The 144,179-nt window shown below is 40.0% G+C and overlaps 2 protein-coding genes across 2 annotated transcripts; one reads left to right on the forward strand and one right to left on the reverse strand.

The window, feature by feature from the left end:
- Positions 1 to 10,158: 10,158 nt before the first annotated feature.
- On the reverse strand, positions 10,159 to 58,908 carry ITPRID1 (ITPR interacting domain containing 1). Its single transcript, XM_039387004.1, is given in 11 exon segments — positions 10,159 to 13,743; positions 13,745 to 13,805; positions 16,068 to 16,172; positions 16,927 to 17,054; positions 17,917 to 17,999; positions 34,442 to 34,537; positions 35,935 to 36,039; positions 40,999 to 41,201; positions 41,785 to 41,877; positions 58,511 to 58,615; positions 58,832 to 58,908. Coding segments are annotated over 11 exon segments (1,251 nt in total). The 3' UTR covers positions 10,159 to 13,548.
- Positions 58,909 to 123,713: 64,805 nt separating this feature from the next.
- NEUROD6 (neuronal differentiation 6) lies at positions 123,714 to 127,256 on the forward strand. The gene is made up of 2 exons (XM_027739848.2): positions 123,714 to 123,880; positions 125,327 to 127,256. The coding sequence occupies exon 2, from the start codon at positions 125,348 to 125,350 to the stop codon at positions 126,359 to 126,361; it is 1,014 nt and encodes a 337-aa protein (XP_027595649.1). The 5' UTR covers positions 123,714 to 123,880; positions 125,327 to 125,347; the 3' UTR covers positions 126,362 to 127,256.
- The last annotated feature ends 16,923 nt before the right edge of the window (positions 127,257 to 144,179 follow it).

Consider the following 144,179-nt stretch of genomic DNA (forward strand, 5'->3'; position numbering starts at 1 on the left):
AAGTTAAACAAAGGCTAATTGCAAGGTCTTGCACCTGGGGAAGAATTACCCCATGCACCAGTACAGGACGAGGGCTGATCTGCTGGAAAGCAGCTCTCTGGAGAAGGACCTGGGGTCCTGGTGGACAACAAGCTGTCCCTGAGCCAGAAGTGTGCCCCTGTGGCCAAGAAGGCCAATGGTATCCTGGGGTGCATTAGGAAGAGCATTTACAGCAGTCATGGTAGGTGATCCTGCCCTACTACTCTGCCCTGGAGAGGCTGCATCTGCAGTGCTGTGTCCAATTCTGGGCTCCTCAGTACAAGAGAGACATGGAGCTCCTGGAGAGGGTCCAACAGAGGACAAAAAAGAGTTGGGGCTGTTCAGCCTTGAGAAGAGATGACTGAGAAGGGACTTCATCAATGTCTATAAGTCTATAAGGGAGGGTGTCAAGAGGATGAAGCCCAGCGCCTCTTAATGGTGCCAAGCAACAGGATGAGAGGCAACAGGTAAAAACTGATGCACAGGAAGTTCCACCTGAATATGAGGAAGAACTTTACTGTGAGAGTGACGACACAGTGGAACAGATTGACCAGAGAGGTTGTGGAGTGTTCCTCACTGGAGACCCTCAAGAACCATCTGGGTGCAATTCTGTGCGATATGCTCTAGGATGGCCCTGCTTTAGCAGGAAGGTTGGACCAGGAGACCTACTGTGGTCCCTTCTGATCTTACCCCTTCTGTGATTCTATGATTTTGAACTCTTGCTGGTGCCAAACACACCATCCAGAATTCAGGAAGAGCCAGGGTGCTGGTCCCAACCCCCATCTGCCTTCTGCTGTGCTGGTCAGCAGCGTATCTCTCCCACAACATCCTCAGAAGATATGGTGGACTCATCTCAGGGCATCCTTACAAAACAGCTTAGAGCCTCTCCTTTACCTTCTGAAAAGCATAACATTAGTAAACATTATGAAAACATTATTAGCCAGAACTTCACTTATGTCTTGTTAGCTGATAAACTAAGAAAAGCAGCATGGGATTAGTGCCTGATAATCCCTGTGTTTCACATAGCCTCTGAGACTCTCCACCTGTCTTAGACTTTTGAAGTGCCTACCTGTCTTCCTCTCAGACCTTTATCCTCTTTCCATGTATATTCCAATTAATTTGTTCCCCCAAAGGGCTCCAGTGACTGTGACAGCAGTTTCACACAGTTCATGAGTACCCTGCTGGATTGTCACTTTCCCCTTGTAGATCCAGAGTAAAAAAGGATAAAGCACTAAAAACACAAATTAAGGTAGGGATATTTTTCTTCAAAATTTGCTTTCCTTAGTTCTTTCTTTCAATGTCTGGAAATCCCCAGAAAATCTGACATAAGTCTCCAATTCACCTAGTTTTTCAAAATAGAGCATTGCCATATGACAGCTCACACTTCACTGACATCATTCCATCATCTATCAGTGCCGGCTATGGATCAGTGTCTATCTTTACAGCCTTTTTAATAGGTATTTTATTGTTTTGACACATTTCCTTCACTCTTTTTAATCTAGGAATTAGCAGTAACATGTCTAAATTCACGCTTCACTGTTGTATTGAATTTGCTGCTACCTCACAGTGCACTGCCTACCAGAAGACCAAGACATCCTCTTGCTTAAATAGCCCCACAGAGATGCTCTGATCTTGTCTTTGTTGACTCTAAAGCTTTACCTGACAAGCTGGATACAAAACATCACAGAAAAGGACTGAATCTGAGAGTCTATCACATTAAAAAAAATTGTAATAAAACAAAAACAACGCAACCCAATGCAGCTCCCATAGCAGAAGTAAAGAAGGAGTAAAGTAAAACTGTAAACTAAGGGGGAAACAGTAACAGAAAAGTGTGTGCACAGTCATATAGCACATGGGGTGAATCATTTATCCATCTGGCAGTCCTAGAAAGGATCTGCAAACTCATTTCAGCTGCATTCTTTGCTGGTGTCCATCCCTGAATTTTCTTCACAGTGGATAGATGCTTACTGTCCAGGAGATGCATCAGGTGGGCAAGTACAATGCGTGACCTTTTATGCCTTCTTTGTGGATTCCCAAGAAAGACAGAATTCCCTTTTTCTGATAGCCATTCTGGCACAAAAGCATGGCACCAAGCACAGGGACACGGGTTTCTTGTTTTTCCTGTTTGCAGCCACCTGTGTGTCTGACTCTGAGTTAGTCTTTCTTTTCTTCTTCTCATTCCTCTCTCTCACTGTGCTTCTCTCTCTACCTTATGTCTTCATTCTAGTTCCATATCTTATGTCAACCTGTCCTAGTTGGAACAGCTGGGACCAGTTCATCATTGTACGGGTGTAACCCAAAACTGTGTATTCTATAGCCTTCCATGCCATTTCCCAGAAACTGTTATCAATGAACCATTTACACCATCTGCCCATAGAACCTGACTCCTCAGGCTATAAACTAGGTGTTAAGAGGCCTGTGAGATAGGAGGATGCTCTTGTCCTCACACCCTTTGTGGAGCTCCCCGCCCTGAGGGAAGTGCTGGGCATTCCTGCCTGAACTGCAGGATATATAATCTTGGAGTCTTGGAACTTTTTTAACCACTCGTGGGATCCAAAGGAAGACTGCAGATCACCGCTGTCAACCAGACTGCAGACACCACTCTCTACTGGACTGCAACCACCACTCTTGACCAGACTGCAACAGCACTCTCAACAACAGGTTTTCCCCTCTCCTTTTACTTTGGACTCAGGGGGCCCAAAAAACACCACTCTGTTCATGCCCCAGGGTGCTGGGTTATACATTTGGGTTTTGTGGGTTAAAACCAATTGTTTGTCTGTATAATCGTACTTATTGTATTATTTTATTAAATTGTCATTCTGACTTATAATCTCTCTTTTGAGTTGAGTTCATTTCCCCTGCTGGTTTACCTTTAAACCAGCACACAACCTTACATCTCTTTCTTCTTCTGTGAGTTTTTTTGGGGTTTCTGTTTTTTATTTTTATAAGGATAAGGGACTCTATGTTTTGCACAACATTTCCAGTGACAAGAGAGGAATATTTATAATTAAGTAAAGACTTGGATTTGGAAGGGTTGAACTTAGAGAAGAAAGTGAGAAGAGCTTGAGGTTGAGCATTTATTTGCAGGCTATCATGACTGCTCAAAATTCATGAGGTCTCTTGACTCTCTTCTAGGATATTTCTTATAGAAGAGGGCAAGATCTTCAGACTCAGCTCTTTACAGTGAGATTTAAGAATGGCAGCAGAAAGAGATAGCTACAATAAAGTTGACTTCATAAATTGGACCAGAGGAGAAAATTTCCTGGAATTTTCAACAACTTCAGAAAGAAATGTACGTAGTTTAAAATCTGAAAAACTTTTGTTGGCATCCAGTTGAATTTGGGTGGAAAAGATTAAGGAGATGGAGGAACTGCCTTGAGAGAAAAGACTAAAGAGACTGATATTCTTCAGTTGGGAGATGCCAGACTCCTCAAATTTGCAGAATCAGGAAAGTGTTGGAGAAGGTGAATGGATACCACTTTTGTACCAAATCCTGAAGTTCTAGAGTTAGAGACCATTCACTCAAATTAGGACAGCAGTGTAAAACTGATAAAACAAAAGAGTTCACCTACCAAGTAGCAAATTTCTGGACTTACTTTCCACAGGAAATAGTGGAAGTTTATGGTAGGATAATACAAAAACGAGTAGACATGTTAATGAAGAAGGCAAGCTTGTCTCTCTCTGAGCGGGATGTTGGATTAGCTCAAAATCACAGAATGGGTAAGGTTGAAGGGACAACCAGTGCAGTCATCTGGTCCAACCTCCCTGCCTCAAGCATGTTGAACTAGAGCATGTTGAACTGAATTGTATGCAGATACTTCTTGAATATCTCCAGTGAGGGACACTCCACAACCTCTCTGGGCAACTATTCCATGGTCATCAGCACAGTAAAGTTCTTCCTTATATTCAGGTGGAACTTCCTGTACATCAATTTCTGACCTATTGCTTGGCACCACTGAGGAGAGTGAAACTTTACTCAGATCTTCCTCAGTTTGGAGAGTATTAAACCTGTTTGTTAATGGTAAGTCTTCAGTAGAAACAAGAGCATTCCTCTTTGTATGAAGTGACCAGTTTCCAGTCTTCCCTTCTATTGACTTCTAACTTCTTCTGAGATGGGGCAGAGCCCACCTGCATATCCAATGTAAAGAATGGTTGAGGCTCCTGAGTCTGTAAGTCTCTGGGAATATCTTATCCCTCTCTTCCTCGTCCTTACAAATCTTATGCAGCCTACTTGCTCCCTTGCATAACTCCTCGACCAGATGACAGCTCCTCAACAAGCAAAGCATTGCCAGTTGATCAAGGGAGGTGATTGTCCCACTCTACTCTGCACCAGTGTATCCTCACCTTGAATGTTGTGTGTAGTTTTGGTCACCACAAAGTAAGAAAGATATTAAGCTGACAGCTGCTCCAAGGCTGCCCAGGAGGCTCAAAGGGGCTGGGGTATGGAACAGGGCACTACTCCACCTTGTGATATTTGACTTGTCCCTTCCCGACCCCCTACATTTGAGTTGGTCTGAGCCAATACTTAATATAATAATCCAGTGTCTAAGAATCTCATAGCAGTCTACAACTTCCTCATGAGAGGAAGAGGAGGGGCAGATGCTGATCTCTTCTCTGTGGTGAACAGTAACAAAACCCAAGGGAATGGCCTGAAGTTGTCTCAGGGCAGGTTTAGGATGGATATTAGAAAAAGGTTCTTCACCCAGAGGATGGCTCAGCAATGCAACAGGCTCCCCAGAGAAGTGGTCACAGCACCAAGCCTGACCTAGTTCAAGAAGCATTTGGACAATACTTTCAGGCACACAGTGTGACTCTTGGGGATAGTCCTGTGCAGGACTTGTGATGATCCTTGTGGGTCCCTTCCAACTCAGCATATTCTGTGATTCTTGACATGGACACACTTCCTGCAGAGGAGAAGACTCTTAGTCCCAGCTTCCCAGAGAGGCACCAGGCACTCTTTACAACCACAGAGCTGCAGAGCCACATCTACTGTCAGAAAGACTGTTTGAGTGGAAGCCTCTGACATCACTGGTGCAGCAACTTCAACAGCCACTGGGGAACAAGCTCCATGGTGTGTTGTAACCATAACGTTGGGAGCTCAGACTACTTATTCCCCTCAGCATTGACTGCTGCTTCTATACACTGCACTCTGATTTTGCTACTGTGTTGGCCTTCCTAAGGAGATGAACCCTTCCTCACAAGCTGACACACAAACTGACACACCACACACCCTGCTCACTCATGCTCCCCGGAGCCATTTAAATCTGTTGCAGTTGCTCCTGGCAACACACACACCCTTGTGAGTGCTGTGGGTTTCTGCAGGTACCTCAGCTGTTATTTGTGTTTCCCTGACTCTGGGAGACCCTGTCCATCTCGTTTTAGTGCTTTACCCCCATGACTTCCCATAGCCACTGCTGCTGTTGCAGCTCACTTTGCCACCTGACTCAGGACATCCTTCTCAACCTGTCTTCTTGTGATTCTGTAACATTAACAGATGCTAAATGGGACAGACAGAAACATACACTGTAATCTTCCTTATCCAACCATTGTGTGTGCTGGGGACAACATGGGGAGAGCAGCCTGTAAAAAAGTAGTTGGGATCTTCTTGAAAAAAACATTTCCTAGTTTCTCTTGTCACAGACAAACATCTCCTAGTTTCTCCTAGTCCTGTCGCAAGTGGTCTCACCCTGTAGCCCATTTCTTATGATAATAACCACTGGATGCTAGATGAATGCTGAAATGCTCATAAGTGTCCTTGTAAAGAGGAGCAAGTGAATTTTTTTCTCTGAATTTCGGAGTGAGGTCTATGTTAGCTTACTTATTTAATTGAAGGAACTCTATGGACTGATATGTGCTACATTCATACTGATGAATCTACACATAGACTTTTTCATTTTACATATACATTCATTCCTCTTTTGTCTAGTTTCAGGCCTTTCATTTTCATTACACCTGCTCAACTGTTGCTCTTTCTCCATTTCTTTCTACGTCTGCCCCTTATTTTCAGATTCCTCTGTCCTATCCTCAGCTACAACATTTCCCCTATGCTGCTTACAAGTCCTTTTATTCACCTCCTGCCTGGGTGGTGCCCAGCTGCTGCATGCTTTGGCAGCAACTGCTAACTAGCGCCAGGATGGGCTCACCAGGTAACAGCTGGATACAACCTGATAATAGCACAAGGCTATCAGCTCCCAGAATGAGATTTCTTTGGCACCAGCTGCTCCAAGTTTCCTTGGACATCTCGCTCCAGCTACTCGCCACCCTCAGCCACACATATACACACACATTCAATCCTTTATGGATTAGCTCAGCGGGAAACCCAAGCCTGAGAAAAGTACTTGTTACATTTGTCTGACCTGGTTTGGGATGACTTGGTTGCCCTCGCTTTTACTTCTCTGTTAAATGGGACAAGGATATGAAGAATCCAGGCTACTGTGTTTCCGACATACTTTGCTCTGGTTAGAGAAACTCTAGATTGGGAACACCTCTCCTAATGTAACGAGAATAATATTTTCTCATTATTGCTATTCCTTGTAGACGAAAAATTAAGGGCAATGAAGTCCTTATGCAGGGCATTACAGAAGTGTCACTAATACAATTGACCCTAGCTTTCAATTAATTAGGTTTTTCATTTTTTTTCCCAAGTGAATATAACTATTTCCTACTCTCCATAATCTCTCTCTCTCTGTCAGTAGCTTGGAAAAATCTCTGGAAAGTCCAGGCAACATTTAAAAAGCTAATTTACCAACAAGATAATACTTGACTACAGGCTTTCACACGTACACTTTGTTTCATAGTAGGTCTACAATAGCTTGACTTAAGTTGTCTGTTGTAAAGGAAACTCTACTTGTTGTGGAAGGTGCATCTTACTATATCTTCACAGATTAAGAACTGACCTAAAGCAATTTCCCAAGAATTTGTACAGTGTAATTGAAATGGTATAGAGTACCAGAACGTTGAGGTAAGGGCCACAGTTTTCTTCACCACCTGGGATCATCACCCTGTTCCTTTTCATGACTTCTAACAGCCTGCCAGCCTTGGCAGATGCTTGCTTTATCTAAAATCCTTCTAATAAATACTGACTGCAGTTATTCCTAGAGGCAGCTGGTTAAGCAGAGAACACAGAAGAACTGTCATGTTTTTGCTGTTCATGTATTTGCAGAAGCCTTTTGCAGGCAACAAGGCCAGAGCTTGGCAGTGACATGCAAGAGATATTTGTGTTGAATCTTCAGTTGAGGTCCCAGGGAGACCTTATGCTCCCTTAGGATAGGAGGTGAGGGGGAAAAAACAACTAAGCTGTCAACTTTTGGTCTCTCCTTTTTGCCCCCTCACTACTTTGGTGACTGTCATTAACCATAAGCTCTACTGTCCTGCCAGACTTTTGTATTTTAGGGGGTGGGAGAGTGAGAAATAATGAAAAGGCTGCCTGTGTTCTGTTATTTGTCATGGTAATAAATATTTCCCATATCAAGGTTGAACAGCACCAATGGGACACACCTGTGTCCCACTTACTAGCTGTGATCTGTGCTAATTGAGCAAGTACTTCCTCCACTGAAAGACAATGGAAAATAATGAAACGAAGATGGATAAATTCAAATGTGCCTCTCCAGAGAGGTGCAATCAGTGTTGTTTCACATTCCTTTAATACCTGGCAGTCTCAGATGTTCTAATTCTGAATTTTCCCATTTGATAACAAAATTGTCTCTTGTTCATGCTTCAGCCTTTTACCCGTATTCAGTTCTACAAGGAAGACCAAAACCTTGTTTCTGGAGCAGGAGGAGTTAAAACAGTTTGACAGCCTTATAAATTGACAGTGCATCTTTCTTAAGTAGCAATGAATCTTAATGAAAGTCTTCTCATAAAATTATTATCACAGCAGAAAATAAAGGTCTCAACTGATATTAGGTCCCTATTGTGCCAGGCAGTGTATGAACATATTAGGACAGAATGGATTATTGGTGAGGAATTTAAAACCTCATTAGATAAGACAGAAAGAAGCTATGGCAGGAATAAGGGTCCCACAGGGTAAAGAAAAAGACCCTTGCCACAGAAAAGCCACATGGTACAGCCTGGAATAAAGTGTCGGGTTCTTGTCACCCTGGTAGCCCTAGAGCAGAAAGGCATTCATATCTAGGAGCTCAGAACCAGTTTACTTCTGTTGCTTGAGGTCAAGATTTGAGATTTTTCGTTTTTTTTCAAACACAAATTCCAGTCCTGCACAATTGAAGCCCTGAGCCTGACCTCGGGCACCCTATCACCATGCACTAGGATGCAAGATTGGATAGAGGTGGGCTGTGCATCCATCACAGGTCAACCCTATGTTTAAAGCAGCTGTGCCCATATTGTTTGACTGTCACACCCCCTCTTTTGAGCCCTGCCTTCTTCTAAGTCTGTGTCAAATCTTCTTTGGACTTGAAAAGGCTGAATTCCCTAGATAGTATTTTTCTTGGAGTCTATTGGCAGCCTTGACAATAAGGAAACAGATGTATTAACATGCCAGAGAAGTGCTGATGTTTATTCATCAGATGCCTGATAAAACAACTAATGGGAGCCTTTGGCAGGGTACCTTAGGTAGATTTCCTTATTATGTCACCAGATTTTATACTTTCTAGCAAAATCAATATTTGAGCTGGTGCGCAATGCAGCCTCTTTTAGCTTTAGGGTTTAAAGATTTACGGGGCATCAGGGAAAACCAGTGAAGGCAAAGGAATGACAAAAGAAGTAAAATCCAAATGACAGAAATTGCTACTAGGCAAAAGCAGTCATTAGGTTTTGAATTTTCTGTCTTTATTAGGGAACCATTTTTAATTTACCTTCCCCTGCCTGTCCCACTCCTTTCCTCTGTCCTGCTTTGTTAAGGCTGCATATTGCCCTTGCACTTCAGATAGCATGACAAGAGCAAAGGAAATGCTGAGCCTTTAACAGAGAGTTTCAAGCATCAGTTTTAGGTTTCTGCAGGCAAGAGATACTGAAAGAGCACCAGAGAGTAAGGAAAAGAACACTGCTGTAACCCTATGCATCTTCTTTCCCATAGCTTGTCTGATCTATATTGCATAGAACTTTGTGGACCCCCATCAGTCCTGCGAAACAGAGCCAATGGTTCTACCTGCTTCAGTTTTAGAGATGTAACATAGGGAAGAAAATATCTTTTTCCTGAAATACTTCCATTTCTTTCTTATTATTTTTTGCTTTTATGTTTTCATCAGAAGTCCTGCAGTGGTCAGTTTTCTTCAGATTTCAAATTTGAAACTGCTTAGTTACGGGTGATGAAGAAATGAGGCTGCACACATGGAATTCGATTTTATGATTTCTCTGCAGATATCTCTCTGCATTTCCCCTTTATTAGGATTCTTTTGTAAACAGCACCTGGTGGTGTCTTTTAGTTAACCAGAATTCCCAGGATCTTGCTAAACTGGTGTTTTAATGCCACACATTCGTTCTTGTATCATATTGTGACTGTTTTCAGCCATGAGAAAACCATGCAGACCATGCAGACCATTAAGTGGTGTTCCGCTTTGAGAACACAGCACTCTGTCAAAACACCAGTCAAGGTCGATCCGACCTTTTTGTTTCTAATTAACTAGATGCAGGGAGGCTAACTCAGCTTGTTCCCACATCTTAGTGCTAGTGTTTTTCACAAGTAATGTAGCCCCCCTTCCCCAAGATATGACCCTGCAAGCTAATTCATATGATTTCATCTAGATAGAGCAATTATGATACTCGGTCAGATATGTTATTATTTAATCAATTTTGTGGAGTCATCATTAAGATTCCCACCATATTTGCTTATGACTGCCCCAAAGGGAAATAAATGATAGAGTTTAAAAAGTTGGTAACGTGAGGTCAAGTGGGTACACAGCTGGCTGCCATGCTCACCAGTGCTACTCTTGGACTTTCCTGATCACAAAATTACTGTGTGTTTTCTTTTCTCTCTCATCTTCAATAGCAGCATTATGAGCCTTAGTTCAGCCATCCTTGTAATGTGATTGGAGAAGTTAGGAAGCGAAATAACACTTGTGTTCTAGGATTAGTCAGAAGATTTTCCCATTGCTTAGTGTGTTTTTTAATTGCTATAAAGTCGCTGTTAAAGTCGGGGACAGCCAATGCGACATAGAATCTTCTTCCAAAGCAGGGACAGGATTACAAGAAGTCTATAATCACTTTACTGTAACAGGTTGCAAACATTTATACTTTTCACATATCACACTTGTCAACTTTTTATTGGTATCTTCATATAAACTTAGGCTATACACATGTCATCCTGCTATTGGTACACACAGATCAGGCCACACACATGTCACTTTCTATTGGTATACATACATCAGGCCATAAGGCCACCCACATGTCAACCTGCCATTGGTACTTTCATGTATGCACACACCAGGATTGGTTGCAAAATAGTAAACACAGCTTTTGTCGAGTCATCTTGACTTGTAAAAAGTACAGGAAGTCCATTTCTGTCCTCCATCTTCTTCCTTTCTGAAAGTTGCCCATGTTCTTCTGCATGCTGTGTTCTCCTCCTTTCAGGGGTATACTGTAATCCGGTATGTCCACTGCTTCTTCAATAAATGCCAGGCTGCTGACAGGCTTGCTGTCAACCCTGACACTATAAGGCTGCAGCTTAACAATTAAAACAACATTGAAGGCTTGAGTAGTTTTCTAGCTATACATGCAAACACATTCACAGTAACGATATTTGTGAGTATGTAAGTGTTGCATATCGGAGAAGCCTATCCCATCCATGTGTTGCATGAAATTATTTTATATTTAAAATGAAATGAGGAGCTGGACTGCACATAGCAATCTAGAGGTAATTCAAACAGTTTTGTTAGCAAGAGTCATATTCAGTCCTCATTGAGAATATAAATTGTAGAATTCAAATGGCACCAGAGGTCCTGTATGAACAGCTGCCACCTGCCAATAGCATCTTCTGTACACATGGACATAAGATGGGCCAATAGTAATTGCAGCATCACATACCTTCAGAGCTTTTATGCATCATGTTGAAGTGACTTGCAAAAAGCAGGAATCACTGGTAGGGCTGAGGCAAGGAAGCTTCATAGTCATTCTTTCCTCCAGTAGGCCTTCAGCACTTTTTGTATGTCTTTAACCATTCTCTTTATTTGCTTTCCTCCACAAACTGATGCATAATATCTGCAAGTGCAGTTTCTAAGCCAGTAGAAGGAGAAAATATTATGACAAATTTATTGCTTATTCCACCAAAAATTCCATTTTCCATTTGCATGTTGCCTGAACATACTATCATAATCACAAATCTTGACATATGAACTCTAAAATACTTGTTAGTGTGGAAATAGTGTACAGATCCCATGCTGGGTCTCAAGAAAGGGGCAAATTTCAACCAGTAAAATTCATGGCCCAGCAGGCTGTAGAAGATTTTGTTAGTTCCTATGTTGTGTACCTCTCTCCACCAATAATTTTATTACCCTGAACATCTGTGGAAACGTGGAGGTGCAAGGAGCCTCGAGGCTGCTCAGCATGTTTGACTCCATTTTCTCTTTAAACATGTGTAAATGCTATTTCTATTTGCACCTTTGCAGAGCTGTGATTTGCAACACCAAAGCCTAAATGGCACCTAAGATCCCTTCAGAGCATCAAACAAACAAGACAGTAGGACATCTCACAGTCTGGGAAGCTCTAAATTGAAAACTGCACTACTTTGAAAATGAACCAGTTGATTTCTTTGCTGTTATCCAAACTTGAGAGGGTTTTTCTGCATGAATCCAGGCTCTGCCTGCTCCCCAGAAAACTGAACCAGGATTCTGATTCCAGGCTTATAATGTAGAAAACCCTGTGTTTCTCATCTCGTTTTGGTCTTAATTGGATTTATATGAAGCAAATATAAAAAGGAGGAGGAAAGCTAAGAGACTTTGCACAGTAATAGTTTGACAGTTTAACATTTTGTACACTGTCAATGAGCTTCTGATTTGATACAGAGGGTAGATACCAGCCTTACAAAATTAATCAGAAGCAGTTAGTAGCAAGTTAAAATTTAGAATGTAGCTAGGACTATATAAGGTACTTTGGACATGAAATTTAGTATTGGTTGAATGACTACTGAAATAACTAACTATAAGGAGAATATCTTCTAGTAGCATTTCCTGGACTATCTGCAAGTTCTTGTTTCTTCTCAGAAAATAAGCCCTCTCCTCTTCTTTTTAAATGGCTTTACAAAGAGCAGCCCTATCCCACATGATTGCCAATAGGAGCATAGTAAGTTTAGTAATCACAGAATAGCAAAATATTTAACACCTCTCTTCAAAACATCCTTTAAAAATGCCTGTTTTTCCAGTCAGTCATGGCAAATGAAACTGCCGTGATCAGAACTTTCTATAATGCAATATTTTGTTCATTTTCTTCTGTCACATGCCATGCATTTAAAGAAAAAGGCCACAATTATTAAAAAAAAATCTGTAAGTTTGTCGTCCATCAGTCTTTTCCTTCTGCTGAATCATTAACTAAAGAATTTTGGAAAGATTTCTTCATCTGGAAAAAAAAAAAAAAAAGATGTTTTCTTTGTATGTTTAGAGAATGACCAAGATCAGTCTTAAAAAGAAATGGGTATGAAAGATGACAAAACATTATCTCAAATATTTCGATTTCTTGTTCCTCACTGTCTGTGGGTCTCATTCTTTGAATTGTGTGCTAAGAAACCTGATTCTGCTTGATAATATCAGTGGTAGTATCAACATAAAACAATAAAGTAGTATAAGACTACAATAAAAAGCATTCCCTCCCATGGTGTTTACATGAGGTTTATGCAGAATTTAACCCTAAATTTTTGATTTCTGAGAATGATCATTCCTTTAAAAATCAGGACACATGTTTAGATGGAAGAGACCGTTAACTTATAAGGGAGCTATCTAATATATTTTCTAGGTTTATTTTGTATTAAAAAAGGCAGACTTTTTTTCTGGTTACATGGTAAGATCAGATCAGTCAGAAATGCTGACTTGAAATTTCTTCAGAAAAACAACAAACCTTCCAATTCACTGCCTTTACTGTCCTTGAAAAATTGATTAATTGTGTCTACAATTTGAATCCATAAATTACTAATTTCACAGGATGTGATAGGGTTGAAAATATTGATTAGTCAAACAGTTGCATTCAAAGTTCAAGCAAGCCACACGCAACCCCTATATTTATGTGTTCTTCTCTCTGGATCATCTAGATGATTGCCACAGTTTACTGAGAAATATCAAGGCAGGTCCAGTCTCAGTTCCACTTTTGTTGCCTCTGCAGACTGACAGTGCCCTGAAACACTGGCTTCGTCCCTTCAAGAAATGCACAACTGAGAAGGAAATGGTCCTCATCTAGACTGTGGCAATGAGACAAAATAGTAAAATTGCACTGCAGATCGGCGATCTCTTCCACTTAAAACCTTGAGGCTGAGACCTCTCTTTATTTTGTGTATGAATGTCTTAAAGTCCATTTTTGCTTGTGAGTGTCCTTTTATTTCCTTTTTTACTGGTAGAGAGCTTCTGTGGGGCAGGCTTGGCTGAATTTGGCTCAAGTGTTATCCTGATAGGAAACTGTTGTGGTTGCCCCTGGCTGTGGGGCAGAGAGGGAGCCTGTTGCTGTCATGTTTTTGCTAGGAGCTCTTCTGTGCACCATTTTTGAGCACCTACTTCGAGGATGCACAGTGTTAGCAGCATCTGGAAACACTTGTTTATTCTGGGTTTTTCTTTCTTCCTTCCAGTCAAAGGAAAGAAAGCTCAGAAAACAGATGGGATTGTTCTGCTAGTAATTTGTCCAGCTGCTGCAGAGAAAATAGAAGGAAAAGCATATTGCAGTAATAAAAATATAATAAATGGAATCAAGCAGGATACACAAGAGTATATGAAGCATGCCTGCTTCTGCTTAGTCTGAAGAAGACATGGAATATCTGGCAACTAATATGTTGTCATAAAAATGAGGAGAAAAGCCTAAAAGACATTTTATTCCAACAGATAGATCTAACTGCCTAATGGAAAATGTGCTAACAGACTTCAATCTGGTTATTTGTTAGACACCAGATCGGTAACTGTTGGGTTGGAACCACCTTGAGGGGGGGTGTAAGGGTGTGGGGGTGTGTGTGGGGGGGGGGGGGTTGGTGTATGCCGAGGGGGAAGGGACGGGTCAAACCTCATGGAGGTGAGATGGCAACATATTCCTCATAGCAGGCCCCTGGAACCCACATGGGGAAGCCCCAGAGCAGCTGTGAGTCAAAAGCAGCCCAGGAAAACTTCAACACACTGCACCTCCTGGAGCCCCTAACCCAGCCTCGGATTGTCAGGGACAGTGAGATAACTGCCCCTCACCCTGGCCTGGAGCCCCAGAATGGCTAGTGGGTCAGAGGATCTGCCGGGGGGGGGGGGGGGGGTTGCCTACAAGGACCAGAGCAGATAAAACCAAAGGCATATGCTCCCCATGTGGTCGTGACCCTGCCATCTGAACACGTGAGAGCTGGTCTTCCACAAGGTTCCAATGATAGCTATTTAATCAGTCTCTCCTTCTTTCTCCTTCCTCTCTCTTCTTGATCCCTTTTCTTCTCTTTCTTTGCTCCTTTCTTGATGCTTTGAGTAGCTTAAAGCTGGAGGGATTGGTTTTTCACTTAAGTGTTTTGGATTAATATGTGCTGCGTCAGTATTATGGCAGAACATTTTGTCTAGCTTGTGTGATGCCCTTGAACTTTTGCCAAGTTCCCCTATTTTCTCCCCTGAATTATAGTACCTCTTTGGAACAAGTCCATGTTTTATTCTCTTTCGCTATCTCAAGGTATTCAAGATCCCTATATACATATGTCATGGCCAGTCTTCGCGAACTAAGATTTGGGAAAGGTCATTACCCTTCGAGCCTGCGCAGTGGATTTTTTAGGTGAGACACAGTGTGCGCTGAACTGAGCCCACCCTTTAATCCTAAGGTTCATCTGCCGGGACCAAGTGAGCTCCGACAGTGGCAGCGAGGTCCTCAGGACGTAGGTTTGTTTAGAGTGACCTTCTCTTAGATGGATGGCCTTACAGGGCTGACGAGCTCCATCTGCCCGGAGGAGTTCCCTGATCAGGAATCGAACCTGGGCCGTGGCGGTGAGAACGCCGCATCCTAACCACTAGACCACCAGGGGGCCCCCTATATACATATATTTTAAAGTAAAACCTCTGACTGTGCCCATGAGCTTGTCGCTCTGGGGCTTGGAGTGTTACACCATTGCAATCTTGTCTGGAGCATCTCTCTTACGATGAGAGACTGTGGGAGCTGGGCTTGTTTAGTCCAGAGAAGAGAAGACTGAGAGGGGATCTCGTCAATACATACAAGTATCTCATGGGAGGGTGTCAACCGGATGGTGCCAAGACTCTTTTCAGTGATGCCCAGCAACAGGAAAAGGAGCAATGGCCATAGACTAAAACACAAGAAGTTCCACCTCAACATGAGGAAAAACTTATTTTTATTGAGGTTGGCACAGCACTGGAACCAGGTGTTCAAGGGAGGTATGGAGTCTCCCTCTCTGGAGACATTCAAAACACACCAGGATGCATTCCTGTGTCATCTGCTCTAGGTGACCCTGCCTTGACAGGAGTGTTCAAGTAGCTCTCCAGAGGTCACTTCCAACCCTACCTATGCTGTGACCTTGTGACCCTCTAATCCAAGCCTGTCCGGGAAGAATCAAAGACAAGTCCCCCCAGCCATCATTTGTTTACCCTTCCTTATCAAATAGAGAGCCAGTCTAGAAAAGAACCAGGCCAGTAACCATTTCCCAACAATTATGTAGGCTGACTACCTGTCACCTTTTTCTGAAAATCAAGAACAGGGTAAGATTGAAACACTTTTATTGTCACTTTTCCTGTGTAGTTGAGTTCAAGTAGCATAGCCAAGGAGAAAGAGTGTCAAATAGGATAACTGTAAGTCTTGTATTTGGAAATCCTCCTCTTGGCACTGAAAGAATTTTCAGATGTACATCAGAGTTAACACTTTGAACACTGAATAGCAGGACATATTTTAAACTCTTCCCACATGATCTAAATCAGTGATTGTGCAACATACCGTAAAGGATGCTCTCGCTGACTTGATAAACTTGATTCTTCAACTGAAACTCCAGCTCTGCAACTTCCTGACAAATGGCTCACTGTAAGAGTTGCAGGTATCTGCTTTCCTCCCTGTAGGGACAGCAGTGAAAGCAACTAGAGCGAGCAGTAAACACCCTCCTCTTTCTCAGCCTCAGCACAATGCCTGTATTCCCCTCTGTTGCAGTCTTGTTTTTATTCATGATCTCAGGATACCTTACAAAATAATCAATAACAGTCCTTGTCTGCTTGACTTTCATTTCTTTTATCATCCCAGTTGCAAAATTAAACATGTAGTTGCAGAGCCATGTCAAATATGGACAGGTTTATCACTTCTGATTTATCAGCAATGTAAGGACTTCAAAAATGTCCTAGTTTCAGGCAGCTCTAGACTGAAAGTCCCTAGTAACAAATTGTGAACCTGAAGCTTCTTGGCAATCCCTGTGAATTTGTGTTGAATCCATAGAGAGCTAGTTCAAATTTTCCTGCATTGTCACTGCACTGATCATGAGTACTAAGTACATAGCCTGAACCCAGCACTGACCTGGGACACTGAGCTCCAGCTGACTAAGATATGTTCTTTCATTCTTAATGCTATTAAAAAATAGTATTTCCATGCTAAAAATCTAGCCCAAATCTGTGAAGCATCTTCCCCTTCAGAATGCTCATGTTTAAGAGCCTTGAACACTGTGAGGGGAAGCTGGACTTTCCTCTGAGCAATATCCACATCACAATATATCTATCCTCTGCTGGTGGGATGCCCACACTTGTAACCTCACTGACCAGAACTTATGTAGTAACACAATGATAGCTTTGGATTTAGGTAAGCTTGTTTGGCTGTCATTACCTTCCTTCACATGGCATAGCGCCGGAAAACAGCGCCTGCTGTTTGGTCAGGTGCTGTTCAATCTCATTCAACTTCTTCTGGAAATGCTGGCAGGAGCTCTTCATCACTTCAATTTCATGAAGTGTACACTACACAGAAAACAAAGAAGACCCCTCAACTGTTTTTGTTTGAGCGCTTCCATGTTGAGTGCATTTAAAGCTGACAGCTTGATGGTATGGATCTTCCTCTTACCCACTCAGCAAGATCTCTGTGAAAGTCCAGATGGCACTTCAAGTGAGTTTGCTCTGGGTACATCACTCACATCCTAGTCACCCTAAAGCATATAGGTTTAAGTCCTGGCACTATTTGAGCCAATGAAAATGTAATTTTTGACACTGAAGGGGAAAAGGGCTTTGATCAAATGTCTGACACAATGTACCAAATTCTGATATTATCGCACTGTTACCAGACATTATATTTGAGCAGGATGAATTAAATTTATGGATTAAAGACAGGCTAAATTTCTGTCCACTGGAAGTTGGAGACTGTTTTTAAAATGAGAAAGAGGGAGCAAGGTGTTACAATCTCCTTAAATGCTGCAGAAAGAACTTCAGATTCGGATATTTCCCCCAGTAAAATTAAAACTCACACAAAGTTATCTGCCGATACCAAACCTCGATATTTTTATTTTATTAATTGCTAAGAGATGCAAAGAGAAAGAGGAAAAATTAAGAAAAAATTGGAAAAAGCTAGGATTACTTTTAGAAGCATAGGAAAGTTACCACAAATCTCCCTTTCTGCCGAGCTGGGGGCAGTGGGGAGGGGGGGGAGGAGGAGCAGTTTCTGCCTTTTTTTTTTCCTCTCTCTCTGCCGCTTTTCGATGTAATCTCTTAGCATCTTTTAGCTGCGGGGGGGGGGGGGGGGGGGGGGGGGGAGAAAAAGGGGGGCGGGGAGGGTCTTAGCAGCTTGGTTCTCTGGAATGCAGCTAGGATGTGTAGCTTTGCCGCTTACGTTTGAGCCGTGTCCCAGGCCGTGTAGGGTCCCGATCAGCAGCACCTTTTGGCCCTCAGTAAGGATAGAAGGATAATGTATAACTCAAGCATGTGGGACGATGGGTGTCGGTTCTTCTCCAGGCCGGCAGAATTTCAGTCTCCGGTGGTAGGCAGGCAGCATGCAGTGGCAGAGAAAAGGTGAGGGTGAGGCAGGGAGAAATTCTTGGCTAGAGACTTCTCTCTCCCTTTCCTCTCCCTGATTTTCCAAAATTTTTCCTCAACTTTTATATGGTTTGAAAGAGGTGGTACATGCTTTCTTGGTATGTAGCCTTAGAAAACTCCAACAAGAAACTCTGGTAAGGGGGTCTGGCAGGAAAGCTGACAGAGAATTTTTGGTAGGAAGTTTTGACATGCAGAAACAATGGCAAAACATTATTTTTGGCATTTCTATATTATCTGATTGTTACACGAGAGAAGAGAGGAAAGATAAATAAGAAATATGAAAAGAAAAAGTATCTTTCATGATAGTTCTGCTAAGCGTTACGCTGATAATTTCTCATCTATCACCAGTCAGAAAACTAGAATTGGATTTAACTAACCAAGAGCAGACATTCACCACAACAGATATACATGCAAGTTCTGCAACAGAGCAGTTGTTCTGATCCAAATGTAGACATCTGTAATAGGCCATAGGATCTATGCCATAAATGTCACCATTACTCTTCATTGAGAGAAGGAATCTAGTATGATTTATCATCTACATCCACCCTGATGTAGTCATTTACACTAGGAGTTTCTCAAGCCAGGGGAGATGAATGAGCAGGAATGAACAGGAAATCATATAGGCAAAGTATAGGCAAATTTTCTTTTTACTAATTTGTAGCACAGGACAATGACAGACCTCTACTGACATTGAAATACATCCTGTAACTGGAGTCTGTCAGAGTTTCTAGCCACCTTAAAGACTACTCTTGACTTTTCACACCTTGTTCAGGGCAGTAATGCCAAGAGCCTCACCCAAGTTACTTTGAAGACAGTACCACTTTCTTCCTGAAAGCATGCTTCCCTATCAGACTAAAATTGCTCTGAGTGCAAGAGGGTGTTTGACATGTTCCCATCTTAGCACATTTTGGTGTCTTGTAAACCATGAGAAGACAGTGCAGAAATCCGCATAAACTGACAAAGAGGTATGTTTGCAAAGCATAGAAATGCCCAATCTCTTTAGATTTCTGCAATCATGTCCTTTGATGATCTCTTCATGTTTGTGTGTTTGAATGGTCCCTCAGTTCCAGCAAGGCCTGAAATATGATGAAGTCCTTCCTTCTAGGATATCAGCAGCAGCTGGAGGGCAAAAGATGTTCCCCATGTACTTGAGAAACCTCATTCTCAGTTTCCATTTCAATGCAACTGTTATGTCAGGCACACTCCTTATGTATGTGACTCTGGGACAAACCATCCTGTAGCAGTAAATTAAAAAGTCTAGCCCAAACTACAAAGAGATTGCACCAGAAAGGGCTAATTAGAGACCAACAGTAATCTGATAGAGCCAGTCCTGTGACTGCAGTGGAGGTGAGTTCTTCTGAGTAACACATGTGTAACACATGTGTAACCATGTGTAACACAACTGGTGCTCTTAATGATAGAATCGTAGAATCATTTAGTTTGCATAAGAACTTTGAGAACATCAAGTCCAACCATTAATCCAGCACTGCCATGTCCACCACTAAACTATGTCTCTAAGTGCCACACCTACACAACCTCTAAATATCTCCAGTCATGGTGACTCAACACCCAAAATGTTGGCTAGTTGCCCATTTGCCACCCACACCAAACTTTAATCTTGATCCTCAGACAGTTTTCTTTTTACTAGATGGGGGTGTGTAGGGTACAAATGAGCAGTGCTCACATAGTAATATGATTTTTACTGATTGCCAAAGCCAAGCACAGTTAGGACTTGTAGCCATCAAAAACGTGTGCCAAAATGAGCTTGAAGAGCTCCTATCCTTTGGGTCACCAGGAAGAAGTCGATGGGCCACAGAAAAATTTCTAGGTTGTTCCTCAAGTTTAACAGAAGTCTGGAAAACACCATGCAAAAGGTCCAAAAGGTACAATGTGGGTAGGTTTGGTAAAAAATCATACCAGCCCTTATAGTTAAGGTACAGGCAGCTCTCCTGTGAAAGATGCTCTTTTAGCATATAACAGAGCACAAGTTCACACAGATTAATTTAGGGCTTAGCAGGGATGGAAGGCAGCAACTAACTGTTCCAGGACTACTGTCCTGCAAGGCCTTGTTTAATGTAAGATGCTTGTAAACAGGATAAATTTTCTGTCTAACAGTCGCTCCATGGCAGTTGCATGCCCCATGCATGCCTTTGGTAAATGGGATGTAATCTGAGCAACCTTCTCTCAGTAAAAGATGTAGAAACTACATTACCTGCAATAAAAAGTTGGCATGGGTGTAATCTCAACATAGTGACTAATATTCACTAAATTCACTCACTTATTGCACAGTGACTTGGATATGGAGCTGTATCCCTAAGGATAAATTTTGGAGAATGGTATGGCGCAAACTCTGCTCCTCCCAGATTGCGTGCCCACATACTAGAGAAGTCAAATCACCATTAGCCACCATTAGAAGAATGATAAAACAGTAATGAATCAATGAGAAAGGGCTTCTCAGTCCCACATAAGATACTGACTGCCATCTTCTGGAAACAGCAAGATAGCTGTCAAAACCATATTTTCTAATACACTGTTCAAAGAAAAGACATTGCAGATTTATGTATTCAGTGATGTAGCAGCATAAAATTCACCAGTTTTACTTTCTGAAACTTTTACCTAATCATTTTCTTCCCCAATTTGTACAACAATTCAAGTTTCATTTCCTTATGAAGAGCAAGTAGAAGAGGGAAAATGAAAAGGCCTGCAAACTAGCAGGAGTTATGCTGCTCCTTCCACTCTTTTCTCAGAATGCAAAAGTCACTCCTGACTCCCTTCCTTGTTTTCTTCCCCAGCCTATGCTGAGTCTTTCACAACTTTTAGGAACACTCAGCAAATCTGAACAAAGAAATAAAACACCTGCTGACTTTTTACTAGTGGTATCTTTATTGCAAATATTCATCTTATGGGACATCAGATTTGATGCAAGCTTCTTATTCTACCAGAGTAAAAGGACTTGAGGTTCTGAGAAGTCACAGTTAATTTTGATTTATAGCAGTTTGGCTTATGGTATATATCTGAGTGTTCACAGCTAGTCTTGAATAAGCACTAAGTAATATAACCTAAAGGAGTTATCTTCTATTAGGATTACACTAAATCATGTAACCTTGCATTTTCTGTTATTTATTAATAACAGTCAAGTTATTAATAATGAATTATTAATTATTTATTAATTGAACTCAGCCAATTCACAGAAACTCACTGAAACTAAATTACACCTCTCAGATTATTTGACTGTAAACTTTACCTCCTAGTTCACAGTAACAATTTTAAGATTGAGTTGATATACATAGGTTACTGAGAGAAGCAGCCTAACAAAAGTGAAGGTACACAGATATGTTTGCTGTTTTTTCCCAGAAGGGAATGCTTCTTTCCCCATTCATTTTTGCAACTACATTCCCAAGATACCAAAGAAGCTGTCAAAAAATATTACTACAAAATAGTTGTGGGAAAAACCCCTGTAACTTCTAATGCAAGCATAAGTGAAGTTAGAATTCATCTGCTGACCTGGTCACAACCAGGTGAATGCAGGCAGGTTTGACCTATTTGTAAAGATAAATGTGAAGCATCTGTTCCAACTTCAGTCAGTTATGTCCCACCCATTCATGCACTAGCTAGAGAACTACCCAAAACATGTGATAATGGAAGCTAGGCCAATCTTTAGGCACAAGTTGAGACATTAAAACCTGGATAAAATGTCTGCAGACCAAGTTAATATCACTACAGTTAGGCTACAGAAAGACCTCCATGTGTCTCACTGGATTTGCCCTGGAAGGAGGTGTGATGCTTGCTCTGCTATCATGGCTCTCATTGACAAAACATGCAAGGTATGTAGACAAATCAAGGCTCAATGCACTCTGAAAGGCCATCTACATATATATTTAAAAATACTAATACAATAGGACTAAATAACCGTTTTGAGCACTGTCTCAGTTTAATGAAACTGAAGTGTTTTGCTAAGGAGGATGAGTTATGAGTTAGATCAAGCTCCTCCCTCCAAGCAATTGTAAATCCGAAATTAAGAGGATCCAATTGAGGAAGCATGGAGAAAGGAAAAGATAACAGCCCTTTATTAAAGGATATATGTGTATTGGCAGAACAACAAAAGAACACAAAACCTATTAAACAATAATCCTGCACCCAAATTTCCCTCCAAAAAACCAGTTCAGTACTTTTTGCCTTTTGGCGCAATTCTAACCACGATCAGGAGGGGGCACTGTTGGATCACTGGAGGAGCAGAGCCTGCAGTTCCTCCGTGGAAGTCGGCAGGGGGCGCTGTTGGGCTCTGGCGGTCGCTACATGGGGGCCCAGGTGGGCAGGAGAAGCCAAAATGGAGATCTCCCCCCTGCACTGAGAAGAGGGAGGGGAAAAGGGGAAAAAGAGGCTCTTCTCACAGACTCATGCTGTTGACGGCTGGCTCCGGCCAAGACTCTCTCCCCCTCATCAACAGGCACAAGCCACTGCCAGCATGGGAGGAGAGGAGGGAAGGGGCGGCCTCCTCCCCCAAAGGTTTCTCTGCAGATGGGCCAAGCCTCTCCGATGAAATCCAAATTGCAAATGACACCAAGCTGAGTGTTGCAGCTGACAAACCTGAAGGATGGGATGCCATCCAGACCTGGACAATCTTGAGAAGTGGACCCATGGGAATCCCGTGAGGTTTAATAAGACAAATAATGTCCTGTATCTGGGTCAAGGCAATCCCTGATATCAATATAAGCTTGGAGATGAATAGATCAAGAGCAGCCCTGCCAAGAAGGAATAGGGAGTGCTGGTGGATGAGAGGCTGGGCATGAGCCAGCCCTATGCTCTTGCAGCCCAGAAAACCAATTGTATCCTGGGCTGCATCAAAGGAAGTGTGTCCAGCAGGGTGATTCTGCTCCTCTTCTCCACTCCGGTGAGACCCCACCTGGAGTGCTACATCCAGCTCTGGGGTCCCTGGCACAGGAAGGACATCAACCTGTTGAAACAAGTCCAGAGAAGGGATATAAAGATGATTAGAGTAATGGAGCACCTCTTCTATGAGGAAAGGCTGAGAGAATTTAGTTTGCTCAGCCTGAAGAAGAGAAGGCTTCAGAGTGATCTAATTGCCTCCTTCCAATACCTGAAGGTAGCCTATGAGAAAGATGGAGAGGGACTTTTTTATAAGAGTATGTAGTGATGGGATAAGGGAGAATGGCTTCGAACTGAAAGAAAGTAGGTTTAGACTAGATATTAGGAGAAAACTCTTTACTGTGGGGCTGGTGAGGCACCGGAACAAGTTGCCTAGAGAAGCTGTAGACACCCCATCTCTGAAAGTGTTCCAGACCAGGCTCGTTGGAGCTCTGAGCAACCTACTGTAGTGAAAGTTGTCCCTATCCATAGAGGGAGAGTTGGAACTAAATGATCTTTAAGATCCCTTCCAACCCAAGCCATTCTATGATTCTGTGATTTAGAGCTAATAAAACTTTACTAAAAATATGCATTCTGTGTAAGCAACAAAGTACCATTTTTATTTTTTTTTTATTGCTGTTATCCAAAACAGAGGACTTTCTGAAGCTCACTCAACCTTGATACACCGGAAGAAATTATTTTGTACAACTTTTAGCATTTTGGGAAAAGAAATCTTGTTATTCATATCATATCAGTTCCCATGTGTGAAAAATCTTGATCTTATGTAAATATTCCATAAAATCTGACTATTCCCAGCTCCTCCATAGGCATCTGCACTAATTACTGGTCATTGACTATGAAAGCAAACATTTCAAGTAATGCCACTGAAATTTCAAAGGAAAAGTCTTTTCTTAGTCTTTTTTTAAATACCCCTTTACAACTCCTGTGACACCGATTCACTTTCCACACTGTAGAAATGGGGACAAACAAGTAAACTGAGGTTAGAAAGATCTCGTTTATACTTATTTTCTAGCCAAATGTAATACACCTTTCCATAACTTGCCCATAGGAGAGCCCCGTCCAGGCGTTCTTGTCCCTGGCACAGGGCTGTAGCGCTGACCCACTCTGCGGTACATCTACTGCTCGGCATTGTGCCGCATTTCAGAAGAATAACCACCAGATGGCAGCAGCACATAAACCACAAACTGTTTCCGAAGGCCAGCACAATCGAGAGTTTTCATTCATGTCTTTCTCCAAATTTCATTTTTCAAAGACGTTCTACCAGAAACTAGGTAAACCATCTTATTATAGTAGTTATATTATTTGAAAGTAAATAATACACCCCAAAATGCCCCAGATGTAGCAAAAGCTCCTACTCTTCTTCAGGTGAGCTATGAAATTTGTCAATCCCTTGCTCCTTTGAATTGAAGGGGAATTTCACGTCAATCATCTTATGCAGTGTGACTGGGTGAAAATATATTTAAAAAATCTCTACAAAATGCAATTCCTATTATTAATTGTGCCCCATCATGCTGGTAGATGCAGTAAGAATGCAACAAAGGAATGGTCTATGCCCAGAAGAACTTACATGGTAAGCAAAACCTGTCTGCTATCAGACATTTTCTTCTGCTTGTCAGAACCCCGGCTCTTACCCAGTCTCCAGCGTTTTTCTCCCTATCACTTTGGCTACCACTGCCATATAGATGACTTCAGGCATATTTCTCTTGTGAGGGTGAAGCCAAACTCATTGTGGAAAAGAGGGGAAAGCCCTGCAGTTCACATGACTGGATCCACCTTAGGTGGGACACAAGTGAACATATGCTGCACCTCAAGGATGTGAGACAGGATCAGGAGGCACATAAGTCATGTGTCAGCAAACGATATTTTACTTAGTCTCCTTGTTTAGCCTGCAGTTCTTTACGCGGTTATCACTGGGGTCTGTTTCTCACAGCCGTCATTAGCAGGAGACACATGAATAGTTCCTGGGGCACTGGAAGTGCACACACCAGGCTTCACATCCTCCTTTGCCTCTTTCAAGGATATACCCCTGCAAACTGCTATGCTCAAGAGCAAAGTGGCTGCTTACTCTGCAAGTCAGAGCTTCCCGTCATCTCCTGCCTGTCCTACACAAGAACACACTGCCCTAGAAATGATAAAAGCATAAATGAGTAATCTAAGAGCTGAATTTGACAGGAAAAGAGAGAACACAGTAGTCAGTTCTCTGTGATAAATCATGTATTTATCAGTCAGTTCTCTGTGATAAATCAGGTAATTTCCTACTTCAACTGGTAAATAAGCCTACCAGGGGTCGGGCCCCGCTAGACCTGCTGTTCACAAACAGAGACGGGCTTGGTGGGTGATGTGGTGGTCAGAGACCATCTGGGGCACAGTGACCATGAAATAATACAGTTTTCAATACTCAGGGACGCAAAGAGGGCCATCAATAAAACTTCTACCCTGGACTTCCACAGGGCAGATTTTGGCCTGCTCAAAAGACTGGTTCAGAGGGTACCTTGAGAAATAGCCCTTGAAAACAAAGGGGTCCAGGAGGGATGGACACGCTTCAAGAAGCAAGTCTTGAATGCACAGGAGCAGGCTGTCCCAGTGTACTGAAAGGCGAGCCAGCAGGGAAGACAGCCAGCCTGGCTGAACAGGGAGATTTTAAAGGAAATTTGGGGGAAAAAGAGAGCTTACAGACTATGGAAAAAAGGGTTGGCTACTCATGAAGAGTTTAAGAATATAGTTAGGTCATGTAGAGAGAAAATTAGAGAGACAAAAGCACACTTTGAACTCAGTCTAGCCACTTCTGTTAGGGATAAAAATAAGTGCTTCTACAAATACATCAACAGCAAAAGGAGGGACTACGTTGAACATAGTCACCAAAGATGAGGAAAAGGCTGAGGTACTTAACACCTTCTTTGCTTCAGTTTTCAACAGTAAGACAGGTTGTCCTCAGGACAACTGGCTTCTGGAACTGGTAGACAGAGACAGGAAGCCAAATAGCCCCCTTGTAATCCAGGAGGGAACAGTTAGCAACCTGCTGAGCCACTTGGATCCTCACAAGACTATGGGACAAGATTGGATCCACCCTAGGGTGATGAGGGAGCTGGTGGAAGAGCTCGCCAAGCCGCTCTCCATCATTTACCAACAGTCCTGGCTCACTGGGGAGGTCCCAGATGATTGGAAGTTGGCGAATGTCACGCCCATCCACAAAAAGGGCTGCAAGGAGGACCCGGGAAACTCCACGCCTGTCAGCCTGACCTCAGTGCCTGGCAAGCAGATCATCCTAGGTGCAATCACACAACACCTACAGGATAGACAAGGGATCAGACCCAGTCAGTACAAGTTTAGGAAGGGCAGGTCCTGTCTGACCAACCTGATCTCCTTTAATGATCAGGTGACCCTCCTGGTGGATGAGGGGAAGGCTGTGGCTGTGGTCTATATGAACTTCAGCAAAGCCTTTGACACCATCTCCCATAGCATTCTCCTGAAAAAGCTGGCAGTCCACGGTTTGGACAGGGGCACTCTGTGCTGGATTAAGAACTGGCTGGAGGGCCGGGCCAAGAGAATGGTGGTGAACGGTGCTGCATCCAGTTGGCAGCCAGTCACTAGTGGTGTCCCCCAGGGATCAGTGTTGGGCCCAGTTCTATTTAATATCTTTATTGATGATCTGGATGAGGGGATCGAGTGTACCATTAGCAAATTTGCAGATGACACCAAGTTGGGGGGGGAGTGTGGATCTGCTGAAAGGCAGGAGGGCTCTTCAGAGGGAGCTGGACAAGCTGGAGAGATGGTCTGATGCCAACGGGATGAGGTTCAAAAAGGGCAAGAGCAACGAGGCTGGTGAAGGGACTCGGACACAAGTCCTATGGGGAGAGGCTAAGGGAGCTGGGGTTGTTTAGCCTGGAGAAGAGGAGGCTCATGGGAGACCTCATCACTCTACTACCTGAAAGGAGGTTGGAGCCAGAGGGGCATCAGTCTCCCAGGCAACCAGCAGTAGGACAGGAGGGTACGATCTTAAGCTCTGCTGGGAAAGTTTAGGTTGGATATTTGGAAAAAAATTTTACAGAGGGGATAATCAGACATTGGAATGGGCTGCTCAGGGAGGCAGTGGATTCACCATCCTTGGAGGTTTTTAAGATGAGACTGGATGTGGTGCTTAGCGTCATGGTCTAGTAACCATGGCAGTGTTGGATCAAGGGTTGGACTTGGTGATCTCGGAGGTCTTTTCCAACATGGTTAATTCTATGATTCTATGTTTCTGCAATTGGGGAGGTAGTAGTGATGAATCTAGACAAAACCTGAAGTTGCAGTCTTTTATTTTCCCTCAGCTGATGAAACAACTTCAAACTTTGACAGGTCCTCCTCCTACTTTTCCTTGAGAGTCAGTATCACTTCCATCTTATTTCAACTGAACTTCATGCAATTGTCTTTAATTCCGATTTGTACCACTGCCAAATGTCAGGAGAGACGGGTGATGGTTATGTCTGCTTCTGATGAAAATGAGAGGTAAAGCTGAATGTCATCAGCCTACACTGTAGATTACATTACATCACAACTGCTCCCAGTGGCAGCTGCAGAGATAATGAATAAAAAATAAGTGATCACAGGGAGCCTCATAGGGCTCTCTGCAATTGAGACCACCCCATGAAAGGGAGGATGGCTTCCAGCACCCTTTATGGAGACCTTTGACAAAAATGAATGAAAAACCCTGTTGTGGTTTAGGAATGGAATTCTCCAATTTAATGTTCCCACTGAAACACCCCAGACCATGTGCAGCTTGCTCACTTACTCTCCAGCCCCTCTGCCTCCCCATCCCCTGCTCCCATCCCCTGGCAGAATGGAGAGAAGAATTGGAGGCACAAAAAGGTAAAGATCACAGATTGAGATAAGAACAATTTGCTAGAAACAGCAATGAAATAAGAAAATAAACAGTAACAACACTACCACTAATGGCACAGTGTACAAGACAACCATGACTCACTATATGGAACCTGGCGCCACCTGATTGCATACTCTGCACACCCTGGCAAAACTGGAAAAACCCTACCCCCCTCTGTCACCTCTGTTGAATGTTGGAAGGTGGTGCTGAATTACCTCAGGGTCCTGGCTGTGTCCCTTCTGGCTGCTGCAAAATTGTCTGGCTGGAACCAGGACAAGCCCACATGTTTTTGCTAGGTCCTGCAACTTCTGCCTGGTCAGCAGTGCCCAAAGCAATTGGTAAGCCAGAACAGGTACTGACTTTTGGGTGTAACTTTGTAGAGATCAAAAAACAATTACAATGGTGTAGTTTCAATGGTAATAGCCATTAAACTCTGTCTAGAGGGTCTAAGAGTGTCAGACTCAGTAAGCTTGCCTCTTTGTCAGTGATATTTTCCCAAGGAAAAATGTTAAGTATCAGCCAGTGGTTGAGAAGCATGTAGAAGATCTTTGGAACAGAAATCATGTAAAGTTCTTTAGAGCGTAAAAATACATTCAGGATAACACTAAAGATCCTCTTCTCAGAGGTGCCACCAACAGTGAGGTGAATTAATCCTCGCAAAGCAAAGTGGTGCCATCAGAAAAAGCATGGATGTTCTCACAAAGCTGCCTCAAAGCCTGAGCTGGATGTGGGGTTTGGATTTTGAATTTTGCAGCAAGGTTCAAAGGATCATGCTGTCAACTGGAACAATTAGTATAGCAACATGGAGGTCTGTGACACAGTCTCTGATCCTCCTGTGCTCTGTTGAGGGCATGGGAAGAAAAGACGGAGATGGAAATAATAGAAAAGTCCTTTCAAGGACTCAGTACAACTTCAGAACAATTAGATTTAACTTCAGAATTTTTCTTGTTTGAAAGGCTATCACGATCTAAACCAATCTCTGTTTTTTAAGTATTTGGTCATCCTCCTAGATACCTAAGATATTTTATGATTTTTTCCCCCTGTGATTTAAACAACAGCAGGTTTTATAAGTTTCACTGGCCCATCTGCCTTCAGCATGCAGTGTGTGCATATCCTTTCCCAGTAGGATGAATCAGCCTGCTGCAGTAGGACCTAAAATATGACATACACATGCAACAAAATGACATAAATGTGCAATGACTTTTAGAAATTTTCTCACTAAAAATTGTACAACCCCCTAAAGCTCTTGGTATGCTTCTAGACCTGAGAACTGCAGGCAGGGTATCCTGACACCACTGCTGGGTGGCACGACCTTGTAGAAACCATTTCAAAAGTCTACCAGTCGTCCCTTCTTTGCTGCCAATCTGGTTTCTGTACTGTGAACACAGCATCACCACATTCTGAATCTCCATCTTCATATCCATTGCTGGGCTTAGACATATACAAGTAAGTGAGATACATCAAGGCAAAATAAAGCAGACAGGGTATCTCAAGAGGTGCAAAAGTAAATTGTCTTTCCAGAGGACTCCTCTGAGGAAAACAGACAACTTAAGTTTTTTCTGGATGGGAAAAAGATACAGGGAAGTTTGAAGATTCATCATTTCACAACTTTGCTTTTCACTTTGCTCTTTTCTCTCTGCTTCTTTCTGGGACCACACCACTTTGCCTCCAGAGTTATTCAGGACAAAAAATGAATTAAAATGCTACAGCTTCCTTTTATTCTCATTTACAGATCCATAATGTAAGAAATGGGAAAGAATAAGAAGGCCTTTATATGGTTCAAATGTATAAGATGGGCTACAGCCTCATCAAACAAATGTAGGCAATCCAGAGAAGCTAAAGAAGGTGTATGTCTCCTTTGTGCCAGGACACCTGCAGAAGATAAAACTGTTGTAGAGAGGGATCCACGGATCTATTATCCACTGTGTTTTATGAAGGGAGAACTTGTTATTTGGAGATTGTATGTTATCATGAACCAATGACAAATTTTATTATAAATGTCATTTGGTATCAACACAAGAATAGTTGTAGGAGATTTTTAAGTTCAGCTCCCAATTTTTGATTGCAGATTTAACAAGTCTTCCTTTTGCCTGTCTCTTTGCCTTTTCCTTTTCTTTAATATGTACTTAACACTAAAAGTCACTGTGTTATACATAAAGAAAAACAGTGTTGTGTTGGCACTATAAAAAATATGATATATGAATTAGCAGTTCACTTCTTAATACTGAAACTAGAGAAAGGTACACAGAAATCCTGTACTCTTTGAAGCACAGGAAATATACATACCTTTTCTTCTTGTACTTTTGAAGACATTGTTCCTTCAATTGCAGGCAAAATTTACAATGGATAATAAACAGGATTCACATTCTCAGCACTCAGTCAATTAAAAGAAATACCAGTTGCATTCTGTGAATATCGCCGTGTTGCGAAACCATTGGAGGAGTTGGTGAGTAGGAGGAGTGAAGGTGTGAGAACTGCAAAAATTCCTACTTGATCAGTCACAGAAGCTAATGTGTTAGCTCAGCAGCAGGGAAGCTGGGACGCTCCCAGCTGCTGCAAAAACTGCGTGTATGTGATCCCTGGCACCACCAGTTGGGACAAGATGAATCACAAGTGCATTGGTAGCAAGCTACCATGTCACAGTGAGACAGATGGAGGTGGTTACTTGCCTGATTGATTACCTCTTGGGCTACCAAGGGCTTTTCCAGCAGGCTAATACCTTTGTGTTGGCACTGGAGTTCCTGGGAGCAGTGTCTGCTTGGGTCAGCACCATGCAGAAATTGCTGCCTGTCCGGTGCATGGGCACCCTGCAGAGGAAGAGGGAAGTAAGCTAGGAGCAAGGGGTAGTGGGTGACTACAACATGCACCAAAATAACACACTTCCCATGCCTCCCTGATAGGCACTGCTCTTAATGAATTTTCAGGCACATGCTGAGTTAACAGGAGTGAGCAGCATTGAAACATCCTTTAGTTATACCCAGTGCTTTACAAAGGCTGACTAAAAAAATGAAGGAACAGCAGGAGTAGAAGGAGGAGAACAAGATGGGACAGGGAGTGGAGGGGGAGAACAGCTCTATTTTTCAAGTGCTGAATACAAAACCTCTGCAACAGATGATTTTACATGCAAGCCTGTACCTTATCAGGGCAGGGATAAAGTAAGTGGAATCAAGTATTACTCCTCTGCACACAGCATATAACCCCTTACCCTGCCCAGCCAGCTTTCTCAACTTTGAGCTTTAGAATATAAACAGCCAATAAGTAAGGACAATAACTGTAGCTCCTGCTGAGAGCTAACTCTGCCCATCATGCGTTTGCTGGGTCCTAATACAGGACAGTGAATAAAGCTTCATTACAGAACAATGGAGGTAGCTGCCAGAGACTACAGATTTGAATAAACAACAAATAAGCAACATCTGCTCCAGCATATGTGTATGGTAAAAAAAAAAATCACAAAATAAAAGAATCTGTAAATGCCAAAAGCAACACTAAACTGCCAGTGCCAGTGTAGAGTGAATTTTTAATTGGACATGCATACAGGCAGGCTGTGGGTATTAGTCTCACATATGTCTGGTTGCTGCCAACCTGGGACTATAGATGAATTTAATTAAATAAGGATTATCCCTTCTCCCCAGTACAATTACTTATTTATAACAATGACAAAATTGCATAATAAGAAAAGATTGTAATATTTTTAAAAACAGAGCTAGCAAACACTCTTCTTTTCCTGTAAGTCATTCAGGAGTGTTTAGGGGTTTGAACGTCTTTTAAAATTAAGTCTCGGGATTCTGCCAAGAGAGGGGGAAAAAAAGCCTTATCATAAAGTCTACTGCAGTTAAACAGCTAGAATCTACATTAAAAAGAAATATAAAGAAGACACACAGCGGCCAGGGAATTGGCTTTCATGGGGCATGTAGAAAAATAGGCAATAGGACTAAAATTGAGGCCAGGTTACACAGCCAAGGGACAATACCACTGGGACAAGTACTTCTATACCCATCTCTAATATGCTCTATCTAGGCAAAGCAGTCTGTTCCTGTCTATCTCTATTTCTTCACATACTGGGAACCTCACAGTTTCACTCAGGTGAGTTCTCATTTCAGCAAGGTCATGTCAAGCTCTCACATCTTCATTATCACTCACATCCTTTCCAAAAGAGCCCACAGTCAAATGAGAGTGGACCCTTATGGTATAAGGTGCTCCAAGAGCCTTGAAAAAGAGGCAGCCTGTGCCCTAGGGAATTTGGAGGCCAAATACAAATTCAGGCATGCTCTGACAGAAGGTGAGGTTTTCTTTGTGTAGGCTCCTGATGGACTCTATTTCCCACTCACTCATATTTTGAGGACCCCTACTTATGGGTTTGAGCCACATTCTGATGAATTTTGATAGGAACCTTCTTAAAAGGTAGGTAAGCAAGTTGAAGCCGCAAAAATACTTCTTTGGGTATGAAGGTATATGCCATTTAATAGCAGTGGAAAAAAGAGGAAGAATATGAAAAAAGCCTGTAAAAAAAAGCTGGAAATCTCTACTTTAAATTTAGGCCAAGCATCAATGACTTTAAAACAACAGAGAAAACGAGAGAGAGAGAAAGAAAGAGAGAGACACTACAGTATTTAAACAAAACTCTAAAATAGTATTATGATTCTGCAAAGGCATACACCTTACATAAGTTCAGTTCACTTGTATGATTTTGGTTGACCACTTAACTGAATGACAGTCTTATCAGAATTAAATCAAATAATTGCTGTCTGCATTTTCTGCCATGAAATTAAGACTAAACATGTGCTTATTCCTAGGTCATAAAAGAGTATTCAGGACATACTGGTTTTTTTTCCCCCTTGTCTTGTGATTGCTATACCTATACAACATGTTAATCCTCTAAATAAGGCTGTCCATAATTAAATAGTGCAGTCATTTTTTAGAGATGGACAAAGAAAAGAAAAAAGCATTTGTGTCTATGTTGTTACGTTTTGAATTCTTTCCCCACTGGGCTATGTCCACATTCTCTTTTTTTTAATTTATCACTGAATGTTTATCCAAATGGTGTTTTTCATTGCACCAATCCTGGGAAATTGCTATTCTTTCTGTAGATACTGTTATGAGCAAAACTACTGCTATGGGTTCTCATCTTTGTTCGTGAAGATCAAGACATCCATCAGAAAACAAAAACAAAGTAACCTTATGTAATTCAGATGACAAGTCTGAATAGCAACAAGGACCTGACATTAAACCCCATAAGATGCCAGAGCCATGTGTGGACAGACTGGACACATACAGCTCTGACAGAATGCCATAGGTATGCAATCTATTATATCGTTAGACATCACACCACCACCACCAATCCCTCAGCAAAACAGCAAATATGTTTATAGATAATTTGAATACACAAATAAATGCTTCAGAACTGAGGAATTCATTATTCTATTCCATCACCTTCACTGAGCTCTAGGATTAACCAAGGAAACCCCACACATTTTGATAAAAACACTGATCTCACTGAAGTCAGTAGGACATATGCCTTTACCTTAAACAGGCTCACAGTTTCACTCCTGCAAATACAGCTGTCACTCTAGTCAAGGGTACCTCTGAATGCCCAGCACCAGTGGATATCTGAGGTTTTTTAGATACCTGTGTAGGAACTTGGGTTGCTGTATTATTTGTGTTGGCTCCATGGAAGTAATATAATGTAGTTCACGAAAGGTGAGGGCTCACCAAACTTCCAGCTTTCTCCTTTGCTGTCTGCTACTTGCTACTTATTAGTTTTTTCACATTAAACTTATGCCCCATTTAAAAAACCTAAACCCTGCCATTTCTGCTCTAAGCACTGGATAGGAAAGGTCTCTAGGGAGCAAGGACAGGTATTTCCTGCTTTGGAGACTGAAGAGCCATTTCCCCAATATCGCCATTCCTGAGAGCAAATGCTTCTCAGGATCCAAACTCAGATTGCCCCAAATGACAGCATAACATCTGGTCCAACAGCTTTGCTGTTAATCCTTTCATAGGCTCCTCAAATAACTTACTTTCTAACATATGATTCACTGTTACGTCAGCTCATGTGGTGGTGGCTATGTGATACAGTAGACACGGATGATGGGGTAGAGGCCATGCCGCCACCAGAAAGTTCTGGTTGAATGGTCCTGTTTGAGTTGGGTACAGAATGGCTGCAGAGCTACTATCTCCAGTTTCCTGGCTGACTTACCTCCCAGGGATCTGAGAGTTAGTATATAAGGGGTCATTTGAGTCTGGCAAATAATTCACCAAGGAGGAGCACACATTTAGTGTTGCTTCGTAGACCAAAAAGAGGTCTGCTTAAAGCATCAAACAGGGACCTCACACACTCAAAGTTGCGCATGTGAGATACTGTTTTCATGTGCACTCACTGTGTCTCCTTGACAAGCTATTTTACAGCCCTATGATTTATCAAGTTGTATAATCTAGACTGTCATGTCTAGAATGATGCATTCAAATGCCAGAGGTGATGGGAGCAGAGAGGGAAAATGTATTGTTAGGTAAATTTTAGAAGCAGTTACATGGAAACAGTGTTTTAAAAATAAAAATGAGTAAATCGTTTCTTAACACTCAACTGAAGTGGGGTCAGGAGCATTTCCACGTAGACTTTCATTCTCAAAACTCTGAATCTGAAAAGAAAAGGAAGAGAGGAGGAAAAATTCTTATTGATGATAATGATCTTTAATGTACACCTTATGAGGAGAGTTAGGAGTAAAAACACAAAACAAACAAAAAAAATTCAGCATGTTTGAAAGTGAAATCTTTCGGATTGTTCCCTTTTTGTTGTCTCCTCTTTAAAATAGTGTCAGAACCTTTCCAAGCTTTGCTCAAAGTAATCAATATACAACGGTTGTAATACACTAACAATCTTATTTGAACAGCCTCGGAGAACTATCCCTGGGGAAAAAAATATGACTTAGCAGAAGGAATCCGAGGAAATATTCTTGCCAAAGAGTGTATGTACAGTCAGTTTTTTTTTTTCCTCTAGGAATGAAGACCCATTTGACTTTTTCATAGTATCAATGAGAACATCATGTCATGGTGCTGCATAAACACTTTCAGAAAAAATAAAAAATTTAAGAGAAGAGGAGATCTGTTAGATACAAGTAGCATGAACATTGATGCTGGGTGTGTCCTCCATGCAGTCTGTTGCTCAAAGAGATCTCTAATTCTCTCTTTGTCAAAGGCTAGAAGAATACAAGAGAAGGATCATTGTATATGTGTCTGTTATTCTGTTCCCCACACATCTGCTACTGGCCATAACCAGACTACTAATTTAGGTGGTCCCATGGTTTCAGACAATACATGGTCTTAATTTAATGACATGGTAGAGAATACTCCGAAGTTAAGCAATATATACCCCATCTAATTTGGGCATACAGGATTCAACAAATTTTCTTAGATGTTAAACTGGGCAGTTTATGATAACCCGCATTTGCTGCTTTGTCAAATGCCCTCCCTTTTGTGTGAGCCTCTAGTCACAGGGCTGCAAGTCCAGCATGCTAAGTGCTTTACAAAGACATATGGGCTGTTCTGGGACTATGAATTTGCAGTGCTGGAGATCTCTTAAGTACACTCTAATTCCCATTGAGGTTGATAATCAGATTTGTGCTTTCGGTTTAAGTCAACCACTTTTTTGAGCATGTGGGCCACAAGCAAAATTGGCTCCTTTCTCAGCCTGTCTTTGGCAGGCACCTCACATGCAGGAGAAAGGTGAGGCTGTTTTGCAACGAGGTGTAATGAAGCCCAAGCTTTCTCTGATGGCATCAGTGGACACTGGCAGGTAGGATATGCTGAGGCATTTTTGTTTCCTGGGTCAGACAGCCCAATGTAAAACATGCAGAAATGTGTGCTCTGGACTGTGCCCCCCCCTCAGCAATATCTGCACAAGAACATGATGGCTCTTTCCTGCTGTGCAAGTTGGCTTCCCAAGTGCCACCAAGCCCTGTTTCAGTAGCAGTGTCTAACGAGAAGCCCTATACAGGATATAACTTATTCTTCTCCACTTCACTTGTGCAATTGCAGGTATGATCTTTGCAGCATCCAGCAGACTAGTCTTACCCTTGCCAGTGTCCTGTGTTTTGGTCTATTGGGTATTGACATCAATCAGCAAAGATGTGAGGGCACTGGATACATGGTCAAGTACTTCCAGCCGTCAAAAATGTTCTTGAGTTTGGCATAATGGGAGGTAACATGGTTATTAAAAAGCATAATTTTAAATAATAGGTAAAATGATTATTCAAGCTTGTCATTGCCAAGACACGTAGTAAGTACTTCATTTAAAAGTGGCTACATTTTTACATTTGCTTCCAGAGGACCCGTTCAAATTACATAGAGACATCATAGCATAGTTCTTTATATTAGATAAACACGCAAGGTTGAATTCCTTGGGTCAAGTGCAGCTGAATATTGCTCTGTGTGAATAACAGTTACAGAATTTAGCCTGAAATTCTCCAGTTGTCTGGGCCAGAATTGGATGCCTTTTTTGAGGACTTATTTAAACTCATGTGAATAAAGTTATTTAGATCTGACCTCAAATGTTTACAATTGGCAGCTCTCCAAGAGAGCTGCAAAATGCAGTCATTTACTGATAAAAATTGACAGCAGAAGCTATAGTCTCATTTTCATAGGAGCACAAAGCAAATAACTTATCCCCCAGAAAGTCATAGATGATGTCATGTAAAGGTTCCCAGATTTTTTTCATTTTACTAACCTCCTGTAATTTCTGGGCCCTTTTTTTCCATAGTGCAGTATATAAAGAGAAGCCAATAATGTTTTATCTAAGGGATCTTGGAGATTTCCTTCACTACAGTATTATGAAGTCATTTACACAGAGAAACACAACACATTTGCTTGCACGTTGTGTCAGTACCTATCCTGAGGCAATGAATATGCCACCAGAAGTCCTGCTTCCTTGAGAGATTCATTGAGCACAGTAGATGGCTGTCGTTTCTCTTAGAGAGCAGCCACATTTTCTCTATGCAGTCTGCATGCAGGCTGTTGGTAAATCTGCTTCACTGACAGTTAGACAACAATGGGATATTTAACATGGATCTGAGTTGGTCCATAGTATCAAGGACAAATATCATGACATATAATTTTGATAGTTACTATATTTCAAGAATACTCCTTATTGGTTTTGCCCCAGACATTGCCTGGTTTTTAACACTGGAGGAAAATTTTGCTACTGTTTAAAAGAAGTTTTTGCTTGATATTGTTTAGAGTTATCTGATCTATCAGTACATGTGACACAGTGTTGTATAATTTCCATTTGCTTAAGTTTGGGATTTCAAAGTTAATAATTTTTCATTTTGTACATCCACTGGGCTACCGCATGCTCTCCATGTAAAGCATATTTTATCCTCGGTATTTCATCTAGCTCCCACTACATCAGGACATAAACATGCCAAGTGCTAATCTCCTTTGTCTGACAGCAGTCTGGTACAGCAGTCCAGTCATTTTTTTGGTTTGAACCTGAACAAAATTTGCTGCAATTTGAATTTTTTTTACCCACTGCTTAGCTTTTGTAAATTATTTCAAAGAACTTGAGACACCTAAAGAACAAATCAAACAAGAGAAATTATAAATGAACTACATAAAAATAAATGCCTCACTCATGTGCAGTGTAATAAATACTCAGGTCATGAAGAAATTATGTCAGGGACTATTTCCTGGGGTTGGATGGGAACATTAAAGATCATCTAATTTCATCTCCCCTGCCCTGGGCAGGGGACTTCAGTAGGTCAGGTTGCTCAAAGCCCCATCCAACCTGACCTGAAACACTTCCAGGAGTGGGGCATCCACAGCTTCTCTGGCAACTTGTTCCCATGCCTCACCGCCCCCTGAGTAAAGAATTTCTTCCTAACATCTAATCTAAATCTGCTCTTTCAGTTTGAAGCCATTCTCCCCTGTCCTGTGACTCTCCATATTTCTTGTAGGCTCCCTTAAGGTACTGAAAGGTTGTAATTAGGTCACTCTGAAGCCTTCTCTTCTCCGGGCTGAACAATCCCAATTCTCTTAGCCTTAGATCATCTTGGTGATGGTCCTCTTTCCAACAGGTCTTTTCTGTGCCAGGGACTCCAGCACTGGGTGCAGTACTCTTGGTATGGTCTCACCAGAGTGGCGTAGAGGGAGAATATCACCTCCTTCAATTTGTTTATAGTTACAGGAAGTTTTTTGTATTTTGTTCCCTTTTCCAACATTGTTTTAGAATGACTGTCTCTTTAAGTATGAATTTCTGCCCCCCCTCTTCTGGAGTCAGGAGAAGAAGGGAATAAATAAAAAACATCTGGGTGGGGAACAGAAACTCCTTCTGTCCTCTAGACCACATGGGTATGCCTAGAGAGTCCGTGTGGCACTGTTCTTTGCCATGGCCACAGCCACCACTGCTGACACTCTCAGACCTGCCAGACTTGCTGCTCTCACTGAGCCTGGACCCACTACCTGAGCCATCACCACTGCTTGCCCTCCACCGCAGCCGGGGAGAAAACAAAAGTGAAATTGTCTGCTGCCACCGCATGGGACTGCCACGGTCCGGGGGGAAAGGGAATGGGACCACGGCACTGCAATGAGGGTCAGGACACAGCTGAGGGTTCGGGAAGCAATGCCAACTTTATTAGGGGAACAGAGACTTAAATAGGGTAGGTTCAGGGGGTGGACTCAGGCTTAGGGAGGAGCAAGAGACGGGCAGCTCAGGGGGAGTAGTGGTTGGGAGATAGGGCAACCTTGGGTCTCCAGGGGAAAGGGCCAATGGGAGCTCTCTCTGCACTGCAGCAAACTGTAGCCAATCAAGTGCAGAGGAGCGGGAGAGCAGGGGAGGACAAGGGAGTAAACAAGTTTGGGCGGGAAAATGTGAGGGAAGAAGGGGACAATATGGAGGATATAAAAATTCAACAGTAAACTGGGGGTACATTAAACTTCATGTGAATTCAACAGTAAACAGGGGTAAAACAGTCCATCCGGTAGTTTAACAGTCCATTTAATTGCCATAGACGTTTCTCCACGCCTTGAATCTTTCCCAGTCTGATTTTTGGTCCTCGTCATGGGACCACCACTGGCCTGTGCTGAGCCGACTGAACTGCCATTGCCTGCCACCCAGCCAAGTCAAGCAGTGCGACATCTGTGCTGTAGGTAACACGTGGCAGAAGACAAAGAGGTTCTGAACTAACACCACTACTACAGTGAAGACCTGAACTTGACCAAGTGACACAGTATGGGCAGTTTAATAATATAATTCTTTGTGAACAACACAGTTTTCCTAGATTTTTCCTTTTGTCCTGTTTCCCATGTTTTCTTTTGCTTAATTGGGCAGAGGGGGGGTGGTTGGCTGGGAGGACCCTCCACCATTTCTTTCCCCCTTTGTTCCTGGAGGGCCACGTGGGGTTGTGAACTCTCCTCTTTCTGGATAAGCTGTTTCCTTTGCATCTTTGTGGTTGTGGCTGTTTCCTTGTCAGTAAATTGTTATTTTTTTCAGTTATACCTCCTTGCATTTTGCCTCTCTGTATTGATGGGAAACAAAAAGGGGAGGGAGTTCGTTTTGTTGGAGTTCCTGCTCGAATATTTGTCTTTAAACTAAGACAACCTGCTGGCCACACTGTTTTTGGTGCAGCCCAGAATACACTTGGGTTTCTGGGCTGCAAGCACATATTGCAGGCTCATGTCCTGTCTCTCATCCACCGACACCCTCTACTCCTTCTCAGTAGGGCTGCTCTCGGTCTGTTCATTCCCCACCCTATATTGATACCCCAACCCATGTGCAGCATCTTGCATTTGGTCTTATTAAACTACGAGATGATTCCCATGGGTCTGCTTCTTGAGCTTGTCCAGGTCTCTCTGGATGCCATCCTGTCCTTTAGATATGTCAACCACACCACTCAGCTTGGTGTGATTTGCAAATTTACTGAGGGTGTACTCAGTCCCAGAGTCCACTGGGACTCTGAGCTATTAACCCTTTGCATATGACCATCCAACCAATTTCTAATCCATTTAAGAGTCTTCTCATCAAATCCATTTCCATCTACTCACGTTGATTACCTCTGATCTCTCTTTCCCTCTCTCTCAGGAGTTAGAGAGAGAAACAAAGTGAGAGCTTGAGAAACCTGTTTGATATGTCAGTTTGCTGTAAATATTGAAATGTGTGCTATAAAAAGAGAGAAAGAGAAAAACATATTTTCCACAATACTTTGACATTTCTGTTTCAATTCTCATTCCATCCATACTGCTTCCTTGGTGCAATTCTAAACGGGAATGCATGGGCTACGTGAAAGATCCTGCTTTACTGAGCATCTTAAGTAAACAGAAGATTTCAAGAGCCATCTGGCTAACTGTGCCTCCAGTTTTTGGGATATGATGTCAAAATGGGACTTTTCAGGTGGATGATGTACTAGCAGATTAACAATCTATTTTAATGCAAATATATCTTTAAGATGAAGACCTTATATTCATTTCTTAACAGAAAAACATACAAAACAAAATCTAAAAGCATCTAAGTGAATAAAAATCAAGACTTTGTGCTTTAAATGGTGCAATTTTTTTGTACTCCTCATCTATGCCTTAGGACATATTTGAAACACAAAATTGTTAGGCTCTAGTTAGGGATTTTTGGGTCTAATGCACACGTTCTGGCAGCTCTAGTCACAGAAAGTTAATACCTTGTCATCTAGTCTGCACATTGTCCTGTAGCAGGGATCCTGTGCCCACATAGGCCCCCGTCAGGCCTGACTGAATTCAATATCCTCTGTATTGGCTTACATCACCAATGATGGTGGGTACATATTAAGGTATCTACAGTGAAGTGGCTGAGTCACTTGACCCACATAATTTGGCAGCCTCTGCGACACCAAGAACAGTCTCTGGTCATGGGATAGGTCTTATAGAGGATGTGCAGGGTTTTTTTTTAAATGCCACAAGCTAGTAGCTTCACCACAGAAATCAGTCCACAGCTAAGTAGAGCTAGTCATATTAGGAAGTATCATTGTCACAAATGGGGTGAGGTTCCTCGTTGTCCCCTAAATGCATGTCCCCTTTTCATTAATTTTCTTTCATAACCATCTTCTTCCCTACCTTCTAAGTTCCCACACTATTTATGGCTAAAACTTCTCCTTTTGCCAAAATGTCTCTCCTTACCATGTAGGTTTGGCTTCTCAACATCCATCCGCTGCTTCTGAGCTTCCAAAAAGACTTGGACGTTGAACCCTTTTGCTACAGAAGCACCACTGAGGAACCGAGGAGGGATTTTTGTGCAGACATCAGGTTCTTCTGTACCAAACCCCAAATTAAGCAGAATCTCCACTGGATCCTTTTCCCAGAACACCAGCCATTCAGTGATGCTGTGGTGAAAATAGGATTATTTACATTACTGTCTTGGTACCACCTTTCCCTTGCAGTAGTTATCATATGGTGTTGTTTTTAACAAGCAGCTATCTTCCCTTCTTTCCCCCTCCCGTGGGGACTACTTCTTAAGTGAAAGTAGTCATTTTGGGTTACATTGCTAAAAGATTAATATACGTTCCTCTCCCCAAAGGAATCTGGTGGCATTACATCTAGATAACTTAGCAAGTAGAACATTAATAAAAGGTGTAGGTTCACAGCTCTGCAGGTTCCCTTCTCTCTAGACACAGTATAGACAAGGCATGCTGCAGCTGCCATAAGAACTCACAGTCTTTTATCTTCCAGGGGATTCAAAGCCCGCTGCAGTTTCAGGTAGGTTTTGATTTTTGCACTGATGCAAATGCATTGGAGATCAGATACATGTTATTGTAAAGATTATTTTGCTCTTGTTCAAATAAATGAGTACATGGCTTTTACAGACTGAGACCTTGACTGCTTATTTAAAATTGTACTCATATTTGTTGATCCCTTGATGAACTAATACCTGGTATTCCTCACTGGAAATACATGGATCTAACTAACCTCTTGGGTGCATCAGTGAGCACGAACAAGTGGGAAGAGCTGAGATTCTCACGTCTTGACATAGCTGGACTTTCTGAAAACTCTTGCAGGGACCTGGTTGATAAAAAAGCAACTGTGAAATGTGTTTACTCATGTACTCCTCTGGGATGTCATTATGATTTTTTCCTAGAGTAAACATTTGCATTTTGTCTTGGTTTATGATAATACATAATAGCAATGCCTTAGAAGAGGAGCTGCCATCAGTGTGGCAATACGCTTATTCTCAAGAACAGTATGTTACAGTAGGTGTGAGAATGTAGGTGTGAGGTACCAGTTAATTATAAAGGTGGCAGAATGGCTCACTTTTGACAGATGGTGAATCTTTGGGGAATCTTTAGAGAGCATGGTTTCCCTAGCCACCTACTTCAAAAGATATAATCGCTCATAACAAAGTTTTGGAGACACAAGGCACAATGAGTTGCAACAGCAGGAGTGGCACCTGAGAGTGATTCTCTGCTTCATTTCTTATTGTGTCTGTATTTGTTACTCTGTAGAGAAATAACTGTTTTTCAAAGTGCTCACACTGCAAAAAGAATATCCTGCAGCACAGTGGTCTCTCTCAACAGGTTTTGTCATGCCTAACTTGAATTTTACTTACACATACCTATCAAGATCAGTAGCAAATGTTTATATATAGTAGAAACATTATATGGACAATTTTTTTATCATTGCAGGTTATCCATCAACTCACATCTTAAACAGGTCTAGAGGGATATGTAGATTTTTGATACTGTTGATATCAGTATGAGAGAAGGAAACTGCAAAGAAGAATTAAAAATAATTTGGTGGGTTTTTTACCTTTTTGCCCCTCAAAACAGAAATCTTTCAAACTAGAGAAAAGACCAAAACACCAATTTCGTTAAATAAGGAAACACTTTAGCCTGAGTGACAAAGTTACAGAACAATATCACTGTGGGAAGATCAAGTCATAGTTGAGCTAGGTTAGTCATAGAATAATGCAACATGCGCTAATAAGAAAGGGAAGACAGGTGCCCTTACATTTCATAAACCAATAGCAGTACACTCTAAGCCCCTGCTATTTAAAAGTAGGCACTATGAGTTGGGTTCCACCATCTGCTGCAGAACCATTGAAGATGTACATAGAGCAAGTATGATTAAAATAAATTTTAATTCCTGGTTTTTTTAATTAAAAACTCCCACAATTAAAATATATTATTTAAAGTTTCATTCCAACACATGCTGGTAGGATTTTTTTTTCATATATAACAGTTTTTCAAGTATATTAGAAATTTTGTTAATGTTTGTGAATATTGATTTCTCTGGGCTTAACATCGGGCACTAAATATGTTTGAGAGTAGTGACAGTTGCGAATACTTGCAAGAGTTTCTGAAGGAGGAAATATATGTCATAAAACTGATAACACTGTTTGCTAGATTCCAAGTGTGCTATACCTGTGAGCTGTATTTGATTATTTAGTGAGGATGAGAAGGGAATAAATCAGACGAAAATACACTGTGCCCGTCATTGTCACTTGCCCTCCTAACACCAAAATAAAAGTCTTATTGATCCTCTCAAAGCTAGGGTAACATTTGCCTATGAGCAGCAGTAGATAAACTTTGAATGCCACAAGAAAAATGTTGGAGGGGTTTTGTCTATAAAAATAAATGGAAGAGAAAAAGTTTTAAAGTTTTCTCACCTATTTAACAAAATTCTGTCAGTAAAGAAGGAGTAAACCTCCTTTCATCTTCTCTATTGTATTATTATTCTACTTGTAAATTCGAGCATGAGCTCCTTCTGGCTTACTCAGTAAAAGGATATCCATCCAAATTGAAAATATAAAGGTTACCAACATCCTGTAATTCATGTAGTAACATAAACTAGACTTTCTAGCAGCAAACTGAGCATAATTTGAATAAGAATCATCTACTTGTTGTATACCATTTCTTAGTCATGTGCCAACAGAAGCTGTAGATTCACTATAAAATGTGAGAACTTAAAAAATTAGATTAGGCAGTGAGTTAATAAGTATATATTCCTCTCTGTGGCTGATCACAAAGTGGCTGATGATGTGATTTCCTCAATATCTCATATTGCCGGGACTGAATAAATACAAGTGCTGCCAAATAAAAACCTAGCACTGTAGAAAACTGGTCAGGGCGTTCAGTAAAAAATTTAATGATGACTTTAATGATGTTGTATTTATAGGAGATGTAGGCAGTAGCAGGTCACCAAAAAATCAAATGGCAGAACGTGATAGTTTACCCCAAATTGGGTAAGAGGCAGTAGCTGGTGTGGCAATACTCTAAACACAGGGTGTGACACTGTCCTAGTTAGGACAATTGAGACCAGTTCATCATGGTATGGGTGTAACCCAAAACTGTGTATTCTATAGCCTTCCATGCCATTTCCCAGAAACTGTTGTCAACAGACTTTTCGCACCCTCTGCCCATAGAGCCTGACTCCTCAGGCTATAAACTAGGTGTTAAGAGGCCTGTGAGATAGGAGGATGCTCTTGTCCTCACACCCTTTGTGGAACTCCCCGCCCTGAGGGAAGCACTGAACATTCCTGCCTGAACTGGGGGATATATAATCTTGGAGTCTTGGAACATTTTTAACCACTCTGTGGGATCCAGAGGAAGACTGCAGCTCATCGCTCTCAACCAGACTTAGACCACCCTCAACTGCACTGCAATCACCACTTTTGACCAGACTGCAACAGCTCTTTCCCCAGCATCTCACTGCAATCACACCACTTTTGACCAGACTGCAACAGCTCTCCCACCAGCAGGTTCTTCCCCTCTCCCTTTACTTTGGACTCAAGCGGGGCCCAAGGAACACCACGTTGTTCCTGCCCCAGGGTACTGGGTTATACATTTGGGTTTTGTGGGTTAAGACCAATTGTTTGTTTGTATGATTGTACTTACTGTATTATTGTAATAAATTGTTATTCTGACTTATAATCTCTCCTTTGAGTTGAGTTCATTTCCCCTGCTAGTTAACTCTAAACCAGCACAGACACCTTAAGTGGCTTTTGTTGTAGGCTAAAGAAAGTTGAATTGTCCTATACTTCTGTGGGTCAAAAGTATGCCCAGACTAAGCCACCCAACCTGTTAAGTGGTGAACTCAGGAGCTCACGTCCACCTCATGACTTGGATAAACTTTACATCTTCAGGTAGTGCAACACAAGTCATTTCACTCATGGTTAGAGCCTTCTTTCTCTAATGAGAAGACTCTCATGAGAAGTTTCTCATTAAAGAGGTTGACATTTATTAGAGGGTTTTTTCTCCATATTTAAGAGGTCACAGAAATAGTAGTGGGGAGAGTGCAGTATTTACATTTCCAGATCTAAGTATTTTGTTTCCAACACTAGAAACACTGAATCTCATTACCAAACTGGAAAATACTTCAGGGGAAATAATGCCCTTTAGAAATCTATCAGAAAACTTTATGAAAACAAACAAACAAACAAACAATGCATTGTAAATTTGCACATTTAAGTATATCTTTGCTTATGAATAATAAATTTTGCTAAGCAAAATGTGGCCTCTGATATTTGAGGGAAATTGAGCATTTTAGCCTCAGTCATCTCTAACAGGAGACAAGATTAAATCACATACTGTTGAATATGGACGGCAGGAGTTCCGGAACACACGCAGACAATCAATATGATCAGACGATGTTCAATTTATTATTTAAATGAGTTAACTTTTATACAGTTTAGTTTTTTCCAGGTACGTGCTTACAACAAGGTGATTGGATAGCTCAGTCTGTGCACGCATCTCATGCCTTCAGCTCATTGGTTCTGGTGCTCTGTCCACACGGTCTGACATCATTCGTGCCACCCAAAGTCCCTCCTATCGATCCGCCTTTAGGGGCTTTCCGAAATTTTCCAAGTGTCCCTTTATCTCCAGTTTCCCTACAACTTTCAACTATAAACACATGGTTTTCTCATACCTTACAACTATAAACATACAGTATTCACACAGCTAACAACTATAAACTCACATAGTTTCACACAGTCTGCAAGTATAAACACCGCACAGCTTGCAACTTCCAAAGTTATGTCAAGCGAGGCCTAGTGCTTCTTAGAAAGATGGATTGTTCATAATGTGTCCATTTTCCTGCAAATAATCTACAGTTGAACTGCATCTTCTACTTGTAAACCAAATAAAGAAAAAGTGTAGATATGGAAACACTGCTAAATAATATTCTGGACTTCCAAAATATTCTTCTGTGGATATGAAGACCTGTGAATTGACTTGGGCTTATGGCTCCTTTCCTAAAAAAAACCCAAACAAACCACTCTCTGAATTCACTAAGTTCAGCAGATAAGGAAAGTAGGTGAGAACATGCAAAAAGTTCTGTGTTCAGGTCAGGCAGATTTACAGTCACTTCATGAGAGAATCTTCTCATCTTCCAAATGAAGTAAAAATACACAGCTTATCCATGAATATCACATTCTCCCAATAGCTTGCCCCAGCCCAGAGGTCTGTGGTGCTTGATATTTTATAATTAAACAGTCTTCATTAGAAATGGTGAAGGATGTTATGATATTCTGTCTTATCTCCCTGCTCTTGGCTTTGCAGCTTATCCCCACTTGTAGATAAACTGTAAGATAAAACCACTGAAAATAACAAAAAAAAAAAAAATTAAATGCCCCAAAAGAACAGTTGCTGTGTCCTAAGAAGAGACAAGGTCAGGGATGCAGTCCGATGGGCAGCACAGATCGCTCAGGACATATATGGTGATGGCTTGTAGAAAAACAGATCCATAAGCTCAACTTTCCTGCCTGTAAGCATCATCTACTTTTCCCTCAGCATATATTGACCTCAGTTAAGTGTTGAGATTCAAAGCTTTAGTTTATGCTTAAGGCAAAGACAATGAAATTTTAGCATTCTGCAGGAGTAAAATCTGTCATTTCTGAACTTAAATGTTACTAAGAATCAAATTAAATCAGCTTCTCTGAGCCAGGATTGAGTAGAATGGAAGCAAAAGCCTTTTCAGTGGATCATGTAGGAGGCAGATGCATGATGGCTCTCAGCTGATCCATGTCTGCATGGTGACATGGTAATTAATAAGGAAACCTGCAATAATGGCTAGCTTTGCTATGTATGAGTTTGGCTGACTTGGCCTTACCCTAATATTGGAAAATGTTGCTGTGACTGTAATATAAGACTATGGCTATTTTTTTACTTCTCACCTCACTTTCAAACATCACTCCTAAGTCTTTTTTGTTGTTGATTGTTTGTACACTTAAGCCACATTTGCTTTAGCAGTGAATGCATGAAGTCATACTGAAGAGCTCATGGGAAATACCAGTCTTTCAGACTTTGTTTTTATCCCAAAGTAGTACAAAAGTTAAAAAAATCTCAGTTTTGGTGAACGAAATACATTCAGTTTTAAGTTCAAGGTTAAACTATATTTCCCTATAGCAGTACATTGCCTCATGGGGTTGTGGGCATATGAAACCACAGTTTGCACTATAAATCATGCTTGTACAGCAGGCTACATCTCCCGTGGGGCACACAGCAATGTGAAATTCCTATGATGAAGCAGATAACTTGTTCAGAAAGCAATCCAGACACATGATGGGAAATTCTATCCTGCAAAGAATAGCCTAGAAATTAATAGAGCACTGAGATATATTTCTTATGAAGCACTGGGTCCTAAGCAAGACGTGTCATTTCAAACCAAATATTTGTGGAAAAGCATTTAATGTAGATCAACAAAATAAAAAGCTCATTCTTTGGTTGAAATCATCCAAAGTAGAATATTTTGTTCTGAGTTTTCAGGGGTCAGAATTTCCCTACTGTGAGACACTGGATTATTATATTAATTATTGGCTTGGACCAACTCAAGTGTGTGTATGTGGGGGGAAGGGACAGATTGAATTTCACAGAAGTGAGGTGATGCCCTGTCCCAAATCCCAGCCCCAGCAGACACCAGGCAACTCCCAAGCAGCTGCCAGTCAAAGGCAGCCCAGGAGCACTGCCCACATCCCACCTCGGAGCCCCTGACCCAGCCCAGGATTGGCTGGCACACCAGAAGTCCCAGCTGGAGGCAGGTTGTGTGGCCACAGCAGGGCCAAACAAATAAAAGCAGCAACATGTACTCTCTGTGCTTGTTCAAACCCTGCCACCTGGACAGGTGGAAGATGGACTCTCACAGGACTCCAGGTACCTATAATTTCCTCTTTTACTCTCTCTTTCTTTACTTCTTCTTCTCCTAATCTCCTTTCTTAATATTTTGGGTAGCTTGAGATTGGATGGTTTGGATTTTGCTAAATTGTATGGGTTAGCATGTGCTAAGTCAATGCTTTGTGGAATGTGGAATGTTACCCTTTAAACTTTTGCCAAGTACTCTTATTTTCTAAAGTTTACCACTAAAAGTACCCCCTGAGAAAATGTGTGCAGCTTTTCTCCTATACACTCTCTCTTAAGGTGTTAAAAGAACTCAGGGCTCTACTAATATGTCTGGAGGGCGGATATTGTCACAGCCTTGTATATTTTTAAAGTAAAACTCCTTTGGTGAGCTCATAGCTCGGGGCCTGGGGTCTTACACCTGCCAGAAACTTCAGTATTGTAGATATCATATTCCCTGCTGGAGAAATCAAATAACAAATATTTAGGTAATAAAGTGATACAAACTTACAGAACACAAGAATGTAACCATGATGAATATTTTCTTCTATAGAGTCTTCTAAAAATAAAAGTAGAGCCCTTTGGAAGACTATTGCCAGATCAGTTCGTGACAATTAACCACCCTATTGTATGGCTCCATTTTTGGTGAATCCTGGAATGGATAAGAAATATTGACAGAAGAATCTAGTAATTTCCTTAAGTAGTCTGAGAGCTTTTTATAACCAAATTTGGAAAGTAAAATAAAATTTATGCATATATAATATATTAATATATATATAAAAATTATATGCAGCCATAAATTTTCTGGAAGTATCTAGCAGTCCTAATGAAAATTGAAAACCATAATTTCTGATTCTGCATGAATGAATCCAAATACACAGTTCCTGTATAGCTTGAAATAGGGAGACAGTCCACTCTTCCGTGGAGGGAAGATTATCTCTTCATTTTTTACTTAGCATGCAGGAAGCTTGCAGCGGAGCCAGAAATTGATCCCAGCTCTCCTACTTTTCAGTTTTCTAACCTGAAGGTAAGCAAGGATGACTCATAGATATTTAACTCATTGCTGAAAAATGCTACAGACAAGCCACCAAAGCCACTGAGACTGTCAGTTTAAGAAACTGCCTTGCTTTCCATTACAAAGGAGGGAGGGAAAGGTTGATTTGCAACATGGCTCGGCTGGACATAAGATAAAGTGGGAGGTGGTTTCCTTGCATTATCACCTCCTGGATTAAATGGTACAACTCTCATTAACACAGTGATTTGACATGGAAAATGGGCAGCAATCAGAAGTCAAAATTAAGTCTCAAAAGACTTTTGGAATACAGTGTCTATGAATTTACAAAGTTACTCTATTTTTTTTTTGTTAAACTGCAGAGCAACAGGGTTGTGTTAATGTCTGCCTAGCTGTAACCTGGAAAGCTCATTACTGGTGCACTGAAGATTAGAATCTCCCAGTAAGACCAAATGTTTTCTCACAAACAATCTTTTAAGTTCCCTTTTTGGTCAATATAAAGAGGTAGGCAGTTCACACACTTTAGAAGGAAGAGAAAAGAAGGTCCTTTACTGGAAGATGGAAGAAGCAGCCAAGTCTTAGACTAAACACAGTACTCTGAGGTGACATTCCTTGACAAGTGGCACATTCACCCAAGAGAACATTAGAACAATGGTGAAGTTTTGATGAAAACAAGATCAGATTTCGCAACACTGGTGATTTTTTCCCTATCCAATAAAGAAAAAGGAGGCAAAACACAACCACAATTGTGACACTGAGTATCTGGTACTTAAAGGCTCACCTGAGGAAACAAGAAATTTGTGCTTTTCTAACATTTCAATAGGAAATACAAAGAGGTGCAAAGATTCCACCAGAACCCTGCAAGAACGAAACACTGAGAATAAAAATAGAGTTAGTGATTAAGAACAACGTGTGAATGCTTGTCACCAGTAGAAACAAACTAGTACAGAAAAAGGCCCTGACATTGTCATCAGTCACCATGGGATGCTGAGAATCTGCAGAACCTGATTTTTCCAGTCTTACCAAGCAGTGGCATAAAAGGGTGGTCTATCACTTTTAACGGTCTTCATCTAGGTAAGCCCATGATACTCTGCTGCACAACAGAATCCTTTCTTTGTCCACATCAAAGCTATTGTCAGTCCATTGGCCAGGATCTGATGCCATCTCAAAAAGTAAGTATGAAAACTAAAGAAAAGATTCCCTGCATTTACTTATTGTGAAACATCAGTGGCATTTTTAGAGCCCATCAGTCAATAGAAAGCTCTATTGTTGGTTAGAGGGTGGGAAGCTATTTTTTGAGGCTGAATCCCTGGGCTGGCACTCTGGAAATGTGAATTCCCTCTTGAACGGACAAGTCTCCTCTTTCTTTTACACATCAGTTTCCTCTGTGCAATGAAAATATAATAATATTTCCTCTTGCCAATAGTGTCCTTTTAAGTTGTAAGATTTTTGTCCTTGTAACAGAAATTTTAAAGTCCTCTGCAACAGCTAGCACTGGGGCATCTTGTTCCTTATCAAATCTCATATCTTTCAGAAATTAACCCTTTACCACATGTAGCATGCGTTTGTGACCAAAAGTGAGTTTAGTATGATAGCACTGACATAGCTGTCCAGCTGCTACTCAGATCATGAAAACTGCTCCATCAAACCACAAAAGCAATTTCCTCTCAATGCAACTATTAATCACAACAAAGTTTCTGAGATGGGCAGAAGGGAATGCCTTCATCCTGATCATTGATAAAGATATCAAACAGGACTGGCAGTAGTACTGAGCCCTGGGGAACACCACTAGAGACCAGCCACCAGCTGGATTTAGTTCCATTCACCACCACTCTCTGGGCCCAGCCATCCAGGCAGCTTTTCTCTCAGTGAAGAGTACATCCAAGATATGAGTGACCAGTTTCTCCAGGAGAATGCTGTGGAAGATGGTGCCCTTCTGTGAATGTTCTCTGGACCAAGAAACCCAACCTTCTTCAAAATCACTTAAATCTTTAGTTGTAGATAGTAATTTGTCAGTTGGTACACCTACTGACTTCTTTTCCCTTATTTCCTTTTAGGAGACTTTGAGGCTAATAAAAAGCTATGAGCAAAAGGATGAAAGCATGGGCTAGAAACATGCTTTATACAGAGGATGGGTTATACAGCATGAACTGTGTTTTCCATGTCTTTTGACAGAGGGAGTCCAGAGTCTTGTCTACTTGCTGTGGCCTCTCAAAGGCTCTTCCAGTCAGAGTACCACAGTTGCATAAGAATGGTGCCTGCAATATCTGTCACTGCATTTTAAAGGAAAAAACTGCCAGAAAATGGAGCCTCCCATCTGTCAGAGAAGTTGTCAGTAGAAATACCCATGCGACAGAAGGAGGTCAAAGAAAGGACAGTAGTGTTTTGGGGGAGTAAAAGAGAAGAGCGAGGCAGAAGGAACATTTTTTCACGTTAGGATGAGTCACAGTGGAGGAGATGCAGTGACACACCTTCTCAGGGTATGAAGTCAGTGTTTAAAGCTAGTTTGTCAGCTGAGTAATCCACTGGCCTGATTCTCTATAGGCCGATGACTTGCACAGCCATTTACAGCAGGGGAAGATGCTACAATGGAACTGAACTGTAAATGACACAATATGAAGGGCAATGAAGAGTTTGGACCCAAATATGGGAAATACAGAGATAACTTTAATTACATTTAATTAGTGCTATCATCATTATTTTCCTCTGCATAGACAGCTGAAGACATTCTTTTGATTCAAATTAATTAACACATAATGATTAATCTGATTTGGTACATCTTTTCAGGCAAGAGTGTCCTCTTGTTCACAGTTTGGGTGCCAGCACCAATCATCATCTGTGTGTTTTAATTTCTAACTGCTCTCCAGAAGCAGATTTAGCCTTGCAAATCTGTTGATGGAATGAATGACTGGCTGGTTTCCCTGTTCTGTGTGTTTTGTTCATTTGATAACACACTCAGAATATTTTGGAAATCTCTTTTTTACCCACTGCACCCTTTCCCCCTCCCCTCCAAGATAGTTTCAAGGTAGAAATCAAGGACTATGCATCAGCCATATATTTATACCAGCTCTTTACTAGAGAATGAGAGAAATGAAAAGTGTCTAAAAATCAAAAAACACATAAACATTTTGAGGGAGGTTCACAGACAGATTTGTCTCACTTTTGTTGCCAGCATTTAACAGAACCATTCTCCCTGCCACCAACTAGAGCAAAGTGTGTTTGTTTCACCGAAACAGGATCGTGAACTTCATCAGCTTCACATAATATACCTTACACTGTATGATACATACTGGATAGCGCTGTTAATATTACTTTTTGCTTTTAATTTGTCAAGTGATTACTTCATAACACTTGGCTAATATTTATCCATTTTATTTAGATGTTTATGAATGCAAACATCTCCATATCCATCTTCATGAATACTCAACTAGGCAGCCCCCAGTTATCTTCAATATTGAGAAATACACAAGTAAATTTTCGGTTATGTAGACATGAATTAGGAGGTAGAGGCCTTTAAATTCTCAAAATCTTCCATATCTATAAAGAAAAGTGTTTGAGTATATTTGTGGTGACTGGGCTGGTTTTGCATGACAGTAGAACACTAAGTATGCTTTTGCAACATGGAATGAATAGAAAAAAAACATGCTTTTTTCAGATCCCAGAGCTAGGAAGAGAAGTTCTTCTTTTATCAACTTTATAGTTCGTACTCCATATCATTTATGAATCAATTGCTGTTTTTAGGTAACCACTAAAAAAAGAAATGGGAGGAAAACAGTAAAAATCCTTCATACTACTACTGTCATAAGTGACACAGTTGTGTTATGTATTCTGGCTCAGCTACACTTCTTATGGCAGCTCCTTCAGGGAGGAAGATCACAGTATCTTGATGCATCAATATCTGCTCCAGTAAACAAGTAGAAAGATGCATCTTGCAAGGTGCCCTGAGGCGAGAATAATCATAATTTCTGGTCTATATTATTCACTCTTTTCAATTGCCATATATTAGGATAAACCACTGCTTGTAGACTGAGGTCTCCAGTTTTCTCTCTGTCTTAATCAGAAGCAAAAGGAGATGACAAAAACCTTCTGTCTTTAGCTTTAGGACCTGACTTTGGGCAGATAAATGAAGCTGAGGTCCCTTTTCCCTGCCCATCAACATTTGAATTGTTAAGCACACTGCAATTGTAGCTGCTGTGGACAATATTAATTTTTTCTGTCTCTACAACATGCCTGCCATTTGCTTGGAAGAAATAAAGGAAAGTTGGTTTGATATTCAAAGCACCTCTGGAACATCCACGTGAACACTTACGGGTGAAGTAACTCCAGGGAATGAAGATTTTCTGGAAGCATAAGAGATAGTGAATGCTGTAATAACACTTAAAGCTTTCTCATATGCTGGCAAATATAAATTTGGGGAGGGTTCTACCCATGTGAAGCCTTTGGTAAAATTTCTGTCCAGAGGCTGTGGTATCAACTAGTTCTGCTCTTTTCAAAGTAAAAGTCTTAGTGCTGGTTGACACAAGCAGTGTTGCTTACTGTGAATAATTGAATTGGAAGCTGATGGTATCATGGTTCTGCATTTTAATCACCAGGTGAGCTCATTCTTATTGAGAAGAAACATTGCAGATAACACTAAATAAAGATGTTTCACACAATCACAGAATCGGTAAGATTGGAAGGGACCACACTGGATCATCTGGTCCAACCTCCCTGCCCAAACAAGGTCATTCTACAGCACACTGCACAAGATTGCATCCAGACAGTCCTTGAATATCTCCAGTGAGGGAGATTCCACAACCTCCCTGGGCAATCTGTTCTAGTACTTGGCCATCTGCATAGTAAAGAAGTTCTTTCTCGTATTCAAACAGCATGAGACTGTGCTGAAGTAGGAAAGAAGCATATTTTAAGCCTCCCAGATACATAAAGGGAAGAACATAAATTCAGCGCACAGGTTGTCAAAAGCAAGAAAACAAAACAACAACAGTGAAAACAGTATCAACAGAAATAATTTTGCAGTACACTCAATTTGAGTCTGTTCCCTTTGCTAAAAAAGCTGGTCGAAAGAAACAGTCTCTGATGCTATGAAAAAAAAATATGTCGGTTTGTCTTTTTTTAAAGATACCAAGAAGAGTAAGGAAGGGCTGTTTGCCAGGAAGTGGTGTTTAAGCTGGAAGTTTGACCTGATGATTGTTTGCTTAGCCTCTAGGCAAGGGGAAAGCAGAAATCAGGACTAGTCTAATTTTTAACAATGGGAATTCTAGATAAAGGTAAGATAGGAAAAAGAGGGTGGAGGAATGAGTGCAACAATAACTGACACGGGGGAAAAATGAAAAAAACCAACCAAACAAAAAAAAAAAAAAAACAAAACCAAAAAAACCCCAAAAAAACCCACACAAAAACAAACAAAAAAACCCACAAAAACAAAACAAAAACAAAAACAAAAACAAACAAACAAACAAAAAAAAAAAAATAAAACCAAAAAAAAACCAGAAGGTGCTTTGGTTGCTTCCCATTCCACAAAATATATTGCTATCCCTTTATGTCCATATGCTTCCTTGGCACATGTACCAGGGGGAGGATTACACTTTACTAAGGAAGTAATGCAAACTTGTCTTCATTTGGTTACCATGGATATGGCACTATGTGAGACAAAGCCTACCATTTGCATTGCAAACAACCAGGATCAGTGAAGGACACACAACTTGATATTCTGGCCACAGAGTGTCTCAGGATCTTCCTTGTCACAAGAAAAAGAACCATAGCTTTAGGTCTGTGCTAGCTACCAAGAGAACAAAGGTAATGGATGTTGCATTTCAGATGAAGAAGGAAGAGGCAGAATCGCACACATCTGCAGAACAACTGGCATTTCTTGTGCTACCTAATGTGAAATATCTAACAGATAGGTATGGCAACCATTTAGCTTTCCGTCTATCCCCCTGGGGTACTAGAGCTGAATCAATATGCTGGTAATCTGGAATAAGGGATTTCCACAAGCACTGGAATGGGTTAAGAAGTGGTCAAGTCTTAGGATTGTTGTCTTTTTGCAACAGTTTTTATCTAGCTGAATGTCCTCTTCATTCTGCAGAAGTACTATATAAAATACTTTAATTTTATAAAAAATACAGTTATATGAGCAGTCCTCTAAGCAGGAGGTAAATTGTCTTATTTCCCTAAAAGAAATCGTGTATGATTGTTTGGCTATTAGCTTGCTAGATCGTTAGTTTAGGGGTTTTTTTTATTATTGTTTTAAGCTTTGCCAGATATATGGTCATATATAATTATTATTTCAACTGATATGGAATACAAATGGTGTGCCCCTGCTTCTACGGATAGAATTGGCAAAAGTGCCATCAGTTTGGCAATAAAAGAACTGGATTCCAAATCATTAGCCCACATACAAGAATCAAGGGTTTTCTTTCCAAAGGACCTTAGGCACAGATGAATCAGAACAGTAGATCAGATGTCAGGCAAAAATATTTTCCTCCCTTAGCACTGGACTAGGCACATCTCTTGATGGGGCTAAGGCAGCTATATCATTCCAGGACACTCTCCTTGTCTCCCCACTTCAGGAGAGTGGCCCACAACTGGTGACAGGGCACCAGCACCACCTAAGTTGCTTTCCTTCGATAAGAAGGGTGCAGGCAGATCCCCTCTGTTCTCACACCACCATTCTCTGTGGGTATGGGGGACTAATAAGGACCACCAGCCCTTCAGTTGCCCGCCAAAGGGTCCTTAAAATAGTAGATTTGCACCAATATAATCCCACTCACATCAGCAGATTTGTTTCCTCCTGCTGTCAGTAAGTGAGAAAAACATTTGCCCCAGATGTCTTTTCTTCTTTCCTTTCTTCTAAACCAAGCAGCTGGCACTATACCTATACTTGAATGTAATTTCTACCACTGTGGTCATGGGGAGCTCAAGGTCACTGCTGTTGTATCCCTGAGCAAATACTCCAAGCAAAGAAAACTGAGTTTGGCAAATGGGTTAAGTTACCTCTTTACTCCTACGTCCCACCTCAGCATGCTCCTTGAACTCAGATGCCTTAGCAGCAAAGTAATATATGCCCTTGAGACCAGTTTTAGAAGCAGACAAACATCACCAAGACCTTCACATACCCTGAAGATTATTTCAGGCATTTCCAGCAGCCCTAGTGCTAACTACTGATGGGACAGATTTTGCCAGGCCTTTCAGTGATTGTGCTACTGGGGAGAGGGACAAAGAAAGGGGCAGGTGTAAAACACAGAAATATTGCCCTGGCTGCATGATACCTGTGTAAGCATGATTGGACACATGCTTCAGTATTTCCCTACCTTTTTGGAGCTCCTGTTAATGAAATAAAGCCCTGGATCTATTCTTTCCTCTTCCATTTCTGCATTAGTCCATGAAGCAGGTCAAGAAGACGGATGAGGGTAGAATTTGAAATGGGAACAAATACCTACACCGGCAGCAATCTCTGCATGCCTACAACAGCTCCCTTGCAGCAGTGTGGCATGGGGATGGGTTGCCCTTGGGCTGCTCTTAGTGCTCTTCCATAAGGACCCTGCAGCAGCAACAGGAAAGCATAGAAAATCCCAGTGCCAGCCTGTCCTGTCAAACCAAAGCAATTTTAAATCCTGACTATAAGTAAGTCTTCTTGAAAACATCTTAGCATTTTGTTTACTGTTAGTCCCATCCTCCTGTCCTGTGGGATCCTTTTCTTCCTCTGCAACAAAATTTTTTGGGAAACAGTTTTCTTGGCATTTCTTTAAACAATAGTGCACCAACCAGTAAAGATGAGTGAGGCAGTCAGTGTGGTAAGTCTCTTGAATGACAAAATGACTCACAGTGAATAATCTATAAGAAGCACTCTTTCTTTTAATGTCTGAAAATAAGTTTGGGCTCTGTCCTCCAGTTAATAGGTCTATTCCTTCTGTGTGTTCGGTCCTCTGTTCACTTGAGTAAAAAACATTTTGTTGCTTTAATTCAAGTAATTGTACACAACCTCAAGGAGGATGGGAAAAGCAGTATTCCCTGTCTCCTCACACCAGCATGACAGTGAATTCTATAGAGTAATGCTGAATCTATAAAAGGTAGATATTCTACTATTTCTACTGGTTTCAAAAGAGGATCAGGCAGATATTCTAGAAGAGGTAAATGGCCTGTATTTTTATTTTTAGCATTATCAGAGCCAGGAATAACTACCCTCACTCTTATGGACAGGGCTAAATTTGCAGAACTGCAATTCAGAATTTTTTTTTCTTCTTGACAAAATTAGTATCTGTAAGTCATAAGGGTTACAGCAATAGTTAAGTGTACTGGTCCTTGCAATGTGAAATGAACCTTGTGAGGGGCATTCAGGGCAAACTGTTTTTACATTTGTTGCTATTTATTGCAATATGGTTCAAGTGGAATCTTGATACCTTTATACCTATCCCACCCTTACATATGGGCTCAGGTTTCTTATTAGGATGATAATGGTTAGAAAAAAATTATAGTATGGTTATGCATTTCACTAATATGTCACTAACAGCTTAACACAGAGAAGCAAACACTGAATCAGCTTGCTTGTAGCTAGTCCTACACAATTTTGTCATGGTTTTGGAGCAGATTCAGATAGCTTTAGGTTGGTTCACAGGACAGCCTGGCTGACTTCTCTCAGAAGTTGGCATGCTTGCTATATGTCAGTGTATAAAGAAAGAAATCAGATGAGGTTTACCTTCTGTTTCAGATTCGAGATACTACATGTTCATCAGAATTGCTCTGACAAGTGTTTAACTATAATTACTCCCTTTTTTCTCTCTGCAGTACGAAGTTTCAACTGATTTCTCTTTCATAGAACAGTAGACAAAAATTACCAAAAATTTACAAAAATTGCCCCAAATTACTCCTGATTTAACTGACAGTCACTTCAGATCTAGTTCTGAGGTTACAAAATTAAATTGAAAGTTAACCACTGAGAATTTGGTTCAGGCTTCATCCACATCAGACTCTGCTAGCCTTCATGAACATTAACTTTGCCCATTAACTGGCACAGGAAACCCTGAGGGAAAACATTTTACTTCGCTGTTGATAAGAACATATTTTGCATACTGGGCTGGGCAGGGGGGGACACTGTAAGTACATGTAATCTTTTGTGTTGTAGCCCAGACTTTATGTCCCTTAGTCAATCAGAGATTTCATTTAAGCAATTGCTAATCCTATCTCTATGTCTGAGAAAAGGAGTTAGTTAATAAGTCAATAACTTAATTGGACTTTATACGAACCAATAAAACTACACAGCTCACTATCCTTGACAGTGGTATCATTAGATAGTGTATATTTAATTACTCAGTGACATAAGCTTCAAGCTTTAGCCATTAGTAATGGCATTGTCCAATGTACATGGAGAAATATGGTACAAGAGACAGTTCTGCTCTGTTAAACAAACCTTCCCTCTCTATTAGATGTGTTTGAACACAGTAGAACAACAGAAAAGGAGTTTTGTCCTCAAAAGATACCCTTGGCATCACCCTTCTGCCAGCAGTGCTTCTCTGGGGCAGGCTTACAATACATATGCAGCTTCAATAAAGAAAAAGGGAAAGTAAACAAGGCTTACCTGGGCCAACACAGATACCACAGAGCATGACCTAGTGCTTCTTCAGAAGCCAGAGGAGGGACAGGTAAGAGTCTACAGCAGTTCTCCCATCTCACCTCGACAGCTCTGAAAAATTCTCACAGCTTTCCTGTTACCAAAGGAGAGAGGACAAACATTTGCCTAACATGGGCTGATATTTTCATAATCCCTACCCAGTCATGTAAAAAAAAAAATCTTGTTTTTCAAGTACTTTGTCTACTCTGTATCACACAAATGTTTCAAGAACAGACATGTTCAGGAAGTTTTGTATTGTTGAGTTTTTAATTAAAGTGGTGTACTCACACAGTTGATGTGGCACAGATTTTAGAGCCTGTGGCACCTATTGTGGGAGCTGCCATCCTGCTGATACCACAAGCCATCCTGATTGTGCATACATGAATTCATGCATTCATAAATGAATGCAGAATACTCTGTGCAACCCTGAAGGATGAGGCAGAGACAGACTGGGAAGAGGTCCCAATGACATCCAAAACTGGACTGCCTAAACATTGTAATTTCATGCCATCTTCTACAGGTATGAAGGACAAGATGTCTTGCGAAAAAACAGCCTGCCCAATTTTCAGTCAGGTGCCCAAGGATGTGGCAACCACAGAGTTTATCAGAACAGTAAAAATTCCTGGTGCCTTCATGACTCATGGAAATGGCACAAAGTTCTCTCAAACATCAATCCGAAGAACAAATAAGACTTTTTAAAAGTCAGGTAAGCTAAAAAAACAAACTCAGCACTTGAAAACTAATGAAAATTACATAGTCAAACCCTATGGAACTGCTCTTGTCAGACTGGAAAAAAAATTAACAACCTGACAAACAAATAATCCAAACTTGCAAAGCTGCTCTCAGCAACACAATATTCCCAAACACACAACTGCTGCAGGGTGTGCCATTTCAGCTGAGAGCAAGGCCACTTTCAATAACCCCAGTATACCAGTGATATTGAGCGTACCAGTCAGAGTGGGTATCACCCAGGGCAAATCTCATATTCTCAGCCTGGTTCAGCCTCCAACTTCCGTTAAGTGTTTTGGGCAAGTAAGTTCATTTCCCTGTCACTATATAGCACCTGTTGTAAAATAAGGGGTTTAGCAACTTGGCATATGTGTATTAAGGTATGCGTACCACTTTGCTCAATAATATTATATATTCCATATGGCCATCCAAAGTCAGTCCTCATGGGGGAAGGCAGGGAGGGTAAAAGATCTCTTCTCAACACATGCTACAAACTTGGAAAGCAGCACCCATGAAGGAAAGGATGCCATTAAGCAGCCCTTTGAACAGGAATCCTGAATAGAAAAGCCTTCATGATGTCTCCCTTCATGTGTATTGACAGGTCAAAGTTGGATAGACTTGATGAAATAGCCAGATCATGCAACTGTGGTCAGGTAGGTTAACTAAACCAATACTGAGACTAGAAAAAAAAAGATCAAGGAAAAACCTAGGAATCCAATCTGGAGTTCTGCATCTCCTGGAGGGAAGCTACTCATCCTGTGTGAATACACATTAATAAGACAGGATTTCATTAAGTAATTTGACCTTCCCCCTTTCTTCCTCCCAATCTTTTCTTACACTTTTTGCCTTCCTACTCCATCCATGAAGAAGTCCAAAACACAAAATGCTGGTTTCACATGTATCTTCAGTCCATTTGCAATCCCTCAATGCACATGCTTGAGGTTAGGTGTACAAAACTAGAAGTTGTGTAAGCACAATGGAGTTCCATGGAGCTCCATTAAACTCCTGGTGTGCAGCACTAACTGGTTTGCATTTGTCCTAGTTAGAACAGCTGGGACCAGTTCATCACTGTGTGGGTGTAACCCAAAACTGTGTATTCTATAGCCTTCCATGCCATTTCCCAGAAACTGTTATCAATAGATCATTTACACCACCTGCCCAGAGCATGCCTGACTCCTCAGGCTATAAGCTGGGTGTTAAGAGGCCTGCGAGATAGGAGGTTGCTCCTATCCTCACACCCATTGTGGAACTCCCCGCCTTGAGGGAGATACTGGGCATTCCTGCCTGAACCTGAGGATATATATAATCTTGGAGTCTTGGGACTTTTTTACCACTTGTGGGATCCAGAGAAGGACTGTGACCACCACTCTCGACTGGACTGCAACCACCACTTTTCAACCAGACTGCAATCACCACTCTTGACCAGACTGCAACAGCACTCTCACCAACAGGTTTTCCCTCTCCTTTTACTTTGGACTCAGGGGGCCCAATGAACACCACTCTGTTCATGCCCCAGGGTGCTGGGTTATACCTTTGGATTTTGTGGGTTAAGACCAATTGTTTGTCTGTATAATCGTACTTATTGTATTATTTTATTAAATTGTCATTCTGACTTATAATCTCTCTTTTGAGTTGGGTTCATTTCCCCTGCCGGTTTACCTTTAAACCAGCACACTATTGCATGGCATTTTACCAGACAGAAACAAGTTTAACAGCCCTAATTGGTATTGCTGCAAGATGCAGCAAGATGCCCAGCAGAGCCCGCAGAGATGTCTCTAAACACAAAGTTGTGTTACATGATGTTCATAGAGCAAATTCAACTTCACGAAATTATCTTCTTTTCCCTACAGAAATCTCAGACTCTTTAAGATGGAAACCCCAGGCTGGATTAGCAATTTATGGGCACTTCTCCTCCCTTAATTTTCAGAGCATTCAGTGGACCACTGTACTAAAAGAGATGAAGTGATAAAAATCAAAGAGATTGCTAGAAATCAACCGGTGTCTTTTTAACCATCAGACACTGTATCCCAGTGTCTTTGTGACTGCCATTATGATGCAAATAATTTTTACCATGACCACAATTTATTGAACACAAAAAAATTGTTTCGTGATCATTTTCATCAGGACTTAGAAACTGGGTGTCGAAGGCAAAATCTCACCCTCCAGTATGTAACTGCTGGGTCAAATGACATTCTCACTTTTCCCTCTGAGGTTTTTTCATATAGGAAGTCCTTTGATTTTTGTTTAGATTTCTGATCTTTCTACCATTCTTATTTAACATTTTACCTTTTTTTCTCAAAAACTACCAACTGAAATTCTGCAAATGCTTTCAAACCCATTAAATGTTTCTATTTCAGTAGTATCAAATGAACCAACTCTGTCAGAAATTAATTTGAAAATATGTAATTGAATAAAGACTACTTCTATGTAAAAAAACCTTTTGAACTGGAAAAAAAAATCTTGTGAAGAAAATTTTATAGTGGTACCTTTTGAACAAGTCCAGAAGAAAGGGTACACAAATAGTTTCAGGTCAAGAGCTGGTCAAGATGAACTACTTCTATAAAATGTTCTCATTTTGGCAGATCTATATTTTTAATGAGGAAAGTGCAAAAACATGCTCTAGCCAGCTTTATGTCTAATTCCTTTCCTTTCCTTTATTTCTAATTCCTCCCTCAATCTCAAATTACTTTGAAGAGAGTCATGTCTTCTTAAAAGATGTCTGTCTTATTTCACAAACAAACATTAGAAATTTCTGAGGGGTGCAACATGATGAATATGTTTGCCAAGCAGTGGTAAGATGATTCTCAGGCTTGCCAGCAAATGTTCTGTATTTGTTGGGAAATCACAGCACGTCCACCTCCTCTCCATGTAGCCTTACACTTTCTACAAGGAAAGCCTTGGTTGCGACTTCAGTGTAGATATACTTTGCTGCGGCCCTGGGTGAAGGATGAAAAGCACATATTTGTCAAATCTGAGGTTGTATTTTTCAGTAGCGGATTTACACAAACACCCCAATGGCCAAATTTCCCTCCTTATCTCAATGCAAGCCTACTGAGTTTAGAGCAACCTGACAGAGTTTAGGCTTGGAAGCAGCATAGCATGTGCTTAGAATTAAGCACAGCTTCCACTCTTATGGTGATAAAGACAGACTTACACTTGAAATAAGCAAGATGGATTTAACCCTTTAGCAACAGATTTTCTGTCACCTTTTTATTTTGATATTATTTTAAATTTTCCTTCCCAGTCTCCTGTTAAAAAACCCCCAAAAAACAACAGCTCAGCTTCTTCCCCAGAGATTTAAAGCCACAGATGTCTTCTGTACGAATACAATAAAAAATTTTGGTTGATGACCTGTGACACTGAAGTGAAACCATTCCTCTGAGACCTATTTCTAAAATACTAGGAAAAAAAAAAAAAAAGAACATTTTTCAATAGAACAGCCATTATTAAGGAGCTATTTTCATGTTTGCATGTGTCTGCTCCTCTATGGGTGCATATGGGGAATGTACAGAATTAGAAACAAGTGCTCAAAGTATATTTTTCCAGTATTCTCTGTGAAGTTAGCCAGAAACATGATAAAGAAAAAATCTGGCTGCTGAAAAAACTAATTCATGTTCTCTTGCAACCCATGGCACAAATTCCTCATTCTGGGCTCTTGCCATTCCTTTTCTGCTACTTTTTTTGTCACATAGGAGACTCAAGTTGGAGTGCCAAAGACAATTTGGGAAAACAGCATATAAATTACAGGAACTTCCCTGTCCTGTGACTGCATTCTCCCTAGAGATGTCTCATTGGTTGGAAAGTTTCCAAATATCTTTCTTTCCCCAGTGAAAACCAGGTTATATTGAAATTTAGATTCCTATGAGACTGACACTTTCACAAGCTAGAAATTTTTTTATGTGTTTGGTCTTTTTTAAATTGCTTTAAAATAAGCGCATTTAGAAATTGCATTTTATCACTCTGATACTGTGTTACAACTGGCAAACATTGCTCAGCCACTACAGGAAGTGGGTAAACCCCTCTATTTTTTCTTGACTACTTTCAGATCTTTGTCAATAACAAAAGTGTGTAGATATTTTCATAGAAAATAGTAAGCTAGCAAATGGTACTGTGACTTCAGGTATTTAGGTGACTTTGGAATTTAGATAACATTTTAAAAATGCTCATAATCTAGGAAATCTACAAGGCCATAATTTTCTATTTCTCCATACTTGCATGCAAATTAATAACACAGTCCATGTGAAGTTGGCTGGGTTTCATCATTCATTAAGTGCCAATCATAGGAGGAGGTAGAAAATTATCTATTAGAAACACAATGCAGATCATAAACCTTTTGGATTCTATAGAAAGATTAGAAACAATCTGTTAGTAAGTACAGAATAACATTTGTTTTCAAAATCAAATCCATTTTCTGTACATATGATTCTAGTATCACTTATGTGATCTAATTTTATCCTTACCAGGAATCTGTTCATTATAAGGAGAGGATGAAGCAGCAATGGGTGCCATAGGCAAAATGCTTTTATAAGAAAAATGATTTTGGAGTCACTCTGTCTGTAGTTTTTCAGCGTTTTTCAGCGTTTGTGACATCCTCACTAATATTTCTTGGACATATATATTTTTGGTACTGACGATTTTCAGTACATATAGCATCTCTAAAGTATTCCAGTTCCTCTTAGAAGATTGCTGCAATAAATACTGAGGAAGCAGTGCAACAGCCTTTGGACACAAATGTTTATGAAAAGACCTGAATAATAATTGATTAATTGATGTGCAAATTTCCACCAACAGAGGTCATTTTCACTCTAGAATTAGTTAAGGAGCTCATAAAAAGCTGTCCTTTTATCTAAGGGAATATCTTAAAAGCAGTCCCACTGCCTGCAGTAGTCTTCATCAAAGCAACTAATCTAGGGCTGATATAAAGAATGTTAAAAAACTGAAGCAAATGCTCTTCATTTAATCAAATAAATTCAGTCTGCATTGTGAAATGTCAACAAAATCTCTGCTTTCACATTTCTTGTGCGTATGGGATTGGTCAGTTTAAACAACCCTGATGGCCTAAATGTTTTTCCTGAACATTTATATTTGTTGAGAAAAAATTTGCCTATGCAACACTAAAACTTCCTATAAGTCTCTAAGTAAAAATGCAGTGGGCAAATGAGAACCACCTGTTTTCTCCTTCTTCTTTCTCATGTGCTACTATTGTAATCTGTGAGTCCCTTCCCAGAAGGTGAGATCCCACCCTCACATACACTACCTTGGTGACACAGCTGTCATTGAGGGGCATCCCTGACAAACGGACTGTGTTTACAAGCATATACCCATGCATATCATTTGCCTGAAGATCAAATTATGAACTAATACATACTGACATTTGATTTTGAGGAAGATAGTGCATTTTAGGTTTTTAGCTTCAACAACATTAAAAGCTGTTATTTAGAAAAGGATCTGGAAATAAAAAAAAAGAAAAAAAAAAGTTAAAATTTAAGAATTACCACTAAAGCACAACTATGGCATGAACCTGAGTAACCATTAAACTCTTGTACTGTAACAAATTAAAAACAGAAACAAAGAGGTAACAGAAACACAGAGGTAACGCAATGATTCAGATAAGTCACATATGACAGTTGATTTTCTTCATATAATCATACCAGGAAACACATCTATGCTGGTTATCAGAGAAGCTCTGATTTATTTGGGTTGTGTTGTTATCTTATGGGTGACATTTCCCTCTATGTTGTCAAACTGCCATTAAAACACCAGCACTCACTGGCCAAACTCTACTATTGAGTTTTTCCCTTTACTGAAAACACAGGTTTCCTCTGTGGATATAATGTGCTATCTGCTGATAAAATGCAGTATAAAACCCGTACTGTTTAAAATTACCACAGTGCTTATCATCTCTAACATCACATGATTTTTTCCCACACCCCAACAGAGGTGAGGATCCCACTGCAGTAGACAATGTAATAAGCATATACTGTCTTCTAAATGCATAAAAATAATTTCTATATAAATTTAAATAATGCCTAGCATTGCAAGGAGCATAATTTTATAGTTCATTTGTAGTTCTAGCATATTTTAATAGCAAGATACATTAGTTTTTTTAACAGAGAGATTAATTGTCCCTGTCTTTCATACTAAGCATTTTGGGGAACTTTGTAAAGCCCCGGGTAGAAGCCACATGCCTGCCCAGGCAGTTTACTTATGTTTAAGACTCCAAGAGCTCACCCACATGAACTTTTGCAAAGCCTTTGATTCTTTAATGCCTTGAATACGTGTAAAGAGAACATGCTACACACATTTCCCAAAAGATTTCTTTTATTTAGTGAGAAAATAAGCATTTTGTCAAAAGGTTTTACAGGAGTAACATACAAGCTAGGAGAAGTATTACAGTAAAGCAGCCAGCACACGACAACCCACAAACTGGTGAAATACCACCCATCAATTTTAAATTACCCAGAAGAGGAAGAAAACAGTAAAGGAAGAAAAAAGATTAAGAAAAGAGTAAAGAAAGAAAGAGAGAAGAAAACAGAAAAATAGTTACTGCCAAGAGTCACATGGTGGCAGGTCATGGTAGAGATATAAAGTTGGAGGCCCTGTGCACCTCTATTTATGTGCCCCAGCCACTGTGGCCACCCCCTGCCAGGCAGGACATCCGGCTCACTGACCACTCAATGCCCTCCTAGCCAGAGTGAAGGGTAGAGGATCCAGGGGGCGTGGTGTGGGTGGGATACCAGGCAGGCCTTATTTGATTGGCAGCTCTGCCACATGGCTCCTGTGCACTCAGCCATGTGCATTCCCGGCTGCCATGTTGGCTGCAGGCCAGGAGCTTTCTGATACTGGAGGCCTGGCCCCCTCCCCCAACACACATACACAGAAGTTGGTTGATTTGATCCAATTAATAACTCAGTGAGAGATGAATCTAGTCCCTCACAACTTCCTACCTCAAAATTAAGCATGGGACTAGATGAGGTATGCAAAACTGCAGATATAGAATCATAGAATCATTTAATTTGGAAAGCACCTTTAAGATCATGTAGCTATGTAGCATTTAAGTTCATAGCAATATAATGCAGTTCCAAAGAACTTATAGGAAAAGCATTATAATATTTTTATTCTAGATACAGTATAGGTGTGGATTTCCCACACTTGAAAGAGGCCAACTAGATATGCTACTTTGTCTGGTGTTTTGAGAAGGCTAATATATGTTGGCCAGGATAGAAACTCGATTGCAAACTGGACTGTGCACAGGCTGGTGTCCTGCACAATAACACACTCAGCAAAGATGGGCTTGAGTTTCATCCAAAGCACCTGAAAAACAAAAGGAAAACAACATGGATAGCAAGAGACAGATTTTGTTTATAAATACCACAAAGACAGGAAAGAGGCAGGAAAGGATGTGAAATATCCCTTCTAAGTCTGAAAACACTGCTTGGCAATCACTATACAAGAATTAATGCTTGGCAGAGCAACAATATCCCTATCAGTCCTTAGTTTATGTGAACTTTTACATTTTCACAAAATGTAAATGGTCACTGTGACACACAAGAAATTATGATTTCCCACTGGAGTCCCACCGCTGCTCAAAGGTTGTCCCTTAATGTGCATAACTTCCAAACTGAAAGCTATACTTCTGCCCTTTCTGGTGTGCCTGAGCTCCAGTTACAGAGAGAGACCTGGATTTTGGATGGTGCAACCAAGAGAAGACACCCTACAAAACCAGCGTGGAGGGGGGAGATTGCAAGAAAACCTCAACTCAAGAGCCAGACTTGGATGCAGCAGCAGTGCAGATGAGGGCAGTGAAACTAAGCTGCATCCTCAGTGCAGGAAAGTCCCCCAAGGGAAGGAGGCTACAGGTCAATTAGCCCAAAGTATCTAGAGAAAGTGGAAGTTCACTCCTACATTTTCAGCTCTAGATCTACTTCACAGCTGCTAGCTCCCATTAATATATCACAATTATAAAGAATGCATCACAAGTGCTCCAGCTACTGGAGTCAGATTATGTTTAAGAATCAAAGCTGTTCATGAAATGAATTTGCAAAACACTTGACAACATCTACACAGGTTGTGCTGAAAGTAGATGCATAAAAGTTCTCAAAGTTAAGCAGCATCATTGCTTGATTTTTCTCCCCCAAAATGTGGGGAATTAGAGGGGGAAAAAATCTATAGTTTTCACTCATCCACCAATATAAACAAATATTTGAGGACTTTAAGAATTAGAAATATGATAAATATATTTCAGTTAGTACAGATAAAGTACTGTTAGTATATCTATAAGCTAAAGTTCAAACCTTGTGAATAACAGCATACAGAAGTAGAACATCTCTGATAGGCAAGAGGATTTACCTAGTGATAAAGTTCAAAACAAGGAAGAGTAGAATGCCAAAAATAAAAACCACCAATGTTGCTTGCATGAAATCTAGGAAGAAGATTATATCTGTGAAACTCAGTTGTCTAGAAGAGGATTCATTTGTCCAAATGTGTGGTGGGGGGAAACAGTTTTCCCCCTGCAGTTATAAAATGGTAAAACCCCAGAGGGTGGTGACCCTTGAAGTTTTGAGGTTTTACCCAATGAGAGCTTCTGCAAAATATAAACATATCACAAGCAGAATGGAAGAGAAGGTTAGTTGTAGTTTTGTTGTAGAAGTAGCCATGTTGTGAAGCCACGAGGAGAAACAGCAGGAGCCCCCACTGGGGGCTGGGCCCCCCGCAGCCCCCGGCAGGGGGGCTACAGAGACTTGGAACAGTGTTAAGCTGGACTATGTATCTGTAGCTATGAGCTGGGGGATGTTTCTCCACTGTGAGCCGCAGCAAGAGATACTGAAAAGCAGCGGCAGAGACAGCAGCAAAGAGAGGCTATGGCTAAAAGCCAACAGATAAGAACTGAACCAGAGAAGCAGCAGCAAACAGCATGCAACCAAAGAAGACACAGAGTTGTCTGAGAGAACCGAGAGAGAGAGCCAGCAGCAGAGAGAGAGGAAGAACTGAAATAAAACCCCATACCCCTCTGAGACGTCCGAGAAAGGAGGAAGATGATGAACTCTTACTTGAAAGAGTCTTGGAGTGCTACAGCACTGCAGAAAGAGCTGTAAAGCTCAGAAGGAATGTGGAGGGGGTGACCTTGGCCCCCCCACTGTTTGAGGCAGAGCACGGAGCTCTGCAAAGGGGAATTTGAATCCCCTGAAGATAGGGACCATCACGAAGACCCCTGAGCTTCGTGATATGACGTAGTGAAGTGACCCTTGTCCCGGTGAACACAGCCTACAGAAGAAGACTCTCGCTTAAAGACGAGTGGCCAAGGGGCTTGGATACCCCCTCGTGTGTACTGGCAGAGATCCGGCTACAGCTGCTGCATGGAAGAGCGAAACAGAGAGACTGCTGCCCTAGAGAAACTGCTGCTCTGAGAGTGGAAAGAGATCTTTTCCTTCTTCCCTCCTGGACTTTTATTTGGAGGGGAGAAGAGATTTGATCCATTGTAAATACTTTTATGTCATGGTAGAGATAGCTAAGATTGTATATAATGTATTGTAGTATTTATTTGTACAGTCATTGTAATATATTCCCTTTCCCCCATTCTGAGACTCGTGTAGTGTCTGGAAAAACCATCTCTCACTGGGTTGAGATGTGGGAGGGGGTTTGGACTAGGGAATTGGATTTTTGGAGCTCTCAAATCATGACAAAATGACTGACATCAAGGGAGTCAGGCTCCCTAAACACTCTAGACATCTGCTTTTAAAGAGTTTCAAAATCCACCATAGCTGCCCAATACTTATTAAGTGTAACAAAGCAGGATACTAACAGCATATTTACCTTAGAGCACAGCAGAATCATAAGGGATTAATATTGTCTGGAACCACTAATTTCCCCTGCAATATTACTCAATACAGAAACCATTTTGAAGGACTGGAGTACAAAAATGAGAGTATGATTCTGGTTTTCTTCTAGGATAAAAAAAGTTAGCAAAAGAATAACATTACTTTTTCCTTCTGCACTTCTAATCTGTGGGAGGAAATTCTAGAAATGCTCATCCCGCCTTTCCAGCTCTGTCTACAACAGTCAATTTTCTCATCAGTCAATACAGTCCTTCTGCTTTCTCTTCATCAGGATAAATGTCTTGCCTCTAAACACAAACTCACCGGAGCAGACAAATTCTTTTTTCTTGCATTGCAAGGTCCAACTTACAAACAGGTGCTTTGATACCTGTCCCCATGCTGCTAGAAGGCTCCTCTAAACATAGCCCATGACGCCTCCACTTCTCTTCTGGCACTGTAGTGTCCTGTCCTGGCCCTGTCTGAGCTTGTTTGTGGCTAGAGCAAGTATCTCAGTAAATCATATAGCAATTCCAGAAGTAGCGTTACTGTCCCTAAAAGCCTGATTAGTCAACCACATACAGAGCTGAGGTATTTGTTTATTTAGGATTCGTGCAAAGACAGGTGCTAGGTGGTAAATCCACAAAGCTAGTGCGCCGATTCTCAAAACTTTACATTATGTATACATTTTAGCAAACAAAGAACTATGGTACATCAGCTACAGGTACCTAGTTCTCTTGTTAATTAATATTCTACCTTCTATTGGTTAAATGATTCTCTTGCTTCTTATTCTAATTAGCCTACATGAATAGTCTTTCTCTTCTTTTGAATTGGTGGGTTTCTCGAGTCGGTGGTCACAATCTTAATGTGCTGGAGTTGTCTTTTACCTCGTTGGGACAGATTTCAACACCCTTACTGAGTTGGCTTTGTTACTTTTTTGTTGTCTCTACCAAATGTCTTCGAGGTCTGTCCACTGTCAGCAGGACATCCTTCTTCCCAAGCTTTGCTGTGGAACCCCGGACCTAAACAAACTAAGCCAAATAATACATTGTTCCCCTCCCTTTGAGGCCTGTTTTTCATTTCACTGATAAGCCAAGATCCTGTTTCACAACCCCTTTTTCACTTTCTTTGTAATTTTCTGGGTGTATTATTAAATGTCTCTGACTCTTGAGATATTAGCAGTGCACTTACACAGAAAATCTACAGAAACTCTTTCAGGCTGTTTTCAGTAAGGATACCAGTAATTTTTCGTTTGGTATTTGTTCTATCTGTCTTTGAAGGATGCTAAAAAAAGTTTTAAAAAGGCATAGATACAATTCTAGGTACATGGAGTAGAGTACTGCAATAAAGCTTTTTTAATTTTTCACTTGTCTCCACATGGTTGTTTTGTTGATTTCAACAAAGATACAAAAGGCACTTTCTTTCAGTAAACAAAGTGTGGAGACACAAAGTGTCACCCCTAAGCGGTTAAATTATCTGCAAATAAAAACCCTACATCTGGTGTTTGTACTAAGCTACTCTGTTTTTGGCATCCCTCAGACCTGTCTTATTCTATTAGGAGAAATACATAATTTTGTTCTAATATGTGCCTGCTGTAGAGGTAAGCATGGATAAATCTTGTAGTCCAGATATACTAAATCTGTCACTTCTAGTATACACATAGTGTTTATGGTGTTTACCACAAAGGCTGTCTGCATACAAGTAATGTATCTGACATTCCTCAAATACTGTCCGCTTACTGGACAGCACATGTGCAAGTGTTTCTGTCCAGGAAACGTGTTAGACTCACTTTTGTTATAGAATGCAGTTCCCACAGTTTGATGCCTGGGAACTATATCTCACCTCAGTTCAGCACTTCACTGCATAGTCAGACAAGAAATTTAAATACCAAAGGAAACACAATGTTTTGTATCAGAACTTTTGTCATTGCTTAGTCCAAACTGGATACAGAGAGATCAAGCAAAGTGTGAATGTTCATTAACTCCAGAGATGAAAGAGACCTCTAAACTACAGGTCACTGTTCAAAAAAACAATGCATCACTAGAGTATTTATGTTTTAGAGTGGGTTAAAAAGCAATCTAGATAAATCCAAAGACAATTCTACCTCTAGGATGAATTAATTCAGAAAATGGACAACAGTATGAAATGATGCAAACTTTTATCTAAACTTGAAGCAAATCAGATCACATCCCTTTGGGAAAGTAGAAAGCAATCAAAAATAATCTTTTACATTTCTTATCCTAATTTTCTCCAATTGAGATCAAGACAGGAGGCGCCAGCATCGAAATACAAAAGAAAACAGTTCTTGCGGTGATAGACTAAAGCATGAAAAACATTGTGAAATGCCTTTATTAAATATGTAACACTACTCTAAAAACTTGTTTAGGTGCTTTGTTGTGCTTGATATATGGTCTTTTGTTTCTCTGACAGGATGAAACAGAATAAAGAAAGAGAGAATGAAGAGTTGCTTTAAATCCTACACTGCACATCTGATACTATAGAAGCCTTACAGCAAGGGGTTTGGGCAGATATAAGTGCCAGGCCTGGTTGCTGGTGGTCGCATGTGCAGCAACCCAGAATGACAGAGCGAAGGGAGATAAGGTGACCATTACCCCAGCCTAGAGATCCTACTTTCAACACTCAAATAATTCAGTGGGTCAGGATATGGGTAAAAAGGCAAAGCAGACACTTTCCCTTGCTCTCTAAAACATGCTAATAATGGTCATGTTACTGGCCTCACAGGCCTTTTACCCTCAGGGAAGCACAAGGAGTCCAGGGTTCTCGCAGGCTGCCTGCCTCAGATCAACCTTTCTGTTCGGCTCCTGTGCTCTGGCATTGTCCCACATGGCTTTGAGTATCTTCTACTGCTCAGTCCCTACTGTTTACTCCTGTCATGGGGAAAAAAATAAATCACTGGTTAATCACTCGTGACCTTTTTCTTCTTTTGCAAAACACCCTCAGCTGGGACTCTGAGCACAGAAGATGCATGATAACTTGCTCCAAACATTTGCTGGGAAGGTGCTAATCTAGATCCACTGAATTGGTTTCTAGTTGGTTATCCAGTATGCCCCTGCTCAGCAAGGGCAATGTCTACATGCAAGGAAAGTTTGTGTCTCAGCAGAATGATACTCTATTTTGTCTCACAGATAAGACTACATATTGGATTTTTCAAAATTGTTATAATCCGTATTTAAACTGATTGCACAGCAGTTCCATGCCTGCTATGTGCCCCACTAGCAGACAGGATACTTCCTAGTCCTAAATGTAAAACAAATTTTAATTCAAAAAGCCTAGAGAGAGACCGAAGTCTTAAAACCCGCATGCATAGATAGGCCTACTGGCACCTATGTGCTTGAGAAATTGGATGAGAAATCTTTATCCAAAGTTAATCTACCTACTTGAAGGATATGGAGATTATGCACAAACCTTGTCCAATTGCACTTATTTCCGCAACAGTTTTAATATACATCACCTCCATTATAACATTTCTGAGCCCCCCCAACCTATAATAGATGTATCTTTACTCACTATATTCTTCTTAGGCAGGTGGACAACAGAATCTCAGAGAAGATAAATTACTTGCTTCAGAGCACCTGAGAAGTCTGGAGCAAGGCAAGACCTTGCACATCATCTTTCTCAGGCCCCTCATCTTCCTGTTTTCAGAGGATCAAAAATAAAAGCTATACAAGAGCAAATTGCCCAGAGCTGACCCCAAATACAAATATTTGCATGAATAGTTTTGCATAACATATTCCTATTCTGGCAGGATATTGCACCCTTTTAGCTCCTCTCTGCGTCAGGTTAAAAATACTTAGAATTTCTGAAAATTTGGGGCCTTTCTGTCTACAAAATAGATTTTATATGTGCATATCACCAAGTGCTTCTGACAGTATGGGAGCCCCGTCATCATTACTGTGGACAGATGAGGCTGTGCATACTTCGGCGTTACACATGTAAACCACAAGCAGATATATTTTCTCTGATGCAAATAAATTCATTTTAACTTCTGCCTATGACTTCGCAGAAGATTTGAAAAATCAAGCAAAGTCATTAAGGAAATTAAATGATCTTTTAAAAGTCAATCAACTCAGCTCTGGTTTCCTGGATTTTAAGGGAGAAAAGTAACAACAGAATTCTCTAATCTAATCATGACTTGAAAGTAAGTAAAATGAGAGAAAATAGAGTAGTTACTGACTCTCTCAAGAAGAAACACAGGAACAGTGACAGATAAGTCACTTCAGTGTACTGTAGTGTACAAAGGCAGTCAGTGACACTACTATCTAAACATATTCGGTGTGGAGTGTGACATTTAAATCAGGGAAGGAAGTTTGTGGTGCGCTGTTGGGAACTAGGCAAACTACCATCAGACCTTCGTGATGCAGTCATCATCACTTTGTATAAGAAGAAAGGAGTTAAATCAGACTGTTCAAATTACTGTGGTATTACTCTACTCTCCATTGCTGTCAAAATCCTGGCAAGAATACTTTTGAACAGATTAGTACCTGCTATAGCAGAAGGAATTCTACCTGAAAGCCAATGCGGTTTCAGAGCCAACAGGAGTACCACAGACATGGTATTTGTTCTCAGATAACTGCAAGAGAAGTGTAGGAAACAGAATAAAGGTCTCTATGTAACCTTTGTTATTCTCACCAAGGCTTTCGATACTGTGAGCAGAAAAGGTCTGTGGCAGATTTTGGAATGTTTAGGATGTCCTCCCAAGTTCCTTGAAATGATCATCTCACTTCATGAGGATCAGCATGGCCAAGTCAGATATGGTGATGCACTTTCTGAGCCCTTTCTAATTACCAATGGTGTGAAACAAGGCAGTGTTCTTGCACCAACTCTATTCACAATCTTTTCCAGCATGATGCTCCAAAGGGCCACTGCAGACCTTGATGATCAAGACGATATCTACATTCGATATCATACGGATGGAAGCCTATTCAACCTAAAGTGACTGAAGGCCCACACTAACACCTTAAATCATCTCGTCCGGGAGCTGCTTTATGCTAATGATGCCGCCCTTGTTGCCCACACAGAAGCAGCTCTGCAGCATTTAACATCCTGCTTTGCCGACGCTGCTGAGCTCTTTGGTCTGGAAGTCAGCTTAAAGAAGACAGAAGTTCTCTATCAACCTTGTGCTGGTTTAAAAGTTAACCAGCAGGGGAAATGAACTCAACTCAAAAGAGAGATTATAAGTCAGAATAACACTTTAATAAAATAATACAATAAGTACAATTATACAGACAAGCAATTGGTTTTAACCCACAAAACCCAAATGTATAACCCAGCACCCTGGGGCATGAACAAAGTGGTGTTCCTTGCCCCCCCCCTCCCCCCCAGTCCAAAGTAAAGGGAGAGGGGAAAAACCTGCTGGTGGGAGAGCTGTTGCAGTCTGGTCAATAGTGGTGATTACAGTCCAGCTGAGGGTGGTGGTCCCAGTCTGGTTGAGAGCGGTGAGCTGCAGGCTGGTTGAGAGCAGTGAGCTGCAGCCTTCCTCTGGATCCCACGAGTGGTAAAAAGGTTCCAAAACTCCAGGTTTATATATTCTCCAGTTCAGGTAGGAATGCTCAGTTCTTCCCTCAGAGCGGGGAATTCCATAAAAGGGTATGAGGATGCTCAGTCCATAAAAGGGAATGAAGGTGCTCAGGAACATCCCCCCCACCTGGCAGGCCTCTACTGACAACAGTTTCTGGGAAAATGGCATGGAAGGCTATAGAATACACAGTTTTGGGCTACACCCATCCAGTGATGAATCGGTCCCAGCTGTTCTAACTAGGACAAACCTGCAACTCAGGAAGTCTTCAATCATCCCCATATCACCATTGGCCAATCAGAGCTCAAATCAGTCCAGTAGTTTAATTACCTAGGCAGCCTCATCTCCTCAGATGGTAAGACTGACGGAGAGATAGACAACAGGTTAGCAAAGGCATACAGTGCTTTCGGAAAACTCCATAAAAGAGTATGGCATAATAAACACTTGAAGAAAAGTACCAAGATCAGTGTTTACAAAGCCACTGTGCTGTCTACTCTTTTATATGGTTCCGAATCATGGGTCATCTACCGCCACCACCTGCGTCTCTTAGAACGCTTCCATCAACGCTGTCTCCGCACAATCCTAAACATCCACTGGTCAGATTATGTGACCGATACATCTGTTCTAGAACGAGCAGCAGTCACAAGTATTGAGGCCATGTTGCTGAGAACACAGTTGCGTTGGACAGGACACGTCTCCAGGATGAAGGACCACCGCCTCCCTAAGATCTTGCTTTATGGTGAACTTGCCACTGGCTGCCGCAAGAGAGGAGCCCTGAAGAAAAGATACAAGGACTCCCTGAAACAACATCTCAGCCTTGGCCATATTGACCACCATAACTGGTCTACTCTGGCCTCCAATCGGGAGGCCTGGAGACACACCATCTCTAACGCTTCTGCTTCCTTTGAGAACGCACGCAGGATCACTCTCGAGGAGAAAAGACAACACAGAAAGAACCGTGTCTTGCAGAATATACCACCTAAGAAGTCTTTCTGTTGTGCCTTTTGCAATCGGACGTCTCTCTCGTATTGGCCTTATTAGCCACCAACATGCTTGTAACAAATGTGGATAGAGCCTTTCCCAAATCTTCATTCGCAAAGCCTAGTGTAGTGGTTTGGACTTTGTTTTCCCTCAGAGGCTAAGAAGAGTGGTAGACCCCAAGGGGTGGAAACCCCTGGAAGTTTTGAAGTTCTGCCCAATGGGCGCTCCTGCAAAAAATGTAAACATATCACAAGCACTGGAAGAGTGCTTGTTGCTTGTTGTGGAGGAGGTGGCCATGTTGTAGAGCCACGAGGTAGGGGCTCTGAGCCCCTTGGGGCCTCTGGTCCCCTCCCAGCCCCCAGCAGAGACTTGGAACAGTCTTAGACTGGACTAAGCGTCTGTAGTATGCCGGGAGATGTTTTCTCCATGGGGACAGAGCAGCAGCCGACACTGACCAGAGAAACGGTGGCAGAGAGCCAGAGATAAGGACCTGAACTGGAGGAGCAGCAGAAGCAACATGCAGCACCGCAGAGAAGACTCCTGGAAGGAGAGCCGAGGAAAGGAGAGCCAAGAGACAGAGTTCTGGGGGTAAGACTGTACCACACTCCCCCAAAACTCCCTTGAGACCCCTCTTGGAGAAGAGGGACATGGACTCCTATTTAGGAGAAGAGTTTTGGACATGCAGCACCAGAGAGAGAGAGGAGCTGAGAAGCTCAGAGCGTCCCGGAGCTGGACCGGGACGGCCAGATGGAATGTGGGGGGAGTTGACCTTGGCTCCCCCCTCGCACTGCTGCCACGGTGGCAGCCTGAGAGACAGAGCACAGAGGCCCTGCAAGAGATACCAGACCGTCACGAAGACCCCCCTGTGTCTTCGTGATATGACGTGGTGAAACGACCTTGTCTGGGGTTACGAAGCCCAGGGAAGACCCCTTGGTTGTGAGGCGATGGGGCCGAGAGAGAGGCTTGTATACCTCCCTCGTGAGTGCTGGCAGAAAGCCAGCTATCAGCTGCTGCATGCATGAGAAGAAGAAACCTGCTGCCTCAGAAGATGCTGCTGCTTAAGGACTGGAAGGGATCTGTCCTTCTTTCCCTCCTGGACTTTTATTTGGAGGGGAGAAGAGATCTGATGCATTGTAAATACATATGTCATGGTAGAGATAGTTGTGATCATGTGTATAATGTGATATGGTATTTATTTGTACAGTCATTGTAATATATATTCCCTTTCCCCCACTTGGAGTCTGGTGTGTTTTGTCTGGAAAAACCCATCTCACATTAGGTTGAGATGCGGGAGGGGGAATGGAGCTAGGGAATTGGATTTTGGGACTGTCTCAAACCATGACACCTAGCCATGATGATGATGATGATGAGTTTTCCCCATACATCATACCATCACATTCTTCCTAACAAAAAATCTTTTAAATATGCATACCCTTGTAACAGGGGTTAGAAGGGACTAATTCCTTGCAACTGTTTTTATTTAGTGAATACAATGGTCCAAAAAAACTTTAGCGAGGTTCCTAAAATCTGTGGTATAAAGGCACTTCAGAGCAAAGATGCTTCAGTTGAATTTTAAAGTTCAGCCTACAATATCTAATAGTTGTCTTGCTTTCCTAAATTGCCCTAAATATTATTTGTATTTTTATATCACTAAAATAATACAGCTTTGCAAAATCAAGGCAATTTTATAACAGCAAGTTTGACGTTCCTTATTTTTCTGTCTTGCTTTTAGAGCTCCGAAAACTCCAGCCAAACTTACCATTTTCATTCCAGTTAAAACACAACTGCTTTTAAAATGGCATTTTCAAAGAAGAGGCTTCTGTCACCCTATACACTGATACTGCATTGCATACAGCTCTGTGACTTTCCAACTCATAAAGAACTGCAGTGCTGACAACAGAGGTCAGACTCACTGATGAAGGGAGTAGCTTGTGTAACAATAAGAGGCCATAGAACTAGCAAAGAGCTTCTAATTTTTTGAGTGTGACAGTATGCTTTTTCTAGTAGCTATTAATTCAACCTTTGCAGGTAAAGCAGAATCAACTGACAAAAATTACAATTCTGTTAGCAAAAAATACCATCACCTACCCCTCATATAGCTACATGTGCCATATATCACTCCTTGCCACGCCTATCCATGGTGGCTACGCCTCTCCTAACAAAAATAGCTGACACTGACGAAGTCGTTAACATTCACTGATATTATCAGCCAATTTTCCCTGCCAAGAGATAACTAGCTAGAGACAGAAGCACTTGCAAAGCAACAGATAATGAGGATTAGGCATTATCTGTTCACTTGCAAGCAGCCTTCCCTGAAATAGGTGAGGATGCAAACACATACTTGGAAGTTACCATCCCGTGGAGAGGACAGTGCTGCTGCCAATTCAAACTACTATATGTTTTTGAAAAGAAAACATGGTCCCAAATAAGACCAATTGCTAGCTGAAGTAATCTAGCTACAAACACCGCACACCCGTTTACTCCCTTGACACCTCAGGAGGAAAACTGCAACTTAAGCTCAGTGACCTTGCTAGCCACCCCCACATATAAACACGAGTGCAACATCAGCGGTCCAGGAGGTCCTATAATTCAAATTGATAAATTTAAATTTCATCATAGCCGTGAGTTAGAAACATTATTTGATTTAATCAAGGTGATTTTCAGAGTGCAAGTGCACAGCCAGGGTTCAGTAATGCTAGTGTGAAACAAGCACTGTAGGAGATAGAGAATGCCCCAAAACACTTTGCTGACACTAGCCAGTGCCTCAGGTACTACATTTTTCTTTTTGTAAGAATTTTTCTTCCTAGTCTTTGCAACTGCTTTTTTATGGTTTTCCAAGAAAGAAGAGGGCCCAATTCAATGCTTTGAATCATGTGGCCTGGTTTTAGGACTTACATAAATGGGTGGCAGTGATACTAACAGAGTTGTATCTGGTTTTCCCAGTTATGAATCTGACAAGGAATCTTAGGTTCAAAAGCCATTTCCTCATTCTTCTTATAGTCATAAAGAAATTTGTATTCTGGAGCTGTTTCCCTTTCCTTTTTGCACATCCATTAATACATTTTTTCCTTTTTTTTTTGTTTCGTAGCTGCCAAGTCTTGCACAGCTCCATGTGTGAATTTATGCAAATTTCAGAATGTGCTAATTCACATATTTGCAAATTGGCAAGTGATTGGCAAACATGTAAATGAGTTCATTTAGTCATTTTCCTCTTCCTTAAACTTCAGTTTGGGATCAGTACACTCTTCCCCAAGTTATGGTAACCAGGGGAATGTAATGCAACCTGGCAGGTCTTGTAGTGGCTTGGCTTAGTGTAAGCACGTGCCCTGAGTATGGGAAGAAAATTAAAAAACAGCATAGGCTGCTAAGGCACTAAGAAGATCTCTAGATGTGGTAGGAAGGCATCAGGGGAGTACTCAGAACAGCTGCACATACATCAGCAGTAAATTGGTGTGGATGCGATTATGTTTAGCATGGCCATGAGCTGAGACGTCTGATGGTGTAAGGCAATGGTGGCTGTGAGGGGAGCTAAAGAGCTGCTTTCCCTCTGGGGGACAGCAGTTTGTAACATAGTCGATGACCCCGGATGAGGGAAAGATAGTCCAACAGGAGAAGGCTGTAGATCAGGAGGTATGGGGGAAAAAGTCTTCTGGTAGAGCCTAAGATTTTGCTGCAAAATGGGCAAGCAGGACTTGGAGCAGGAATGGATATGTCTTAACACCTAGGTTCCCACTGGCTGTTGTTGCTACCCACCTCCAAACTATGGAGCTCCTTTGGCACCCATCTCCAAACTATGGAGCTCCTTTGGCACCCATCTCGCAAGACCTCCTGGCAGCAGCTCCTGCAGTACCTGCAAATTGCTGCTTGCAGTTAGGGTACGACATAGCTGCTACATGGGGGCAACCCATGCCTGAAGTATGATGGTAGGCAACTCTCTTAATTTTCCCTCTTACCAAGAGCAATTTACTGCTTTCGCATGAAAGGTAATGGCTCACAGAGAAAATGCTACCCTCCAGTTTTTCCATTGGTCACAGCACAGCAAAGTTGGGTGTGAAGTGTGTGCTGCTGAGCACACCAGCACTTCCAAGGTTTAGGACAACCTCTGATCTCCTTTAATTTACTTGAGCCAGAACATGTTTGAAGTCCTTTAACACTTTTAAATCATACTTTATGAGCTAAAAAGTTCCCAGTGACTGCTTATTTCAGCCAGCACCAGTTGTGTTGCTTTTCCTCAAAAGCAACATGTTTGTAGCAAGCTGTATCACCTCTAAAAATGAGAGATGCCTTGTAATTTTGAGTGACAAAATTAGCAGAGAGTAGACTCAAAAGGTTAAATAAACCAGGACTGAGAATCCAAACAGGAAAAAAAAAAGGACAGAGAAAACATACAACTTATCTTTAAGCTAAGGCAGCTTGCCCTAGAATTAGCTTAATTAGCTTCATTACCTTGTTTCATATGGAAATATTATAGGTACAATATTCTTTCTGTGTCACTCAGTAGTTAAATCCACACAATTTGCTTTTTGAAGCTTGGATTCTGATGACTTTATTTCAAGAAATCAAAAGTATCTAATTTGCATTCACATTCACATTAGTAGTCCATATGTTAGCCCTGTTTAAAAGCTATATGCTACATTCATTATAAAATACTTGGTTTCCTAGCTTTATCCTTTTACTTTGAAATTATTATGATAATATTGCAAGTCTTGTATTTAGGCTATTCTCAAATACAAGGGTTTTTTTGTGTTTTGATTCTTTTTCAAAGTCTTCCAAGAGGAGGGCTTTTAAATTTTTGTTTACAGAGTTATGGAAATTGGCAAAATAACTCTCTGCCTTCATATTACAATGTATTATTCCTCATACCTGAAGCTTTATTAAAATATCAGGATTTCAATCTGTCTATGCATAAGATTTCAGACTGCATACAGCATCACAAGTGCCCTTCAGAGTTCATCATGCTGTTCACTTAACTAAGTCAACTTCTCACAGTAATAAAATTTAGCAGCATTACATTATTGTTCTTCTTTTCGTTTGCATTGTAGAGCACAGAGTAAGGCATTTGCTTCTTAGGGAGTTCATAATCCAAATGAAACAAAAGTAAATTCAGAGAATTAAAAAAAATTAGTCACTGTCAGATGAAATATCCTGTCCACGGTCACATAAAGACAAATCCAAGAATTAAATCAAGGCCTTTCAGGATGTCCTACTCTGCCTCAGATAGAAAAGTACCTACCATACACTATTACTTACCTCATCAGGTCATCACTTTTTCAGTACTTGCTATCATGCTATCATGCATTAAAGCCATCACCAGAGTATTACTTCCAGAATAACACGTATTACGGTTTGTTTTTATTCACTGGGTTAAACAGTGAACATCTAATGCTCATAGTTCAAGAAACAAATCCTATTTCTTCACCGATAGGTGATTTCCCCTGGGAGGCTAATCTTCATAACCTTGAAAACTCGAAAGATAAACTCCTTTCTTACCTGCATGTTCACTGTGGCTTCTGACATTTGGAAAATCCTTTCCCAGTCTTTGGGAGCTCTCTGGACATCTTAAAAGGTGAAGGATAATGAGGTTTCTGCTATGAGATGAACATCACAAAAGGGTATCTGCTGAGTATGAGACAAATAACCAGAGGTAAACACCTCAAAATAAAAACAAACCAAAACAATGACAGCAAACCCACAAACAAACAGAACAAAAGCACCAAAACAAACAAACCCAAAAAACTCCATTAAAAATCCAGTTATCATAAAAAAAATTATATGCTTCATTGGCCTTAAATTTTTACATTAACTTCATTTAAGCAAGTGTTTATTGGATGAGTGAAAGAGAAGCAGAAGGTTTATTAACTAACTGTTTGTGAGGTGAGAAGTTTTAAAATTATTAGGTTTCCTGTTTGGAGACATCTCAACCTGACTCCATTAACAAATTTTACATAGTACTCTTGAGAATGAATTGTTGTTAATGGTCAAAAAGTTCATTTACAATTAATTTCCAAGTGTAAGGACTACATCTTTCATAACAACAGTTGCATATGGGAGGAGCATAAACATAAGCCATTGGGTTATGATGGCAGTATCGTGAAATCAGAAATTCCTGGAGAATCAGACAGACAGTATTCTGAGTTGGAAGGGACCCACAAGGATAATTGAGTCCAACTCCTAAGTGAATGGCCCTTAAAAGGATTAAACCCACAACCTTGGCATTATTAGCACCATGTGCTAGCCAACTGAGCTAATTGCAGGGTTATTGAGAGAATAAGCTTCAAATCCCACCTGATTATGAAGAAATTTGAGAAGAACCCCTGAGTATCCTATTCTGATCATATGAAGGAGAGGAGAGGAGGAGAGGGGAGAGGAGAGGAGGGGAGGGGAGGGGAGGAGAGGAGAGGGGAGGGGAGGGGAGGGGAGGGGGCAAGGTGAAAATTCAGACATGAAATATAAAATACCCAAGCATGAAACCTATGTTACATGAATAATTACAAAACTACCACAGAGCATTTCTGATCATTGTGGGCATACCACTGGCACATAACTGTTTGAAATAAATAGGAAATACTGCCTTTTATCGGTGGACTACTTCTCTGCATTTTCTTTAAAAAATGGAGCTCTTTTTAACACCTGTGTGGTACAATAATGCATGATAAATTACAGCTCACTTTCTAGACATCTCTGAGTAAAGTAATCACAAATAACGATCCTCAACTCATAAGTGAGTTTTACTATGGTAATAGTTTAAGCATATCATGCCGAGCTTCAAGTAAAGTCAAAAAATCTTAGAAAAACTCAATGTGCATAACAAAGACTGTCTTTTTCTTAAGTGCAAGAGAACTTAGATCAGTACTTAGTATTGCTAGACAATATATTGAATCCTCCCTTCCCCCAAAAGAACAACAGTTTAGAGAGTATAGGCAGAAAACCAAAACTTCAGTGTTAAAATCAAACAAGCTTCTTGAGTCAAAGACTATTAGTTAGAAAATTAGTTACAAAAGAGCAATATGACAGGAAATAATAACAAAACCTTACACTGATGTGTTAAAAAGTTACCGTATCTTCATTCCATTTCCAACTCTATACCTCTTTGTCTTACAGCTACACTATTCATAGCAGCTGTGATCACTCTTGACAGTCAGTCCCTGAGGGGAACAATAATTGCTTGAATAACACAAACGAAAAGGCACAGATACACCATGTCCAAGATGCTTCTCACTGTGCTGACTCACTGACCAAAGTACATCTCTGAACATCTTGAAATGGTTTATCCATAAAAGTGCGGGGGCTGATTCTCAGTTGTCATAAGTCAGGATCAAAGACTGTAGCCATTATAGATCTCCTGAAGAGAGCAGAACAACACTGATTCAGTGCAGTTGCTGTTCTGGGTCTATTGGTCCAGTTTTCTGGACAGGTATAAGTGTGAATCCGAAAAATTGGTCCGAGAAACTGCTCAGAGACTTTTTATCTTTAAGCAGCAAGGTATTTGTTTATTCAACGTTGGGAGCAAGCCAGCTCGCGCTGGACAAACTTGTTCAAAGGCTTCACACAAAATCAGCATTTTTATACAATCTTCAGATGTGATTAAATACATATTCAAGTGATTACAACATCTATCTATGCATATTAATAATAGGTGGAGTATAGGTGGAGCTCAGGCGGGGCTTGGGGCGGTGCTTCTCTTGGCCCTCAATTTTGGTGGGTCTGGGGGCTTAAACTCATCTTCCTCAGCCTGACCCTTCTTCTCTTCCATTGTTCTTGACCCGCTCACTGAAGCTTGGAAAAAGCCCTGGCTCCCGGCCTATTTCTCCTATTCAAATGTCTACCTGATCCTGTTATATTTCTAATTTATTGCTTCTAGGCCTATTACATGTTCTTGTACTATTCTCTGAAGCTTTGGTCCAGTAAGTAGAACAGAACGAACACAGATTGTTTTGGATGTTGGTAACTTGTTTGCAGGCCCAAATTTCTTAGTTAACTCTTTTGGGCCTAGCCTCCTGTTTCAAGTGAAATGTGGTAACAAAATCAATAGAGCTGAATATTTGCTATGGTTGAGGTTATGCTTCTCTCCTAGCATGTACTTGCAACTCCCACTTGAAATGAGAAATTAAATAAAAAATGTATTTGGAGGTAGGTGTGAGGTGGGAACAGAAAGCAAAAGGCTTCTTCTCTCTACCCTACACATTCATTGGCTCTATGCAGTTGTCTTGGAGGCAATGTTAATGTACAGGGAGAAAAAAAAAGAATATTTAAGTTAGGGGAACCACTCGTGGCAAAAAACATTATTCAGAGATAGGTGTATGGGGAGGAGGAAGAGGGAGGTAAAAAGATAAGCATACGGAAATAAGTATGTAAATTGATCCTCACCAGCATTGAAGCCATGCCCAGATCTGAACTTCCAGTGTTTCGTTTGTTTGGCAACTGGGTTATCCAAGCTACAGACATCAAACCAGCTCAGGTCGTAAAAACTTGAAAATAACTTTCAAAAAATTCATCTTTAGCCTTCCATGAGCCTTGAAAAAATTCATGTTATTATTTTAATTCTCTGTGCCCCTGTGAGCACATATTACTGTTGTCTTTTTTTTTTTTTTTTTTTTTTTTTTTTTTTTTATCTCCGTAGTACTTCCAGTTTAGAAGAAATCAAGAAGAACATGTTACTGGATAAAATGGTATTAGCATGACAGTAAGGTGAATGCTCCAAGTTTGGACTGTCTCAAAGAAATCCCTACCTGGATGTTTAGATTTTTCTTGCTGTTTTAAGCCACTAAATTGGGATCACAGTTATTAGGACCTGATTGTAAGTTGGGAAAGTGCTTTGGATAGTACAGAGTTTTCTGTGGTCGATTGAGTATCCTCTTGATCTCAACAAGCCTGATTTTTTATTCTGCAATTTCTGTATCACATATGCTGTCCTCTGCTGCCTGGAGATACATTTTGTCAAAACAACACAAATATCTACATCTGCCTTGGGAATAATGTAAAGAGTACACATAAAGTGGAACCTTCTCCATTCACTGCTAGGATTTTGCTACTTTCTCCCATACTTCCCTCAACAAATTTCAGAAGATAACAGCATTGTCAACACCTATCCCTCACTATGTTCTCCTATCTTATGAATTAGGCTACATGATTCTCCACTGCCCAATGAACACAACAGATGAATTACTTTATTGGCAGGCCGTAAATATGCAGTTTAGGAGTGTTAATGATTTAAAAGGTCTGGTCCTGCTCCTGTTGCTAGCAACTTCTTCCCAATGAAACAGAGCTAAAACTGTCTCTGAAAAGCTAGAATGTGTGGCAGATTCTGCATTTTCTGCTAGTAATTTCCTGTAGTTTCATACTCCACCAGGGTCACAAATGTTCTCCTCCCCATTTCTTTTCTGCTCAGTGTACAGAGCGTGCAGAGTGCTGTGCCCTTGTTGAAAAGTATGTAGCCATAAAGACAGAAAAATCTGGCCATAGGTTTTAAATGCTGTCTGTATATTATGAGAGAACTAGTTCCACATTTTAATGGTTCCTTTCTCAACAAAGCAATGAGACTTCTAAGAAAAACACCAAGTAATGGCACCTATATATATGTACCACCACATGACATCAGAATTTATCTGAAGTAGTGCTTTAATTCAGAACTAAACCACATCCCAGCAGCGTACTCAGCAGCATCAGAGTATAGGGAGCTCAAACAGAAAACTAACCAAGAGTCCCATAAGCTCTGAGGACTAATGATCCAGCATAACTCTTTCATGTAGCCACAGAGCATACCAAATATGGGACTGTACCTAAAATCTTTTTCCAGGAGTGCTTAATGGTGTGTATACACATTTTCCACTGGAAATGTGTCTTTGCATAGGCTTCCTCATTATCTGGGATGATTCTTCTGTTTCTATTGACGGCTTTGAACCAGTTTAAGCTACCAAATCCAATGAACATTGTTACAAAGCTGTACTTTGGAACCAATAATCCTGTCACCCACTATCATAGGAATCAGGAGGAGAGGAAACATCTATTGGTGACTAAGTAGGTCAAATGAAGCCAAGCAACTTAAAACAGCCTTCAATGTACACCAATTCGAGGACTAAGGATATTCAAATTCAGCTTAAAATCAGCTTCGCAACCTCCTCTTTCTTGAGTTTGATCTCTTTTAAACGAAGTGCAGAGACTGGATTCTAATGCCAACAGAGGACCTATGTCAAAGTCTAGTGTAAATTCTCCACAGTATTGTGTGCATTTGGTGAGTGGATTGATTTTCTGGCTGACCTGCAGTTATGGTAAACTGTGTCAGCTGGAAAATGCCCCTTAGGAGTCATCCACTAGTTGCAATGTGTCCCAGGTCCTTCCTTCCAAGTCCCCTCCATCTATAGCACCTTTCTCATAGAAGGGCCTAGGAGAGCTCTGATGGGCTTCTGTGGCCAGGGTCACTGTCCAAGCAGCTGGGACTAGATGCTTCATATGTGACAGGAGAGGTGTAAAATAGAGTAGTGAATGTTAAGTCTGAACTCTTTAATTTTTGCAGATCCTTACTTGGTATTTTAGCTGCATACATAGATTTACATCCTTTAGGTATTTACAATATAAAACAATTCATTCTGTCATTACATCAACCCATATAATATCTGTGTATTACAACAGACAATCTTCAGCTCACATTCGAATAAATAAACATTGACTTTATATAAATTTTTCTTTTGCCATATCAGAACACTGTGTAATTAAATAATTTTACTAGTAGTGTGTACAGATGGCTTAATTTTCTGTAATACCCACTAAATCTCAATTGACTTAGAGGGGACTACTAATCTATTAAAAGTTAAACCCACAATAGATAAATTTGTATCTCAAAAAGGAATTGCCTCTTTAGTAGACTGCCATTTTTAAAATGTTTGGGGAGAAAAGAAGAATTTACCATTTATAACTGCTAGTCACTTAAAAAAAAAAGAAAAGAAAAAAGCCTCAACCCTGCGACCATTAACAAAGAAATAAGGCTAACAGATGATCTCTCTCCTTGTTGATAATCTTTCACTGTGAAACATTTCTGTCAGACTGGAACCCAGCACTGAGAGCAAAAGCAAAGCTTAGTCTTCTTTCAGATACTGTTGCATGTTTCTATACTTTCACATTACAAGAAAAGAAAAAAAAGAAAGGAAAGTAATATGTAACCAACTGAAGTGAATTACAAGACAACACATTGCATGAAGCTGTACAGCTTTTTTGTAAAGGGAAATTTAACATCTCCAGAACCTGTGCACTGAGTTAATTTTCTATTTTTATTGTGTTGCAGCTTTAAAAAATTACCAATTAAGTCAAATTAAGCTGTTGTTTGGTTGCTTTCTATAATTACTAGCAATAGTTTATGGTAAGTTCAAGCAAATAGAGAGTGTTTGGGGGTTTGGTTTTTGTTTTGTTTCTTCTTTTTTCTGTTTAATTTTTTTTTCCAGAGTAGTAGTTTTTTTTTGTAGAAACAATTATCATTGTAGTGCTTCCCAGCAAAGAAAAACACAGCCTGCAGCCATCCTATATTTCATTTTCAGTCCAGCAGTTTTAGAGAGGCTTTTTGTTTTTCTAGCAAATGTACAATAAGAGGAAAACAATCCAAGGTAAAAAGTACAATGTGGAGTGTATCATAAAGCAGGCAGAAGCAAACAAGGCAAAATGAAGAGGAAAGTCTCCTGGTCTAGACGACTCTTTCCTCTCATGCTCAGAGTTAGTGTGGCAGTATTTGTTCTATCACTCAGAGCCAGGACTATAATATAACCCCAGCCACTCTAACAACATTATTGCTGCATCTGAAATAATTGCAATGCAGGTCCATGAATGACAGACTTGTTACAAAGAAAAAACCAGAGACACATGCACTGGTCTCATGTTGTTTGCAATTCCAGTCCCCCCTCTCTTAAAAGAGTATGGTGGAACTGAAAAGGTAAAGGGAATCATGGCACAAACGGTCAGGAGTAGGATTCAACTTTTGTGTGACACTTTTTTGTAAGAGAAATGACTAATGACTGGGCCTGTTTCACCTTGCCATGGGATGATGGTGTAGGTATCTAAAGACATCTATGAAACCGTAAGTGCTGCTGAAATACAGAGAATGATGTTCTGTTCTGTCTTCTGGAGTAAGAAGCAGAGCATAAGAAACAAAGCTAGGAATGGCCAGTTCAAATTTAACTGAAAGAAACGCTTCTTCACAGAGGATGTGATTAAGCTGCAGATCTCTATGTCAGGGGGTATTAGAGATGCTGAAGGTCTGTGTGAGTCAAAAAGAGCCTGGAAAAATTCAGAGGAAAAAATAAAAACAAAAACAAAACCAAAAAAAAACCCAGACTGAGCACAACAGCATTAGGATCAGTAATCTATACTACATTGATGGAGCTGAGACAAGAAAATGACTGCCCCAACCTTCTCTTTATAGCCCTGGCATCTCCAGTGTCATGGCAGCTGTTAGAGAAACTTTCCTGTCTGACCATCCAGGAGTCACTCTGGCAATCACACTTCTGTCACGCCAGACTGTCACTTATGGGACCAAAGACCCTTTGCAGCAGGTGGCTCCAGTGAGCCAGCAAGTGCCCCACTTGACTCTTTACACACACAGAGTCAGACAAGATTTCCTTGCCAGCTCAGCCCCAGGTGTTTTCTCAGACATCTGGATCCTTAAAGCAATTTTTAATCATGGCACAGTCATACAAAAGCAGCTCAAGCTGGGTGCCTCCAAGGAGGGACCACGAACCAAGCAATCCCTGGGCTTGGTTCTACGCACGCAACAGTCTGGGGTCTTCCTGCTGAGTCATTGGCTCCTGCTGTGTCTCAGAGTGGCCAGTCTGTGCTGTGTTGGTGCCACAGGTGCCTGTGCCCTTTGCCCTGCAAAGGGGCAGTTGGTGTAAGTCGAAAGTTTGTTGCTGGGGGCTGCAGCCATTTCCCCCATCCAAAGCACAACCTGCAGCTTGAACTGCACTACAGCTGCACACCGAGCTAGGTGTGTTCTTGAACATGTCCCATGAGCCTTTTACTCCAACACTGGGCACCGTTGTCTAGCCTACCATGTCAAGGTGAAATAATTTCTATATTAGGGAGAAAATGACAAGACCCTCAATACTGTTTAATAGAGCAGAGAAGTAGTATGAAACTGTATTTTAGGTAAGGCATAAGTCAAATGTAAACATTCTGGTAGCAAGGCATTGGTAACATGTAACACTTAGCCCAACAGAAGTTCATAGCACTATATAAACGTTCACAGTCACCCAGCACCTTCACTGCTGGCATGAAGATATTATTCCAAGGCCAGTGCCAGAGAAAATTCCAACATCCACAAAAAGAGAGATTAGCCCTCTTGTAGAGAATGAGAAAGCAGAATACACAGATGTTAAGCACCTAGCCCAAAGTGATCTATTAGCGTAGCCAGGACAGCAACCATCCCAGCTACCTCCCAGTCCTATGCTTAAGCCTCTTGACTGATCTGCTCTTCAGCTGACAAGCTCTACATGGATCTCTGCACCACATTTCCTAGCAGTGCCTGCTAAGTGGCATATCCATCAGCACCAAAGAGGTGTGGAGAGGGAATGGAGCATCAGAGTCAGCAAATATCTTAGCTCCAGCTCTGAGCAGTCCATTTATTGTGCACCTTACAGATTTTTCCCACTATAAAGAATAAATAATTTATTCAAGCACTGAATTTATTCAAGCACTAAAGCCAGTGCCAGATCAATCAGTGCCAATTCAGGGGCTATTTAAATGAATGTAGGTAACCTGAGTCCTCCATAAAGCGTGGGGTGCTGTGAGTACCCGCAGAATAGTCATCCTCTGTCTCCCTGGGAGGTAAGATAAAGGAAATTGCTTCTACCCCACAGTCCTACTGCTGGCCAGGAGGATGCTTTGTTTTGGACCTGTATGCAATGTTCGCCATAGTATGAACTTTATGTTTTGAGAGATTTACCAAAGCATTATGGTGTTATTTCCTTTTTCCCAGGAATTTTTTTTTTAATTCTCCTAAGAAATGCATAACTCCAGATTAATTGCAAGGGGGAAGGGGAAAAACAACAAGGAATCCATTTTTATTCTCCTTGAATTAGAAACTTGAATTTTCTTTCCCTCCTACTGATTCACTGCTCAGCATTCAGCTAGGATGATCACTGAAAAAGGAAAAGCAAATGAACAGTATTGTTTCTTAGGGTATGAAATAGTTTACGATTAAATAAGGTGCTGCAGACTACTGTACTGATCAACAGTGACTGGTAGCTTTCTGCTAAGCTGAAAATGAATTCAGTGCAGGACAGCATTCCAAATTGCTCTTACAAGGTTTCCTTTATTATTTTTATTTGGTTATGCTCTGACTCTCATCCAGAATTGTACTTAATGCCCTCATCTGAAGTTGTTGAAATGGCACCCCACGGCATAGTGTGACAGTGAAAGGATATTGCCTTTGGAAGCTGATAATAGTCCATGAGAAGTAAACAGCAGAAAACAGGAGAGCAGTTGTTCCAAAATTATAAGAACAAAAATCTTTACACTTTTTGCTTGTCGGAGGGATTGAGAATGGGGAGTTTGCAGCTACTGAGGACTTGCAGATCCAGATGGGTTACAGGTTAAAGATACAAGTAATGAAAAAACCAGTACATTATATGAAACAAAATAATTTAATATTTTCCGTCTTCCACTTGCCACTCAAAATTAATATTTGCTATATAACCTTATCCACAAGGTATCATTATTCCCTGGGATGGGAGATATGAACCAATAAGGTGTCATTAGAAATGAGCAGCAAGGGTTGCAAAGGTCAGGTCAATCAACAAAACCTCAGTCCTGGTAATTCTGACTTAGGCAAAGATACTTCAGTGGCCCCTGAGAACAAGGCCCCACAGAATTCAAAGGGAGGTCTCTACCTCAACTTTTATAAGCTTAGGAGTACAAAACAAAGCTGGGAAGGCCTAATTCCTCAGTGACTTTACCCTAGACTTACCTGCACATTGCTCCAGCAGGAGTATTGCAAAGGCAAATCACTTGACTAAAACAGTGTCAAAAGGCAAGCTATGAGCATATCTGTTTAACAAACCTGTTTGTCCTAATTCAACCAAAGTGATGTTTCCCCCACTATTGAATACACTTGTACAGGTGAAAACAAAGAAAAAAATGGAAGTAACAATAATAGTGGCTCATTCATTTAATGACTCTCTCCCTACCCACAAAAGCTTTTCCTCCCTTCTTAGATTGTATCTATGGCCATAACTGCCTCATCATAAGCTTTGACACATGCCTTTGCTTCCAACAGACCAACGGAATAACAAGTTGGCAGCCAAACTCTTTCATGTCCCCTACCAGTCTACCAAATTCCTCACTGTAGGAAAAACAAGGAGATACTGAATTCTTGGCCCCAGAATAGCAATACTGAAGTGGAGTCTATGTGTCCTAAGTTACTTTAACAGCTGTCTACCTTACAGTGTATTTCACTACAAAGAAAAGCACTACAGCTTTTTAACATAACCATTACTTAAATGACTTACTACCATAAAACTTGTGATTTTTCCCTCCCCTCTCTAAACAATAAAATGATAAAATAATAATAATTAGGGGGAAAAAAAGCACCACAGGAGATAGTTACATTTACTGTGTAGTGATTTCTCAATAGAAATTAATTCAAAGAATATTTGCATTCTACATTTTAAAAAAATATAAATAATTCATATTCTCATATCATGAGTACGCTGCATGTCATACACTGAAGTAGATGAAATTTTTCAGTTTATTTGTTTAAAATTTTAATTCAGGAACTCATTATCATGTTATTTTATGCTTCTATTCCACTGTGGTAATTTAATAGTCTTCAATAGAATTACACTCAATTAAAATGTGTTCAGTTTTACCATAATCAATTTTTTTAGCATTTAATTTAATTGCTGTAGGCTTCAATTTTACTTACGTACTATTAACTCACCTTGTTCACTGATTCTGCTCTCAGAACTATGAAAAGAGTACAGTTTCATTCCTCTTAAGCCACCTCTGCGTAAACATCACTCCACCTCTTTCAGACCAATGATTGCCATAGCTGGGAATTGCTCTCTGAGAGTAGAGTGAGGCCCCATTGTTTCTAACTTTCTAAGAGCAATTCTTCTTTCATGTAAACACGGTGAACTCCCTTGCCCACTAGTGCACCCCGTTATCCTCTGACAAGTCCTTCCTATATCAGCATGGGCCCCACAAGTTTCTGATTGATCAGTTCCTGTCCACTGTTACCATACATGTAAGTTTGTGCAAAAACCTCCAGAGCTGGGCAGGTAACTAGATGCTTTGCTGGAGAGGACAGGAAAATGCTGCACTTCTTGTAGGATCAGTGACATGATGTGGAAAGGGACCTCATTACAGTCACTGGAGGCTTGATGTCTAAAATTAGACAGCACAAAGAAATAAGTGACCCATGGAAAGGTAGCAAATGGTAATTCAGGTTTTTTTCTGGATCTATGCAACTTTGTATCACCACAAGCATGGGAATGGTTTACCAGGAAGATGCACATCAGCTTCTGAACCTCTGCTGCCAAAAACAGATTTCCTAAACTGTTCTGGCGTATAAGCACTGTACAAATATAATACAAGTGTTGTCTGGGGGGGGGCGGAAAGGAAGAAAAGAGAAAAATAGCTCTTCATCTTCTGTATGTGCCCATCTGATCCTATGTTGCAGGTGACAACACACCACTGATGCATATGGTGACATTATCAGATTCACATTGTTCTGTAACTGATTGACATAGTTTATAGTGCAACCTTTACAGATACTAACCTTTTCACAGAATCACAGAGTCACAGAATATGCCAAATTGGAAGACAACCACAAGGATCATCGAGTCCAATTTCGAGCCCTGCACAGAACCATTTCCAAGAGTCAAGCCATGTGCCTGAGGGTATTGTTCAAAGGCTTCTTGAACTCTGTCAGGGTTGGTGCTGTGACCACTTCCCTGGGGAGCCTGTTTCAGCACCCAATCACCCTCTGAGTGAAGAACATCTTTCTAATACCCAGCCTAAATCTCCACTGACACAACTTCAGGCCATTCCCTTGGGTTCTGTCAGTGGTCACCAAAGAGAACAGGTCAGTTTCTGCCCCTCCTCTTCCTCTCACAAGGAAGTTGTAGATCGCAATGAGGTCTCCCCTCAATCTCCTCTTCTCCAGGCTGAACAGACCGAGTGACTTCAGCTACTCCTCATATGGCTTCCCCTCAAGCCCTTCATCATCTTTGTTGCCCTCCTTTGGATGCTAAACTACTATTACACACTGACGAGCTCTGTCTGACCTGTGTTCAGTGGTATTTTTCCTAAGTATTATATTTAACTTGTAACCTCCAAAATGAATAGGCTATTTAAAATTTTCCCTTCATTGTCCCAAGATAAATGACTTGCATTTATCAACTTTAAGTTTCCTATGCCATTCTGTTAGGTCCTGTTTTCTCTTTCCGAATTTCCTTATGACTCTTGACAGGCTTAAAAGACTACAAATTCTTCCACCGGAGAGTTTATTTTCCTATTCTCAAGTGTCAGTCAGTACTTCTCCAATTGCAAAAATCAGTCTTTATTTATCCTCAGATTGCAATAAAATTAACTTTCTTTTCTCGTGTATATGCATATGCTGTTATTAAAGATCAAAGGTCTACCCAAATCTAACTGGCCAATCAGATTATTATGATCAACTTTCTGTAGTCAGCAACAGGGGGACAGGCAATGTGCTCAGCAATACACTTGATTTGCTTCAGAAACCATTGATACATAAATAACCATAGATGAGATATTTGTTAAGGTCTAGAGAAACCTAGAGTCACACTATTGGCACTCTATCAAGACTCTTCAACAGCCCTATTCACTGGACTTCCAAGAAGCTCATGCTTGGGTCAGACCATATGCCTCCAACAAGGGTCAGCCATGGAGCCTGTGTCATGGCCCCTCCACAAATGGTAAGAGTATTCCGTCTAGAATGGCCAACACAAACAAAACCTGCCAGAAAAAGAATTAGTTTTTTCTTTCTGTGCAGTAATATATCTATGTCTGTCTTGAATTCATCTGACCTATGATTCAGGTTTTTTCTGCAGTTAGCAGTAATGGCATTTCCATTAAAAATTAATGCCAGCAACACTGCATTTTTAGTATTGGAATGACATTGAGGTCTTCAGTCACTCTAAAAAGAAACAATATAAGGAACCACCACGTGTAACGTCCCAAGGCAAACTGGACATGGGAAAGCAAAGTTTTGTGCATTAAGTTTCAAGCAACACTGAAGCTGAGCTGAGATTTTGTGTGCCAAGTTTCAGCCTAAAGGAAGGGGGGTTTTGGCTACAGTATAAGCCCCGGAAAATCTTAAGCCTTCTAGAGGAAGCATCCAATTGTACTGTATGGTAGAGCAGTGGCTATGTTACAACAAAGTCACTCAATAAGATAATTTCGTATGTTAGCATTTTAATTAAAATAAAGAATACTTGCCTCCATCTTACACTCCACAACTCTCTCTTCAAATTATGCAGACAGACAAAGAGCACAAAGCAAAGAGAAAATAGGATCACAAATCTTATCTGACTTGAAAGCATGACTCAGAATCTCTGTGAGAAATATGGCCAATAAAATCAGAGTTAATGATTCCATAAACATTTATTTGGAGGCAATATTAACAGTGGTCCCTAAAATGTTGCTGGGCAATAAAGAGTAAATAACACCTATTTTTAATGTAATAGTAAAAAAATGTCATTTACTGCACATTTGCAATACTCTACTTGAATACATTATTAAACAGTAACCCAGTATGGATTAGCACCGAACAGAAGCTCCAGATGTAGAAATGTTTCCCCGTGGTTTTATCAGCAGCAACATGGTTGATGCTAGCCCAATCCTGATCCCAGTGTGAACAGGCCTTTGGCTTCCTTTATTTGGTTTTTGGATGAATAATAACACTTGTGCAGACTTCACACTAGGCTTGGTGCTTTGATCAAAGCATTTTCCAGTGGGCATAAAATCTGCCTCTAATGTTGGCACCTAAGCTTTCATTTTAAAGTAAAACACTGAGGTGAGACCCTGTCAATCCAGCCTTGCATAACACCTTCTCCAGCCAAATTGTTGCACAGATTGTTCCCTGCAGGGTCTTCCACCAAGAGAAAAACAGGTCTTCTCCAACCCATGCCAACAAATGGCCCAGGAACCTGCTCTGCACCTCCTTCCCTCACCGGCTTCCCCAAGCAGCGACTTTGCTCAGCCCAAATGTAATTGGGGGGGAATCAATCATTACTAGGCAGCATGAGGTAGGAACTAATAATGTGTGCTAGCCCACATCTAACAGCAGAAAAACTCCTAAGGATGTGCAGGGCTGCCTTCATTGACCTTCCTCTTCTCCACCCAGTCATGTTACTCAGGGTGAGAAATAGTGTCTTACCCAGTAGGTTTCTTGAGAAAGATGAGCAATATAGCTCAGACTAGCACTAGCTGGCTAAAGGCTTTTCTGCTTACTTCAGTTAAAGGTGATCTCATCTCCTCTAGGACAGATGCATTTTTGGAAAGGCACTGCTGATGCTATCCTGAAGGATCAGGTGAATTCATGAAGCCTTCTTTCTCTCTCTTCAATCCCCATGGCCCCCAGATACTTAACAAACCAGCAGCCTTTCTCTTGGGCAGTAGCACTTCAACCTGGTTGACATCTGCCTCCCTGCCGTGGGAATTTTTGTTATACAGGATCATGTCTCCCTCTAGTGACTAAATATCTGTATTTTTGAAAGTCATGACCCCAACTTTAAAGACAATTTTTAGAGTCTGTAAAGCAGGTATCTATCCATAGATTCAACTCGCTTATCTTTCATTCCTGATTGTGCACCAAGATGTGAATTGGATTTTGCTTAAAACTATCCAGTTATTAAGAGAGTTATAGAGATTCTCAGTAGACATTTTGTCTCCATTATACAGGACTTTTAAATAAAAAAAGACAGTATCTGACAATTGGGAATGATAGATCTTGATTAAACATTCATGCTATTTATTTTGTACTGGCAGCTAATCTTTGTCCAAACATTTAAATCCAGGCAGTGATATCTAACAGCAACTCTACTAAATTTATCACTTGTGCTTGCTACAGATATGAGGCTCATTCTTTCTTATTTGGCAAGCTAGAAGATATCTACTTATCCTCATCAACAAAACAGAAGCCCAAATTGGTTTGAAAAGACATAAAAAAGGAAAACCATGTTCAAAGTTTCATCAGCTGGAGATAAGAGTGGAGAGAAAATGAACAGAAAAGAGACCGGAAACTTGAAGCATCACAAAAGGTCTGCCATGCTGGTTTAGTCTTGGCTTATTCCACAGGCAATAATGCACTTTACACTGATAATAAAAAGCAACAACACAAAAAATATCAGATAAGGAGGATGTTCCTTAGAAAAGTAAAATCTTTTTATCTTTAACCCTAGTATTGTGAGGCATATGTGTGTGTATATATCAACAAATGGAATTGGAACATAGAGTTTAAGAGTGACCAAAATGTAGCACCATGGCACACACCAAGGATAATCACTAGGAAGGAAGGAAAGGCAACACAAAATCTCATGGGAGGCATGTCACATTCCTCACACAGAAACAGAAGGAAACAGTAAAGAAAAATGACAACACACTGGAGGTATACAGGGAAAAAAACATAGCAAAACTATTTTTGAAACTATGTTGGAAGTTGCTAACAGCAGAAACATAAGACAAAGTCAACTTAAAACTCACATTTTCACTCAAAAATTTTAAGCAAATATTATTACGATAAATACGATTGAAAAAAGGGATGAAATTATTTTTATTTTTTAATTGGATGAGTTTCCCACACATAAAATCAACTTAATTTTCCAATGGGCATGACTTTTGTTCTCATTTTTATGACACTTAGCTTGCCTAAATCCACATGTAATCTTCGGGAACATGCAGAATTCAACAATTTCTGTATTTCCCCTGGCTGGAAAACAGGGCCTGGTTCTGCGTCTGCCAATATATTTTGCCTTATATCTTCATAGGATCCCATGAAGTACAAGCAAGAAACCTCTCTACTAAGATTTATCATGATCTGAGTTTGTTATTATCCTGCTTGATCCCCTAGATCTTTCACTGAAAAGAGGAAAAACAAATTTAAAATCTATAGAAACTGATGAAGTTTGTAAGTGGGAATAGTGTCCAGAGCTAGATGTCAAGCCGATGGGGTTCCTTAACCTATTTTTGCCTAATTGCAAAAGAGTGTAATTTTATATGGTCTGAAATATTTTTAGTTTTTAATAGCAATAAAAATCATAATACTACTGCAAAGCTATAGAAGAGCCTTTAAAATTTTCCTTATTATTCACTGTACCTGCTGTATGGTTTCAAGGATAGATTTGTTTTTTCCTTCTTAGTCAACTGTAGTTCAGCTTCTTCCCTTAGCTCTATTCTGGTCCTGTTGCAAAGGAGTATCTCAGCTAACCGTAACCTGACCCTCATGTCAGGTTGTTTGTAGTTTCCTTTATCAGAGTAGCATAGAATCACAGAATATGCTGAGTTGTAAGGGACCCATCAGGATCATCGAGTCCAACTCCTGGCTACAGTGTAAATATGTGAAACAATGGATTGTTCTTTTTTCTTTTTTCAGCCCTGAAGGAAACCATTATTGTATAATATTTCCCTTTCAATCGTCTACATTCCTCAATTAAATTATGCAGCTTCAAGTCACTGGCTAGAGCAATGGTATGCCCATACTAGAAAAAAAACAGGGAAGGGTAAAGAAATAAAACCTTCCTAAAAATCGTGCAAATACTACAAACAACCTCCTGCTGCCAAAATCCATCAACTGTTATGATGCTCCCCGTCAACAAAGCAGACCTCAGCTCCGCCTGCTACTTTTCTTCTATTTGCCCATAGGTGGCACCAGTCATGTCCATAACACCTGAATCTGTGTCTGCCGACATCCCTACAGACTTCGGCTGTAGCTTCCCACATGGTTTCTCCCTTGCTGTCGGTGCAGGTGTTAATCACAAACTTTAAAATATGCAGAAGCACCTCCAGACAATCTAAGCATGAAATAAACTCTCCATCTGCTAATTCATACACCGCTATCCAAGTGTACAGCTATGTCCTCAAATGGTAAGGCCAAATAGTGGCTAATATCAGTCTAAATAGTACTTCTCAGTAAAGGTGGTTTTAAAAATGTTAGGGTATACTTAATATTGTTCTTGTAGAGCTGCCTCTGCTGAAGAGAAGCAGCAAACTCAATCTCCCAAGGAAAGCAACATCGACTCATAGTTCACTGAAGTACACCTAAAATTAGACACAATGCAGCATTGAATATATAAGTCAAGAAATATTCTAAATATAAACTACTATATATATATAATACCCTAACACATTCACAAAGGCTAAAGAAGTATAATTCATTCCTGTTCAACTTCACTTTTCAGTTGGTTTATTTAAATGATTAGTTATCATGCAACTTACTTTTCTCATAAAAAAGGATGTTTTAACACATTTCAACTCTGTAAACTACCATTTTCACATGAATTAGTGTGAGTTTTATTGCTGTATTTTCTCAACTTATTAAAAGGGCAATACTTCACAAATAAAACTGCAGGATGGATTTATTATTTACAGTCTTAATCCTAGACTTCATATCTACTTAATATGTGTAAAGTGTTTAGTTTTCCAATGTAGTCCAACTGCACCACTGGAATCAAACTTCTAATTGCCTCTTTGGGATTTAAAACCATTAGAGTTGTGCTTTTATGTTCTCTTTTGTTTTGCTTGAATCACTTTTTCAGATCTATGAAGTACAGCTGGCACAATAAAAGTTTGATCAATGCTTAACCAATGCAGTGTATATTTCTTCTAGATACATAAAACACAGGTAAAAAATATTAATCTATGAAAATTGTCTTTGTCAGCTACTTATTCTTGGAATTTAAATCAGTTTCAGTCTTGAGGTACATGATTTGGCCTGGGATTTTCCAGTCTGGGTTTTTTAACAGTTTCTTGTAATGTGTACATCTGACATATTAAAATGAATGATAGTCTGATGTGAAGTTTCAGTTGATGGGACAGATTTTTTTTTCTCATACTGTGATACTTGAATAAAATTATCCTAGTACTACAGGAGTTAGCATAGGAAAAAGCCTATACAAACAGCCTTTATTTCCTTACCAATTTAGTCTCCTTTCATGGATTATTGACAATGATGCTTTTGGATCATATACTCAAATCCTTTAGGCCTCAAAGTCATACTTTGGACATATGTGAAATCACCAAACCCCTGCCAAGAAATTGAAAACTTAAACCATTTGTGTTTGGCAATATGAACTGGTCTTTAAGTTCTGGAGTAGATTAACCTGGTAGACAATTAATTCTTGATCTCTCAGACTGATTTAGGCACCTTCTCCACCTAAAATCTAACACTTCTGGAATTGTTGGTGGTTCTGAAGGTGTTCTTCAGTACAAACCAAGAATTCAGATTCTAGCCTTCAGATAATATTTATTACACTATACCTTTTAAAATCAAAAGTAAAGTAAAGTAGAAAAAAGGGAACATGTCAGTAATGTCAGTACATACCTTTTTGATGATAGATTTTCTGAATAATGTAGCATAGAAATATCGTAGGTATACTAACAGAAAAGTGCAGAACCAGTTTAAACATGGTGTTGCCAGAGGTCGTATTTTTCAGCAAGTTTCACAATATTTGGTGCTTGTCTCTGAAAGTTCAGTTTAACTGATTTAAATTATTTAAAGCATTTAATTAATTTAATTTAATTAATTTAATTTAAATTAAATCCTTTAATTAGTTAAAGGATTTAAATTATTACATTAGCCTCAGAAGCAAGACCACAAATAAAATAGACAATATTTGTCAACAAATTTGAAGCTACTGTTAGGAATTTAGACCCTGTATTCCTACACTCTATTCATGTCATATGTAGTCCATCACATAGCCCTGTGTGGTTCTGGAACGTGATTTGTAATCCTGTCAAAGGCTTACATGCCTTTGTCAGGCATATAAACTGTCCATACAACACAGCAGAAAGCCTCTCGCAGCCACACTAATGTGTAAAGGAATGAACCCACCTTTACAGGAGTCATAGCTAGAGTGGTGAGCTAAGTGGACTTTTCTACTGCCTACGCAGTAGGTTTGGTCCAACTGCATGTACAAGACAGAGTTTTTTTGTGGAAGCAAGCATAAAGACACAGTCTCTAGTAGTTATAAGATGGGTCTCCTAGACACTCTTCAGTTAGGTATTATAAACATGTCTATTGGAACAGAACTTGCATCAAAACAAAAGTATAATTGACTGAAAGCATGAAGGGAAACAGCTATAGCTATAGCAGATTTGCCTTGTCTCATTAGGGTGGAGGCTGTCATACCATCTAGAACAAGAGTGATTTTTCTAGGCAATATTCAAATTTCTTCTTTCTGTCTTAATTAACTTAATTATGAGATTCAGGTTTCTGGAGCTTATATGCATATTTAGAAGTCAAGACTCACATTCTGCTTATGCTTTGAAATAAATAGTTAATATCCCTAGAAATGTCAAGCCTTACTCACTGTACTTTTTGCAATACAATGAAGATATTTTGCTTATCCAAACGTAGCCATAGAAGTAGTTAATACTTACTAGAATGATTTTGCGTCTCTCTTGTATCCTGTCATCATAAATGGGTGTTGCGAGAACATATTCACAAGTGAAGTATATCTCATCTTTTTTTATAGAACAAAGGATACGCACAAGTTAAGCTCAATGATCATTCAAGGAAAGACACCATTTACCAATGCCACTAAACTAAGAGAAAGTCCTCAAATATGTTCTGAGAGATTCACTTTCAATATGTATATTAAATAGACAACTTTTTATTTGACAATCCAACAGATATTTCTGACAATCTTCTATGCTATATACTGAGTGAAACTCTTCTTCCAGATTATTCCTTGAATTAAAGCTCTCACTCTGTTCATATAACTCTGGAAGACCTGACTCTATTGTCACTAGTAGTAACCTTCCTGAAATACTTCAGTGATTGAAAAAGTGATTCTGGCATGATTTGGCAGATCTCAAAGAGTTTTCCAAAAACTGATAATTTTTTTAATTTTTACTGAATTTAAGCACAGTTAATTGAAGAGCATCATGTTCAGCTAGCTTAAGCATGGTTGCTCCTGCTCTCAACTGACTTGATGGCTCAGACCTGTCAGCTTCACACAGCAAATGCCATGGATTGCTTATCCCTTTCTACCACTTAGGCCATAATAGCTCACCTCAGAACAGTCCTCAGACATTCTGAAAACATATTGAGAGGTCTTCTTGCATCATTTACTACCTAGACAACAAAAAAACCCCCACCATAACTAATTAGTAAAACCTGTTCTTTCTTGAAAGTCAATAGGCCTTAGGCTCCTATATTCCTACTAGTCTTGAGAGTGTTAAGGAAACTTCCCAGTCTGACTATTCACAAGACTCTCTGGCAGTCACACTCCCAATGCCAGAGCCTTTATGTGGGGACCCGCACCAGATGTATTCCTCAACAGAAAGCTGGATTTTGAAAGTGTAGGTCCATGCTATGAATCCTTCTCTATCAGATCTGACTCAAGAAGACGTTTTCTGCACCCTCCCAAGAACCTCCCGTGTGGAAAATTCTCATCGACAGAGGTTAATGTCCGCAAAGGAGACAGAGGAGTTCCGCCAGAGTAATTTTATTCCTGAGCAAAGGGAGAGTTCACTGGGAACATGTAGTGAAAATCTCTAAAATAACTGGAGGATGCAACCTCCTTTTATCCTGATTTTTCCCAGCCACATAATGTCCTCTTTCTTTCCTCATTAGCTAAAGTACTCAGAAGGTACAGACTTCCCAAAAATGCTTATTTCATACAAACAGGCAGTTCTTTCTCTCTATTCTTAAACAGCTATTTCCTTTTTAAACAGCTTTTACTTTTCTCACTATTCTTCGGCAAGTTATTACTGAAGAGCTATTTTTATTCTTTACCCACAAATAGCCAATTTCCTTATCTACAAACCATTATTTTCTTTCTCACCAACAACCATCTTTTTGCCCACAAATAACTGTTTACGCAGCTTGTTTGTAAAGACATATTCATCTTGTTCTTGTCACTCCCATTCCCACTGCTTCCCTGTCAAAGGCTGCAGTCTCTCCACTGTGAAAATACTCGTGTGTTTATATTCAAGACTACATTTTAAAATTTCCTTTTAACAAAATATTTTACATAAATTAAAGGATATTATTGGAACCAGGATAGAAAGAAAATTTCCTAAAATGATTTTGCAAACAAATATTTTATAAAGTAACATTTGAAACTAAATTATTTAGAGCCTTGTAATGTTCAATAACCAGCAATGTGGGCTTATCTCACACTCAGACCTCATTCTACCATCACATCCCAGCATGGGAGGATGGAGCTAGGAAATGAAATGCTATTGTCTCTCTGACATGTCTCATCCTCTTTATTAAAATATCCTTATCCCATCTAGCTCTTGCTATCATACTGAGACATAGGCCAATTCAAGCTTTTGCAAAACAGTTCCCTAGTTTTGACTGTACAGATTACAATGTGAAAAACAAACTTCAGCAATAGAATTGCAGGCACAACTGCAATTTGGATGGTGTGAGGTGTATGTGAAGCTTAGCTCATCCTTCTAACACAACATTCAGGGAGGGTAGCTGCACTACATTCCAAACTGTGCTATTTTAAAGTAAATTATTTTCCTTTCACAGCACTGTGAATATTTGCAGCCACTACAGGAAACAGAGTAATGGAAGGCTTCTAATTTATTTTACCAGTGGGATATAATGGTTCCTCAGCACTTCTCTCTTTGAAGAAAGAGGCGTGAAGGAAAGATGTACTGTATGTCTTTCAAACTGTCTTTCTATCATCATTGAAATTAGATATTTATTTAAAGACATACAGCATCATTTGTAATACTGCACTATCTGGAACTGCTGCTTTAATCACATGTAATACAGGAAACAAGATGTACAAAGCAGAAGGGAAGATATGTGTTCAACCATACTTGGCCTGATATCTCGACTCTCACAAGAGACCAGAGTGGCAGGTTCTGGAGGCTTAGAGTGAAATGCTTAACCATCAGAAATGCTGAATTATGGAGTTTCATGCTCCATATACCTTCCCATTTAAACCACTGCTAAGCTTTTTTCACTCATAGCCATTGTCAAAAAAGACAAGACAGTTTAACCTCCATTCTTGTACTGATCTAAACATCTGTGATGAAGCAACTGCCAAAGAAGATCTTTAAAGTCCATGGTGGCCATAATTATCTTTCACTAACTAGGAACTAACTAGGAATGTAGTTCCCACAGGATGCCAAAAGACCACCAGATGGTTCTCTGAAACCCTTTTGTCAAACTTACAGTATGATTTGGATGAAGTTGCAAACCTTGTGTTATTAAGCCTCTTTCTGCCATTATGAGTATTTCTGGACCCCTTAAGCTTTTTATCCCCTACACATGACACCCATGCATAGGACGGCATACTCAGCCATGGCAGTCGCATTAAGACACACTGACATGACCCAGAGAGAAAGCATACCTCAACCTGAGCTCCTTGAAATGACAATCTCCTCCTTTTATTTTGTCATGGTCTCTGCTGCCCACAGAAAATTCATATATATGTCTCATTGGTAGATGATGGATCAGAAGGGAAACCGCAAGGCTCTACTGCAAATGTATGAGAACGAGACCTAATTACAAGAAAGAGAGGTGGAATTTGGTTGTGTAAGACCTGCACAAGAAACACATGAGCCTTGACTTTTCATTCTCTTGTCTGTGAGCTGTCTTTGCATTTGAATACCTTTTGGTGTTGTGATTGAAAGAAAATTTCTTGGGGTCGAAAGAAGATTTACCCTTTGCTGGAAGTCCCCTGGTTAAGTCTGCTGTTGCTGGGGAACTCTGTGCAGCCTTTCCTTCGGTCAAGGGCTGAACCCTGTAGTCTTAATCTTTAATTAGCTTTCCCTTAACCCCTCCATAAGGCTTGCCACTGGAAGGCTTCTCCATAGAGTGATGAAGACACTTGTGTAAGTAAGACCTTTTAATGAATCTCTTCAGAAGTGCTCAGGCTGAGAGAGCTGCCAGGACATAAAAAGCACTCTATCTTGGCTTCACAATAACAGGGTATTCTGCAGGATACCGTGGGGTGGCCACCAACTAATGTAATTTCAGCTTTGCCCTTTTTGTCTCCCTGACATTGCCTGGGTTCACGGCATTCGCGGCCATGGAAATTTTATACAAGACAGAAGAAAAAAAGAAGGGCTGATTTAATAAATCTTTTCACAAACAGACCCCTTGCTCTCTTCAACCCAGCTAGGAACCCACATGCAAGGACTCTGCCCGTCAATTAAAGGAACATCATGCACTGGACATAGATATGAAGTATTCCCTATTAAGAAGTCAAGGAAGTTTCATGGCATTGTTACTTCAGATCAGTCTGAGCTGGAAATTTCTCCACTGTCTGGGGCAAATATTACTTTCTGAATGCAAAGATATGGTTGTGTCTTTGAAAAAACTTGTCACAATACCTGTCACAAGGCAGTTTTCTACAGACCACCCAACACAGAGCTGAACTCCCAAGGTCTCTCCATGGTCAGCAATGGGAAACAGGCACTGTCAGAGAAAGGCATAGTCCAGGACCCTGCTGCAACTACCCAGAACTGCTATCTAAAAAAGTTTCTCTCTCTCTTCACTGACTATAGATGGTACCTTGGAAGATGAAACTATATTTTGGCAGTTGCAGAAAGCTGGGTGGTAGAATATACACTTAGTAGTCTCATTGACTGATCATGATTACAGAGGTTATAGTTGTGTTCTCCCTTTCCTCTTCTCGTTGGGTTTTTGTGATTGCTGCTAACAATCTCACTTGCAGTTTCTGCATTGCAGCCTGAGTTTTCTTTATCATGAGCAGTTACACTATTATTAGCAATTCCGTGGAGCCTGAAGCTTCACTTTGATAACTACTTTTCCTAACAGAATGTTTTGCATTTCACTTGGGCGACTACAATATCTGCCTAATACTGTGCAGTAGGGTTTTCCTCTATTAGAAAGGAGGTTTTCTTCCATTTCACAGCCTTCAGTCATAGGAGAATTTCCTTTGTCTTTCTCCAGCCAGGAAGTTGTATAATTTGCTGAGCTTTCCAGCACTGGCCCACAAAATGGGCAACACCTTCATAGCTGGAGTCAAGGGAAAATCTCATCAGATATGTAGAAGTCACTCAGTTGTGTGAGGAAATGGCTCCTCTTCAGTCACCTGGGGTTAGCCACTCCTGGGATGCCATGGTTGTTAGTGCATCAGACACTCTTCCTCCAAAATCTTCTTCAGGCAAAATTTCTTCTTTCTGGGATTACTTTGGTGGTAATATGCTATCTAATGACCTTCCATTTTGTGAAGTGGTCTCAAAAATACTCTATTGTCATCACTCACCATCAGATAGTTTTTCCTCTGTGTCAGAGGAGATCAGTTGCTGCTTCAGTTTTCTAGGTCCAACTCACATGCTCAAAGGATCCATAATTTTCTCTCTGAAGCAGAAGGAACTCACTCTTGTACAGACCCTCTTGATATGATTCCTTCTTTCAAATGACTGATTACCTCATCGCTTTCTATTTCTTTCCTGGTAAATGGTCTACACCACACACATCTGCTCTTTTCGTTCTTTCTTCCCCTTTGCAACATGCTGCCCAACACAACTGCAGTCAAGAAAAATCTCTTAAAGGAATTGTTTCTAAAAGGCTTGTATTGTGCTTTTCAAGAAGCACTTTAACAGCTTAGAAGTGATGTAATGAAGTCTTGGTCATGCAGACACTAGGAATTTGTCATAAATGTACTCTGGGGGCCTCTGATCTGTTTCAGTGGGAAGAACATGGCTACATGTGTGGTGGTTAAGCTCCTGGCACCCAGGGAAAACAACAAGAATAATTTTTTTTCCATCTGAATATCAGATGGATATGCTGTGTTGACATATGTACTTTGAGTCCTTTCACTGTGAGCTGTTTATTGCACTACTGCTGTTCCAACTGCTGCTTCTTTAACACTTCCTTGTGGTAGGATTTCCCTTGTTTCCATGAAGTGTTTTCTTTCCCAAGGCAACAGCATCCTTCATTTTTCAGGTTGCTGCCCCACCTTAGTTGTTATAGAGGCCCTGTGACTTCTGTTTTTCTTGACAACTAGTATTAGTTGGTAAGCAGTCACCCAGCCCATGGCTTTTAATTTCTTAGAGGAGGTTGTTTTATGGTATTCACTTCGTTTGTGGTGCCCGAAGTCCTTCATTTGCTATGCAGTTATTTACATTCTGCTCTGATCCCGGTTTAGTTTATGCTTTGAATTTTGGCTGAACAGTGATCTTCCCTCTTGCCTCACTCACATATGTCTACATTGTCATGTATGTTTTCACATTCCGTCAACAGTCATGTATTGTACATCGTTTTCCCAGGAAATCTTGTATGCTGGTAACAGGCCAGCAGGTGTTTCCTACCAAATGTTGTGGTTGGTCATCTCTTCTTCCAGTCTCACCTATCTCGCCCAGGATGGGTGAGGTTATATTGAGAATATGCTGCAAGGTCCTGACAAATTATAGCCTATAGCAGAGGGAGCTTGTATCCTCCCTGGTAAGTATAGCGACTGTAATTTTCTTCCTCTTTGTACTCATTTTAGAGGTTTGGCTACTTTAAATCATAGTCTTTTGTTAAACACTGAGGTTTCTTTACCTCTTTGTACCTGGTTTACAGAAGTGGCTACTGAAATACCTGAGCTGTCAGTACCAGAACTTTGGGAGGTGACTTATTTTTGCAGTTTCCAGTTTTGCCATGAACAAAAATTCCTAGCTGTTAGAAAAATTCTATTTTACTTGCCTCTGCTACGAAATAGATTGCACAGGTATAAAATTTTTTATGAGGTAAAACCATTTTCTGTCTCAGAACAGATTTGCCAGCATGTCAAACACACAGAAAGAGAGATTCTGATCTTTCCCATTGCATCTATATTCAGTCTGTATTTCTCCAACAACTAGGGTGGAAGACCTCCATATTTCATTAGTCATACTGATGCAGGCAATATTAAAGTCCAAATGGAAGCTGGCTTTTGCCCATCTTGTGTCTCATGAATACAAATTACTTTTCCTCAGTTTATTCAAAATTGAACATCACGGGTTTTCCTTTGGCCCTATGCAGGTAATTAGACCTAGGAAGCTAGCTGCATTGTTATCGTACTTTTTGTAATGTACTGCAGCCAAGAAGAGTGCTGTGTCACAGCAGCTGCTTGAGTCTCTTTAGGGGTGCTCTCCAATTGCAGGCACTCTACACCCTGTACTTTTCTGTTTGCTTATGCATCATGCTTCTGCAAAATGATTTACTTTGTGGTTGGACTCAAACAGCCTTATCAAAATGCAACTCTTCAATAGAGGTGAAATGAAACATTTGTACCGTGTGAAAACAGAATGTTTTGCTATTTTGCATGGGGGAATTTAGGAAGAAAGTAAAAAGCTTCTCAGCTGTTGAGTCAGCATTCTACAGGAGTGGGCACTAAGGGTGAAAAGAATCTCCCTAAACGGCCAGAGCATTATTTTCTTTTAGCAGTTTTGACGGTCAGAATTGGAAACAGTGTCAGAACACAAAGCTGCAAATAAAGGAAGATGATGCTTCAATCTAGATTTAAAAGCAAATTCACAGCTGTCTGTAAATTAAAACAAAGACCAGCTCAGTGACTTGGGAGCTTGAAGACACGTAGAGCCTGCATCTGCCTGCACTTCAGGTTGATGGGGTACCAAGCAATCCTAACCTGCCAGGAGGATATCTGTGTGCATGTGGTGCTGAGGCTCAGTAATATGCCTTGCCAACAAGCAGCGTGTACTACATGAGGGTAAATGCCAGCATAACATAGTGCTATAGTACCAGGCCAGGGCTGCCTCATATACATACATACATACATACATGTCCAAAATTACTCTTACCTGAGCTAGATTTTTAAAGATTGAGAAAGGGTGCAGATAGAGAACTCAATGGGAATTGGATATTGAAAGCAGCAGTGAAAAACAACTTGCCTCTATTGGTCCTGAATATGTTTGAAAATACGGTTATGTTTCAAGCATAATGACTTCGGTGAAAGTAAGTTTGATTATTTGGTTCTACAAATTGCTTGATTTTTGCCTGAGATGACATTAATGCACGACAAATTTTATTTTTGCTCATATTTTCTCCTGGGGGAAGACTGAAGATTTCCTTCAGCTGAAAGAGAGCAAAGTAAAGTACCCCGAAGAGGTACCAGAACTTCCTCCACTGACCCACATGAAAATTAGCTCTGCTCTGACAGCCTGAGAGGAGCACTGGTAAACAGCCTACAGATATTTTGGCATCTGGTATTACCTGACAGACAGACACATCCTCTTCAATGCTCTCTCAAACCTCACTAAAACCTGGGACATCAGCTGACTAGTCATACCAAGTTCAGGTATGCAGAGCAGAGGGACTGTTTAGATGTGTATAAAGAGACATTCTCACAAGGGTGTCCAAGGAGGAAAAGACAATAGCACAGCGACCTGGAAAGCTAATCACTTATCCCAGGCTTTTAATGAGGTCTACTGAGTTTGACCTCTCAGCATTACTAATTGATTAGAGGATGTAACTTGTAAGATGGAAAATATCCCTGTCCCATCAATCACACAGCAAGGAGGGTCCTTACATCTTCCCTTCAGCACCTATATCAGGAAATCTGCAGCAACTGCCCTCCCTTGAAGATCTGACTGTTCAGAACCATCAACAGGTTTCGTGGTTGCAGTGACTCATTGAAGGAAGTAAATTAATGGGGAAAACAGCCAAAAAAAGTCATTAAAAAGGAAAAGAAAAAAAAAAATTAAACCCAGCAGTCTTAGTATCTTAAACTACATATTTGCACTCCACTCTCCTAACAAAAGACACGATGAGCTTTGCGCGCACACATGCATACGGTCTTGCTTATTCTATGCTTTTTTGCCTCATCTGGCAGCCACTTTCTGGTCCAGCAAACACTAACATCTAATGAGACAAACTTCCCATTTTCAGACTAATCAGTTGGCTGCACTAATTGCAAATGCAAATATGCAAATTTATATTAATTAATTACTCTGCTAATTAGTTCTGTGGTCTTTTTGGGGTAATAAATCATTGTGCAGTGGAAAGGAAACACATCCTGTCCCATTTCACTCCACATCAAAATTTAATGTACTCATTGAAGAAGCTATATAAACCCCCCCTGATTCTGACAGCTCTGACTCTACTGATAGGTTCCTTACAGAAAGGTATGATCATAAGAAGTCTTTCACATCTCCAGCAAATGCCATCACTAAGGTGCCTGTTAGCAATTTAATTATCAGATTATGAGCTCCAGGACAAGCTAGTTTGCTGTGCTGCAGGCTGTGACTCTGAGCTCTGTAGATGATACGTTTTGCAGCAAATGTTGTTTATACATACATGAAAGATAATCTGGAGAAAAACATTCACTTTGCTCTGCCTGAATGTTCTGCTAAGGCTTACACTCAAATCCCAGGAAGCTGGATTTGCTAAAACCATCATATACACTTCATTTCACATTTGAATGGGTTGTTCAAGGAAAGTAGTTGAAGAAGAAACTGCTTGCAGAGCCTTTCACTGGCCTTGAATTTTACTTTGTCTCTGATCAATGGTGAACTTTTAATTCCCCATATGGCACCATCTCTGCCTTGCAATCCTCACCTCCCAGCATACCCTAGGAATAGGGAGGGTCACTGCATTGCCCCTCCACTAGTGTTTTGTCCAGTCTCAGATGATCTGTGGTCTTCTTTCCCCACAACAACATCTGGAAGGTTCAGCAAGTTCCCTGTACCGACTTAATGCTGCAGCAATGGCATGCAGGGAATCCCACTCATGGAGGCTTAGGTACCAAAGCCCGTTGGAGTGTGATGGTTAGTGTGCCAGGTGGCAGGCTTATTCTACATCTTCCTTTTTTTAGAACAGGAAAAAAAACCCATCACTACAGCATAACAGACCAAACAGCATCTGACTGTGGAAATAGAGTCACTGAGTCTCTTCAACATATAAAGCTACACCAACTACCAGCAATGCTATGTATGCAGCTCATCACAGGCATCCTAGGAGCCAAAGACTCACCTAACAGGTTTAAAAAGGCATTAAGAAAAGTGCATCCTCTTATCTCACACACATTCAGGCTAACTAGAAACCTCCCACAGCTCTCAGGTTTCTTCATCCTTCATTTGCTTAATTTTCTCTGTTACATACTATTGTTTCCATAAATGTGAAACATCTACAGAGCATTTTCTAGAGAGTTTGAACATATCTTGAGTTAATCTGCCTTACAAAGATAGATTGGAAACCAGCCAAAGATGCTATAAAAGTCAACAGAACACTTCTAGTATCTCAGAGATTCAGACATTTCACATATAAAAAGTCTTCCACAATTAAAAAAAAATAAAGAAGAAAAAGCATTAGCAAATGTTTTGCTTTATGCTTTAAATTATCTGGTTTAAATTGAAACAATAAATCAGATTTACAGGTAATTAAATTCTAAGGGCCTTTATAATTCTAGGTTTAACCACAAGTTGAGCTGTATATTTTTCTCACAGTTTGAAACCCTAGGATACTTCAGGATACTTCTTTTTATTTATTGTGCTTTCCAATCTAAACACTGGAATAAAATACTGTTAAACTGATAACCTGAAGTGCTGTGATTTAGGCCCTGGGAAACAAAGGAAAAATTAAAAAAGTAAAACTATTTAAATAGAAAGAGCAGTTTAAGGAACAGTCAAAGAAAAAATTTATTTTTCAAAAATTACCATTTTTGCTTGAAATAATTAAAATATTTATTTAAAAGCAAATTACCTTTGATCTTTCTAGGTCTGCAGGATCCTGGAGTCACACTGTTTGTTAGAGTGCAGGCCTTTCCACCTGCTGAGAGTTTTGCCTGATATTTAAAAAACAAAACAGCTTCTGCTTTTTTTGTTGTTGATTGTTGTTTTGGGGTTTCTTTTGGGAGGAGGAGTGGAGTGTGTGTTTTTGTTTGGGGTTTTTTTTCAGTTTTTCGTTTGTTTTTTTTTTTAAACCCTACAAGGTTTCAGAGATTAGTATGTAAAGATTTTAACAAAACTCGACAGGTGCCTCTTAATGGATAGATACGAGACGGTAATAGAACTTTGTTCTGATTGTCTGTAGTGCACTTTAAAGAGTTACATTTAAATTGTAATTGTATTGGGACATGAGATATAACTTAAGATATTTGACGAAGCCAATAGATCCTTTGATGGATTAGCTTTAATTAGAAAGATTCAATAAGAACATGCATATTTTGCAAATTGCAGTAGGTGTGAACAAAAATATCTTTTTTTCTTTGTCTTTTTTTATTGTGTTCAGAATACTTACATATAGTCAGAAAAAAAGTGATTGTTAATAAAAATTCCATCATGATAGTCTATGTTTATACCCTTTCAGTTACTTCTGGCTGATATTCATTCCCTTGTCAGGGCTGTGAAATTAAGACTTTTCTTAACATATAGAACAGCAAGATCCATTTGGTATCTAAGATGAAACCTAGATGAGTGTTCAGATTGACAGTGTTTTCACCCTTGCAATTAGCTATTCACACAAATGGGGGTTTAGTTTGCACTTACACTTGTAATATGGCACCTCTTCATACAGAAAGCATCATTCACATGTTAACATTTTAATTTTTGGGTTTTTGTTGGCAAGTAAACCAGTGTGCTTACTATTGAGTTTGGTTATCATTAGATTTATACTTTTCATTATTTATTAGTATTCTATTTTTTTAAAAAATTACTGTAAGCAAAGCATGAACAAATACTGTCATGATGCTCCTTTCTTTTGCCCTGCTCTGGAGGAGGACCTCACCTGCCTACAGTCACTCTGCTGCTTCCAGGCAAATGCTTTCCACAGGCAGAGTGTTGGGGCACTGCTTTCCAGTATCTTTTTCTTTAAGGGTTAAAGATCATCCTCTCTCCCTTGCTGAGGGAAGGATGGGTCACCTCAGTACAACAGAACATGTACCACACCACTGAGCTTAATTTGCAGCCTTATCCTCAGTTGCACACTGACTCAGTAATGTCTGGAGGAAGGGCACAGAACTAGGAAGCCTTATGGCAATATAGCAACGGTTGCCAAAAATTCGTCAAGGATTCTGATGCGTTTTGAACAAGTCCTGTTCATTCTAAACTGAGGAATAAAAGACTCAGTGATGGAAGAGAAGGCAAAAGGACAGCTAAAACATCTCTGTTCTGCTAGAGCTAAGATGTGACTGATCTGCTCATACACATTAAGAGTTTTGAACAGAAAAAAAACCAAAATTAAACATCTTAAATGGACTGTGCTCAATATGGACTTAGACTAGAGAGCTCACTGCCACTAAAAGTAGATTTCCAATATGTATGTTTGTAAAGAGGAATTGATATGCATATCAGTTACCATAATTAATTATAATAATGCTTTTGGATTATGCTTCAGGGTTCACAGAATTCAGCAAATTATACACAACAGGGTGAGACTTAACAAAGGTAATCTCTTTTTAACCCTCATGTACAGATTTTTGGGGTCCCTCTTTATCAAAGGCTATTGACAGAAAATAAATAAGAGAGAAAAACAATTTTAGATCTAAACAAACAGAAAAAATTACTATGTTCTGTGGACTATGAATGGCTCTCTGAAGTTTTTTTAGTCTCTTTTCTTATTCTTTATAAGGCTAGAATAAAAAGGGAATGAAAAAAAGGATAAGGAAAACTTGATTACTCAAGTGATCAAGCAATAGAGGTGGTGTAATACACAAGGACTTTTGCATCAAACAAATTAATTAATATTGTTTATCTCTTTAGAAACAATTGCATTTACAATGGACAAGAGGACGACTATCAGTCTAGATTAAAATTAAGATTGCATATAAAATCACTGGAGGAAAAAAAGGAGAACAGACTAATGGCGGAGAAAAGGCACAGAGAAGCCCTAAAGGCAAACAGTAGAATAAGTAAGTATGGTAAACGCAAACCACCTAAGCAAAAACCAAAAATAATGATTGGGGAAATAGCAGTAAAATGGGAAAATCATATCTATACTGAAGCTCCATGTCTGCAGCTCTTTGCCTCCAGGTATTCCAAGTATAAGCATCCCTTTTCACCCAAGCGGTGAGATATCCAGTGAATCAAACTGAGACTTCTAGTCATCTTTTTTATAGGAGCAGAGTACTGCTTTCCTCTCTGCTCCAACATTGATGCAGTACCATCACCACAGCTCAGAGAGGGCATCTGCACAAGGAACCAGACTTGAGGTCAGACCAGGAGAATACTGAGATATTCCTGAGAAACAGGGGATCCCAGGGCTGGGACGCTGTGGTTACAGCTGCCCAAGGCAGCAGCAACAAACATCTCTAATGCAAATCAAAGTGTGAAGCAGGTCAGAGCTTCAGGGAGAGGGGCCTCCACCAGTGCATGTCAGAAAAGTAGAACTAAACCACCACAACCCTACTGAAGATAAAAAGATCTGGCTTCCTCTCTTTTACTGTATTTCAAAGTCCTTTGCTCAGTTTTGGGGGGGGGGGGTACTTCATTACACCGCACTGAGGCAGAAACACTGAGCCTGCAATGTAACAGGTTAAAATGAAGTTGAGGCTGCAAGGTACCTTGAAATAAAGAGAAACCAAAATTAGAGAATTCTTCCAATGAGTTATCACAAATTTTCCATGTTTGTTTTCAATCCCAGCCATGATGAAATGTTGCTATATACTCCCTTACAGTATTTTCAACTGAAATACTGCATTTAAATTTCAGAAGTGGAATTTTTTTCACTTTGATGTACAAAGTAGGGAAAACCAGATCATTGCCTGAAACTTAAAACAGAGAAATGCCTATTTCTTCAACAACACCAAGTATTGTTGGAGTTTTCCTCAGGAGCAAGCATCCCCTGCAAGACCATCTTTCTGCCTTGGCTACATCTTGTGATACAGCAGAATGGTCATTCAGAGGCAGGGTCACACTGTGCCCTAGAAAATGTGTTGTGGCCACAGAACAAAAGCCATGAAAAAGAATTGGTCTCCACGCCACAGCTCCAATGAACCAATGTGTCTTCCAGGACAGGACACACTGGTGTTTAAATGACTAGAGAAATATACAGTTTGAAACAGTTCAATGAACAGATTGTTCCTGTTGGGATTATTGACCCCACAAAGTAATGGTTTTGATTTTCTGAGAAGATAGTCAATAGATTTCATTAATGATGAAATATACCCAAGAAAATTCTGATTTGTGATAACAGCTTTATCATGAGGAAATTGTTCTGGCAGAGGATCTCCAAACAGCTCCAGTCCTGACCCTGCAAAGACTTACAGTGGAATTCAACTTATTTAACATCAGCCACCAAAAAGTTGGTTATTCTAAGCACGTTGTCTCGGATGCACACGGAGTTAGTGGAAAGTAGCAGAAGATGATTCATTGAACTTAGTTTAGACACCCCAGGAGAAACTGTTGCCTCCTCTTCCCCTTCTCTAAAAGCAAGCTTAGACAGTTGGCTTTCAGTCTAGCAGCTACTGAGTAGCAAATTGAGGGTACATGAGTCCTTGCCAAGCTTCACTTGTACATGCAAGGTTGTTATTCAATGCCCATCTAACACAGTGCTGGTGCCAAACAAAATCCACCTGGATCTGAGCTCAGTGAAAAGCCCCTACCTTCACTGTTATTCCTAGAATAACCATGGATGCATGTGTCTGCCTGTACAAAATGGAAATAATAATACTTTGGACTCTGTGAGATTAGGTGGCAAAGACCTGAAGCTATGGTGTTAAATATGTGGCTGAGAGCACAAGGTTGCAACAGCCTAAAACTACAGGAATCTCTTTCATTCCCTAACTGGAAAAAAATCTTATTGAAAATAGGAATGACAGATTTGGAGTGAATTTTTGATGGAATTTTAAAAGTCCCAATGGTCTCATGTTGGCTCGATCACATTGCCTATAGTGTTTATTGCATCTCAAAAGCAAAGCCTTGAATTGAGCTGACTAATAAAAATAAATAAATAAATAAATAAATAAAAGACCCATGGTCAATAAAAATCTCTATAAAAAATCAACTGGTGTTTTGGGAGGATTCTTGAAGGTTTGAAAAGGTATTTTTGGAGAGAAATGGTTTGGGTTATTTTTGTTGTTAATTAACTGCTAATTTTTTGTTCCTGTTTTAATTTTTCTTTGAACTAGCCTCTATTGTAAAGAGCAGAGAGCAAAATGGGCTTGTATGTAGTTCTTTAACATTCTCTACCTAGCTTACTTAGTGAAAAACTGAACAAAAATACTGTCTTTTGGTTAAATATTTTTTCATCAGTTAATTTATTTTACTGTACCTTAATTATTTTTCTTTTTCAGCATTTTACTTATCCAGGATAAAATTTATCTTTATGCAGTAACAGAATAGCAACTATGAAGGTTAAGTCTGTCGCTGATCCTTAAATCACTTTTCCTGTATAAAGCACACAAATTCACCTTTTCTTCTGCAAGAGCAAGATACATTTGTCATATTTGACTCTAGCTTTACATAAACAGAGGTTAAATAAAGCATTAGCACACAAGACAAAAGTTTTTGACCATACACTACAATTTAAACATCTGACTTATGTGAAATTTAATTATTCAGTTTCTCTGGAATAGAAGAGGAAGCACAGTTGGGTCTGGATGGAATTTATCAGACTGTGAACTAGCTGTGCTGCAAATAGAGAAAGCTAGACTGGACTGCAGAGGAACAGTAAAATATTTATGCTGTGCTGTGTTACCTATAGAACGTTCATAGGCAGCAGTGTCACTGACCTTTTATTTTTCTGCCCTGCCTTCATCTATCCCCTTCTAGCTCACACCACCATTGCCCCAGAAAACCAGTCATCAGTAGCATTACTCTTGCCTCAATCTATCCCTGGTAAGATATTTGAAAAGGCAATCAGCCCACCTGGACAAAAACCATAAAAGTGAAAAATATATTTGTGCCTAAGAGATAAAAACATAATGCTTGTACTTGGGACTTGGACACACCAGGCTCTCACATACTTCTCTAGCTGCCTGACTACCCTTTTTTTGAATCACTTGTGGATATAATCACTTGCAGATATAAATTGGGTTATGTGCATGTGGCAGCAGTGTGCATGGAATTCACAGCAATATTCACAGCATCCACCTCTGGGAACTGATCCCTTATGGTTGCAGTCAGGAACATATGTTTTAAGTACATAGTCTGAATAGAAATTTCATTATTTTTCTTTGAAGTTGAAAAAGAAAATTTTTTCAATCAATGATCATCTCATCACTTACAATTTAGAATTAGGTCGATAGGAAGGGCACGTGTGCATGTGGGTTAGATCCAGACTCACCATGGGAACTTGAGAGATAGCTCCTCCATTAAACACTCAGTGAACCAGCAGGAACTAAAGCTTAATTTCAGTTCATACAGTGCTGTAAGATATTTATTTGCCATGTACTGTAAAAAGTGCAAAGTAACTTTCACAAGTACTGAAAGTAAAAACGGATTTCTCTTGCACAACTTGGATAAGAAGTCCTTGGTACTTTGAGTATTTTTTCCAGCCACAGATGGGATTTTGCCATTTTAATAGTTTTTGTTCCATAACACTACTTTTATGCATAAACAATTTTTAACTTTTCTTCAAGGTCTCCATGGATTAAACAGTCCCTAAGTACACATTGACAGCATGGAATGTTATGGACCCTTAACATTTAAAATTGGAGGAGAGGGAGCTTGTGTGTGTATATTTATCTCCTTGCTCCCTATCTTTCACAAACTGTAAGTTTTAATGGCGGTTAACACTAGACCACAGCATTTCTAAATTAACAATATCCCTGCAAATTCTAATTGGTATTCTAATTAGTTTGACAATTCTACTAATTAAGAACATTAAACTTTTTAACAAAGGCTATCTTTTTTTTGTTGTGTTTGGTAAAATGGAATTGAGGGTATAAGGGAGCCTGAACTGCTACTGCAGAGAATTGCTGATGATTAAAAAAACATCCATATTTGGGGAGCATGTAGAAACATTTAGAAATGGCAGTTAAATAAGAAGAATTAGCTCTCTGAATTATAGGATATTGTAAATGATAGAGAAATGGATTTAAAAAGTGAAAACTGCAAATCCACAATACATGGTTGAAAGAGGTTTGCCTTTTGGAAATAATGATTTAATCCAGGTGCAATAGGGATTTCAATACGTTAGGCAAACTGAGACATTCCTTTGTTTGAAGAAAGATCACTTTTCTAAATTTTCTTTCCTTTCAATATGAAACAAAAGTGAAGAAAAGAAATGTGTTCTATGATGTAAAATTTTCAGTAAATATTTGTTGCATATCATTTTAAAAAGAAATTCCACTGGTTTTGATTTTATGTATTATATGATTTTCAAAAGAAGCATCCTTTTAAATCCCTTTGAAATTACTTAAATATATTAGTTTTCCTAAATATCTTGTTCTCAGAATGAAATTTCATTGTAGTGCACTTAATACACAAAATTTTATGCCAAAAAATATACACAATCTTCTGAGAGAAAATAGTTTTCTGGTTTTTTGGTTTGGGTTTTTTGTCACTTTATGCTACAAGGTCAAACTGCAAATATCTTCCTCATAATGAAGATTTCTGTAAGAGCAGTTGCACAGAGTCTATGCAAAAAACCTCATTAACGTTAGCTTGTATCACAGGAATCAAACAAATAAAAAACTGAAAGGAAGGCAATATTTACTCCAAACCCCACCAACGTGAGCCTCAGAGATTTCACTCTTCCAACACCCAGCCTTCAAGACATAGCGCAGAAACTCTGAATCTCTCAGGATTTGGCCCCATGCTGTAATGCCAAGTGTATTTCCTCCATTGCCTCACCACATCATTACTGCACTGTCTGTATTCACACTGTTCCAGTTACCATCTGCTGACATCAGCTGTCTTCAAAATTCATAGCAAAGTACCCTTTTGAGATAAATTTTACCTAGACGGAATTACATAGCAAGATATCTTACAGGTCCAAACGCAGAATGCAGAAGCCTGTATGTCTCTCTAGGCAGAAAGTGCACTTCAAATTTCAACCTAAGTCATGCACAAAATTCCTGAATACAAGAATAAAGCCCTGAACATACTATTCTTCAGAATGCATGCCTTTGAACACCTTGTAAAGTGCATTTTTTTCTCTCCTACTAACACTGCCGTAATAAGAATTGAACTACAAGAAATATTTCTCCAAAAATAGAAAATGAATTAAAGATGATCTGAAAGAAACCAAAATAAGGCCAGATATATCAGATACATACTGGCTTACATTACTAACAATACCTTGGGAAAAAAAAAGGATTCCTAACTTGCAAAAACATATGTATATTCAGTGGTGTTTCTGCTGACCACTGACAGTTTCAGCATTTTGCAAACTATGCCCTGTCAGGATTCAGGCTCAGCAAGCCACACTTCCTTCTTAGGAAAGGGAATTTGGCCAGAAAGGAAGGTTTTTTGCCAAAGTTCTAGGTGCATTCTGGCCATGGTTCTTTTGAACTATTTGGAGCTTCAAACTAGTCCTCAGCCAGCCAAAGGACTGAAATGAAAGCTCCAGGCTGCCAAAAGATATTATTCAATTTCTTTTGCACATCCTGTAAGGTGAGATGACTTGGCATAGTGGTTACCTTCAAAGCCAACACTGTATATTCAGACTGGGGCATGAAGCACTAATTTTCATGATGACTGGTGGACAAGGAAGTTGGCAAGCTCTAGGGTTTACACAACTCCTTGAAGTTTACCTAGATGTAAGACAGGGTAATTAAAGAAACTACTGTTTACTTCATCTTTTACTTGAATACATGATAACCTCACCTCTCTTTAAAGCAGATCACAACTTTATGTTAATTTTGGCAAACTTGACTGTTTAGACAATGCTGTTTTTGAGAAAGTGTCAACATATCTTATAAAAAAAATCTATGCAGATGTAAGCAAAATCCCCTCTTGAGCTCTGTTTGTTTAGTTGTATACTTGAATAGATGGGAACCATCAATTTCTTCTTAATTCTCTTCTATGTTTGGCTAAGAATCTAAGAAATTTACAGCTTACAATATCAATGTGTCCACTTGTCCAGTAAATTTGGTGAAAAACACATTGAAATGGGTTTTTACAAAGATGAGAAACATCAGTTACTCTAAAAGTAGATCTGCAGCTAGAAGTATTAGAATTGTTCATTCATCACTGAAAAAATTGGTTTTTAAATACCAGTTTTCCAAAATGATTTTGGGAAAATATCGTTACAACCCTATCTGCATCCAGCATCATTTTACAGCTGAGATGTAAGCTTTCTCAGAAGCTTGGGGATTGAATCCAGAAAACAGTTTTATAAAATCCTGTTCTATTTGCAGTTAAATTCCACCACCAAATCTCCAGGACTATCAGAGGAAAATTGATCCTCTGGGTAAAAGATTGCAAATGACCCAGCTCCCACAGTCAGCTGTGACAAAGTTTGTGTCTGACGCAAAATGGGATGGTCAAGATCCTCCAAAGTGTATTGCTGTCTATCTTCCACTGTGTTCAAATCAGTGCAAGAAGCAAGAAGACGAGATGATTCATTAACTCTACACTTCATTTAATCTCCTTTTGAAAAATAATTTCTGGAATGTTTATCAAATAGACATTAGGCTTTTGATTACTCCTGATACTTGTATTGAACATTTTGAATCAGTGGAAAAAGTTCGGGATTGGTGCAGTAAGATCCTTATGCCTCCCATTTCCTCCTAAAAAGTAGCATTTCCCTGCTTCATAGCACTGTCATGAAGATAAACATTTAATTCTGGCACTAGATTAGGTCTGTTTATTTTGCTTTTGCTTTTTTTACCCTAAGTTACCTTTCTTTTCAATGAGGAAAGATCTTCAGTAAGGCTTTTAAGTACATACATTATTACATGTTGCAGATGCTATTTGGCAATTACGGATGCTAGGAGCAGTCAAAAGTGTAACACAGATTTCAAAATATAAGGGAGGCCATAGTTCATTAACAGGTTGGGATACCTGATTGCACAGCTCTTCTACTTTTTGAATGAAAATTTAGTTATCTTCATCAGACCAGTATCTCAGGAAGAGCCCTGTGCAAGGAGGGTTATAAATTCAGATAATAAAAAGCAAACCAAAGGGAGCACATATTTCCATTATTATAAGCCTAAGTCATCCTGCTCCACACTTAAAATTATTTCATAAAAACAAGAACTTCACCTGAGTTGTGCTGATGGAAATGGCAAGTTCCCCTTATAAAGCAGTCCATAGTCTACGGCAGCATACTGGGCACACAGAGCAGCAGAAGAAAGCTGGGTCTTCCCAGGCAGGGAGGGACACACATCACTTTAGTCCCATGGTATGCTAGCTGCACACAGGATAGGCAGCTGGCATACAACATGCATATGGCACATTGATCTGTTCTTTTTTCCCAGCAGCTCCTTTTGTAGGGGTACAGTCCTGCCATACATGAAAGTCCCAGTTCTGACCAGTCTGAAACTCACTGGGGTTTGCAGACCAGAGTCCCTGACCAAGATAATATCCTCTTTGTAAAACAAAACAAACCAAAACAATTTAAATAAATAAATAAAACACACACACACACGCAAAAGAAAATACCAAAACAAACAAAACCCAAACCAACCAACCAACCAAAAAACCAAAAACATACACAAAAAAACTGCCGAACACCTCCTCCTGAGCATTATACTCAGCAGGAAACGGGAGCCACTGTTTTTCCTCACTGTTACCCTTCTATTTGCCGTTTGTGGTCTGGCTTTGCAATTTAGGATGCACTAGACACACATTTTCCGCTAGTCTTGCTCCTGAGGTGGCAGCTACCCAGATGTTTGGGCTGTGCCTACAGGTGCTATGAAAGGAAGGCAAACTCGCATCAGATCATGAGCGTGGAAGAGGGAGTCTGGCACAGCAGGACTGTCACTATGACTAAGATGCAGCGATGTCCAGTGCGTACATTTGAAAACTGAAAAGAAAAAGGTTCAGCTAACTTCTCCTTCCAAACAATGTCCTAATGCGCATGAGGTCCCATTGCTGCCAGTGAACAACCAAGATTACCACACTTCAAAATGTTCCTGAGTTCCTTAATTTGGAACGGTTTTCCTGTTTCAGCAAAACAGAATGATATGGGCCAGTTAGAAGAGGGTGGGAGAGGATGACAAAAAAAATGCAAAAAAAATTTAAAAAAAAAAGAAAAAAAAAGAGAAAAGAGAAAAAGTGTAGAGACATTCACAGGGGCTCTGATGATAGCATATTGAAGTTACTTGAAAGAATCCCATTGATTGCAGTGCACTTTGGGTCAGCCCCCCTGGTGCACCATGGAGATTGTGCAGTTCTTTGAACTCAGTATTATTTCAGTGAATCTATTAATGACTCAATATTATTTCAATGAATCTATTAACATTTGGTTGTGTTAAATGTACTGTAATAATATTGCACTGGAAATATATTGACTTTTAATATAAAACTATACAGTCTGGGCACAGGAAAAAATTTGCAATAAGGATTCAGTAACATATTGGGTGCTGTGCACCCATTCTATAGAGTGCATTTTACTGTATTATGTGTATTATTCTTAACATGCATTCACAGTAGACAGCAAAGCAGCAGTTATTGAGTATGCTGTGAATGCATATTAACAGCAGTACACATTTGCATATCACGGATCCATAATACAAAATGCGTAGTAAAATCCTTATGAAAAGTTATTATGCATGCACAGTAGAGGCTTTTTAAACCTTGATATCTCAGCTATTTTGTTTCTCTACTATTTATTTGAAAATATTAAAAAGGTCAAATGATGGATTAAGAATCTGCAAAAATGTAATGTTACTGCTACAGAGGGAATCCTTCAACAGAAACTAATTCATTTTGGGTTTTAATAGCAGTAGGAAAGCCATTCAAGAATGCATTTGATTACTTTTTAAAAAATAACCAACTACTTCAATAAGAAAAATGATGGAGAAAATATTTTTGTAAAAGTGTATTTTGGAGGCTGGGTGATATAATTGAAAATTTTGTTGGTACTTCCCTTAACACAGGACCAGTACGATGTCAACTTTTCCTTCAAATTCTCAAAGTATTTTTAGTAAGCATTGAAATGGGGTTTGGTTACTCAGGACTTTTCATATTCAGATTAAGATTTTTCAGAATATAATTCTTAATACATAAATTCCTATTGAGAATAATGGGATTCTACCCTCTCCTCTGTTATAGAGATTGCAATATTTGTGACAAAATGAAGCAAATGTTATGAATAGTACAGCACTTGATCCTTTGGGACAGTTTCCTCTTAAGTTTTAACATCTTTGTCACTTCAAATAGATTTTCCTTAAAAAATAAAAATTAAAAAAAAAAAAAAAAAAAAAAGAAAAAAAAAACCAGCGCTCTGTAAAGAATGAGTGATCTGATATGTCTTACTTCTTAAAAACAAACAAACAAACAAGGTTTGGGGTGAAGGTTTTTTTTTTAAATGAAAGTCTCTAAAATCATTAAGTATCATTTGTACATCACATTCATGTAGATGTACAAAACAACTCTCCACACAGACCTGTTTTTCTGCTGCTGCTGCCTTATTTTTTGTTCCCTTTTCTAACAAAAAAATATCCAAACAGATTTAAATGAAACTTTGTGGGGAAAAAAAGAATGGATTGGGGCTGAGAACATTAATGCCAAGCTTGGGCCCAGTGTGAATTAATGGAGATGAATTATAAACCCTTAAAAAACAGGATTTACAATGGAAATGCTGACATAGACCCATAACAATAGCAGCTCAGCCAGGGATTATTTTAATACTAAAAGCATACTCCACCACTTACTATTTTAAAATAGAGATTACTTAGTCCCAAAAAAGCAGTGATAAATGATAGCAATGAAAGCAAACTTTAAAAAAATGTTTCTAAGATGACACATCATTCCCCCTGTGATTCTCTTGATATTTCCACTTCTTAAATAAATTAAAAAAAAAAAAAAAAGAACCCCAAACAAAGCAAGGTGGAGTGGAGTTTGGCATAAGCTCCACAGGAAAACCGAGTTGAGAGTCTTTTTCAGCTTCATTTAACAGTGTTTTGCCTGTGGAAAGAGACAAAAGGGTTAAAGGCGAAAAAGCAGGGAGTACGGGAGAGGCAGCTGACGGGAGAAACAAGGGCATGAAGAAAGGAGCAGCCAGAGATGAAAAGGGAAGAGTAGGGGGAGAGTTTTAGGAGGAGGAAGAGCAGGTTTCCAAAGGGAATAACTCAGTTTCTAAAGAGATTTTGAGGAAACATTCACAAAAAGACCGGGCAGACAGAGAAAATTTGGCAGGGGGCAAACTCTTCGAGCATCCAAAGTTACACCTATGAGCAGGTGCACCCTAGTCACATTGCATTGTGTCAGAGCAGGACAGGAACCAGCAAGTCCTGCCACATGCTTTTGAAAAAAAGTCACCATTTGTTAAATCTTCATGTTGTATATCCAGTTTTCCATAAATGCTTCTTTTCTTTTGGCAATGTCAAAAACCACCAAGAGATGTGAGGGGAGAATTTCTTACTGACGGCGAGAGATTTGCTCCCATTGTCCTGTACTCTGGGCCAACAAACTGCACTCAAAAAGTCCCCACATCCCAAAAATCACTCCCAGCAGCATCACAAAAAAAAACATTTTTTGTGACTGTGCTATGCGTTATAGCACCAGCATTACTTTCCCATTTCTGCCTGTCTTTTCTTGCCTTTTCTTTTTTCTCCCTGGGTACCAGGTGTGCTGGAGGGACTCAGATCAGTACAAGACAGCAATTCTCATATAAACAGTACCGTATTAATAACCACAGGGCAACTGTACCTGTAAGCAGGGATAGCACCAAACGTTGGCATCTCTATCCATGCAGCTAGGCTGCTAAAAAGAAGCAACTACAGTGGAAATGCACCTACTGTATGTGAAATGCTGGTGCGGATTTTTTTCTTTTTTTTTTCTATCAGTCTAACCTTCTGTGTTGATACATGAATGCTGGTACCCACTTAGAGGGATGCCAGATGATCAGTGCAGAATGAAGGTCCCAGGAGAAAGGCTCACGTGGTTTTCTCTGCCCTGTGACGTCACTAGCAGATGGCATGGGTACCAGCTCTGGCAGTTGGCATCAATGTCACTTTTTAGAGATCAATGAGATAGTGCAGATATACACAGATCTAGACTCCAGGAGACGATGCGACATTCAGACTGAAAAGATTTGGAAGGCAAAAAATGAAAACTGATTGTTGAATGAAATAAAAAGCTAAGGTAATACAAATAAAGATATATTTCAGTTGGTGCTGGGTGTGCATGCAAGTGTTTAAAGATACAGTATCATTGTCTTGTATTTTATGTATGCTATTTACTGTCTAATAACTCCTCCTAACATTTTATTCTTCTGATGCAATTGCAAACTTTCATTGCTTCTATGTAATATTGTAAGTGTGTAGACAATACTGATAGAGTTAGTCTTTGACCGGGGTTTTTGTTTAGTTTTTTCTATTAAAAAAAGTCCCTGCATTTGCTTTGCTTGTCTCTTTGAAGACCATGGGATCCAAGATTTTATTGCTCCCAAACTACAAAAAAAAAAAAAAAAAAAAAAAAAAAAAAAAAAAAAAAAAAAAAAAAAAAGCAAAGTAACTGGGAAAAGGAAATTATTTTTCCATTCCAGACTGGATTCTGAGCACACGTGCAGAATTGCAGTCAGAATCTACAGACTGCTCTTGTCAGCTAAGAGCTGGAGGAAGACATCTGAGCCTTGCAGAACATAAACACTGCTATAGCGTGCCGAGAATTTTTCGCCTCCCTCCCCCCCGTTGATGGGGAAGAAAAAATAAAGGAGAAAAGAAAAAGAGAAAAAGCAAATAAGTTGATTCTAACTAAACAGATAATATCAATTAGAATTTTTGCTTGGAAAAGGGAAAAAAAAATGGCAGGGGGATTTTATTTCCTAACTCTAATCCAAATACATTTAAGGTTAGATAATTCTGATTTTTGTGTTAATATGAAGTAAGTAATATGTAATTTTAATACAAAACATTAAAAAGCTGCTTTGTTTTCCATTATGTTACAAGCTGAGTGATTGTGGGAGATGTTCTATTATTTTTTTCTTCTCACCCACTGCAACTTACTGGAGTTTAATATCTTGATACATAAAGGAAGAAACATGGAGGGAAAAAACCCCACAACTTTGAAATATAAGTCAAAAAGAGATTTTAAAATATTTAATCTCAGGTAATAGAAATATGGCACTTTGAATTTTAAGGCTGCACTTGCTCTGCTAATTTTTCCACCCAGGGGAATTTGGATTAATGAAATTTCTATATTGCTTTATTGTGTTTTGCATTTCTTTGAATTCCATCATGGTGAGATTTAGAAGGGGTTGTTTAAAAATAAAATAAATGAGCAGGGAGTTAATTGTATATTTTAAATATTGATTTCCTCTATATTTATCTGTGAGAAATGTGTCTTTTTAGTTGTAAGGTCCAATGTTCTGAGTGATTTTAGAATTCTTAACAGCTTTTATGTTTTAAAAAGCAGTCATTTGCAACTGGCATTTTATGCAAGAAATATAGATTGTGCATTTATATACACACACACTCTCATATACAGAGAGCGCACACGCAGACACAAAAAAGCTGCATGAGGCTGTGTGTGTGAGTCAGGAAACTTTAAAAATGGAAATATTTAAACATTGTACTGGCATTCTTTCAGGTGACTTAAGATTATAGAACCATGTTAACACTACCGTTTGATGAGTCTGTTGTAATGCCAGAATCCCAGATGTGTAGAAAGTTTTCAAGAGAAAGTGATGACCAAAAGCAAATGAAGAACCCAGAAAGCTTTTCAAAGCAGATCGTGCTCCGAGGAAAGAATATTAAAAGATCTCCTGGAGAAGACACAGAAAAAGAGGAGGAGGAGGAAGAGAGAGAAGAGGAGGATGAGAATGGCTTACCTAGGCGAAGGGGCCTTCGGAAAAAAAAAACAAGCAAGATAAGAATGGAAAGGATCAAATTTAGGCGACAAGAAGCCAATGCTAGAGAGAGGAATCGCATGCATGGCCTTAACGATGCCCTGGACAATTTAAGGAAAGTGGTCCCTTGTTATTCTAAAACGCAAAAACTGTCCAAAATAGAAACTTTAAGACTAGCCAAGAACTATATTTGGGCTCTTTCCGAAATCCTGCGAATTGGCAAGAGACCTGACCTGCTCACCTTTGTCCAAAACTTGTGCAAGGGTCTGTCCCAGCCAACTACAAACTTGGTGGCGGGGTGCCTGCAGCTGAATGCCAGAAGTTTCCTAATGGGCCAGGCGGGTGAAGGCACCCATCATACCCGCACACCCTACTCCACCTTCTATCCCCCTTACCACAGCCCAGAGCTTGGCACCCCCCCAGGGCATGGGACTCTAGACAACTCCAAGTCCATGAAACCTTACAATTACTGCAGTGCTTACGAGTCCTTCTATGAAAGCACTTCCCCGGAGTGTGCCAGCCCACAGTTTGAAGGTCCCATAAGTCCTCCCCCCATTAACTATAATGGGATATTTTCCCTGAAGCAAGAAGAAAGCTTGGACTATGGCAAAAATTACAATTACGGCATGCATTACTGTGCAGTGCCATCCAGGGGTCCCCTTGGGCAGAGCTCGATGTTCAGGTTGCCTACAGAGAGCCACTTCCCTTACGACTTACATCTGCGCAGCCAGTCTCTCACCATGCAAGATGAATTGAATGCGGTTTTTCATAATTAATGAGGAAAATGAAAATAAACAGTGGTCATTCACCTCCCCATCTAATTAAGAGCAAGCAGATGCTTGGGCTCTGTGTAATTGGCACAATTCTATTTAATATGTTTACTAGTTCCTAAAGTGTGTTTCAACTATTGTGGGGATTTTCTATGCATTAATAAGTCCCTTCCCTTTTTCTGATAAGTATTTTTCCTTTTTTTTTTGTCTGTAATCGCTGCGAGATTATATTTCCTCACAGAGGTTATTTCTTCTTCCTTTCTTTCTTTTTATTTCCCTATTTGCTTGATTTGTTGAGCAGTGTGTCTGAACAATGTTGCTGGCATAAAAGCATACACACTGTGTAAGGTCAATGTCTATTTTGATTGTACAGTAATTATACAAATGCATGTTATTGAAATCAGATTAATAAAAATATGTATTTATAATTGGAAGAAAATATATATTATGTATCTGAGGAGAACTGGATTAAAAATATTCAGAACTTTAAGGAAATTATCTTGGAACTGATATGGGCTTGCAATATGCAGAGGTGAGAGTGCAGCAATATTGAAAGCTATGCAAAAAAAAAAGGCCAACCAACAAACAAATAAACGAAACAGGTTTTGGGTTGTTGTTTTTGGGTAAGTTAAGGAAAAACAATGATTGTCACTGACGTTATTCAGCCTGATTTTAGAGTGCTGCTGACAGGGGCCACATGCTAATATTTAGATGATAATGTCAAAAAATTGCCTCAGTTGTTTTGACCATATATAATCAGCACTTTTTTTTGTATGATTCTGACTTCAGATGTAAAGGTTTGTTATAAAAATGTATAAATGTGGTTTCTCACTACGTACTTTAAATGCAATTAAACATAGATGTTTCCACTTTTAAAATACATCTATTAGCTGCAATACTGTATTTTGTCTGATACTTATTATTTCACAGTATATGGCTGCCTTTGGTCTTGCCTATAGAGCTTTATTCCCAGGACCCCCATATTGCTTGAGTCCAGGGATGGAAGTCACGAATTATCAGCATGAACCTTGTGCTATTTTCAGAAGGATGTATTAGTGAAGCAGCAGACCTAAAATATCACAGAAATAGCTGTATGCTAAATGAAATACTGGTTAGAGGAAGAAGGTAACTTTATGTCTCAATGAAAAGCCAGATTTCATACAGGAAGGGGTCCTGAGCCAATAAGCAAGACACTAGCTGCCCCTCCGGCTCTGGTTCATGAAGGAGTGGCAGGAGCGTGAGAAGCGTAAGAACTAGAGAGAGAAGGACTTCCTGGACATTGCTAAACTTAGTCTTGACTAATAAACAGCACCAGTAAACTACAGATGTGCCTGCAACCCACATTAGCTCAGCAGCTACAGGGGTCTGCACGGTCCCTTACACCTTAAAAGAGTTGAGCTTAGTTGAGCCTCAGTCATTTTCTAACCAGTCAGAGCTATTTATCTGTAAGCTCACGAGTAACAAAATGAATGACCAGGTGACCTAAAGGTCAGCAGACTTTAAACCTCTGAGTGAATAAGACCTCTTTATTATAACAGATAAACAGCATCTACCTGACAAACAAAAGTACTCTGCTGTGAACCAGGAGGAAATAATTTTTAAAAGCAATATAAAAAGTGTAAATTCAACATGCAAGTTGGAAACCCCTGGCTGGATCATAGTCTAGGTCACAGTTTGTTAATGATACATCAGTCTCAGAGCCTCTCTTGAGAGTGCAGCTTGATAAAGAGGGGACAAGACAATTTTTCCTGATAATTTACCTAATTTCACAAGCAGAACTACTTGTAAACAGTCTGCTCCATCAAGCATTGCAGCTCCTTCAGGACAACAGCAGTCTGACATTCATCTCCCCTAAATAAGACCAGGGTCAGGAACAATGGAAAGTACAAGTAGCAGTTTTATGCCTTGGATGAAAGGTCATGGTGATGACTGTCAGCTCAAAAGCATCCCCAGCTGTTTTGCACTGTATATAGGAGGGGCTTGGGAAAAGAGAAAAAGACAAAATAGATTTCTTTTGCTGTTATTCAGAATTATCTGATATTCAGAAAAGCATGGAAAGGTAATGGGAGAGAAGGGGGAAACCAGTCAATGAGGAGAAAGCACACAGTCCATAGATTCCTGTACACTGAGAAATACTAGTACATAACAAGGAGCTACAGGCAAGTGAGCCCAGAAACAGAGGATCCTTTGAAGAGGGGGCAGATGCCCTCACACTGAGCAGTGGCAACAAACTCATCTAACCAACTTTACTAAGAGAAGCTTCCTCCAGGAGGCTGAAATTTCACCAAGCACTTCAGAGCAGCCTTGCTGCACTGGGGAAGGGTGTGTTTGCATAAGCTGAGAGCGTTGTGAGTAGGCAGCTGTAAAGTCCTCTACCAAGGGAAGGAAACACTTGCTGCAATACATTCAGCAGGCCCCTAAGGGGTGTTCAGACTTCAGGCTCTGCAATCTGAGGGTCTCCAACTCTGTGGCCCTATATTAACTCAATAACTCACAGGCCAGTTCCTGTTTCCCTGTCTGGCAGCAGAAGCAAAGGGAAAGGGGAAAAAAATCCCTGCCAGTTCAGATCTTTCTCACTCACTCCATGACAGATGGGGAGGCAGTTTGCAGTCAGATTTCTGCTCTGGTAGCTCAAGGCAAGCACCATACTTGCTCAGGGCATTGCAAATTGGAAAGTCACTCTAGAAAAAATAATGGAATAAGTAATAGAAAAATATTGAGATAGCATAAAAAACCTCCAACATTCCCTTTCAGTAGGGTATGGATTATTTAGAGCTATGGAAGTATGGGATTCCCTTGAGAACAGGCTCTCCGACATACCTTCTCTTTCATGCATACAATACACATTTCTCTCCTTCTTCAATGGCCAGTCACAGAACATAAGGTACTCCAAGCATGATTTATGAAAGCCTTTGAAGTTGCCCTATTTTAGAGAACAAATCTGAGTGCTGAGAAAGTTCTGGTCCTTTAAAATCACAGGAATAAAAACAATGGGTTTCTTTACCTCTAGTCTCCACTTTATGAAGTTTGTCTCCTTTCAACCCCTTTCATACAGCAAAACAAAGGTGCTCATATCTGCTTGTTTTGTTCTCCTGTTAACTGCCTTCACATCCTTGAGGATAGAACTGTGTAAAAGAGCAACTGCTCCAGAAAAATTAGGTGAGAAATTTCTATTGTTCCCTGTCTTCTAGCACAAAAATAATGAAGCCTTCTGTCAATTTTAGAGATGGGAACCCAAAAGCTGGTAGAAGAAGAGCTATTTCACACAGTGGAACTCTTTGCCATTTATTATATCCCAGAGTAACATTTAATGTGATTTTAAAAAAAGCACTGTGTGCTTTTTGGTATCAGAAAGACACTAATTATTTAAGAATCGCTGTACTGGTTCAGATTAATCATCCATCTAACCTAATATCCAGTTTCCAACATGAGGGTATAAAAAAGTTGTCCAAAGATGTCAGAAGAGGGTGAGGAAAATAGATATTTGTTTAACTAATAAAATGCTGGAAAAGAAGCTAAACATCATGTTCAAGGATTTCAGCCAGTCCTGATGAAGACAGGTATGTGCCTGAAACGGAAAAAAGGCTATGAGGCATAGCATTGTACTGCAATGTTTGCAGCCTTTCCTCTGCAACAATGGTCTCACCTGTAATCACTGAGTAGGATGGTCTGGGTAGCACTAGGCTGTACCTCTGAATTCCATCCCAAAAAAACCCTCATCAGGAGTACAATTTAAAACCAGTGGCCCAATCCCTGCAGTCCTACAAATTCCAGTGTGACCCCAAAAAGAGAGGGAGGGGCAACCACTGCTTTGCCAGAGCTCAGTGGAGATCTCAGACCTCCTCAGAACTACAATAAGAATACACTTGTCTTAGGACAAATCCTGGCTATGCTCCCTTTGGGACTTTCTGCATTCTTTCACTTCATAGTTATTTCTACAAAGATTTTTAAAATGTATGGAGATTGCACAGGCAAAAATATGATGGCAGGGTTTCTTCTGTACTAGCAATTCCCTCTCCCATTTTTACCCCTATTTTATTCTTCTTTCTCTGCCTTGCCTATAGGGCTCTCAAATGGCAGCAAATTAAGTGAAATGTCATCAATAAAGTTGAATGAAATCCCAGCGAAACGCATGGCAGAATCTCTCCTTGCAAAAGCAAATAGTATTTTTCTAAATTAAAAAGTAGTTGCATGGTTTTGTTTATCAGATTGTGAATCTATCTTAACTGAAGCCTAGGTTTATATTATATGGTCCCAAGGTCAAAGCAGGTTTAATCCAGGTACAAAAATCCTGTGACTTTCGATGAACAAGTAGCAGAGATGGTGCTGTTTTAGGATGAATTGTCATGAAAGCAGATTCCCTTACAAAATTTCAGCAATTTCCAAATTCAAAACAAGAACAAACAGTAATCTGGCTGTGAGTCTGACCCAGTCCTGAACTATGGCAGCAGGGTTTGATTTTGCTCTGGAGAGAGACAGATCAGCATGGTGAACAGCTGGCACTGTGCCACTGCAGAATCTCAAGGGCCGACCTGTCATGTCTCACTGATACAAATCTAACTACCATACACAGGGCTGCCATGCAGAATCACATTCCCAAGCCCTCACCACCCCACAATTAGAACAGAGCAAGTAATCTCACAAAATTCTTCTATGTTATGCCAAATGGATGGCCTATTTTCCTGCAGAGCCTTCCCCCTCATCTCAGAGGATGTGCAAGAGTGAGCTAGGAAAAGGTAAAGGAAAGCCAAATTTGCAAGCAAAAAACTCTGGGGGAAAAAGGTTTCTCCTTTTTTTTTTTTTTTTTTAACGCCTGCAGTGTGAAGTTCCTATGACTCACAACTGGCTTTGAATTGGCAACAGCCGTAAGGTTCTTATGGAGTTGGAAAGAGATTTCCTTCCCCTTTTCCCCCAAAACATAATTTTCTCTTGACTGTTTTCCTTTGTCACTTGCTCTTTAGACTTACACATTTATCCATGCAACTTTATTACTTGCATTATTTAATTCTAGAGTGATTTAGTTCTACACCATGTATGTAGAACATACTATACAGAAACAAGGAACATCCCGTTGTAGCTGAAATTCTGGACTGAGTAAGTTAAAAAAAAAACTGAAAAAAAGCAGCATTTATGATTTATACTTTTTCTAAGAGACTTAGTGTATTCTTGTCCCCACCTCAATCTTGTGAACACTGTACCTCTGATACTCTGGGGGTCTTTTTGCATTTCTGTAGAACATTGCTAAGCAGGTTTGGGGTTTTTTTCCCCCTTAGTATTTTTGGGTTTTTATTTTAACCAGTTGATTAGTAATTGAAATAGTACTTTTCAAACTGATGACATTTCCTGGTCTGTAAGTATACCCACACATAAAAAGTTATAAATTCTGAAGTGCTTGGACACTCTGTTTGCAGAAGCAAATTCTAATAATCAGCTGAATTGGAGGTCCTTGTACAGATAGAGAATCCAGAATAAACCACAGATTATAACATAAATTTTGTACTCTTGAAAGCAGGAATGTTAGGACTCGTGTCCACTCTTGTTTTGTTAGAATCCAGTGGATACCAGATTGGAGTCTAAATCACATGGGAAGCTAAGCGTAGCCTTATCCATTATGTTATTTATTTACAGACACACGAGCAGATGCATAATGTTTAGAAGCAACCAAAATGACATTTCTGTTGGGCAGACAGCTTGCAAACAAAGAAACTGACAGGATCTTCCACAGAATCTAAGGAGAAACCCACATGAATGCAGGTGGATATTTGTTTCACAGTGGGAGAAGTGCCTGTGGGAAAGAAAAGCATTGTCCAGACACTGAGAACACCATAAGCAGGACTCTTACTAATTTTAATAACTAAGCAATTTAGATTGCATTTTCAAATAATGAGGTAGAGTCCATGTCAGTTATGATGAAAAGCCCTTTACCTCTGGATTTACAAAGAGAGCTGTTCTTGTGTTTAGCATCTTTGTCTTTGATAACAGGCATTACTTTAGAAAACTAAACATTTTCCCCACAATAAATATAATAACTATTTTGGTTCACTTCATCAGTTTACATACAGAGGCACACCTACACCCCCTGGGACACAGATTTTACAGGTTCCCATCAGAAAGTGGGAAAATTATTTGACTGAATGCATGCAGTTATACTAATCTTGGTGCCAAAAGGGCAACAAAATTTATCAGTGTGGGTAGACAGTGAGTGAATAGCCAGTCAGTATGTCCAGCCACACCGAGTGTTTAGCTACATGAACTTTCAGCCCATGGATTCAAATTAGTCATAACCATTGTGTTCCAACAACTCCTAAATTCTTATCCTTACTACACTTGCAGTTTCTCCCTTATTCAATAAAATAATAGAAGCTTAGCTGGAAGGATAAACCTGTCCCCATGCCTCATTTCACACTCTCTTTGTAGGAGAGGCTTAAGATAACCAAGCCCAGAAATTAGAATAACAAATATAGCAACCACAGAAACACAGCCTCAACATAACAAGTGATGCAGGATGTGAATCTATGCCACTAGAAGTATGACCACAGTTTTCCTGGCGGATGAAGTAATTCAGTGCAAGATGCATTGCAGCACCCAGCGGAAACACAAGTGAGGGAGTGCTTGACTTCTGTGGGGAAAAAGCAACTTCACGGTCACAACAAATTTAGCTAATTATCTCCTCAGAGATGGGTACATTAAATGTGAGCTGGGGTGCCAGTCTGCTCTGCCTGGACAATAAGTGTGCCCCAGATACAACTCTGTCTATCCCCATTTGGAATGAGGTGGTTACTTTGCATAGCAGGTCATCTACACCATAACAGTTATTACTTCAGCCTTCATGCTGGATTAACAGGCATTTCACAACAGCTGAGCCTGCAAAAGATGCCCTAGAGGAGACCATGCTGCTGTACCATACATCCACGTCTTACTTAATCACGGGTTCCCTGTGCCCTCAGGTACTCACAGAGACGTCAGCACGTTCTGTAAGATGGTGACTCTGCTGTGAGTAATGGTATCTACCACAGGCATGGCCTTATAAAAAAGCTCTTCAGTGGTTCATTTAAGCTATGCCTAGTGGTCTCCATGAAAGACTAACAGTACATGCTGCCTGAGTGCAGTATCTTATAACACTGTGGTCACATTCCCTTAACTCCTTTTCCTATCTGTGTGTTGGGATGTGCCCTCCCTTCAAATTCAGCACTCTTCTGGGCAAAAATAACACTACAGAATTAGCTTTAATATATTAAATATGTTATTAATGGACAAAGGCATAAGAGAAGATATTTTATATGGGACCACACATATTTCTAGCAGTCTCAGACTGCAAGCATACACTCACCATCATCCTCTGACTTCTTGCAGTCACGAACAACTTGTCTGGGAAGAAACTCCTTCTCCAAAAAGGATAAGTTATTGGCAAGGAAGGACTGCACACAAGGAGGGGTAATCCCTGTGCTCAGATATCCTAAATTAGTGTTATACCTGCCCCTTCTCTCCTGCAGGCCAGTAAGTGTGAAGGTAGGAGTAGACAACACAGAGTCTTTGCTTTCACCTATGATTACCCCAGCTCCTACATCATGTAATCTGGTCTCCAGTTCACTCAATTGCTATGCGACATTTTACTTTGAAATATCTAGAGAATTGTACAATAAATTCAGTCTCAAATTATTGTCTTTTATTTTTTTAAGAAAAATTTCTCAGACTTTTTCCTAAATGTATTTAAATCTTACCAGTGAACATGATGCTTATTACTAAAAAGCAATTCTGGCTAAATTAGCTTGCAGCTACAAAATTAATATAATTCATTTATTACTTGCAGCCACAAATCAAAATGCAGTTAACACTGCTGCATGCAATTTAATATGCACAGTAAGTTTCCATATGGCTTGAATTTTAGGTTCCCTGGTCACTACAGAGGCTCATTTGCAGAATGATCTGTAGGCATGTGGTCAGCTTGTGCTTACTGGCAGAAAAGCTTTTCAAGATGGTTCCTACACAGGCACAACAGTCCAAACAAGTCCAAAACTACTAAGACCACTTGAGATTATCATATCCTGCATAAGACTGAGGAATATCTACATGTATTCGTAGAACTACAGATATAACTACTGTTTATACAAAAAGGCATCCACAGTCAGACCTATATTACCAGTTCAGTCTCCTGACCAAGAAGGCACATTTTTTAAAAGCACCGAGCCTCCAATACGTCCTTTAGAGCCATTGGGACCATAATATAACAACAAGATGTTGCAACATTAACATTACAAAGCTTAAAAAAGAATTTACAAACCTTAAAAACAACTAAAGAGCCTAAATTTTGACAGGGACATGTAGATTGGCTTTAAGTGAGCTACTGTGGAGTCTTTTGCATAACATACCCAGAGTTGTGCATGCACTGTGATTAGCTTGAACACATCAACTAGATAAAGGCAATATGTTGCACATACATTTAATTTTCAGTAGTCTTGTTGCAGAACCTTGTCAGTCTGAACAAGAAACAGTGCTTGTTTTCAAAGTTGTCTCTCCTACCGTCTTCAAGAACATCGAACTCCAGTAATACCAAGCTCATTGTTACTCAACAAGCCTGCTGAAGAGTGAGTACAGTGGATTTATGCCCCTAGATTCAAGTCTGATTGATGGTTACTTAACTGAGAGCAAGAGCAACAAACCAAGACCTTTCCAAATAAAAGCAGGCCATGAACGCCGACATCCCATGCCACAGCTCTAGTCACTAGTCTGCAAGCCCACACAGGTCACAGTAACACTTATTCCTTCCCTCTTTCTCCCTCTCCAAAAAACCCACCCAACAAAGTACTTCTCAAAAACAAAGCGAGATATTTGCTTTGTTGGAAGTTTTCTGATCAGCATTGCTAATAAAATTGTCAGAGATTCCCCATATGCTTTCTCTGTTTCTTCAAACTGACACCAGAAGTGGCATGGGAGTCAGCACCAGCTCAACAGTGAATAAGGCCAAGATCATAGACAAAAAATTATCTTGTTTTTATTAACAGCACTTGCAATTGAACCATTGACACTTGTTCGATAAGTCAGCAGCTGTTTTGATTTGGCACTGTTCAGCTGTGCCTGGCATTCACTTATAGCTGGGAAACCATAACAAGCACAACCTCAGTCATATCCAAACACAATAAAAGGGCATGAGGCTGGGGCAAAAAAGAGGCTTTCACATCCTAAGACCACAATACATCAAGTAACAGCCTGGAAGTGCCTATCAAATGCATGAACACAACCTAGATTTAGGAGGTCCGGTTTATCAAATGTCCACTGGGCTACTCAAAAAGAATGAGAAAGAGTGGTTCTTGATGACTGTTGTTTATTAGAGACGTCTTTGAGGCATCATTAGCTGTTCGTGGTTCAGAGTTGGTGGTTGTCAGCACAGTCCCTCTCCTGGAAAACATTTTTACCAGATCTCTTCTGGGCAGCAAAAGTATCAGCATACTATTGCAGCTAGTATTCCTAATCACAGATGAGGAAAAAACAGCAGAGATCAAAGCACTAAACTGATCTAGGTTCTTCCAGGATTTTAGGTTATTTTGACTAATTTCTAACCAACAATTTTGGGGCAAACCCAGACTAACTTAATGTGAAAGAATGGAGATGGAGGGAAGACAATAGTAGCTGGCAGCCTATTATAACTTAAGTCTTACTCTTTCTAGCACTCTGACATCAATAAGTCCTGTCCATCAGAAGGGCGTCACGGTGGAAAGCAGGCTCACAGATATATTTCACTGCATTTACACAATGATTTTCTGAAATGGAAGGGAGCAGGGAAGCTGCCTTCTTTATTTTAGTACTATCAACTCTTAGTACAGAGAGTCTCTCTCTGGTGTGTTATGTTCTCATGAGCTGGCAGATCTTTGGGAATGCACCTCCTGGCGTGATGCTTAAAAACTCAATTTCTAACAACATAATTCTCAGATGCTCTCCTGATTTTCTTGAGGCATAAGGACCAGTTGACTATGCAAATGAAAGAAGAGTATGTAGGAAATGAGTTTGACACAAAGGGAGTTGCCAGCAAATGCCGTTGCTTTCTCTGGGTCTAATGGTAAGAGACAGCTGCTCGTGCCAGCCCAGCTGAGAGGGTTAGTACAGCCCTTTTGAAAATCTTTAACCTGATGCATAACTAGGCAGAGGCTGCCTACACTTATAAGGCAGAACTGCCAAACCAAGGTCTTCAAATCTTGCTCTGCTGTTCCATGTTATCATCGACTGTAAATGCATACAGGAGTGAGATGAGATGATTTTTGTAGCAGTTTGTGAGTTTATTGTCTGCAAGTCCTCTGTAACAGGAGAGCCAAGACAGGAAACGGACTGCTAGAATGTGAGAAGCATTGTCCTTTGCAATTCCCAAAAGTGTTATTGTAAGAATTCAGTTACCATTTTTACAGCAAGATGTTACTTTTTTTGGATCAAACATTTTGAAATATGAACAACCTCATAGAATAAATAGTCACACGAGTATTTAATCACTGTACAAAATACTATCGGTTTATTTTAAATTTTCATTACAGAGTGTTTCCTTCAAGTAATTATTACAGCAATTCTAACTCTGATACAGGTATTTTGTCAATCTATCTAAGAAATGGTAGCAGAGTAGTGTAATTCATGGGCATACATAAATATTTTTGGACTTAGTGATTCTTAAATTATTTGGAAATACTTATGGTAATCAGTAAATACTGATACTATTCTTTCACCTCCAAATGGATCTGTCATTTAGAGAATGGGCACAATGCTTAGAGTACCACTTTGTGGGAAAAAAGAACACAACTGTTTATTAGTAGTATTAAAGGAAATGCTTTTCAGCTCTGAGCAGAAGAGCTGTTGGGAGCAGCACATGCAGACAGCAGACAGAATAAAAATCCTTCCACAGGAGAAGACCTTCATTTCAAACAAGGGAGAAAATGCATGGTTAAAAGCATACCATATTAAAAAAAATAAAAATGAACATTTGTGCACTTCTTCTGAGAGGATAGAGGCACCCAGTACTTTCTGAAATCCCAGATAGAGTAAGTGGTTAATAAAATTCACATTTCCTGATTCTTCTGCTCTTTCCTTAGCACTTCCCAAGAATTAGGACAAATCTCAGCTGAGGTTATGTGTGCTCACTCATAGAAGGTTAGGATCCCATGGCAAGATTCTGTTCTCATTCCTACCAGCAAAACCCCTTTAAAGACACTAGATTTACTCAGGTATTAATGAGGATAAGCATAAAAACTTGCAAAAGTTCAACATCCTCCACACTTCTACTTAATAACAAATCCAAACATCCTGCTCTTACAGGTTTCCCTCTTCTTTTTTGGTCTCCTCCAGAACACTTCACATTTGTGAGCTGGCTCCATTGCTACTGTTTAAATGCATGGGAAAACCCAAAATTAAATGGCTGTCCCAAGAAGTTACAAAGTGAACATAAGCTTAGTAATCCACCTCCTGAACTGAGTTGAACCCAGAGTCCTTAAATCAGATTTCAGACATGTGACTGAGCCACCTTGGCTTAATGGCTGCCATGCATCAGCTGAGCCCCAGTGAAAATAGTTTAAATTAGCATGTGCTACCCTACATTTGCAACAGCTCAGCTGCTGCAGAGGAACTCATTAAGCTATGGTAACTTGCTCAAGAATCTGAGACCTCAATCTGATGCTTTACCCAGTGGCCCACATAACTGCCCAAATCATGCTCTCTGCCTCCATGCCAATAAACCTCCTGAGCCCGTCCTTTGCAAAATAAGGATGTACCCAAGAAAATAAGCTTACGATTTTCCAGTGAGATGCTTCAGAAGAAGATTTGTTCAGATAATCAGAGAGATTTGGACAGAATGCTCTCCAATTCAAATATACTCCATAGATGGCACTAGGATTATCTTCATGTCCTGTTCATCTTCTCTTTCATATACAATGTTTTCTTCTTCAACCCACGAACAAGAATGATACTATTCATTCCCCCTACCTTAATTACTGCAATTTTTTCTGCTTATGATCTCCTCAAGACCTACTTCTCTGGAGCACTTCAAGCAACTACTTTTTTCTAGGGAAGAAAATAAAAAAAAAAAAAATCAGACATGTAACCCTGTTCACATTCTAATCTCCTGATTCCTCCTTCATTTAAAAATCCAGTTTCAAACTGTCTCTATCCTTCTCTCTTCCTCTCTAAACCATCTGTTCATATATTGTCTACCAGAAATGTAGTGCAGCAAACTTTATTTCAGCTGGTGCTGTGTGAAATGCACATTCTGGTCCTTGAGCCCTGTTATAGGAAAGAGGGCTCCTATTCATTCTTGCTTACTTCCTTAATCTCACTTTTGGGGTATTTTAAATGTATTATTTATTAAATATAGGTTGCAGATCACATTAAAATGTTCTGCAAAATTAAGTTCTATTTTATTTCTTGTTATTTTGCAACCTGTAATATCTACCAAGAGAAATATCTGTGAAGATAATTAAAATATATTAAATGCAGAGTAAAAGTGAATATTCCAATATTCCTGACCCAGTATAGCTCAGTATCTCAGGTTTTGTAAAGCACTAGTTTAAACCTTGGGTTAAGTGCTAGCTGAACTATTATGCCTATGTGTAAAAAAAAATGGATTGAGCCAAGAAATTTTGGACAATTGCCAGGATAAGATTTGCAATTTTGCAAGTCAACTAATACAACAACAAAATCATATTTTGGAGTAGGTAGATGCAGAAAGACCAGTTACTGTCTGATACCACAAACTTATCAGAGCAGCTCAAGAAAAAGCAGGCTGGTCTTCTCCCATCTGACAATATTATCATAGCAGTTTCAACAGGTAAATGTAATTTCAGCTTTGTGCTACTGCACAAAAACATTGATTATCTGTGAGTTACCCCTTAATAATATACTATGATGCTTTTCTTAGACTTACGCCTCCTAAGCTCACAGGCAACTGAAGACCTGCTTAGTTTTAGGAATACCTTCCAGGGCTGATGGCTGCGCTGTGCTAGCACAAGGTCTGCTAAGAATTGCAGTTTTCTGACTGAGGGAAGAAATAGAAAAGGGAGGATTGCTGTAGTTGTTTTCATCTGGTTGGGCTGAGACCTTGCTTCTTGCTCAGTCCAGCCCCACTAGCTGTGAAATAAGGGGACCCTAAAGGAGCCATGGACATTACCATTCTTTACTTGTTCTCTCAGATCTCTGAGGGAGATGTCTCCTACTGCTTGAGGCGATGTCATGGATTTAGAGGTCAGTCTTGTCCATTAAGGCATCCTGCAATCTCTCCACTATCCTCCAAGAGAGCCAGGAGGCAGCTCTCAACAGCTTCTAACCAGGCAACAAGGGCCTGGGAAGGGCTGGCCTCAGGTTTGCTGATATAGACACCAAATGGTCTTCCCTGGTGGCAGTTAGTTCAGATTATTGGCAGGGTTTGAAGCTGTGTATTCATAACAAAACCTCAGGGAAAAGACAATGAAAATTTTGGGTTTTGGCATCTCCATGAGGGAATCCTTACTTTAGCTCGATAAGTAGCTACTAGAGCAATGGAGGAAATGAGATGTGAATCACTTTTAGCAAAGGGGAAAACATATCTGTCCCTAAGTGCTTACATCTAGATTCTGTGCCAGGAGCAGAAAAGCACACAAATGAAAATGAATGTTTTATAATAAAAAAGGCAAATAGGGAATGTTCCCTAAAACTAAGAAAAACAGAATAAAATAGCTCAGCACACTAAAAAATTGCTGGAGACAAAACCAAATGCATCCTATTGCATTTTTCCAGAGCTAGAAAGAGAGTTACTAGTTCATAAATTCCATCAGGAGCTTGGGGATTTTTGATGTAATGAGTTTTACAGTTTCAGAGGAGACTGCTTTGCTAATAATTATGTAACAGTAATTAAATCTGAAAAAGGTTGTACTCTAACTATGTTGATTTATTGCAGCTCCAACAAAGTACTCCTAGAGTGTGCTTTGGAGCGTGCACCTCCTCCCTCCAGTTTTCTTTAAATTCTCACAGAGCACTGGGTCACAGATGGTCTGAGATGCGATATTTTCCCTATTAAATTCCTAATAATCTTTTTCTGAGGCTGACTCATGGAAGCCTGGGGATTTCTCATTTTAATTAGAAGGTTTAAGGAGCTAACTCTGTTTGAAATTTCCTCTTAGGAGACATGGGTGCAAGTGATCCCATTCAAAAGAATGACACAATATCAAGACCAACAGCTCATTTCCATATTAGATTACAGCTAGTTTGGCATAACTCCTGATCTGGATGCTGATGATGTGCCCCCTGAGCATGAGGCACAAACTTTTACCATTTGAAACCAGGATTGTTTTAAGATTATGTCTGAAGACATTTTAGGCTCTAGCTGGATGTTTCCTACCCTACCACAGTGCTCCATCACTCTGTGTAGAAACCATTTAGAAATGTGAATTATTTATTAGTCTGATTGAAGTAATTATTCTATATAATTGGAAAAGCAGCACTGGTAAGGATGCTCATATAAAGAGATATACCATATTGTCCAAAGGGCGGATCCTCACAGTATTTAAGACACTAGTGTTTCGTATTAATTTTATCTAAAAATATTATAAACTATAAAAACAGAGTATTCACCCAGCAAAATGTTTTATTATGACTTTAGAATTCACAGTGTGTGAAGAGCAACGTCCCACCTCTGCCATCCAAAGAAGGTTATTCTTAGGCCCTCATAGCTGAGTTTGATCATTTCATAGAATGCCTGTTGTTTAAGAGTTAGTCTGCTGTACACATGTCCCTTGATAGTCTACTGTGAAAAAAACCCTACTTCTAAGAAGGCAGCTGTTGAAGTTACATCAGCCTACACTCTATAGCGAATTCCTGTGCTTTAGGAAAATAAAGAGCATCTCTTATTCTTCCAGTGTGGTATGCAGTTGTCAAGGAGTCAGATGAGACATTATTTGCCTTTTATAGTACTGGGTGGCTTCCCAGTTTTAGACAGAGAGAAGTGGTTTTGTATTTTGGGAAAATAAAAATTTCACCCACTCTCAACTGCACTACTTAAACAGGCTAAAAATAAAATTTCATTGGAAGTAGTACCGCAGCATATAGACTTGGTTGTGAATAGAAGAAATTACCTTTTCTACATTAAATCCTGCCAGTTGTGCCATCTCCATGAATGGGTTTTATAAGCCTGAAGTTTCAACTTTGTTACGCATTTTAAATACACTCCGTGTGTAATTGTTCAAAAGCTTAATTTGTCATAAATTGTTTAAAAGGTTTAATTTCTATAAATAATCCATTCATTTTTATGTGCAATTTTTATGACCTTGTTGCTAAAATGCTCTAAAGATTCGGTATTTAATTTAATGGTAGGTATTTCTTTTATGAGTCACAGAATAAAAAAAACAAAGACACAGAGTAGTGCTTTATACTGTTTCTCAAGGATCAAATCAATCCTTACTGTCATATCGCAGTGTGCAAATGCCTCACAAATGGTGTTACTGCCATTAAAGTGCCACACTACTTGTGAAGGAGGAAGAAGCCATACTAGTAATACTAACAAGAAAAGCCAATGCTTGCCAGGGATATAGCAAGAAAGAAGAATTTGGCCTTGCCCTAGATTGTACACAATAGTTTGTGTATGAAATACCAATATATGAAATGCAAAACCAGCTATTCTTCTGAATATGCATGAGCACAGCTGATGCTGTCAGAATTGGCTGGATTTGGCCACTTGCTTCATGATACCTCTTGTGAAGCCCAGGAAAAAGGTGCCTGGCGGTAGATGCCTTGCCAAGGCACTCCCATGGAAGCAGCTTGGCCTCTGTGGTCTATGGTTATAATACCATTTCTTGTCATCAAAACAAATGTACATCCCATGCTATCATTGTTTGGAAAATCCAGTTGCGTTAATTTCTCCCAAAACTGATGTAGGGAACAAAGTACTGCCTTTTAGGTCCCATTCACAAAACAGTTGAGATGCAAAATGAACTCCTCAGCAGAGAACCAGCAGAAAACACAAACAACAGCAGCTTTTTTTGAAAACAATTGGATTTCCAGCTCTTTTGTCCCCCTTGAAAGTCCAAACAATGAAAACACAAGGAAAGGTAGATTCAAAACACTCTGTAAAGCAAAGAGTTAAAGTGGCAGATGAAATTAGGTTCTGTAATGAGTTATAGGGAAAATGTCTCTGAGTTCTGATTAATGACAAGGGACACCTAGAGCTGCTGCGCCTATCTCAGCAGTACATGACTGGTACATCAGGGTAATGTCTAATAACTAATCTTTGACACGAGAATTAAGTCATTTTGCAAGAAAGCAGGTCATTAGAAGCTAAATTGAAATATAAGTAATACTATCTCTATGGAGGATTGTAAATTAATTGGGTTTTAACAATAACATTTGTGTATTTTATTAAAGCAGTGTAAGAATTCAGCAAAGAAAAGAATGTAGCAGATAAACAGGGCAGGTGTTGATGATGCAAATGAAATAGATGACAGATGGTTAGTAGCACGATCACTCACTGTGTGTGTATAATGGATAGAGGTAATCAAATTCCTTTGTGAATTGGTGACTTTCTTTACATCAAGAACTTTAACTGTGCCATGCTTATACAGCTTCTCCTTAAAAATTACCTCCACTCCTTGTCATTATCCTGAGGTGCAGGACACTTGTATTTGCATACTGTCACCAAAAAAAAAAAAAAAAGCTAGGCATGCAAATAAAACCCCACCTGGGCAACCAGCTCTGTTATCAAAATTGTTGTGGGATTCTGAAGAAGTCCCTGCCATCAAAGAGCAGCTCATCCCCTAGAGCAGTCCAGATGACCCCTGGTGTAAAGCTTTTTCTCCATCCCTGTGGATGAACTGCTGGGCTGAATATGACCCTAAGATGTGGCTGCTGCCCCCCAAATGCCAGTTCATGGTCCTGTATTGGGGGGAAGGGACAAATTAATGCTGTAGCAGAATAACATGACTGTTTCTTGCTGAAGGGAGCTTGTTAAGCTCAGCTCATTCCATAACAGATAAACTGATTTTTGAGGGAGATTTATTTCGTGGCTCTACACAGCTATGTTTGGTGATTTGACATAGACTGCAAGAGAAAATCATCAGGCTCTAGATGCAGAGATATCACATAACTATATATCCATCACACACACACACAAACACACTCAGAGAAAAAGCAAAGAATGCTTGAGCCAGCACTTACTTTACAGAAAGCTGCCTCTGTTCTGAAACAAACAAACAAACAAGAGCAAACATAATTGATCAAGGACTTCAGACATCATATCAGGAGCCATTCTATTAGCAGAGCAATTTCCAGGATAGGTACAAAATTGTCTGCTGATGGAGTAGATGGGAAATGTTATCTACACACAACACTTTCTTAGTACTCTGCATTTCATCGAAACAAAGCCATGCCTTTTCCACGAAAGTACTCTGCACACATCAGTGTTAGGAGAATGCCTGCAAGATATTTCTATGATTGCTGGTGAGGCCAGGTTGACATTGCTTCAGTCCTTGCTCTTAATTACAAGCATAGCATCGCTGCACCAAGGCAGCGTCTAGCTCTTTAGAGGAGTGGTGTTGTCAGGGTGTCATTAGGGAAGTACAAAAAGGCAATGGTCTTTATGGCCTAGCAATGTATTCCTACAAGGATATGTTCTGCTGAAGCACCTGCTTTGCACACCCCTTCCTCATCCTCAAGGAACAGAAGTAATGCCTGCAGGGGTAAGAAGGGTGGCAGAATCCTCTGCAGCATCCGTCCAGCACAGCTAAACTCTATTAAACTGCCAAAACCTCTCCTAAACTCTAAAACTGTTCAGCAAAATGCTTTGTTTTCTCTAAGGCTAGAGTAGTTTCAGGGTCATGATGTCAGCTGCTTG

Source organism: Pipra filicauda, unplaced genomic scaffold (assembly GCF_003945595.2).
Source record: "Pipra filicauda isolate LSUMZ 115617 unplaced genomic scaffold, ASM394559v2 scaffold521_size369105_pilon, whole genome shotgun sequence".
NCBI classification, from domain to species: Eukaryota; Metazoa; Chordata; class Aves; order Passeriformes; family Pipridae; genus Pipra; species Pipra filicauda.

Bases quoted from the DNA above. Each gene is read 5' to 3' on its own strand.
- NEUROD6 (XM_027739848.2), top strand. From the start codon at position 125,348: ATGTTAACACTACCGTTTGATGAGTCTGTTGTAATGCCAGAATCCCAG.